The sequence below is a fragment of the Ischnura elegans genome, chromosome 12, assembly GCF_921293095.1.
Source record: "Ischnura elegans chromosome 12, ioIscEleg1.1, whole genome shotgun sequence".
NCBI classification, from domain to species: domain Eukaryota; kingdom Metazoa; phylum Arthropoda; class Insecta; order Odonata; family Coenagrionidae; genus Ischnura; species Ischnura elegans.
The window spans coordinates 77,777,406-77,921,584 of NC_060257.1; the positions used below are offsets into that span (position 1 = coordinate 77,777,406).

Genomic DNA, 144,179 nt, shown 5'->3' on the forward strand with positions numbered 1-144,179 from the left:
GACTGTGGTCTCCTCGCCGCTTTCCCTGTCGCACGAGGGTGGGCCATGAAGGACAGGTAACAAGGGCGTTGTGTTGTTGTGACGGCAGGCGTCACTCCTACTTCTCCTCGCGGGAGACGTGTGCGGCTCACCCATGGAGAAAGGTCACTTCAGAAGTGACCGACGCGGCCAGGTCAGAGGGAGCGGAGATGGAAGGCGGAGGGCTAAATACTATTTTCCTAGGCCTGTGTGTGTATGTTTCGACAGGGGAGAGCTCAAATCAGGGGTGGATTGTCAGGGGTCGAGACGAATGGCCTGCACGCTGCTTTCAATTACCAGAGAGAGTGGGAATGTGCTGTGAGGAAAAAATTGAGGTCCGAGCGCCACTTTTGAAAGACTTCCGTAGGCACCTCAGCAAGGAAATCACTTTCAGTCGCATTGTCTTCCACCGGTAATAACAAGGAAAACATCGTTTAGCGGGTGAACTAATAATGGAAATTACTTTTGGCGTCTCTTAGAGCTAGACGAACAAACTGCCAATGGTCATACCCTGTCTCTCACGGCCAATTACCCACCAAGATGTAATTTTCTCAAAATGAGCAACCCTACAAAACATGCCTCAAAATTTTGCAGCCTGCTTCAATGGCCAATCCCTTGGCGAAAGGGAAAACGAATTTCACAATATTCTCAGGGGAAAACTATTATCGAAGCGACAATTTGAAATATTTCCCATTAGGAAGCCGTCAGTGCACAGGTCTTCAGGACCCTTTTCCTCGCACTATTTTCTTTGACTGCTTCAGCTGATAATAACAAGGAAATCACCGTTTAGGTGACGGCCAAAGAGTGAAAGTTGTTCTTGCCGTCTCAAGGAGCAGTGAGGAACTCCAAATGACAATGCCTTGTCTCTCAAACCAATTACCCAAAAGCATCAGCAAAGTGACCAATAAGCATTCGTGCAATAAAAAAACTCGTGTAGTTTAAAATTGTTACTATGATATAATGAAATTAGAATTTGAATACACAAAACTAATGTCGAAGTGACAATTAAAAAGACTTCATTCAGTAGGCATCACAGTTCAGGGTTCGAAAATCGTATGCCACATCGAATTGCCATGGCTGCAATAAATTCAACCGGCAATAACATGGGATAAATTCTTCATAGGATGAACCTAAGTGGATGAGTTTCTCCCAATTTTAACCGCTTTTACCTGACATATGCCTTGTTAAATAATCAAGCAATCATTATAAAATTATCAGGGCATATAAATTAGACGCTTGGCAAATATTTCTTTTACCTTCAATCTGAAAAAATTGCCTTTATTTTCTAAAATTGAGACAGAATGTATTCAAGGGTTGACTTAATACTTGTGGCCAGAAAATTTCAAGATGATATTGCAATCTTAAAAGAAGTCATTCGTCACGAATAAATGACAATACAGGAACGTTTGAGGGGAAGTGATGCATCCTCTTAAGAATGAGGGTATTGCGTAACGTTCTTGACATCTGCGAGAAGGAACTACCGACGGCAATACACACTCTCTTCGAACCAAATTTCTTCTCTCAATTTCCAGCCAAGTGAAACATCCGTGTAGGCAAAGTAGCGAAAAAGATTTGGTAGCTAAGGGGTTAGGCATCTAGGGAAATACAAACGGGATTGCCCTCTAAAGATTTTTTCCGCTAAGGTTTAGTCTATAAGAAGAAACTCTCTCTGTCATGTTATAGTTGCTGTCCAACAAAAAAAATATGCCGTGGTTCTAAGATTATGTTCTCCGTATTGCTCTGACAGATATCTGTTTTAAATTTCTTCCCAAGCAATCTAAACCTAGTGCGTAGTCTCGGAGTAGGCGTACATTCAATGAATTAAACAATTCACGGTGAATTCATGCCAATTTTTAGCCCTTATATAAGAGACAACCGTGAGGAGGACGATGGGCATGTTACGACTGGAGAGGTCCACACAGATAGCTATTTAGCCCACTTGCGGAGTCGTAATTCTCAGATGATTGGTGGAACACGCATGGAATGGTTAATTTTGGCCACGAAACAGCCTATTAGTTAATCGTTAACGTGCATTATTTTCCATTTATTCATGTCCTCCATTCAATGCGCATAAAAACATATAAATATAGAAATGCGACCCAGACATCTGTGTGCTGTGACATTTCTGCTAAGGTCCGTTATTTGGCCTCATTTAATTATTCAAGTATTAGTTTAAATTGATGTTTTAGAGATTTGTTCTATGTATTTTAGTTGAATTCTTCTTAATTTTTGTGTAATGCACACGCTCTCTTGCAGCCTTTACTTCAATTTCTCCTTCGCTTATACTGAAAAGGTATACACTAATCTCTTACACCCTAGTAAAGATATTCCTATATTCTCCTATGCATTTCTCGTGCACAGGGCGCGTTTATTTTGCTGAAACGGTGGTACAAAAAGCACAGAAGCAGCAGTCTAAATTTCGGGATGATAAGCCAATGAGGGAGCGAACGATTACGACCCAGACAGAGGTGTCCTATAAAAATCTAAGGCAAGGAAAGTGGGAAAGGATTTATTTAAAGAAACACAGCGGCTAAAATGCTCCAATGGTCTACTCATTCTTGCTCCTTCCTCGTCAATATCGTGTCGACAAAATTGCATGCGCAGTGATTTCTGAGGCGTGTCCCGTCATTGGTTCAGAAGACGCTCCTTATGAGTCTTCTCATGAGAACATTTTGATGCTGGAATCGAATTTTTCCCACAGTTTACATGATCGAAGATTATATAGAGTGAAATATGAGGATAGGCGCAATGGATGCTTTTACATCCCAGACTTCTGCTTAAATGAACTGGCTCAGTAATTAATAGTATCGAGTTAAGTGGAGCTGAAAATAAATACGACGACATTAAACATGGAGATTGTTCTTGACACTTTTGAGTCACCAGTGAAATTTTTATACATCTTCAGAAAATAGCCCTAACTCACATTTTTTCGATTAAACTATTAATATACATAATCCAGTTTTAATGAGGTAACTACAAGTAGTACAGTATCTCTAAAACGGAACTAGGTTGAAGACATGTTTGATTGGATACATGAATTTCCATCGGAAAAAATTCCCCTAGACCGGGAATCGAACCACGAACCTTTGACATTCTGGACTACTGCGAACACCATTGCGCTAACCTTGTTCCTAAAGTCCAAGTGAAACTGTACCAAAATGTTTGGTATGAGTTTTTATGTTTAATTTTGTGTTTTTTTTCTATTTAACTTTGACTTGGCAATAACAAATTTCAAGCTTCAACGGGATGGACCAGCGTATCATGTACGTAGTGAGTCCCTTTGGACTCCACATTCTAAGGGGGTGGGTGAGAAGTAGGATAGCAGGAGGTGGGGAGAGGTAAGGTTTTTAAGTCCCCAAACTGTCGTCCCCTTAAGAGCCATCACGCGAGCTGCCGAGGTGGCCGATGGGAAGAGGACGTGTTACGGCGGCGTTTGGGTTTTTAATGTGGGGACATTACCTGAGGCCCACCCACATGGCGGAGGCCTTTGGCCCGTGCCGCTCGGCCCTCGAAGGACGAAGGTAAGGCACACGAGGGAGGGGGGACCACGTGACAGGGTGAAATATCCCCCTCTCGCTTTGGAAACACGACCCCCGGGGGGGGGAAAGTGGAGGAAAAGGGCCAGAGGTTGAAAGGCGATGGAATTCGGTCGTGTTCGCACTAAGGTGACACCCTAATGACCTCGACCCTTGAGAGAGTCCGAACGCGTGGTTGTCCGCTCTCCTGGTTTCGAGGGTATTCCGCTGTGAAGCGAAGGAAATAGCATTTTACAAAATTAATAATTAAAATAACCTGGTCCACATAATTTTAATGTAATCACATACCTGGGTTTCAGCAAGAAGTGCCATCACCTGAGCACCTATATTTGACGTGATTAAATATAATCAATAAATGGTAACTTCCGTACTTAAATATACAGGGTGTCCCATTTATCTTGACCACCCGAAATAACTTTTTGTCCAGATGCAATTTCAATAATGAGTCAAGCAAATGTTCATTAGCCGTCAGGGGGACATTAATCAGCATGATTACCTTCCTTGTATCTTTGTTATTTATAAAGATATGAACAGGAGGAGTTATAGGAGATGAAATGAATTGCCGAATAAAAACTATAGGGTGCCATTTAAAAAAGACATACCGCTGTTCGTATCTTTGTAAATAACATAGCTACAAGGAAGGCATTCATGCTGATTAATGTCCCCCTGACGGCTAATGAACATTTGCTTGACACATTTTTGAATTTGCATCTGGACACAAAGTTATTTCGGGTGGTCAAGATAAATGAAACACCCTGTATAACTCCACTGCCGACAATGGTTTCGACACTCTTATATCATTTTCAAATTGACATAGGCGAGTAACGAAAATGGCACAGAAAGTGACATAGAAAATGTTATTTAGGCCATTATAGCCCAATTTTGCTTCTAAGAAACATCAAAAATGTATAAATCTTCATCTCTATTCAGGAAATAACGCATCTTCCCATGACTACGCATTTTTGGTGTAAATTTTAATGAAAAAATATACATCTGCCACGATAGTTATGATTTAGGGCAAAATTTTCAGGTTTTTTAAATCAGATATCTCGAAAATTTGATTTCTGTCACAAGCAGCCCTGTGTTCGAAAGGGTTAAAATGACATAGTGTGTCGAAATGAAGGTTGGTAGTGGAGTTATATATTTAAATGTGGAAATTACCATTTGTTTTTTATATTTTACCGTGGATATATCGCAATTCCACCGCGTCAAGCCTCAAACAATTTCAAACATCAATGTGGGAAGTGGCTGGGATATATTTATTTATTTAATTATTTATACATCTTCATTACTCCGAAAACAGCGCATTCAAGGCCTTTAAATCGTGGTAATCTAACGAGCGACAACATAGGACGATCACAAACACTGGTTATGAGCAACCTACATACTGTCGGCGTCAAAATGATGTCCCGCTGCACTTTTCAAATTTATATCTGGACTTCAGTGCATGCAATAATAATGAATAACACGTCATTTTAAAGGAAATTTTATTCTCAATTCCGATTCATTTTTTTGTTTTATGAAAACCTCAAAAAATCAAGACACGCGATTGCAATAAATGACTCCGCACACCATAAAATTAGCCGTTTTGTCAACTTCATGAACTTTGTAACTCAACCCAGGGAAAACTACTACGTCTACTACGTTTGCAACTTATTGTACAAGATCAATGTTGTAGACGTAGTAGTTTTCCCTGGGTTGAGTTACAGAGTTCAAAAATCAAACACAATCAAAATACAATCAACCTCCTGTTAGGCAGGCGATGACTTAACCTCGCTGCCACCGAGACCGTCAATTTATATGACGAAAAAGTGAAAAGGTTAGGTAAGGTATATAAAAAATAAGGTAAGTTGGCATTGAAGACAATTCGTCGTCGTAATTTCGGATACAATATGGCTCAAATTTTACTCATTCGATTTTCTGGATTATATACTCAAGATACACCTGAATGGAATGATTTTTTGAGATACGACTTAGCGGTTATGTTTTCAATGATATTCCTCTAGAGAGGGAGTACTCCATTGCAAATACTGAGAGTAAATGGGTCGCTCAGCGCATATCGCCGCGGACGTTTTGGAAAACAGATTGAATGGCCCCATTGTGGCAACCAAGCAGGGATGGCAAGTGAAACGAAGCGAAAATGTTTCGTTTCGACCTGGTGCAAAACGAAAATACGAGGCCTGGGTTTAGTTTCGCTCATAAACGAAATTAAAATCACCAAGGAGTTTATTTTCGACCCGGGACGAAACTTTACTCCTGGGAACGAAACTAAGTTAATCAAAACTTCGCTGCTCATAGTTGTTTCTATCCCAGAAGTGGAGTGGTGGGGGATAAGAGAGAATAGTTTCGACCCATTACGTGTGACATACGTGTAGAGAGGTTAACATATTGATTTTAAAAATCAAATGGCCAGTTTGTGTTCACCGTTCTGCTGTTAGTGGTACAAATATGAGTGCCCCGTGCATCTAATGGTGGTAGGCCGAACCTCTACCTCATTCAACCATACTCCGTACTCGGTGAGTGGGTCGAAACTAAATTGTTCGAAGGTGAAGCACGTGGTCCCTCCGGTGCGAAACATTATCTGTGTTTCGTTTCGCCCCAGAGTTTTAGTTAAGTCTCGACACGAAGTGGATTTGACTCCGATTTCGTTTCGACCCTGAGTTTAGCTCACAGGATTTAAATCTATTTTGTTTAGCTTCTACGTTTCGTTTCCGGGAACGAAACTATAGAAATTTTACTGGCTTTTACGTTCGTTTCGTTTCACTTGCCATCCCTGAAACCAAGGGGAGGCACAGAGGAAGCCCAATTCCATTACATTGAAGGCTGTCGGTCGCATTTTAATGTTTTCAACGATGTCCGCGGCGGGGCGATGAGCGCAATGCGATTCACTTTTTTTCAATATTTTCATTATTATTTTTGTAATTGCGAGGAATAGCGTTGATAAATTATGAATTTAATGGATCGCATCATAATCCATCTAAATTTAGGTAAACTCCCCCAATTATACTTTATTTCCCCGTGAAACTAGGATCACTAAATTATTAGTAAAATTAGACATTCCAATATTTCCACTGAGTTTTATTATGACACTGCGCGTTTATTCGTTACAAGCAACATTATCAAGTGTTGTTTGTAACGACGAAACGCGTAGTGTCATAATAAAACTCAGTGGAAATATTGGAATGTCTAATTTTACTAATAATAGAAACTTCCACCAAATCGTGCCTCACATATTACAAGATATAGGATCTCCTTGTCCACGACGCGAGTGGCGACTTTTGTAAATACGTTTAAATGCGCGGTGGATGGCAATACATTTAGAGGACTACTTGAGGATCCTCTTTTGTAATATTCGTGGTGGCGACATAAATCAAGCTTCTACGGGAAGGACTGGAGCCTCCACAATGAATTCCCTTTGGAGCGGGCCTTTGAACGGAAGAGACAAGAGCCTCCCCTACCTTCGATCGCGCCTTGATTGAGTGGAATGGGGAGATCACTAGACCCCTACGACCCCCCCCCTCTTCCCCACCCCCAAATTTATCAAGGATGCTCCTCGTTGCCCTTGGTTACACAGCATCTTTTATTAGGGCCAATCAATTTTTTTTCCCTCCCAACACCACCGACCGAAACTTCTGGTGCGAGTTCCAATTATCTACAGCTCGATAAACATTTTTTGAGGAGAGCTTATTCATCTCATGAGTGGCCATTCTATTGTGCACCGCTGGCATATTGTTGGAAAGTTATTGGTCCAGAAAGAGCTCTCCGCAGGGAAGTGGCCATTTTCAATGGAACCACAGAATCGACTCGCGTGGAAAAGACTTAAAACGAAGTAATAAAAAAGTTTTTTTTACACATTTTCAAGTGGAGCGGCGCACGGGACGAATTGTTCGCCAAACTTTATTTTCGAGTCACATCTGCTTCTTTCTTCAAGAATAAGACCAAAACTTATGAATAAAAATACACTTGAATCAATTAATGCTCGCAGAATATTTTCCTATGTACACCATGTTAAATCCATGATAAAACCTAAACAAAAAATGAAAATTTCCTCACAGTAATATATTACTCTACTATCAACCATAGTTTCAACACCATGTCATTTTCAAGGCGACATATGGCATAGACTTTGATATAGAAAATGTCCTTGAAAAAAACGTAGTGTGTGGAAACTATGGTCGGTAATAAAGTCATATATTGAAGTGTGGAAATCACCATTTGTTGTCAAAATTTTATCATGAATATATAGTATTTCCACGTTAAGCCTGAATTGATTTCATTTACCATGGTAAGATTAAATTTTTCCCTAGCCGCATTATTTAATGATAGCTTAATATCTAATATAACAAATGGAAACGTTTTATCATAACTGAGACTCAAGTTTTCTGAAACGAGTTTTCCTTTCATATCAGACTAACCAATAACAACTCCATCAATTATGTCATGACAGATCAATCGTATGGAGAATTATGATTCATAAACAAGCCAGGGTCAATAAAACTAATGTAAGTGGAGAAAATGTTCCCCGGTCACAGACTTAACATCACAGATCTCGCAAGCCAAAGTAGGAAAACAAAGCAATCAAATATCATAGTTCATATCAGCATTTCGTGCGCAGCCTAAAACGATGATATGTGTCAAGTGTTGATTTAAAAATAATTTAGACTGCTCCAATGGAAAGGAATAGGAATGTGGGGGTCGCTTTAGGGTCATTGCAGGAGTTGGAAATATCTTGGGGCGGACAACGTTCCAACACTCGGGCTAGAAAAGCAACAGCCTTTCCGTAAGATAATATAATTTAGTTAATTTAGTAGATAAGTAGGGCTAACCACCAATATAGGAATATATGAAAATAAAAATATGTAAAAATATGCTTAGGCACAAGACAGTGGCTTCTTCCATATAGTCGTGATGTTATGATTCATCTTAAATCAACTCTGCTCAAACAATGCTTACATTCTATTTTTAACCTGCATTTCCCTATGATAACAAAACATGTCCACGGGATCGGATTTCCAGCATTTTGTGTAGTACATACCCATGTATAAATAAGACCCGAGGGAAAATGGATCCAGTCTGATACCGCAGAGTAGACCTGTGCGATATGTCATGATATATCAAGATGGTTCATGATGTCGGTAATCCGGTGTTGAGTTTTGGAAAATGAAGACAGATGGTGGCCCGATTAGAATGTCCAATATCAATATATCGGGCCCCATTTTTTGATTTTCGCAATAAGGAAATCGGGAGGTTTGTATTTTTAAATAAAAATATCGGGCCCGATGAGATTATACGAATCGTCCCAATATGAGTTATCGCTGACGTCAATTGTCTGTATTAAAAAATTATCCTAATACGATATTGAATTTTCAATATCGTCCAGGCTTACTGCAAACCATGGCCTCATTAAAATGTCCGATATCAATATATCTGGCCTGATATTTTTATTTTAGTGATCGGGCAATCGGGAGATTTATATTTTTAAATTAAATTAAAATATCGAGCCCGATAAGATGATACGAATCGTCCGAATATTAGATATCGTTATCGTCAATTGTCTATACTAAAAAATTATCGTCATAAGATGATATTGAATTTTCAATATCGTCCTGGCTTACTACAGAGATCCCTATGGGACCTATCCCCTTGGCAGGGGCCTCTATTAAAGATTATGCTAATATGATATTGAATTTCCAATATCGTCCAGGCTTACAGCAAATGATGGTCCGGTTAGAATGTCCGATATCAATATATCGGGCCGGATATTTTGATTTTGTGATCGAGCAATCGGGAGGTTTATATTTTTAAATACAAATATCGGGCCAGATAAGATGATACGAATCGTCCGAATATCAGATATCGTTATCGTCAATTGTCCATGTTAATAAATTATCCTAATACGATATCGAATTTTCAATATAGTCCTGGCTTATTGCAAATGATGGTCCGATTAGAATGTCCGATATCGATATATTGGGCCGGCTATTTTCATTTTGTGATCGGGCAATCAGGAGGATTATATTTTTCAATACAAATAACGGGCTATATAAGATGATACGAATCCTCAGAATATTAGATATCGTTATCGTCAATTGTCTATACTAAAAAATCATCGTCGTGATACGATATTGGATTTTCAATATTGCCCTGGCTTACTGCAGAGAGCCCTATGAGCCCTCGGCAGGGGCCTCTCGCTTCCCCCATCCCGCTGGAAGCGCGGCCCGCTTTGATGGGATAGTGACGAGGAGAGAGGAGGACAGTGGTTGTCCCTCTCCAAAGAGCCCCACGGCACAAACAAGCAAACAAGGCCGAGATAGCTCATTGTGGGACGTGTTGGAGCTAATCTCCAAAGGCCACATATATTGCACCTCACTCTCTCTCTCCCCTTGGTCTCTTTGAGGGGGCCCTTCGATCCCCGTGGGCCTTTACAAGGGCCCTGAATCGCCCACCGGAGTCGAGAGGAAAAGCCGACCGACTCCCCGCGGAGTCGTCAACCGCTCCGAACGGCAACACCACCCTCTGGCGTAAAAAATGATCTCTACCCCCGTGTTAGTCCGTTTCCGCTCCAGCTAGCTCCTCACTCAGCCTCTCTAAGGAGGCAAAGAGATATGCCAAACCCTCCGCATTACCTTTTTTCTCTTTTTTTTTTTTAACCCATAACGACCAAGCGAGGGATTGTTGAACGGCGTGCCGTCAGGAGAAGCTTTCTATGTTCAGTCTAGTGTCCCAAGAGAAGGCTGCTGTAGGTGGCGGAAAGGTCAAACCCCAAAGTAACACAGAAAGGATCGCTCAGGCATGCTGGAAAGGATTTAGTGGGGAATATCAACACGATAGCTAAGAGGGTAGGGGTTTTCGTCGCAGGGGGAGCACGCTAGATAGATAAACGAAAAGGAAAGGTTGACTGGAGCGATAAAATAACAGAGATATTTTGCCGAGCAGATAGATATAGGAATTCACTTTTCCCCCGAACAAAAAAGGACTTATAAATGCTACGTCGAAATCAGGCAGTTAAATCTCTTTCCTCGAGCACATACTATTTTGTATTCGTATTCACGGCATGTGTACGGTATGGTTTAACGGTAAATTAAAATTTCTGTATGTAACCCACTTGGGATTAGGGCTATAACGACGTAAAACTACATACCCTGAGATAATTAAATATTTTATTAAAATATTTTCGCATTTTTGTAAAAATAAATTGCCCTCGTGTCATGAATCATAAAATTCCTTCCATTTCACCACCAATTTGTCGCAGAGCCATGATTTATGGCATATTTTAAAACTAAGACTTTGCGAAAGACACCTTTTGCGTAAAAATTTATTTAATGGCCTTTCCTCGGGTATTCAGAAAATTCAACGCTCAGCTGGGATATAAACCCAGGCCTGCAAGGTAGGAGTCCAGTAAAAATTTCGTATTCGAGTTCAAATGAATGAGTTGTATCGGCACACGCTTAGTCCAATCCCTCTTTCTGAGGGAGTAGGGACCCGGGTTGACGTGTCGCCGCAAAGTGTGCGAGGATTTCGCGACCTCTACAGCGATTTGCTCAGCTGCGAGGAAGCGGAGACGCTTCAGGAGTCCTTCGGCATGACAGTGCTGCCCCTGGATGGTCATCAGCGGCCACTCCTCCTAACACCAGGATGCCCGGCTGGGTCAATTTGACCCAAAAAAGAGTATATATGTTGATTATTCTGAAAGGAAGAAAAACTTTAGACTCATATTTCATGACTTTTAATTACTTAGTTTGGTTTACCACAGTGCAAAAGTTAGGCCTGATATTATTATTTCGTTCCATTTTTACCTGCCATGCCTGGATGACTCATTTTGACCCAGACTATGAAATTCATTTGAAGCCTTTCTACTTTTACTTTGTATTTAATGAAACGATGTGTTTTATACTGATTTTTTGTCAAAATGTTACTGTAATTTTTTTAACCTGATACCATTGAAATTCATTGTACCTCCCAAACCCATCAGAAGACAAGTGATAAGTATTCACAAATTTGTGGAAGCTAGTTTCCCATGACAAAATAGAAATTGTTGAACAACATATTTTTCGTCTAATTAAATTTTCTACTGCCCTCCCAAATGATTTATAAACAAAATCAATAAATAAACTGGGAAGGAATTCAGTATTTTGAGTAAAATATGCAAACATGGTCATATTGGGTCAAATTGACCCACTCGGCCATAATAGGGTGTAGGGTGGAAAGAAGCATGCTAGCGTTAATAGCACACGGCATCGTGGTCGAGGGGAGGTCCAGGTCCGCCCCTGGGGTCAACGGGTAGCCCGTACTCGCTCACCGGAGGAAGGTTGGAAACTTTATCTAAGCCCTTCGGGAAGTTCGCCTCCAAATATTCACGTAAGCACGTGGCTGATATTATTCCTGTAACGTATGACTGTCGTATAGCCTGAATCGCATGATCGTTCATTTCTAATATCCCTTTCTACATCGCTTATTCCATCACCTTCCGTATTCACAACTGCAGGAGTGGATCCAGGATTTTTTTCTGGAATGGGCAAAATGATCTGACAGGCTAATGACCTTCTCATACTTGATATTAAAGACAAGATACAACAATTGCTGTAGGAAATATTCTTTGTATTTCAACACGAAAGTTATTAATATGCAATCAAATTATTTAGGCTCCCCAATACACAAAACAATACGAACGTAATGATAACGGTATTTAAAATTGTCTACTATTTAAGCGGGAGGGAGCACGTGCCCCCCTATCAGTGGCGCCGACTCCGTGGAGCCTGAGGGGGCCCGAGCCCCCTCAAAAGTTCGTAATGGGTGTGAGGAAAAAATGTGTCAGGCTTGTTGATTTTCCCTGGAGTGTCCAGATATCGAGATTAGAGTTCTCAGGGTTCTAATGTTGATCATATGGCTCTCCTAAAATGCTTATAAAACTTAAAACTCACTACTTATAAAATTTCCCGGGGCAAGATCCCCGGTTTGGGCCCCCCCAATATTTTTTGTAAGTCGGCATCCCTGCCCCCTATGCACAACTGTCATTCAAATAAAAGCCAAGTGTGGCGTTACAATCGCTGTTAGTGGCCATGTGCTCTGATTGGCTGTAAGATGGTACCAACGATGATTTCAGCGACGGAAAAAGGACGTGCCGAATGATGGAAAAAGGGTCGGGATTTCCGCCTTTAAGAAGGTTTCTGCAAGATATTATGTAAATATTGTAAATACTTCCTCGGACTGTAGTACAGATCACAAAATGTTACACTAAAATTTTAGAAGGAATACAGAAAAGAAAACAGATAAACGAATATCCAACGAATAATTTCACCTGAAAAAGAATATTAATGGGACATACGAATGAAAGGATAAATATTACTCCTTATTACGAAAAAATTGATAGAAAGATAATGTAGTGCGCGAAACAATTGTTCGCAGAATTACTTCGCAGGCGTCTCAGGCAATTTCACCAGGAAGACTTTGAAAGAGTATTTCTTCGGTGCAGATACAATATGGAAATCTACATCTCAGTCCGTAATAAATCAAAAAACGCATTTAAAAAAAGCGAATGGCTATGAAGAGAAACAAACAGTGAGGCGGAGAGAATTTATTCAAGAAAAAGTATGCAAATGGAAGCCGATCAATCAAGGGAGAACACTCGGGCAGCATTCATTTGTTCTCCGCGCAAACAAAACTCCTCAGACCGTCGTTAGATCCCCTTAACGGAGTCCATTTTTCAACAAGCGCACAGCGAGCGATCCATTGGGGACGATCTCCTCCCTCTCCCACGTGGCGATAAGTCATGCAAGGAACACTTAAATCAGGACTGCTTCGTATCACTTCAATTGCGACGCTGGTATCGATCAACCGGTAAAGTCCGTACGACACTTCCCAATTTATTGGCCAATCCATTGGATATTGGATTGTGGTCCAAATGACACACGCCAATCTCTAGTCCAATGTCCTTTTCACAATATTGGGCACCATTTCTCACCCAATTTGGAATTTAGAAAAGGTTCTATTTTCTCGAGGCCAATCTCCAATCAGAAGTCAGTTTTGTTGACCCCTAGTGGCCAAACCAAGAAGCTCTTCGCAAAAAAATTCGGTTTGGCTATTTTTGTTTCGAGTTCTCGCTTGAAATTTCTAAAATGTAGACGAAAGAAGTTGTGTCACTATTGATTGAATCGTAAAAATCACACAAATGCTTATGCAACGTAAAATCATCGAAATACAATGGCGTTCTCTAGCGGGACATTAGAACACTATTACGGCCAATATTGGTGTAAATATTGATACGTGTCATACGGTACGTAACGCCCAATATTTTATACAATATTGCGCGCCCATTTATTGGCCAATAGATTGGAAGTTGTCTTACAGACTGAAGAAAGAAAAGAACGAGGACATAGATCCACACCCAGTTTAAAAGAAATCCGCTAATTTAAGTATACCGGGAATAGCCACGATGACAACCTTACGGGATCACCCGCAATGCACAATATGTGCAGAAATTCCATAGAAAAAAATCATTCGACATGACCGTTGTTCGATTTACGGTCGAGTTCATTAGTCAGTTAAGCTACCGAGGCGTCATTCGTCTCCATGAATCCGTTAAGTTATCACTTTAGTTAGTCCCGGTATACTTAGATTAGTCAAGAGCGAACACCTCTAATACGCTCAGCAGTCCGGACCGTCTTGTCGGGTGTAGTCCACAAATTTCCTCACCGGAACTTAACTGGCTAAAGCAGTCGATCGGAAATTAGGGTTCGCATCCCGCCTAGGCGAATGATTTTTTTCTCTATGTAATTTTAGTCATTCACGTAGCCAAAGAATTGCATGAAACTAGTAGCTTTGATCATTGGCGTTATTATATCAATTATCGATATTGGCATCATGTTATTAATATGAAATTAATTGATTGATACTCCGCAAAACACGAAACAAAACGAACGTATTGATAACCGCATTATAAAATCTTGTGTATTTTTTTAAGCGTCTTACACGTGCTACTGTCCCCCCCCACCCCCTAAATCCGCCTATGTATTCGGTCATGCGTTCTGATTGGCTCATCTGATGTTTCGGTGACGGTTTCAGCGACGGAAAAAGCGATGCGTCAAATGATGAAAAAAAAAGATGGGAATCCTTATCACTGGAACCATCGGGAGCAGTGGCGCAGCGATGGGGAGGTTTTGGGGGATAAACCCCCCCCCAGAGCTGAGAGAAACTTTTAAGTTTAATCCATTTTACTTAATTTGATTAATTTACTTATAGAAGCGTGTAAGTATGAATAAAATATCCCTCAGAAAGCCATAAAACTCACCATTTTGAACCATTTATCTTAAAAAATTTCTGGAGGAGGGCTCCCGCACCTCTCACTTATCCTGGCGGGTATACCACACACCTCAGGTTTAGTTGCGCCCAAAACCCCTCCAAGCCTTAATTCCTAGCTGCGCCCCAGATCGGGAGGCAATCGCGCGCGCTGATCACTTCTAAGTAGTGATCACTAAAGTGAGCACTCGAAAATGATCGTTTGATTCCGGCTTTACCTACACTTGCTTCATGGGGCAAATGACGTCAGCTGTCTGTCGCCTCATACCATACCAAGAGAGTCATCACAGGGGATGGACATTTGATGGCCGGCGGCGCAAGAGTTGGCGCATGATCAAGATGCAACGGAGGGCCAGTTGTTACGCTCGGCAGATCCGCAAAGGGGGAAGGACTGCTAAACAAGCGAAAGGAGCGATCGTTAAATTCAAAAGGGATGGAAGCGAGTGTGCTTTTATAACGCGGACGTCTGCGACGAGGGCACAGTGCTCGCATAACCAACCTCACTGGGGTCGAGAGTTCAAAGAGAGGGAAGGCCCAGTTGGGCGTGGATGTTAAAAAGACATATCACTCAGGTATGTCGGCGCAAGACATGTGAGGCGGGATCGCGAGGTCGCATTCGACGCATACATCATCATCTTTGTGATTCAGCCCACGGACAGGTTTCACATCGGTACAGTCAGGGGCGGTCAGGCCAGGACGGCTGGTTGGCAATCGCTGAGGGCCCCGAGTTCATGGGGCCCCCACAACGCTCGCTTCTATCGTGAAACGAAGAAGGTATGTGAATGTAGGTTTAATAAAAAGACTCGGGTTACTTGAACCAATTAGATCGAAACTTAAAGCTTGTACGTGGTGGGATGGCTCCATATTAGCAATGAAAGACATTTCGTTACTTCCACAATTTATTTAAAAATTAATACCAGTTTCGGCTGTTGCGTCATTACCAAGTGCGTAAAAATCTTGAACCAAAGTTTTTTGCAATTACAAAATTCTAAGTTTTCATTATTTGCTATGTATGTGGATGGGACTTTCTAGTCCCAATGTCGCCAAATTAAGTCAAATTATAATTATTACATGCATACTTATAATGAAATTAGTATATAAAGAATAAATCAAATAAAATTGTCGGAAGATAAAAGAGAACCTGATGCTCTTTTGAAAGGGTTATTCGTAAAGGTTATTTTAGAGGTTTTTTTATTTCAGTGCAGTTTCGATGAACTTATTCGCTACATAATGGAACCATAACACATCATTAACTTTTATAAGCTGTGAAATTCTCAATGTTCATTGCATTTTTCACGAACTTGCTAATTTTTATTAACTTTTAAAAGGTTTTTAAGAGCTAGAATTGCGTCAAAACCCGTTTAAGCAGGGCATGTAATTTCCTAAATTATTCCAGGGGAGAACCCCCGAATCCTCTAGTAAGAAGGTCTCCATCATGGCCCCAGCCGAGGGCTTCAAATCACCCAAGACCGCCCCTGGATTCAACCCAATGTAGGACAGGTTTCTCCGCAGTACCTACTGCTGCCTCCTCCGCAATCTACAGTGGGGTAAGTGCTACTGGGCTGGGAGCCGCCAGAGACTCGGAGGCTGCGCGCTAGGCTTAGCAGTGTTAGTGTTTCTTGTGCGATTAAAAGAAGATATATATCAGATATATACGAAGAACATCATATTGGAACTCCAATACGTTTCTAGGAGAACATCATATTAGAACCCAAATAAATTTATAGGAGAACATCATATCCAAAACATTTCTAGGTCCTACAGAAGCGATAAATCAAGAGGGAAATTATGCCGAACGGATGGGTATAGGAATTCAATTTTTCCCCGGAACAATTTAAGAGAAATATTCTGCCGAACGGATAAGTATGGGAATTATTTTCTTCCTCTACAATTACGGATTTTAATAAATAATGGCGGAGCTACGTACACTCTATTTTTTCTCTTTTTGTTTTACGGTTGGTGTCCTCCGCCACACACCTATTAAGGTGGCTTGCGGGGTAGTATGTATATGGACATCTGGGAACTACCTTGAGTAAGGGCGTAATGAAGAGATGCGGTATGCCAATGTAAGGACTGCACCACCACGATTTGAACACTACGTAAAAATATAACTGATGATTTCAGGCCTAACGGAGTGAAACCTTGCCATTATGGAAAATGAAATTATAAACACTGCTAGGTTCGATAATATATTTTAAAAAGCACGACCCGGGTTTCATAACATAGTTAAGTCGTCAGGTGACCTTAGTGTTAGCCATCGTAAGGTGGTCTGACGATGTTAATATGTTATAAAACCCGATCATGCTTTTTCAAATGCATATATTAGTGTCCATAACCAAGTTTACCACGCAAGAAGCTGTACATGCAAGTGCAACCGGCTGTCCTCATTATTGAGATCGTTCCTTGGCTTGGACGATCTAGCAAGCAGGGTGAAGCGAACCGAGCTGGATACAGCGAATAGTAGTCCCACTTTTACGAGGTGCATTGAGGGGGGGGGGGATAGTGGGGAGCGGTTGGGGCCGGAGCTCCTCTCCCATTGGTCCACGGCGGCGTCCAATCAGGTGACGCTGTCGTTGTCACTGCTCTACACCGATCTCATTCCCTTCCCCCCCCCTCCCCCTCCCTCCGGCCCCGCGGTGTGTCGTATTGTTAGTCGTCGGTGATGTACGCCCGTCGAGAAGGCCTTGGTGCGAGACGCAGCATCCACAATGAATTTGTTTGCACCAGGTGCGCGATTTCCATTGACAGGAAGCCACGACCCGAGTGGGGAGAGAGGGATAACAGGCAGTTTTTTTCCACTCTCTCCACTGAGAAGTCAATGCAATTATCCACGACCGAGGGACGTGACGCACACGGCTAAAAGGCCTACTAGTAAGAGGATGCATCACTCAACCGGTCGTATTAAGGTAGCCAGGGTGTCTCGGTAAAAGTAACAAGAATTCGATGAAATTTAGGCCACACATTCCTTGGAAGACGCACTTCTGTTGATCCTAATATCAGTGGCGTAGCCAGGAATTTCGTTCGGGGGGGGGGGGGGTCCAAAACCAGTGGGGAAAATTTTTGAAAAATAGGGTACTAAGTAATGGGTTTTCAACTAATTTTAACACTTTTCAAAATCGGAAAAACTTCATTTGTTGAAAAAATACTTAGTAAATTCATGATTTTACAATAATTTGTTTTCTTTTATGAAGGAAAATATTTGTGCTTTTATATTTCGGGGGGTCCGGACCCCCGACTACGCCACTGCCTAAGAAAAAGGGATTCCCACGCGCAGTTTTTGAGATATTTGACGATAAAATTTGGATAATTTAACACGGACTCTTGTGGAGAAATACTGTTTTTTCGAGCTAGCGAAGCTGTTTGTAACAACACGTTGTTGAGACGGCACTCATTGGAAGCAAATTTTTGAGACGAATCTAAATATGTACAGAAAAGTTTAAGTTCATGATAAAATAAGAAAGATATTTACGAAAAACTGCCTGAAACTGGCAAGGAATCTCTGGTACTAACATCGCAAAACGAAAACCACTACACCGAATTGCCTTATTTACGCAAATATATTTAGCTTCCCGGCCTTTACATACGTAAGTATTACATATATTTTTTTACAAATGAATGCATTTATTTCGGAATTACCACTTATATTGTGAATATTTATTCATAAACAGTTCAGTGTGTAAAAGGTCGAAGCAGTGTTGAAGCTAATCAAGTTGACTATTTATATAAATACCTTTAAAAATTATTTTTGACATTTACATTGTGCTGAGGTTCAAAATTGCACTGACATTTCATTCCTAATTATGTTTTCTTCTGTTCTTTGGTGACTCTTTTACGTAAATAATACTAACCCGAATGCATCAATTGACTTCAGCCAAAGCTGCTCAAACTACCTTGAGGCTTTCAGGGTTAACCAAACGAAAACTAGCGCGGAATTTATAGTTATAGTATATTTCTTAAGCCCTGAATTTAAAAATCATGGCTTATCTAACTAAACAGTAATACATGACGAAATAAGGTCCATGAGAAATAAAAAATTAAGATAAGAGAAAATTATGAAGAGCGTCATTTTCCCATCAAAAAACAGCGTTTTACAGACTAGTGTTAGTACTTATATTTATTAGGGATCAATTTCAAGACGGTGGCGTCGCTAACGAAAAATTAATGCATTACGAAATGAGGTCCATGAGAAATAATAAATGTAGCTTACGGATGTAGTCCTCCTAAATTAGTTAGAGGGGAAGGGGAAACATCAGAAAGGGGAAGAGTTTTTAAATTAAAATAAGTAGGAATGTGACTGATACCTTGGTGTATCTTTCCGCTATGCTGTTCTTCGATATTTCACCCGCAAAAGTTGACTTCTTTTGAAGGCATATTTCCATTATTAAAAATACTCGACCAGCTTCAGACGTTAAGACGTCATGTTGAAAGGATGCAAACAGATCTTGTAGTTCATTCTCTTGTTTAATTATCATAAGAGAAAATTATGAATTGTGTCATTTTTTCCATCATGAAAACAGCATTATACATACGAAAACTTGCGCGGGATTTAAAGTCTTATTGTATTTATTTAGCCATGAATTTAAGATGATGCCTTTTCTAACGCAAAAGTAATGCATGTTGAAATTAAGGTCCATGAGAAATAAGAAATGAAGCATTTTGAGGAGATTTTCTACTATATTTATTGAAATATTCGACCAATTTCTAACGTTAAGGCGTCAAGTTAGAAGTATGTTGTAGTTCATACCCTTGTCTAGTTGTCATAAGAGAAAAGTATGAATTGTTTCAATATTCCCATCATGAAAACAGCATTCTGCAGAGTAAAATGAACAATGACCATATTAACGTCATTGGAAGGGATTCTGCGTCATTCGCGTCTCTTCCGGTCTGAGACGAGCGTAAATTCCATTTTTTGACACAACACCGAAGAATTCCTATCATTCGAACAATGTTCCCTGGAGAGTTCTAATGGTTGAAACTTGGGACCATGTTCAACACTCTTCCAGAAATTTCACGAACGTCTTCCACTTCTGCATTATTCATCTCTCCATTGAATCCATTCAAAGCTAAGGAGCCTTCCTATGAATGGATATTTTTCAAGATTTGATTCAGAGGATGAAGAAGCCAGAATAATAGAATTTTCCCCTTCCTGGTCGAAAAAAATACCAAAATTTAACGAATCTTTCCGTTAAATTCACCCAAATACAGATTCTAAATACAACGAGAGGAATAGACGTAAAGAATGGTAATAATTGGAAGGAGAGTGGGAAAGCCATACCCAAACTGTAGCCCATTATGGGCCCCGAGAATATGACACCAATACTTCTCATACACATATGGATTATTTAATGGAATGGGTTCAAATCAAATCCATTGAGAAATGACCTAATAATCATCAATGGTACACATGTCTATATCTGCATGATAACCTACGAGCCACCTCAAGGGTGTTTGGCAGAGGGTGACCAATTACCAGCATGCAGAACGTAAGACAATCCCACCTTACACACCACACGATCATGAATACTACATGATGATACTACTTCGCCTCACCACACGATCATGAAGGATGAATACTACTTCGCCTCTCTGATACTGCGCATAATAACAGAAAATACACCCATATTCATGCGAGTGACGCCGTTAATTTTATTAATCTAGACACCATTGCTATCCCTAATATTACGAGGAAAGAATGGCATCTAAATCCCTCTGTCGTACAGTATATTTGCGGCATGTACGTGGGCATGTGTGTTGTCATATATGGAGTTGGCATGACTCATGTGCGAGGAAAATATATGAAATAGATATAAATGGAATATATAAGGTTGGGCATGGGCAGTAAACGCGTTAGTGCATTCGTGAGATTTACGCGAGAATTAATCATAAATGGAAAATAGAGAAAAGTCCATCTACTTAACATGCATATGAGCAATATATCTTGACTCCATGTGCAAGGAAAAAATTCATATATTTCTGATGCGTGGTATTTGACTGTGGGTAGCTCTAGACACCACGATGGAGGGGTACACAAGAAGTGTGATGAGAAACCTGGATTTGGCATCAGTCTTCTCGTAAAGAAAGTCGCCAAATGGACCACGACTTAGCGTCCAATTCGACGGACAGACTGCATTAGCACCCTCCGACGGACATTAGCATCCTCTCTTCATGACCCAATCGGAGAGGCAAGGCTTCATCGGAAGAGTCACCAGGATTTGAACATGGGGCAAAGAGGATGTGAGGCCAACACTCAACCTAAAATATGAACCCGATCTCCTCAAATAGACATAATAACTCCTTTAAGTTAGGTTTAAATAGCCATCATTACCACGTTTTGAAACCTGGTTTTATGTAGAGCTGTTCAGTCACTTTATAATTTAATACACAAAATATCCATCATCATTATAAGTCGGTGATCCCAAGCAGTGATGTCATGGAAAAATTAGCATTGCTTGAACACACTTTCCTTGACTTTTTTTAGAAGTGAAATATTACTTTTTGCGTTGTTTTAATCACAAGTCATTATTTCCATTTTATAACAACATTTCTTGTTTTGTTTACGAATGCAAAAATGTGTCTTGCTCATTTCACTGCAGGCGTGGTAACATTTACTTTAACGGCTGCAGTACTGAGATATGGAATGCAAGTAGAAACTACCACATTATTTTACCGAGGACTCTCCGCTATTCCAATTTTTACACATCAGAAACTAAATATTATCAAATAAATATATTCCTACTAATGTAAGCATTTCGAAGTGCAGATGGCTTTTCTCGCAAGACCTTATGTAGTGCACGTAAATCTGGATCTAAATACTGTCGAAGGGGAATGAATAGTGCATGTTTGATGAGCTTTAACCCAGCTCCATATGCACAAGTGTCATTGAAAATCCTGAAAATCATTGATGGTGTCATAAGAAACATATCTTGCTGACGAATTGACATCCCTTTAAATGTTCAATTGGAATATTGAAAATAAACTCCGTCTCGACACCAACGCTTAATAGCAGTCCACCATTATTGACGTTATAGACAATAATAGGCTGCGAAGACTCTACTTCGAGAGGTCTCTGGTCAGATACGAGTCAAATGTTTCAACTTGTTTGGTGATTCTGTTGAAAAATAGTATTTTAGTTGCTCTTTCAAATGCATATAATAAAAACATTTTCCGGTGCATAGTTTTTTCTTAATTCCAAAACGTAATCTACTTTCTGAACAACCCTCGTAGATCAGTGGCGCCATTCAATTTGTGAGGAAACTTTTTTGATCCACATCAAGCACTCTTTAAAGTCTAAACAGGCACGGATGACATGGGCCTCGCAACGAATTCAGATGGATCCAATGAATACAAATGTCTAAAGTTTCAATAGAGGCAATTTCGAGATTTTCACTCGCTAAGAGGCATGCAGGGAGGCGAAGAAGGGGAAGAATACTGAAGCAGTGGCCTCTCTTCAATCGGCAATTGAGGGATATCGCCTGAGCCTCACGTCGAAAAAAAAGACCCTCAATTGCAATAGATATTCAAGCGCCCTGCGGGAGGGGGGTAAAACATGTAACGAGTCGTCAGGGCCAGAGAGAGAGGAAGGATGGGGAGATCATATTAAAGCACCCCCCCCCCCCAAAGATATCGCCCTTATACCACGCGGAAAACCCTTTAGGGACCAAGGAACGAGGATGAGGTATGCCCAAATGATGATTTATAAGCGCTCTTGAGGGGAAAGAGGAGGTTGGGAGAAGTAGAGGGTACGTGGAGGGTGGTGGTGGTAGGGTTCATTATTATGTCGGGGGGGGGGGTGGAAGGGAGGAAGTGTAGGATGGGCTCCACAAATGATGGGCCTCGGAAAATATCGGCCTTCATGACTGTTTGTTTCTCTCCTCCTCTTCCCTTGGAAAGTCCACCACCCCCCCCTTTCCCTGGGGGTTAAGTGGAGGGGGGAGTGGGAGAGGATCCTTTCCAAACCCCCTCTCCCTCCCCCAATACTCTCTTTTGAACTTCCGGAGAAGGCAGATGGCCGCCGTGCCGTGGCCTAGCTTCCTTGATCTATGATGGATGCTCTACAGCAAGTACGCAGGAGATAAAATTTTCATCAGATTCAGGCTTCAATTGGTGTAAGTTAGACATATTTAACCCTCATAGAGCCACCGAAATTTGGTGGTTCTAGCGAAAAGTGCCGACCTAAATTTAAGAGTTTTGTAGCACTTTATGCAAAAAAAAAACACAATATGAAGTGACTATTTTAGATATCAATGTGATGTTTTTTTATTTTACTAAAATGTAATTATTTCTTGATTATAATATTCTAATACATTGGATAAAGGATAAATTTAATTATTACGACAATATTAGTTTGAAAATCCGGTCTACGCTCGAGGCGATATATCGGCTCGAGCCCGTGGAGCAAAAGCCGATATATCGGCCCGTGGCACTAAGAGGGTTAAATAAATAAAATATCGTAGCACTTCTCCACAATTTTTTTTTTAATTGTGGAAAAGTGCAACGATCTTTTATTTATCTAAAGTTAACATTTTCTCGGGTGACCTCCCGGGTCAGTTTCTCCATCTTCCTCCAACTGAAGACTATAACAGAGTTTTGGTTGAAACAAAATTCACAAGTTCATTTTTTTTATTTTTGCGTTGGGTTGCTTTTTGTAATAAAAAAAGAAGTGGTACAAGTAAAAGTCATCCAACCAAGAAATCTTTGGTTGAAACGTTGAAAGAAGATGTAGCAACTGATCTGGGATGTTATCAGAAAAGCATTTATCTGGATTATCTCTGAGAACGAAATTAGAGCTTATGTAGTCGAAACGCAGAAAGAATAGGGAGAAATTGGTCCGGGAGGTTATCTTTACGTGAGTTAACCCTGAGAATGAAATGATTTTTGCTTGTCGAAAAGGTGGAAGAAGATATAACAACTGAGCCGAGTTGTTATCCGAGAAACCTTACTCTGAGTGATCTCTGAGAACAAAATAGAGTTTTGGCTGTCGAAATATTGGAAAAAGATGTAGCAACTGACCCAGGAGGTCACCATAGGAGAAATCTTTATCTAAATCATCAACTGAGGAAAGCCTGTACCCACTTATTACCAGAGATCGAGAGAAACTGAATTAGATGCTTGGATCCACTTCGCAGTTCCACGAGAATTGAAAATAAACTTGTTGTGAAGATTTCGACCTTGAGATGACCTTTAAAATGACAATTAATATCGAAACCATGTCGGTTTGGATTTGAGAAGTGTGTAATGCAGTGCAGTAGTTGGGCCGGTACGGCGTGCCCCCTAAAGTCCAAACGCGTTATAAGCGTATATACCGGTTAAACTATATGTATAATACATGTTCAGCTGTTGGCAAATTTTGGTGAGTACCGCCTAAATTTTGTTCCCAACCACAGCACTGGTGTAATGTGCGTGAAAAGCGAAATATATGTTTCAATCCTCAGCCGAAGTAATTGAGTACCCGATTTTCGTAATAAGTGAAGTAATGTTTGAATGCAATGGCTATATTTTAAAAAAATGCGTAAAAAATAAATTTTAAACTACTGACTGCTCTACTAAATTAACGAAAAAAGTTTAAATTTAATTATCTATTAAGTAACGTTTTCTCCGTAATTATCTTATACTTCGGATATTTAGTTGTTCGCATCGACTCCAGCCCCAACTCATTCGAGTAATGATTGTGCTATGCAGAACCAACATACTCTTACGAAGAGAATATGACGATTCTCAAGTAATAATGATAGAATCCCGGACAAGCCGGTGCAATTGCAAATATTATAATTCGCATGAATGTGGCATTAAATAATCGAGAGCTGCAGACAGATAACACATTTCGATGTGATAATTATCACAAGAATTTGTTATAAATAATGAAGGATGTCCTGAATTAGTACAATTTATGAATACATAATACATATAAACAGCCTTTCATATATGTCCTTATCATATATGGCATGGATAATTCTAATTCTCCTTGATAGTCATGTGGCAATATACACACCATAAGAAGAAAAACAGGATAAGAGATTGACCTTAAATTAACGCAATCGAAAACGTCACTCCATTTTATCATCCTTATATCGACTAGATGGCTGGAAACTGGACAACCCAAAGACACTGAAGAGAGCCGCCTTTGCGAAAATAATAGCAGGTAATTATTTTTCCGTAAGACAATACTAGCATGCTGAAAGCTAGTAACAAGTTTTTATTCACTAATCCCAAATTCTGCGGAAAAGTGGATAGTGATAATACTATGTAGCAAGGCCGCTGTGAGCTTACAAAAACTCATAAATTTAGCTTGTTTAAAGGCCCTACAGCCATGTTTTTCTCATTAATTGTATAGCAAGCCTCCCTTTGGGCAGTTTTAACATAAATAGACGACATAAAGCTGAAAATATTATGTTGAGATTATCGTGACTTAACTAACTTCCTATTTTGCATTCCTTTAAGGAAAAATTGTCTTACCGCTACATTGAATGGGAAAAAGCTAACTTATGTCCAGGACGACCGCACATGAGGACGGAATAACATTAGATAAAAACAATTAATCACAATTTGATCATGAGTCCTTTAAAATTACTGAGCAAAATTTGTCTCTACTCAAGGGCGTACCCAGGATCAAAACTAGGGGGGGGGGGCAAGCCATGGATGTTCAAGTTATAGGTAAGATTTAAGCATGGAAAAGGTAAGTGAAACTATCATTTTAAGGAAACTGAAACAGCTCTTTATTAGTTTTTTTTATTATTTGCTTGAAAAAATAGTATTTTCCTAAAAGACATTTGCGATTTCTGCTTCTGGTGGGGGCAGCTGCCCCATCCTGCCCCTCGCTGGGTACGTCCATGTACTCGAATTAAAGAAGCTAGGAATGTAAACCGTCATCGTAATTGATTGGTCAAGAAATTGCTTGAGATGCAAATTCATGGTTTTTTACTCCAAATTCGAGACCGAAGATAAACTAGATTATCAAAATCAATTGATAATGGAAAAAAATATCATATTACTGATTAGTAGCAGCATTCTCGGAAACTGCGTATATTAGAGCAGATAATGTCAATTCGCCACAAATACTTAAATCCCACAGAAATTATTGCTAATGATTCCGATACAGATAAAAAATAATTAGTATATACAATAATAATCCATACTTAAAATGTTAGCTTCCAATTTTTAAAATTTTAAATCTTTCATAAGAGAATCAGTCTGCCCTCCAAAATAGCTCAAGATTTAGATAAATATAAAATAAAGACTTAAATATAGCTCAAGAGTTAGACATTCGCAGCGTCTTAGGCAGTGGCGTAACTAGGCATATGCTTTGGGGGAGGATGGGATGGCCTGGGGTGGTGATCCCCATCCCAGACAACAGGGTTTCCGGGAAATTGAAAAACTACATGCCTGGAAATACATTTTATATAATTTTGGCAATTTAAAATTTAACTTTAAGGAGATGCAGTTATTATATGTTAAAACTAGACAATAGTTTTAAATATTTTTTTATTTGTCTGAGGCTTTGGGAGGGGATCTATACCCTCATCCCCCCGCCATAGTTACGCCACTCATCTTAGGAGAAGTAAATTACGGAGTAGTCACAAAGAATACAACCTCCGAATGCATAAACGGGGACAGGGCCAATCTCTACTCAGTGAATCTATACCAAGGTTGGTTTGAATGAGTGATATGCACGTAGCCGGGGGAGGGGGGTAGATTTTGAAACCCCCCCTCCGAATTTATTTCCCGTTTGGCGACTACCCGCGATACATCTGCTGAGGAGACCATTAAGCCCAGAGGCATCTCAACTCTAACACAGCACTTTTTGATAAAGTCATATTTCACAATGCCTGCCGACAACCAACGATTAACTTTTAGCGCTACACAAACAAAATGCATAGCTGAAATAATGAAATTTATGAGTTCCCAATGCGTGCGAATTAACAACAAAATACCAATATAGGATACCCATACATCACCTTAGTACACCCCCCAGGAGCAAATTTCTGGCTACGTGCCGGATGAGTGAGGGTAGGGCTCACTCCGTACTAAGCCTCCGGCGTGTAAAATTCACATATTTAAGATAATGGGGTCAGTTCCTTTCTCTGGGCCATTTAGGAGGCACACTTTCATTATGAGAATAGGTGCAAATATCCTACCTCAGATATGAAACGTTCTGAAACTTGATTTTTGGAGTTGGAAATATTGTTTCTTTTCCGCCAAATAAGGATTTTCCTTTACACCACCGAATGGCAGCTAATTAAAGTACTATTCGTCAACTTAAAATAAATTACTACAGTTTTAATGAGTCGGCGATTCAATCCTAAGGCGACGATGAAGTACGACACTTAAAAATAGCAATAGATTATTCTACTCCTCTCGTTAGTGGTGTACAATCACCCAGGTATTCGTAGAGTAAACAACACGGGTATTCACCCCGATAAATACACCATAAATATATTATCATCAATGACATACAAGATAAATTAACGTGTAACTGACATTTAAATGCAGCGGCGAAAGAAAAAGCGATGAGGGCGGCATAAGTGGGTAGGGTTTTCCGACGGGAGGAAAAAGGATTACTCATGCAAAAAGGCTTTCACTATGACGGACATTTTGCAATGTAAACAGTATGTAAAAAGTATTTAGAATAAAATCTACGTCTTATTTGCAGTCTTATCAAGATCACTGGAACCCAGAAGCCAATTATAGGAGTTAAAGTCCACATAATCATGAATAAATATCATCATACGGGTATATACTAATGTCATAAGCACTTAGCCAAGTAAATATTTATTTACAAATACCCTAATCACAAGGGATTTGTTCGGCCCGCATACCACCTCGGTGAATCTCTATACTTCCACATAGTCCAGGAAAACTGCCCAGGCAATGGGCTGATGAAATACAGAGTAGTTTTAATGCGTTGGCTAAAATAAAGCGAATTCAAACTCCTGAAAAGGCTATCTCAGTATTTGCTGATACCGTAAATTAAAATGAGTAACTTTTCCCTCTCTCTCTCGCTTTGAATGAGTACGGAAAGCGCTGGTGGCGCGAGTTCGTAGCATTTTGAGGCAACTGCTGCCATCTATGATCTATACACTGAACTCGATACTCCTTGCCGCCACGACCGCTAAATACGAATTTGTATCTTTGAGTGAAATACATGAACATATTATCATTCCATTGTTAGGGAACACTGGAATTCCTAAATTAGTATATATACCATTAAAAATTTAAATTTTTAATTCAATAATGCATATCTAATTTCGCGTTTTATGTTTTTTAGAATGACTGAGTACTACATTTACATCTACCAGCATCATCTACATCTACAGAATACCCTGCCAATCACCTATAGGGTATTTGGAAGGGGGTGATCAATCACTAACATGCAGTATGCAAGAGGACTGCAACATACATACCACACGGTCATAAAATATTACGCATAACAAAAAATGTGTACTCATTCATGAGAAGAAAAAACTTGCCAACAGTTAGTAATTCCTACAGCAAATTCATGCAAGATTATTACAATTGAAAAATAAAAACATACAATGAGTCGACCTAGTGAGTGACGCCATTTGATCTATTAATCTAAACACCATTATTAGCTTTAATAGTATGATCAAAGAATGGCATTTTAAATGTTTTGCAGCAGAGGCGGATACAGATGGGGGGCGCAGGGGGCGCGCGCCCCCCCTTTGCAGAGTCGCTCACATTGCCGAACATTGTAGAATCACAGTTGTAACTTTTTTGTATCGTAAGATATTGACTTACATACGTGTAGTATAATGAGTTTACATAAAACTTTATTCAACTTCGCAATGTGGCTTGATTAATTTTTTATTACGATAAAAGTAAAGGTAGCTCAAGATATCTTTTGCGCCCCCCCCTTGAATTTTTTCTGTATCCGCCACTGTTTTGCAGTCTATTTCATTTTATTCTCGTGATCACATCTACCACAGTACGAAGAACGAATGATAGTTTTACCATCGTTTGAGAAAATATCTTCTCCGAATTTACTAACAATTAAATTTAGCCTAAACTTTGCTCTAGACTCCTGTAAAGATTCCCATCCCAACTCGCCTAACATGTTGGAAATGCTACACTTTTTGTGATAGCAACTCATCTCCAATCTGGCTGTCCTCTTTTGATCTCTCCTACCAGCCCTACTTCATTAGGGTCCCACACACTAGGTAGCTTATCTACTTATTATATTGGAATGTTTAATATGGCCAAACTTCCAATACATATTAATTTTTACACATTTAAGTTCTGCGTGGGACACTGTGCTGAATAACCATTATTATATTAAGCAGAGTAGGTGTTTTTTGAAGGGTCTCAAGGATTTGAAGGTCCAGAGGCTTCAGACCCCTCATTTTTCTCACCACAGTAACTGTCCTCGGATCCATTAACTGATAGATTTGCACAATTGCTCCAGTACTCCCCCTTTCTCCGCAACTCACTTTTTAATACATTGGAATGGTGGAAAAAATAATGGTAATGAATGCTTCTCCATTGCCAAAATTAAATGCATAAACCTACACCTAAAAAGTAGATCAGCCATCTGTATGCAATCCATCACAAAAATCTGAGGAAAATTTGGCTGACAACGGGGTCCTATTCCAAATAAAGAGTATAAGCTAAGTTTACATCCACCAGCCCGTTGGGATAGCTTCAGTTCATTTTTAATTTAGATAGGCATTTTATTTTTGTTAATAATTTATCTCGAACATGAAATGGTAATTTTAAAAATTCCCAACGTGAAGCAAATATGAATAATTTATGGAGAAAAAAACTGAATTCTGAATGCTTTGAGGAGAATAGACGAACTATGTAGGTATTCATATTAAAATATGACTTCAACAAAAACTGATACCTATGTTCTAAGAAGATATTTCAATTCATAATAATAGAGGCACTCAAGCCCCTTCAGATGGGATTTCTCTGATAATAAAGAGTTAGCTCAGTTGAGAATGGTCAGCCTAGTTGTGTGGCACCGCCCAGTCTGGCAAGTCTGTGACCATGTAAAGTATTGTCATATCAAGTTTTTAATCACTTACTAGAAGGTTTGGGATTATGGTTACGTCAATGGCTAAGGTCATTAACACCATGTGCAATCTAATGGAATCATAATATTAAATCATATTCCCAATTTAATAGGGCAGCAGTTAAAGATAATGAAAATTAAAGTTTTACTCATAATTTTAAACTTAAAAGAACAGTATCTCTAAGGAAAATTGTGATGTGGCTTAGGCAATCAGGGTCTAGGATGCCTAGAATTGCCCAGAATGCATTCTAAGCTTCCTCTGATGCCTTTCACACTTAAGCCTGTACTTATCACACTCCGTCAGGGGTCTCACAGAGAGGGGGCAGTCACAGAAGCCACATCAAGGTGGAGTCTTCACCTTTTGTAAATGGCTACAGCCACAAAATGAAGAAAAATAGCAAATTTTCCATCCCACAGGAAAGAAGTCGTGCGTGAACCTCCTGTGGGTCAAGCCGCAGCAATTGTGTTTAGAGGGACCATATCAATGGAAGCCAAAGTATATTCTACACATGTGTCACCACTTGCACCAGCTGGGCAATGAACAAAATGACAATGGAATGCTGGTTGCTATGTACCATACAGGGAAGGTGTTGAAGCCCATTTGGGCCCTTCTATCATGGAACAATCAATATTTCAAAAGAGATTGTGGGAAAATTTTGATTGATAGGATAGTGCATTTTGAGGAGCATAAGCCATATGAGATGGAAGTAATTTATTTTCAAAGTCGCAAGCTCATCCAACCTTTTCCCAGCTACAACATTTTCATGGAGGAAAGACTTTGGCGTTCCTATGACTTTTAGAGCCGCACTGGCAACTGCACAGGAAATAGCACTGATTCACAATTGCTCTAGGTAGGAAGGCACCCATGTCACATAGGTCAAAGGGTCGATAGGAGCCAGACTACAGGCAGCCCTCATGATGGTGTGACGTAAGAAAAAACTGTTGGAATGGATGTGGGAATCCCTATCAACTATATTTTCTCTGAAAACATTGGAGAGCAATCAAATGCATCCCAGAATCTCATACAATGGGACCCGGTCAATAAGGACAGGTGCTACTTATGGCCAGGGTCAGATTTACCGTAAGGCAAAATAGGTATGTGCCTAGGGGCGTCGCAGTCCAAGGGGTGCCTTCAAGGGCGGCAGTTCATTCAGTTACAGCAGTACAGCATGTTTTTATTTTTGAAGTTAATCTTCTTTTTTGTTGCATGAATTAAGCTAGACATTATTTTTGGAAAGGGTATTCATAAAGTGTTTTAGTTGCATAAAAGTAAAAATGTTTCATGTAGTTCTACTCCAAGCTGTTTTTCTTTAATTGAATTGTTTGTGCTTTCCCCACGTAAAAAATTCAAGCATAAACTTATGCTGTCAGCTATTTATCTGTATACAGTACACACCCAATTATCCGAGCTAACGATGGGGAGAAACGGCACGAATAAACGGAAAACACCAATAACCCAAACTTTCACTTAAATGTCTTGCAATGTTCATAGTTCATGTAAAACAAACTATATATTAATATTTATGCAGGTACATATTATGTTATTTTATAGTGCTTCCCGGACTCAATGAGAGCTTTCTTCGCTAGCTCGCGATCTTTTAAGCAGCGATAACAGGGTTGTACTCGTATCCGTGGCTGTGTGCTCACGGATACCGAAAAGTGGTTTGCGCGAATGCTTCAAAACCACTGCTCGACGTCGGAAACTAGACAGGCTACTGTCAGGCACCACGCCACAGAGTCGCATCTCGACAAGTTGCCCGGTTTGCAACTGCTGCAAGACGTGTATCCGTGATCGCGGAGCGCGCTGCGAGGCTTGGAAAACAGGAAAACTGAGCTCCCATGAATGCAGCGAGCGCACGATCGCTTCCATTTTACGAAGGGGATTCTAACAGAAATAATAAGCCTGGTGTATCCTAGCATTAATGCAGTGATTCTGATGATTTTGTGCCCGATTTTATTCTTTTATAAACATCGCGGAATAAATTGAGCGAGAGTGAAAATCATGCACGGATAATCCGTAACCCGGATAAACCGCATGCGGATCATCGGGAGTGTGCTGTATTCCTTTTTTCTGAACCTTACCTCATGTGAGTGGCTATGCCTGAATCATAAAAATCGGGGAGGGGGGAGAGCTCAAGTGAGGAGGGGCGCTCAATGGAGAGGTGCCTATATAGCGTAACTTTGGGAAAATCCAGCCCTGCTTATGGCAACAAGGTTAGCAAAATTCTCAAGATCGCCATCATGTGAAACATTTGCAGTGACTTAACATTAGTAGCAACATCCAAGAAAGAAGAAACTGTGTTTATACACAAGGAAGAGTCCAGGGTATATGGGGACATATCTGGAAGGCTGCAACATGACAGAGATTTAGGAATGGTGTGAAAAATTCATACAGCTTCCTTGCAGTGAATGTTGATTTTAGACCACAACCTAGTGCTAATGAGATAGTGTAAGATTGAGAAAAGGCCGAGGAGATTCAGGAAGGTGAGGAAATGAATCATAAAAGCTCAGAAGGGAACTAAAGGTAGGGAATGCTAGGAATCAGTGGAGAATAGTATCAGCGGGACTGGAGATATGCAGACTGTATTGGAAGGGTGGGGTAAAATTGAAATAAGAATAGTCAAAGCAGCTGAAAAGTCAGATTCATTAATAGCAAAAGGCTAAATAAATCTTGAATAAAAAAGGGGATGTTAAAGGAAATATAAGAAAAAAGGAGGTGGAAGAATATCGATGCCTAATAAGGTAAAGGGTAATAAGTGAAATAAATAGTTGATTACACTGAAAAACCAAGAAGGTGAGGTAGGCCACGACCACAATGGGTAGGCTTGGTTGAAAAACCATCAGGGATAGTTTATGAAAGAAAGAAACATGGATACCCAATATATGAGGTAAAGTTGTTTTAGCCAGCAAAAGTGTAATGACTTCACACTTGTATGGTTACTATGCAAGTGACGCTAAGGCATTGTCTCCCATTTATTGTGTGGCACCAAAACAATTAATGATGTGCACTTAACTTTTACATACAAAGTACCACGCAATAGCAATAATATATTACACCATCTCCCTCCCTCAAAATAAATGACTAAAATTTTCAACATCAAAAAGAAGGCAAACAATAAAACACTAGATAGTTGAGAAAAAAGAAACATATTTCACGTTGATAAATTGGAAATTACAAAGAAAAATACTTCACAAATCCAAGCACTCTCTTCTTTTCCTGTCTCTAAATGGATACTTCCTTTGAGGAACACAATTTATAGTCACTCTATGGTCATTTACTTCACTGTTTCCTCTCCTGCCCACTTTGGGCAGCCTTGGTGCCCAGACACTATTTGGAGACTCCCATCCCCCCACAGATTGCTTTGATCCCTCCTCTGAAATGCACACCTCTTCATTTCTGGGAGCTATTTCTGGAGAGTAACCAGGAGTAACAGCTACTTCTTCACTCTCCTCATCATTTGGCCTCTCCCTCATTGTCACCCTGCCTCGGATTTTATTAATACGTCTGTGAACAAGATTCCAAATATAAATCAAAATTTTGTAGTTCCTCATGCAGAGAACCTCTTTCACCACTCCCTTCACCCATTTCCTCAGTGGCATAACTAGGAATATGATTTGGGGGGGGGGATAGGATCAGTGGTCCAGCAAGGGGAGGTTTTGGGGGATAAACCCCCCCCCCCCAGAGCTCAGAAAATTTTTTAAATTTAATCCATTTTACTTAATTGGATTGATATTACTAATAGAATAGTGTAAGGATAATATAATATCCCTCAGAAAGCCATAAAACTCACCATTTTGAACCATTTACCGTATATGTCTGAATATAGTCCCCCCTTTTTTTTCAAAAATGCCCGTACGTGGTAAAAGTAAAGGGGGGGACAATATTCAAACGCATTTTTGCAACTTTTCCCAAAACTGAAGCCTCAAAATTAGGGTGGGGACTTTATTCAGAAGGGGACTATATTCGGAGAAATACAGAATATTAAAATTCCACAAAGTATTAATCTCGCACCAACAGCTTATCCTGGTAGATAATCCATATCCCCACACATACCGGTATTAGTTGCCCCTACAGCCCTCCCAGCCTTAATTCCTAACTGCGCCCCTGGATGGGATGGCAACCCCTACCCCAGGTCCGGGAAAATTTTAGAAAAATTATATGCCTAAAAATACATTTCACATTATTTTGTCATTCAAAATTTAGTTTTAAGCAGATGCAGTTACTATATGTCAGAACTAGGCTATGGTAGGGGTTGCCACCTCAGGCCCAGGAAAATTTTAGAAAAATCATATGCCTAGAAATACATTTTACATTATTTTGTTTCTAGTTTGTTCCTTAAAATTTTTACCATATTTTCAACACCTCCATTGGTTGCTGGATGATATGGTGGAGAAAACATGTGCCTAATACAATTCATTTCACAGTATTTGGCAAATTATCCAACAGTGAACTGGGGGCCATTGTAGGTAGCATTCTATTCTGGGAAGAAAATATAGTGCTAACCAGTAGTGCAGCGAGGGGGGGTTTAGGGGATAAACCCCCCCCCCCCCCCCCAGAGCTCAGAGAAATTTTTAAGTTTAATCCATTTTACTTAATTGGATTGATAATACTAATAGAAAAGTGTAAGACTTAATAAAATATCCCTCAGAAAGCCGTAAAACTCACCACTTTTAACCATTTATCAACACCGACTCATTTGTGGTATACCTCCATCTTCCCCAAAAATGTGGAGCAATGGTGAGTTAGTCCCCATTGGGCAGCACTCCATGGCAGAATGAGTGTTGCCTAATCGCTAAAATCTACTGGATACAAAATACCCAGCTCCAGCAATCTGTCTAGCTCCTCATATACTTTATTTTTAAGGGCATAAGCAAAAGTTCTGGGTGCACAAAACACTGGTTTAAGTGAAGGGTAATTTCTGCCCTATTGAGAGTTCCAAACCCCTCATCACATAAATCCTTGAAGCTTTTCACAACCTCTCCCCCCCACTTCCCTTGTGACAAACACACCTTTTGCACTGGCTGAGGTAGACCCAGTGCACTGTGCCAATCTCTTCCCAATAATGGCGGTTCCTAATTCCTTACAATAAACAGTGATAATTTGGCATGAGAACCCTGACACACTACATCAACTTCCACAATACCCTTCGGCTCAATGAGTGTATTTGCATGAGACCTTAATTTCACTCTAATATCCTGAGGTTTTAAGTGAGAAAAATAATCATTACAACATCTATCTGACACAGCAGAGATGGCTGAGCCTGAATCCAATTCCATTTTCAGGGTTATTCCATTAACTATCACTTCAGCATACCATGGACCCACCCCTCCAATCGTATCACTATTCATTGTTATCAACTCCATGCATATATTTATATATATCAATGTGTTTTGTTTGTGAAACTTAATAGAGCTGAATTTCAAATTAATAGTGGTATACACGTGTATGCCACCAGATAATGTAAGAACTTACATGTTAACCAAAATAATTCAACAATGTCATTAAAAGGACCAAGATCCATGTGTGTGAAACTGAATAATAACTTGCCTGATGAAATTAAAAATGAAAAGAATACACTGGTTTTTAAGAAAAATGTAAAAGATTACCAGATAGAAATGTGTTTTTATAGTGTAAATGAATATTTGTCACCTAATTCTTAATGCCTTTTTATTTTTTTAAATTTTTTAATAATACTTTGTAAGTAAACTTATGACATGTCCTATGCACTTGCCAGTCTAAACTCTGTCTACTGTCTCTCCTGGATGAAATAAATATCCTATTATATTCTATTATACAATGCAAGATCAAAATCTTCGGCATAGGACGAGCAACAGTGCCCTTCGGAAAAACCCTGTTCCCCCACAGCCAAAATTTGATAAGATACCCTTTTCTGTGCACTTACCTTCCTACTTTCCCAGCACATTGCCTTGAGGTGGCTTTCTGCAAATGTCCAAATTATATGACCTGAATTTGCAACTTGCAACCCTGTGACCCACATAACCACAGCAACTGCATCAGTCTGAGCTCAGTGGCCTTTTCTCATGCTTCTGTCATCTACGGGAGCTTTCTGCCATTTCCATGTGCATGCCTACTCGATCCGAGAATTATAACAGTGGTTGGTATTCTGAGAGGAATAAGTATCAACCATAGGAGAAGAAGACATTGCAAAATATTTGTAGAGAGAGGCCTGTCCCGAAGAGTAAACGGTTTTGTGGCAGTAATGGGAGAAAAAGGAGATGTACATGTAGAGGACTTAGACAAAGAAGGCAGAAGAGGAAGAGATGCATTTGAGTGAGGTTGCCTTTGACCTCAAAGAGTTTAATGAGAATTAAAATCAGGTGGCTTAGGCAAAGAAGGCAGAATTCTGCCTTCTTTGCCTAAGGGGATGAGTCTGAGTTGAAGGAGGCTTCCTTTGTCCTCAGAGAGTTTTATGAGAGACATGAGAATTTAAATCAGATGGCTTACGCAATGAAGGCAGAAGAGAAAGAGACGGAGTTGAGTGAGGTTGCCTTTGGCCTGTAAGATGCGTTGAAGTTGATTGAGAGGCCATGGAAAATTTAATGGACTTGACTTGACTTTTGCTTTATTTTACCAGGCCACAATCCGCCCCCCTCTTCCCCCAAGCCAGGGCTGGATGGATGGCCAAACAGGAAGAGGAGGGACAGTATTAGGAGAGCAGGTGAGAGCAGAATTCTCAAGGAGTGGCCAGTGAACCACACTATATTCTGGAAGAGAAATACACTGGGTAGGGGGAGGCTGGTTTATACTAGGGACAGAATTCATAAGAGATGGCCAGATCGGGGGTAATGAAACAGGATGGTCGGTTGTAGGTTTGCTAATGACAGGGGCATGCTTCAACGTTACTTTTACTTGCTTTACCCCAGAGACATACTTTGCTACACTACCTAACCGGCAGCAAATACCATTAGGTGTAAGGTGTAGACCATCCCTAGACAGCAACTCCTCCTCAGGATGTCTTGAGGCAAAGAGGAATTGTGGCCAATTATCACAGAAGAAAATGCCAGCCTCCCTGATGAATGAAAAATATACTATTTTAGTCCTAATAACAATTCAATTTTCCATGATACCAAGCAATCTATGCAGTCAACAAAATAAATGTAAAACTTAAGACCAAGGCAAGGTCTACGTGACGATACTATAGATACTGAAATTATTGATGTATTTTCTAAATAACAACATGGTTGTACTGCTTTTTTAAGCCGCTGTACAATGGCAAGAAGTAAAAGTAACATTACCTTCCACTGTACTTCCTGAGCATTTCATTTAAATGCTGAGTACATCGAGTACAATTAATCTCCTTTAGTCGGTCCACCATCACCTTGGGCTGTTTTAAAAACCTGTTCAACCCACAAAATAGAACACTTGATAAGTGTATTTGTATCTGTAAGTTGAAAAGCCTGATTCTCTCCACCAGTCCTTCAATATGATGAAGGACCTGATGAGGAGTTTCCGCTGTTTCAGATAAAGATAATACAGGAACATATCAATAACCTATGCATTCTTAAACTTATTTTAGCCATCATCAACAAACTGTGAAAGCATATTGCTCCAAATCCATGAGTATCACAGTTGCACTTTAAATATTCTGCAAGCATGGCCATCAGGTTCACTCCACATCATTCCACAAATCCTCATGAGTAGAGATATGTGAAAATCGTACTTTCAATAACAGTTCATCACATTTTTTTGTAGCGTCTAATTTTTATTTTCATAATGAGGTAGATGACAATAAAATGTAGTGAAACACAAAAATATACGATAAAATACAGTATATTTTAAATAAATATGTTGTAGAACAATAATATATGTATTAAGAAATAAGACATATAGCGGCGTAGGTGTAGCTTGCCTGTGCCCACCTGTAGTCACGGCCACATAGAGTCCCAGCCAACTAGCAGCTGGCCAGACATTAACACGCTTTAACTGGTGAGTGTCGACGGAGAATTTAAAATGCGCTCAGCACAAAATGCACGAATTTTGCCGTCAAAAAGGCAAATTTGCATAAAAATATCATTAAAATCCAGTCATCGCATCTATGTCATATTTATTTGCGCACAATCCAATTTATATCGCATTTGCGATTTTCACGCATCTCTACTCATGAGTATTGGGTATTTGATACTATGAAACATTATTTTGAATCTCTAGAAGCACCTTTGCAATGAGGAGTATCATTAGCTATCAATAGTATGGGCATAAAACACAATTATATCAAGTAACACACCAAGTGAGGTAAAGCATTAGCAAACTGAGATAGATTTTACACTTAATGGAATTCAACTCACCCCCAATCAGGTTATTGGTTCCAAGATGGGGAACGACACCACGTAACTCCCTGGTGGCCTCAATCATACTCCCTGCCACCTCATTCGCCTTCATCCTGGACAAGGAAATGATCCCGAATTTGATGGCTGGGAAATGGTGATTGTAGTGGGGCGCATATTTCCATGGGGAAGCCCCGATGACTAGCACCCGATTTGGCATCTCCAACCTGGAATTTCAATTAGTCCAAAAGAGAGATAAATTAGCACTCAATAGGGTGGTTTCCTATTGTTTTTTTATTGCCTAATTCGAAAGATAATTACTCCTAGAGTACATATTTCACGCTTTTAGATTTTTAAGTGATGATATCTATTTTTAGCGATTAAATGAAAAGTGAAAATTTTCAAGCGCGCGAAAACACGACGGCTAAGTATGAATGTGGGGAAAAGCCCGTGTGACGTCATTCTGGTTCTCGCTGACGCCGTGTGAGGTGACCTTGGGGCGAAGATATGAGCGCTGATACGACGCAGGATGCTAGCAGGTAGCAGAGTACCCCGCTAGCTGGTAGCGCTTGGCTTAAATAAGGATTATTAATACCTTATCAAACGAAGAAAACTTTCTGAACGTAGCCAGTTTTAATAAGTGATTATTAAGACATGTTTCCCTGAGCTCTGTGCCTCATGGATGCATTGGTAATCTCAGATGATGTGAAACTCCTATCTACTTGTATAGAATCTAGGTCCCTGTGACGTCACGTGGAGTGGCAACGCATGGGCGCCAATCTGGCCTTTTTCAAGTTAGGAAAAAATTGACCATTGCTATTCGTCTAAACCGGTATTTCTAAAACCAAATAATTTGTACATTATGAATACACTAATGGTGGGTAACGAATCGCAATCAATGCCTTTCATTTTCTTTGATGGAGTAAACTACCCTATTGTACCGAAATGTAGCCGCAATCTCCACCATCCTCTAGATGAAACCCCTGCAACCAGCACCACATCACAAGAAACAGATGAAGATGTATCAAGAAACCATCCAAGCAAAAAATAAAATCCTAGCATCATTAAATACTGACACCACCATAAGCATTCTACCGACACATTCCAGGGAAATTGCAATTACTGGAAAACTTGGCAATCAACAACAAGAAGTCCACTGTCGAAACTTATTGATGTTAAATTAAATGGAATCAACATATGAACATTATCAGTGATATAATAATAATAATAATAATAATAATACTCTTTATTCCTCCACGGCGAGGATTGGCCCTCGCAGATGTTGTCAAGTTATCGTATACAACACATTTATAAAAACATTCAATACAATGAAAACATTCAAAACATGTACATTGGATCAAAACATTAGAAACACATACATTACAAAGATTACATTTAAAATAAAAGAGAAGAAAAGTCCAGCTCAAAATACTCATGAATTGAGTACAGTGGATAGTTGCACAGCCACTTTTCCAGCACATTTTTCAGTCTTGTGATGCTCACTGATCTGGCTTTGCTGGGTAATTTATTAAATAATTTTACTCCCAAATTGTCAGACTGGTTGTTGGTCTTAAACAGCCAACAGTAATTAATATTTAGGTTATTTTTAGCCCTGGTGTCATGAGAGTGGATGGTGGATCGTATGGGGTAGGTTTCTAAGTTATCTTTAATGTGCACAATGCTGCGAAACACAAAGAGGCTGTAGATGGTGAGGATATGAAATTTTTTAAAAATTGGCCTGCAGTGGTCACGGGGCCCAGCACCACTTAGAATCCTCACTCCTTTTTTTTGCAGTTTTAGAATTTCTTTGGTTTCATGTGCATGTCTCCAGAGTCGAACACCATAGGCAAGAATACTATGAAAAAAAAGCAAAATAGGCTAATCTCATGTACTTTTCATTGACACAGGTTTTAAGTTTCCTCAATAAGTACAAAGCCATAGAGAGTTTTTTGCTGACTAGGAAATTATGCCTCTCATCACCCGGGGGAGAGGGCAGCAGCTCTTCTTCACATGTGCGAAGGTGGAGACCATACTGGTTGGTACAGCGACACACATTCCACTACGAGCGTGGTAACATTTACTTTAACGGCTGTAGTACTGCGATGTGGAAGGCAAGGGGAAACCACCACATTATCATCCCGAGGAGTCACAGCTACTCCACTCAATTTATATAATGACATGATGGAATTCTCTCGGGTAAAATATTCCGGAGGTAAACTAGTCCCCCATTCGGATCTCCGGGCGGGGACTACTCGAGAGGGTACATCGGTCAAACAAGATAGAATGTTACGGATAGGAACATGGAACGTCAGATCACTTCGTACCTGCGGTAAGCTAGATAACTTGAAGGTGGAGATGCGAAGAATGAACCTCGATGTATTAGGCATCAGCGAAATGAAGTGGCCCCAGGAAGGAGACTTTTGGAGTGGAAGCTACAGAATGATACACACGGGATCGCTAAATGGTAATGCTGGAGTAGGCATAATGCTTAGAAAGAGCGCCAGGATGCGTGTTAAAAGCTACCTGCAGTTTAATGAAAGGATAGTAATGGTGAAGATAGATACTAAACCCGTAGCTACTGTAGTGGTACAGGTTTACATGCCTACGTCAGATTATGAAGACGAAGAAGTAGAATATGTCTACCAAGATATAGCGGAAGTTATCAAGCAGGTAAGAGGGGAAGAAAATCTTATTATTTTACGTGACTGGAACGCCGTCGTCGGAGAAGGTCAAGATGGAATAATAACTGGGAAATATGGGTTGGGTAACCGAAATGAAAGAGGAGAAAGGCTACTTGAATTCTGCACGGAGCACAGGCTAGTGGTTGCCAACACTTTATTCAAAAATCCCCTGCGAAGAAGATACTCGTGGAAGATGCCAGGAGACCATAGAAGATTCCAAATGGACTACATTCTAGTGAAACAAAGATTCAGGAACCAGGTGAAGGACTGCAAAAGCTATCCAGGGGCAGATATCGATAGTGACCATAACCTAGTTATGATGAAATGCCACCTTAAATTTAAAAAGTTGAAGAAAGCCGTGAAAAACATATGGCAGGTTGAAAAATTGAGGGAGGTTCAGCATCAACTGGCTTTTAAAGAGGCTGTAGAAAATAAAATAGGGGAGGATACGACCAACAAACCAATGGAAGAGAGTTGGAAAACTATTAGAAGTGGTCTGCAGGCGGCAGCTGAGGAAGTTCTTGATAAAAGAAGAGTCGTTATGAAAAAACCATGGATCACGCAGGAAGTATTAGATCTCATTGAAGAAAGAAGAAAATACAAGGCTGCGAAAACAGAGGAAGGACAGAATCGTTACAAGAGAATAAGGAACGAAATATGTCATAAAGCGTGGAAGGCTTGAGAAACGTGGATGAAAAGCATTTGCGAAGACGTGCAAAACAATCTTAAACATGGAAAAGTAGAGGCCGCTTATAGGATAGTGAGGAACCACTTTAAGAAAAGGGTAAGATGTAATACCCTAAGGGACAAAAACGGAGAACTATTGATTGAAAACGAAGAAAAAGGGAAGAGATGGAAGGAATATCTGGAAGATTTGTACAAAGGAAGTCGCCTCAGAACGAATGCTATCGAAAACGAGAGGGAAGTGGATGCCGATGACATGGGAGCCCCAATTTTAAGATCGGAATTTGATACGGCTGTAAGATACCTCAGGATAAATAAAGCGTCTGGCATAGATGACATTCCTGCAGAGCTAATTAAAAATTCAGGAGAGAAGACGTTGAACCAGCTATACAAAATCATTAGTGAAATGTATACGACAGGTGAGATACCAAAGGATTTCGAGAGGAACATTATAATCCCTATTCCAAAGAAGAAAAGAGCGGAGAAGTGCGAAGATTTTAGGACCATAAGCCTTACTACACATGCGTCAAAGATACTGACAAGGATCATCTGTAGAAAAATAGAACGAAAAGCAGAAGAGTACTTGGATGAGGACCAATTTGGATTCAGAATAAACAAAGGCACAAGGGAAGCAATATTGGCCCTAAGACTGCTCATAGAGAAGAGAATGGAAAAGAACAAGCCAACTTTCTTTGCTTTTGTGGACTTAGAGAAAGCATTTGACAATTTGGATTGGAGGACAATGCTTGGAATCCTAAAGGAAATTGGGGTTCTTTATAATGACAGAAGAATCATCCACAGTTTATACAAAAACCAAGTAGCCGTGATAAAATCAGGGCCCAGCTGTGAAGAAGCAAGAATTAAGAAAGGAGTGCGACAAGGCTGTACATTGTCACCCATAATTTTCCACGTTTACATTGAGAAAGCCATTGATGAAATCAAAGAAAAGGAATTGGGAGTGAATATCCATGGAGAAAAAATTAGCATGCTAAGATTTGCCGATGACATAGCCGTTATAGCAGATACAGAGAAGGATTTGAAAAATATTCTGGTTAATATGGGTAGGGTAATGAATAAATATCAACTGAAAATAAGCACGAAGAAAATCAAGATCTTAGTATGCAGCAGAAGAGAAGAAGTCAAGACCAACATTAAAATAGGGAGGCAAAAACTGATAGAGGTGGATGAATTCTGTTATTTGGGAAGCAAGATAACTAGTGACGGGAGAAGCAAGAAAGAAATTATCAGCAGAATAGCCCAGGCGAAGAGAGCATTCCACCAAAAGAGAGACCTGCTTACAGCGGGAAACTTAAATATGGAAGTAAAGAAACAATTCATAAGAACCTACATCTGGAGTATGCTCCTATACGGAAGTGAGGCATGGACAATGACCGCAGCGGAGAAAGCAAGGATAGAGGCCTTTGAAATGTGGTGCTACAGAAGAATGATGAAAATCAAATGGACTGACCGAGTTAGTAACGAGGAAGTGCTAAGAAGGGTAGGAGAGAAGAGAAGCCTCATGATAACCTTAATCAGAAGACGGAACAACCTTATAGGCCACATCTTGAGACATGATGGCCTGATGAAGACAATCGTCGAAGGGCAAGTGGAAGGCAAGAATGGAAAAGGAAGACCTCAGACAAAATATATGGAACAAGTAAAGAGAGATGTGAAAGAGAAGAATTACGTAGGTGTGAAAAGATTAGCTGATAGGAGAACTGAGTGGAGAGCTGCGTCAAACCAATCCTAGGATTGTTGACCAGTGATGATGACGATGATGATAGGAAAACATCTGAATTCCATGTCAATTTAGCATCAATATTAAAGCCTAGAAGCCTGACAGGATCATTGTTTAGCTCAGTGCTTTTAAGACAGCATGTAAGATGTTGTGTCTTGTCATTGTTCAGAAAGAGATTATTGGCTGTAAACCAGAGTTGAGATTCTTCTATTGCCTTTTTTGTAAGAAGTCTGACTTGGCTAGGAGTATTGCATTTCTGCACAAGAGTGGTGTAATCAGCATATATCATGCAGTCCATAGAAAGATTGAAAGGTAGGTCGTTGATTAGAATAAGGAACAAGAGAGGAACAAGAGAGGACCAAGGACGGACCCCTGAGGAACTCCATGCTTCACTGGAAGAAAATTAGATTGGTTACAATTTACTTGTACCATCTGCTTTCGATCAGTGAGGTAAGAGGTCATGAATTTCAGGTCACTGTTATGAAAGCCATAGTATTGGAGTTTTTGCAGGAGGGTAGAATGATTGACGCAGTCAAAGGCAGAGGTTAAATCACAAAGTGTGAGAGACACATTGCTTGTCTATATATACCTATAGAGTGAGCTATAGAAAAGATATGGCAATATGTATTTGAATTGACATAATACAATGGAAACAATTTCATCTCTCCCCACACCCTCACACAAGAGGTGACAACCTTTTTGACAATAGCCATCACTCACGCAACTATACCCATTTTTCCCCATTGCAGCAAATAATGCGTGACGGCAATTTATGTCTCAAAGTGGACCTATTTTTTGATTCCTTACCTTCTGTAATGAGGTACCTGAAAGGATTACCAGATAAGATGTTTACTTAATACTTAATTACCTATTTAATATGTATATTATTGTCATTGTTGTGAAATCTTATAGCATTTTATAAAGAATTTTAAGCTTTGTAATTGGGCTTCAGCCCGTTAATTCATAAATTATGAAATTATAAGAAAAGGACAGGAGAAAAAAGTGAACAGCTGTCTAGACAGCTGGGGAGGGATGTTTTGAAGCCATAGGTGTCCCAGAAGAAGAAGAATAAAATAAGTCACAAAAAGGTTTCCTCCGTTGCCTCAGCACAGGCCTACATATATGAGGTTGGTATGTCAGTGTGTTAAAGTTTGAATTATGTCTGCCATATGATTTGGGCAACATTGATGGCTTCCGGGATGAGGGTGAGAAACTGGGAGGAGATGGATTCCTCAGTGAAGAGGGTAGAATTTTGCTATCTAACTTATGAAATGACGGATTTATCACAGCAAACCGATTTGAGTGGTACTGGAATACAAGGGGCAACACATATTTTGGTTTACTATCTATAGAGAGTAGTGTCTAAACTTTGGTTCACTTAAACCAAAATATGTGTAGCAAAAGCAATGGAATATTCAAGGGTCTACATGCCAAATGAACTGCCAGAAGGGTATTTTCCAGCAATTGCCACAATACCTGTGTAAGACAAGTGGCATACGGCATTACATTGAATTATTCCTATAACATTAAAACTTATGAATGGAAACGTACTCACAATTTTTAGGAGATGGGAAGCGAAGTGATGGCAAGGAAAAACTCACCAATTTCTTGAAAACAACAATCAACTGTCAAGGAGTGATGATACAAGGAATCAAACTGAAATCAATTAAAATTGCACAGCAATGAACATGAAAGCGAATGCTACCGTATAATTTATGTCCAATAAAAGCATACTAAAAATGAAAGTACTAAAGAAATCCGCAGGTTAGGTACCTAACCTGCGGATGCCGTGAAATGAAAGACAGCCAATTAATCTTGGATACAAACTTAAATAAAAGTCCGACCGTAGGATACAAGACGTAAAAGAAAACTTATGAGAGCTACAATTAATTTAATATAAAATAGATCATTCAGGACAAGAAATACTATTCCAAGACGTACATTACACCAATGCTTATTCGCAATTCTACACAATTTACCTCTAAACGGAGAAGATACCAACTGAAGGCCGCGTGAGGGTAATGAGAAATGAAGGAAATCTGTAAGTAAAAAATACGAGAATACAACAATTATTTATCAGAAATAGCCGCTGTATAGGGATGTATTCAAAGAGGATGTTTTCCCTGGCGGCACGTTGCCAACAAAGCATCTGGGTGGGCAAGCACTGGCCAAAGAGTGAGGCAATGCTGGCCATAATAACCCTTGCTACTTAATGTGTACACACAGAAGATGGCAAGGGAGGTGTGGGATGAGTTAGTTAATTAAATTCAGAATTAAAGTCGGGGTATGTGTCGTAGTGGACCGTTAGGGTGGTACCCTTTTCACAGTCACTGAGTTGGTACTACTGAATGATTGCTATTTCCTGTTGGCCCCGGAAGTATAGCTGGTGAAGTGTCCATATGTAAAGTTTTGTGTCGACAGCAAAGTTCTGAGAGTATCCGTCAATATTGTGAATTTAAATTGTAATAACCACCTGTTTTGACCAGCGATTGACAACCTATAACATGGCGCAGTCGTGTAGAGTTTAAAATACCGTCAGCTATCGGGTAAGGACTCGCGTAAAAGTAAGTAAAGTGAAACCACGCCGGGGAGCATCTGTGAGAAATGGTTAAGTACGTTATAAATTATAATAACCACCTATCTTGACCAGCGATTGACAACCTATAACATGTCGCAGTCGCGTAGAGTTTAAAATAACGTCAGCCATCGGGAAAGGACTCGCGTAAAAGTAAAGTGAAACCACGCCGGGGAGCATCTGTGAGAAATGGCTAAGTACGTTATAAATTACCCCCAAGGGTGGACTTCGAAAGTGCACGTCCCCACGCCGACTGGACTAATTTTGTTCGTAATTTTGATCATTTAATTGCGGCCACCAAGTGGGATGGAGAGAGATAATGTCAAAATTGCCCTCTTGCTTAATATGTTACGATGTTGTGCGATAGCGTTGTTCGCGACTTTTCCGCTGTCGGAGACGGAAAAAAATTTACTCACGTGTGCTTAAGGCCGCTATACACGGTGAATGGTCATGCGAATGAAATCATTCGCCGTGTATAACGGAAAAATTCGCGAATGAACCGTCATTCTGTGAAAATTAGAACATGTTCTAATTTGCTCGCTTGATCCCGCGAATGAAATCAAAAATCTATAGTCCATCCCTTATGCATCTTTTATCCTTCGATATTACCCTCAATTTCACAAGGAAACCAAACTTTTCTATTTAAAATTTTGCTGTAGAAATTTCACATGCAATGCACCCATTATCAGACTTCAGCGCACATATAACTTAGTGAAACTAATAGTAGACATTCATTTTGACTCTGTTGTAATCTTAAAAAAAGTCTGGCTTTTTATTATCCAGATTCCATCTCTTTTAGTAAAATAATTTGAGTGTATTTTTATCCATGTTCTTGATCATTTTTTGGTATTGATATATTTTATATTTCTTAACGTGATTTTAATCATATGCTATATTGTTATTTTTTATATTGATCACACTTTATCTTTTGCTACTTTTTACTTTTTGGATGTGTTAAATAATGCTTTTAACGTTTGTGCACTTTACTTTTTATGTTGATCACATGTTATCTTTTGCTACCTTTTACTTTTTTAACATGTTAAATAATGCTTATTAATGTTTGCATGCTTCTTATATGTATGTTATTTCATAACTTTTTATATTGATCTCATGTTACCTTTTGCTACCCTTTACTTTGTAAACGTGTTAAATAATGCTTATTAACATTTATATGCTTCTTATATGCCTATACTTAATCATGTAACTTTATGTCTATATGCTTATTAATGTAACACTTTTTCTGTACATTGAGTTAACACCTGTAAGAATAAACAATTATGATAAACAATTATTATTTTTATGATCACGTGATTATTCGCATGATCATTCACTGTGTATAGCGGCCTTTAAAGCCTTCGAGTCCTACGTTACGCCCAAAATTAATGGCATATTTGAACAGTTCGTATTTAATGAGGATGCACGAAGAAGGCAAAAGCTTTGAGCATTCTTTTGTTGGTTGTAGGCGCCTCGTCAAATATTTTGGATTTCGAAATTGGAGCCACAAGAGGACTCCGTATACAGCGCGTTAGAATCGTCCATGGAATACGAGATGTATTTGCACAGGAGCCCAGCTCAGGCTGGAGTACCTGTCTTTAGAAAAAGCGGCAGCCCACTGCAGCTCGGTGGAATAGAGATGGAGACAACCCCTATGAAAAAATTGTATAAACCTGTTTCAAAATTTTATACAATTGCCATGGCAATGTATAAGATTGTATAAAATTTTGAAACAGGTTTATACAATTTCTTCATAGGGGAAGAGAAGCAGATGAGAGATACAACAGCCGAGCGGGAAAGAAGAGACCACCACATACATTCCATGCACAAGAAGGTCAACCATCGCCGATCTCGAGGTAATGTGAGCTCAGGTCCTAGTGAAAGAGTGAGTAAAGTAAGTAAGAAATTCAATTGCAATTGATGCTAAAGAAGCCGTGGCCCCAAAAGTGCCCTGCGTACGGGAAAAGGTACAGATTAATTGAACCATTTTGCCATGTTTTGCAGGGTGAGTAATGTTTGTCATGATGATGTGTTAAAGCCGGACTCATTTTCGGATACATCATCGTGTCTTGCTACGCAGCGTGTGTAAATTTGTGTGTTAATTCCTTGGATGCAAACCTTATCAGAGTTCTGAATGAGTGGGTTGAAGAGGTAGTGATTCGGTGAAAAGTGTTCACAATGAAATGCATTAAAGAAGCTAGGTGAAAGAATCGTAATTAAGGTTATAAGTGTGCAATAAGTTCAAGTCAGGAAATCAAAGCGTCCATTACTTCGCCATGAGGTATCCAAGTTAACTCGGCAATTGCTATTGGAAAAGATTGCATACAGTATTTTAGACTTTGCTTAAAAACCATATCTTATCATGGTTGACTATTTCTCAATATGATTGGAGTTAGTCCCTTAGCCAAGCAAAACTGCTAACTCCATCAAAGATGCATTGCAGAACATTTTGTGATGCATGGGATCCCCATGGAATGTACTGCAGACAGCATGCCATTCAGGTTGTATGACTGTCAAAAATACTATGAGAAAGTGAAATTCAGTTGAGGATTTGTAGTCCCCACTACCATCTGAGTAAGTACCATCAGTGGGTCACCAGGGAATGTATTGCAGACACCATGCCATTCACGTCGCATGACTGCCAAAAATACTTAAAGAGAGAGTGAAATTGAGTCGAGGACTCGTACTCCCAATTCCATCAGAGTAATGGGCTTGCAGAAAAGGGTGTCCACATTAGGAAACAAATCCTAAGGAAAAGTCTTGAAAATGGGAAAGATTTTTGGGATATGTTAAGGGAGTACCGTAATTCCCCACTTAAAGGGCTCACTGTGTCCACAGCCCAGATATTGTTTAGCCGTCAATTGCACTCAAAGCTACCAGTCACTTTCGAAGCTTTGAGACTAGAGAGGTGCAATACGGTATTTATGCAGTACTCCAAGCTAAACAGGCCAAGGTAAAGAAACATCTACCTAGATGATGAAATGGTTGAACCTACAGGAGGACTTTAGGGCTGCAGAAAAAGTGTCGGTTAAGGCAAGAAAAAATGAATGGTGAGAGCCAGGTGTCCTAGGTAATCCCTTGTCAAAAGTAAGTATGGTAACATTGTATGGCATAATAATATTCACTTACGCCACAATCTTATAAAAAAATTTGTCCTTACGACCATCTCCTTTTGTTAGAGAAACATAGGGGGCAATCTAACGGAGACAATCATGGGATAACTCAACTTACAAGAGGAAGCAGTGACACTTCAGGTGCTCCTGTGAGTGAGTTCACATCTTCAGCAAGAGCACAACCTTAGACTACCAATCCAGTACCAGGGACTACCAGAAGTGGCCACAGGGGTGAAGGCTCCTGTGCGCTTCACTCTGTGAAAGGGGAGTAGTTCTAGTGTACTCTTAGGGTGGTAACCCTATCAGTAAGTGAGTTGGTACCACTGAATGATTGACATTTCTGGTTGACCCCGGATGTGTAGCTGAGGAAGTGTTCATATTGTAATAATAATAAAAATGTCACCTTTACTTCAAGCAAATTTAGGACTATTTAGTCATTTCTTACAATTTAGTTGTTTAACAATCATATACATCCATGCCCTGGATGGTGATAAATCCACCCAGGCAGGATTAGAACCCACAGCCTCTAGGTTATCAGTCAGGGATGTTACCCCAGGGCCACCGATTAAAGGTGTCCCCCAACAATTAAAGTTCTATGAATATCCATCAATATTGTGATTTTAAATTATAATAACCTCCTGTCTTGACCAGAGATTGACAACCTATAACAGTATGATGTCTAAATCATTGAGGCTCACTGATGATCAGGTGTAGTAGATTAGCCAGTCAACAAGAAGGCTTAAGGCACTACGCGACGAATTAGGTAAGTGTTGCAAGGAATATGGCATGAGGACTAATCAAAAGAAGACCTAAGTTTTACAGTTTTGTAAAGCATTGTGTGCAAGAAATGTTAGGCTAAATTTAGAAGTAGGGAGAGAGAAATTTGAATGGGTGGAACAGTGGAACTATTTGGTCAGCAAACTAGAGGAAAACGGATGCAGCAGTAAGGGCATCAATAAGATAATTGCAAAGGTAAAGGAGGCGTTTGTGAACAGGAAAGAGCCGATGAGAGGATAGTTAGACAAGAATTTCACAAAAAGGCTGGTTAAGAGTCAAACCTGGAGTGTAGCGCTGTACATTGCAGAAACATGGACACTTAGGAAAGGGGATGAGAAAAGATTCGAGGCATTCAAAATGTGGGTGTGGAGAATGGTGAAGTTTAAGAGGATGAAGAGGAACAATAAGACATGGTGGCCTTGAAGAGGAAGCTTCTAGATGAGATAAATTGGAGGCTGGTTTGGATTGAGTACGTACAGTAAGGGGAGGGGATAATAGTAATAATGTTAGAGGGAAGATTAAGGTAAGGGTCATTGAGAAAGGGGAAGGAAGGGAATATGATTAAGAGAGAATAAAAGGGAGTAGGCACTATTGTGAATTGAAGAGGGAATTCCAATTTGGGTGGGTAGACAGGCTGGGTAATCTGCAAAACATTCCATGTACATGCAAAACTTAGCCTTAGCCGGTAGAGTACTTAACAATAATATATACAAAGTATGAGGTGTGTTCAGAAAATAATGATGACTTCAGTTCTTTAAAATACATATTTATCTATTCATCTACACAAATGTTGTTGCCTTCAAAATAGTCACCATTAGATATTATGCATTTGTGCCCACACTCCTACCAATCCTAACTTGATCTTTTGGACAGCTTTAGCTCTATCAACCTTTTCTTTTAATGTCCCCTATGCTTGTAACAAAGGTCCTGTAAGGTTCTCTATTTTTTGAAATATGAATAAGTAACATGGAGCCATGTCTGGAGAATAACAGGGCTGGGGTATTTTTACAGCATTGTTTTTGGGCAAAATTTGATGAACAAGCAATGGAGTGTGAGCCAAAATATTGCCGAGCTCATAAAAACATGTCTAACCTTACAGTGTGCATGATGTATGAATGTAACAGAATACTCAGGGAAAGGTAAAAACCTCCTATTTGGATGCCAACAGAAAAAAGCCCCCATATAAATCAACTCCTATATTCTCGGCAGCTGATTCTCTCACAGTTTCTTCTGTGAAATCCACTGAACTGCTAAATCCCCCAGCAAAACTGTGAAATAGCCAAGGGGAATTCAAATTCATAGGAGGTACATGAAAGCTTTCAAACTAGGCATAAATTGTAAATACAGTGAAACATATATGTTGCACTTAATTATTTCACAAAAACTTTATCAGATCCCAGCCAATACCTTACATACAAATCTTCCTCTCTATTAAACTTTGCTCAAATTTTCACTACTTAAGTCACACCCTTTGAAAGTGTTAAATAGAAATTTCGCTATGTTACCTAACCATACTAACTTACCATAGGCCAAGAAAATAAGTTTATATAAAGATATCCCAGTCCTAAAATCCCACTGCTCAATCACAATTAACACACTCAATGCGGATGCCTTGAATTCAAGGCATCCCACGCTAGCCTAGGACGCGGATGCCTTGAATACAAGGCATCGGTCCCGTTAGGTTTCTCGGCCCACCATCTGCCTCCGCGTCTTCTACTAGACCCTGCAATTGTGCCGAGCGTCTCAGTGTGTCTTCTCCTGTGACTGGATACAAGGCGTTTGCTTGCAGCAGATTTTTTGCCTTCTTTTTATTATAATATTTAATATTTTCTTTATTAATAGTGCAAATTTTAATAATTTTGAACTATGTATGATTGTATACGATTAAGGAAGACATAATATCTGATATTATTGCAAAATATTTTTTACGCGTGGCGGTGTGTTATGATAAATTTTCTCAGCATTGAGTGTGTTAACATACATATTCAAGGGATAGCTCAAACGCCTATCATAGGCGGTAGCAACTACAAAGGATTTCAACCAATCAACAATAAAGCATTCCACCCCTACATCTTTCTCCACACTTTTTTCAGCAGCAAGAAAGCATGCCAAGACACAATGATAAAAATATTTATTTACTGCATTAAGATAAAAAATGAGTGAGTTTTGTCAACATATATCAATATATGTACATAAAATATAAACACGTTATAAGGTGCACACATTCTATACAAAGATGCATACAAGCTATTGAGTGTAATTACATTAAATATATATGGGTAAATGAAAAACATCAGTTAAAAACTCATTTAGATTATAATAAAAATTTTGGATTAGGATATATGTACTTAAATTTAGCTCCGATTTGAGTTGAGAAGGAAAAGGAACGGATGATGTGTCTTTCTTTCTATTGATTCTTATTGCATCACAGTGGCAATGGATTGGCAAAGACCTTTTAACAGGGGAGACAATGAGTTTTGGAGGGTGTGTATGATGTATGAATGTAACAGAATACTTAGGGAAAGGTATAAAAACTCCCATTTGGATGCCAACAGAAAAAGGCCCCAATATAGGTCAACTTTTATATTCACTGCAGCTGATTCTCTCACATTTTCTTCTGTGAAGTCCACTAAAGACTTCTAAACAATGATTTAAACCTCTCATCTCATGCAGTTTCATTTTACCTCCAAGAGCTCCTTCGTTGAAACAGCCAAAGAATACCCTACGAGCCCTGCAATGGACCAGAGCCATTGCACACATGGCACAAGGCTCTCTTGTCAAGTATACATCATATCCAGTGCACAAATATGGAGATGTCATGTCACCAAAGGAAAAATCCTTGGTTCTTTTACATGGAACTCGTCGCTCAATTTTTGCAGGAGAAATCCACATGCCCTCTTCCACAGGCCACAGACCACCACCTTGAACTCTTGCCATTAAATCAGCAGCAACCATTACTGCATGCTTCAATGGATGGCCCAGACGCCTATCATACGCTATAATAACAACACACAACTTAATGGGATCAACAATAACACATCCGACGCCTATACCATTCATCTCCAAACTTTTTTCAGCAGCAAGATATGCAGTGTCCATGTACTGCTCCTGAAGCTTTCTGTCGTTTGCATCAAAAAGTGAACCATCGATGATTTTCTCAATGTATTTGTCAACAGTGAAGTTACAGGCCCACATTGTTGAAGCATTTTCATACTGCTTTCTGGTTTTGGGGGTAACAGCAGGAACAGATACTTTGAATGGAATCGGATCAAGGCCATCAAAGCTAAAACCTTTCTCTTTAAAAAATTTAACACAACTGTCCTCGGAAAAGCTATTTGCTTCACAGAGTATAATACATGAGCCTTTTCCCTCCAGAGTTGTCACCCTTTTAAGATGGCCAAGACCGAAAATTGGTGATATTCCACTCAAAGTTTTCATAACATCGGAAATTTTCTTTGAATCCAAAATGCGACAAACATAAACGTCAGTGGATTCTACATCGCCACTCAGTTCATGGGGTAACACAGGTTTCAATGACCAATGGAAATTCTCCGAGAACGACATTTCTGCACAGAGTCCTGATCAATCAATTGTGTTTCCACATGGACTGGTGGAATTCAAGGACACAGCACAACTGCCCCCCCTGAAAAATTGATTTCGCCACATGAATATCGCCAAAAATTACTCACCTTTTTCAGGAAAATTTTTTTCCTGCCTATTTTCATTTCCATTCCCACCCTACTATTCCATCACCTACAAATGATTTGTCACTATGAGTAGGAAAATGCTTTCAAAGATTACAATAATTTATCTCAGCTTCTCACACAAAATGTTAATATTTTCATATATGGTACCACTGCAGCTGAAGTATTCTTTTTTTATGCGCTATAGGTCTGAATGTGCATACACATGATATCACATAAATTCACTGGCATCTTCATTGACCCTTTCGCGCCGGACCTTCATTGAGGGAAATTCTGCCTCAATACGAGCCTCTTGAAAGTTTTCTTTACTCCCCTGTACGAAGCTTTTTCGCGTCGACTGAAGGCAGTGGTTCCCTCCCTAACCATTTTTGGACCCAACTCAGTGGGGCGCCGATCCCTTTCCTCGGCCTCTGTCCCAGACCCTAGAGGGATTAAAAGCCCCATTCCTAGGACGAGTCCGTGGTCAACTGGCTAAAATATTAATGCAAAATATATACAAATATTTGTTGTTCGCATCGATTTTTTACATTCAAAATGAATTTTGTGTTTATTTAACTGAGCATGCAGAAATTTTAAACGAAGTTCTAACATTGATGTAGACGGATTTAGTATATTTACTAGTTGTTCTATAACTCCGTTGATATTAATGTTAGAATTTTGTTTGAAATTTCCATGTGGTCAGCAAAAAAAGATGAATTAATTTCTAGCATTGAATTTCAAAAGTAAGCAACAAATATATTTTTGGAGCACACACTGCAAATAACAGCAGTTGACCGCGGCGAGAGGATAGGAGAGGGTCGACCTGAGCGGCCGAAGGAGGGACTGGGCTCGCGCTAAGGCGGATCACGAGGGGCGACCGCGTCCGTGGGTCTATTGTGTCTGCCCAGTCACTATTTTCGACCTGTGCCGTCCAGGCGTGGCATTCGTTGCTAAGGTTAGGAAAATTAACGCCGCACAGGTGTGGCATTCGTTGTTTATGGAAGAAAATCCTTGCCGCACAGGTGTGGCATTCGGCGCGAAAGGGTTAAGATGAATCATAGTTTCAAACCTTATAATGCACTGAAAATTAATCACATAATCTATAGAGACTAACGTACAAAAATAAAAAACTAACTAATCTAAACAGTAAAATCTCCACCACTGCTGGGATTAGAACATAGGCTCACAGGGTGGGAAGCCAACACACTAGCCACCACACCGACCCAAACACCACAGCCTTAGCCCTTAAGTGGATAAGTTGATGACATCACTAACTCATTCCAAGCATGTCACCACATCCCCGTCATTCCTTGGTCATGTGCATGGCCCTGGCATTATTCATTATTATTAACACTTTTACAGTAAAACCTCTTTAAATCATAATGGAGGGGAACAAAATTTGGGCAATTTGATGTATGGAGGCTCACTATAGAGAGGTTTAAGTGATATGCACCAATTTTTCATATCCTTTGGAAATGAAAGGCACTACTGTCTTTAAAACCATTATATTTATGCATTTAAATAAACATTCATGCATTAGTGAACATATATCGTATAAGTCTTTTTTCCAAAAATGCCCATGGTAAAAGTAAAGGGGGGGACTATTTTCTAACAAATTTTTTTAGCTTTTCCCTAAACTGAAGCCTCAAAATTAGGGGGGAGGGACTATATTCGGAGAAATATGGTTTATTATTTAATGATAACACAAAGTGAGCGCTATCGTGTGATTTTTACTATGAGAGAAAACGATGTGATCTCTCTTAATCCAACTGCCACTTAAAATGATTAGGATAGTTGGATATATTTTTCTTATTTACTGCTAGGTATACTCTCATATGGAACAAAATGGCCATAGCTAATGGTTAACGTGAAAATTACAGAAAATTAAAGGTGTAAAAGAAAAAAATAAGTGTGAAAAATTTATCGCTGAAAATGTCGTTCCATGTACGTAAATGCGGCTACATTAAGGGCCGTATTTTTAAACGAATCTCTTTCTCTTACTCTTCGCCGGAGTGGGGAGAGTTAGAGATGTATCTCCACCTACTATTCGCAGTCAAGAACGTTCCTACAACGAAAGCAATCTCTTCCTCTTCGAAGTAGTGAGTGTTGAGCTGCTCGCTGAAATTCTCATATCTACGTCACGCGTCCTTGACGTTTCGTGTGACGTTTGCTGCCCACAGTTCATTGCGCGAAACAGAAACAGACAGAAATATGGAGGACCGACGTATGGTTCGGCTCACAAGGGAAGAGACGAAGTTGTTGGTTGACATCATAGTTAAGCATCAGGAGGTTTTGGAGAGCAAGAAGACGGATGCATTATCAAATGCGAAGAAGGCGAAAGCCTGGTTGGATGTGCAGGAAGAATTTAATTCTAATGAATTTGTGCGGAAGGTAAGTAACTTTGGAAGTATGATGGTTATGAATGTATTGTGCGATTGTAGGAAAGGTTCTGCATAACTCGTATAACTCTGTTCAGAAGAAGGACTTTTTTGAACGCTACTTAAGTTCCTGGATCATTCATTGGCTTCGGGGTTTAGAATCGGTTGATAAAACTTTGAAGTTTGTTTTCCATTCTTTGCTGGAATCCTTAAGTGCATTTTGGTAGTAGATTGCAAAAAACCTTTGTGATTAAGTCGCTGTCAGAGATTTTACTTGTAACGTATTTCCCTTCATTAGCAATGCAAGATGAAATATGATTCACGCCATGCAATACAAATATATGTTACTTTCCAACGCCGAGACCAAAAGCTTCACAATAATAATTCCATGTTATGGAATGCTATTGGAATTATTGTTGTGAGCTTTTGGTATCGGCGTGGTAGCGGTAATGATTACAACTACTCCACAATGGTGGCGGAGTAGTTGTAATTGTTAAAGTAAGTAATTTTTTAATAAACGTAGCATCATAAATTGTGGCTGTATTGATGGATATTGATTTTTAGTTTGTCCAGTAATTTATTTTGTGTCCTAAACCTCAATGTTAGCGATAATTTCTCGCCATTATAGCGCACCGCCAAGCAATTGAGGAAGAGTTGGGATAACCTGAAGATGAGAAAGAGGAAAGAGCTGGCTGATGAAAGGCAGGAGAGGATGAGGACTGGTGGCGGACCTATGCCGTCCACCAGCAGGGAAGATTTGCCACCAGAGATGGAAATTGCCATGTCGTCCATCTCCTACTCACCGCCGAATGCTGGAGACTGCGATGCATTGCCGGTCCCCAGCGTTTCCACGGTGGGTAGGGTTGAGACCTCGGAGTGTTTGCTTCCTCCCAACGTTTCTGAGATATCAGGCAAGTTGATTGAAAATAAGGATTATGTACCTATCATTAATGAAGGGAATTCCATAGTGTCACACTGAGATTAACAACAATCAAAAAAGTATCACATATAACATCTGCCAGCCAAAAATTAGTAGTGGTGTACAGTATCATGATTTTCCATGAAAGAATAACACTTCTTTAAAGAGAAATTTTACTGTATCGTACTAGCCTTTGAGTATTATGTTCTTATTTTCCTGCGACTTATGGAAGTTGTTATTGGATATCAAATATAATCAAGTTTAAGTTGAGTTTCTTGATACCATTTCCAGGAATGTTAAGTATCTCATGTTTTTCATTAATCAATGGTGTATTTTATGATGTTTCCTCAGATTGTGACGAAAGACCGGTAGAGGAAGCATACACTCCGAGGATTCAAGGTGCAGGGACCTCTTCCAGTTCGAAAAGGGCACGATTTACCAGGGAAGCGGCCATTGAGAAGGAGATGGAAGCTAGGCTGGAGCACATGGCATCTTATAATGAAAAGGAGGATGCCATCCAGCGGATCCGGAAGAGAGAAGCAGAGATTGCATGCGCAATCAAGGAACAGGAGCTAGCCAACGCCAAGGCTGCTGGAAAGACCATCCAGATGGAGGAGGAATTTAAGAGGCGTATCTTAAGTATACAGCTTCAAACGGAGGAGGCGAAGCGGAAGCGTGTGGTACTTGTTATGATATATTACTATGCTGAAGATGAAACAAGTTTAGTAACAGCCAAATACATGAGTAGAATCTTAAATGTGAACGTGAGGCAATAATCATTCCTATTGTGAGTTCATAATGCATCAGTGTTCATTCCAAAATTTTTAATACACCTCTTGATGAATAACATTTCTGCAAATAGCTAACTTACAATAAGCATAGCATTCCTTTTAATTTCTAGGACATTCCATTGTTCTTTATCTTGTTGTTTGATGATGTGCTTGGAATAGTGATAAATGAAACATCTACAGCATGAAATAATATCTCTACCAGTGGCAGACTGCTTTTGGAGGGAATACCTCCAGTTCTTCATGAACACATTTCTGTTTCCACTCATTCCATTTGCCCGTTATTGAAGTTTTTTATTATCCCCCATTAAAAGATTAAATTCATTAAGGTATGAAGTACTTCCTTTAATTTGGTTTTATTTAAAATTTCACTGAAGTGTGTATTGACAGGAATTGACAATGAAGCTTAAGGTACTTTCTCATTGGTTCTTGAATAATGCATGTCATGGTCACACATCTTTTTTATTTTTTTATTTCTCTATTTTCTCTTAATAGCTTTTAATTATAGGACTGGCATGTCTTTATTTTTCAATAACTTTAAAATACTGGAAAATAAAAAAGTTATTTCTTACTGGATTCATTACTTGGTTACTCATTATCCCTAATATGTGCGTTCTTTCACCTAGGTAAAGGTGTTGCCAGCGTCTTTCTTGTTAAAATTCTCCATTATCTTGTTATCTGTAAAGTTATTTGCTTATGATTCTAATCCAATGGCTATTCAGGAAAGTACATTCATTAAAATCAGCCAATTTTAGGGATAATGAAAACAAAATATATGTATGTTAAGTTTGATGCATGTTTCAGTTTTCTGCAGAATTGGCATATTAGTTGTGGGAACTCAAACTTTCAAATGCATAGCCAACTTTTCATTGTATGAAGTCTTGCAGTTATGAAACCCAGCATGATAACATTTAATCCATGCAATGCTCCCTTAAATGAATGATTGTAAATAAAAGCATGTGAATGACCATTGTATTTGCATATTGATATGAAGTTGTAATGCATGATTTGAGGGGCCAAATTACATCTGTATTGTTGTGTGGAGTTTGTATGCATCATATGCTTATATGCCAACTTCTTTGTAAGCTTTCAGATACACCTCTATGAATTCCTCCTCTATCTTGGCGTTGGTGTGCTTCCTGTTCCTGCTTCTCTCTCCCGGACTGCTGGATGCGTCTGTGTCATTTAAGATGCCATTACTCCCGCCTGCTTCCATGCCTTCTCATGGACCATTTCCCCTGGTGATGGTGCCCTTTTTGTAACTGGAAAGAGATCCTCTGCACCTGCATGACTATTTTCCATCCTGCTTGACTCCTGCCTTTCATTAGCCATATCCCAACTCTTCCTCATGTAATTCTGCACATCCAACCAGCAATTTTGCCTTCTTTGCATTTGATTTTGCATAGTCTTCTTGCTCTCAGAAATATGTTTTGTCTGTCAACCAACAACTTCGTCCTTCCTTTGTAATTATTTTGTATTTATTTATTTATTTTTAAATTTTAAATAAAGTTTAATTCAATTGAACATGGATAATGTTATTTAGCTGCATTTCCCATTCCTTTAATTACTCTTTCTTTCAATCTGTTCAGGTAATTCGGTGACGTAGGTAAAAGCAATACGTAATGTAATAATTATATTTAATTTTATGCATTCCTTTCTCACCATGAGTGGTCACCATTAAAGGTGTAGTTTTGTGGTTTAATACAAAGCAGTTTTTGGATCACTTTAACATGTTGCTGAAGGTAACACAAACTATTCATTGGAAAAACTTTCGTTTAGCAAATTGAGTGAGTAATATTTATGTTGACATGTCAGTCATTAATGCATCATGGTTAACCATAGTGACTCTAGCATATAGTTGCTTTCATGTGAACGATCTCTCTTAATACCTCCCATGAATGAAAATAATTTAATGCTAATGAAATACTATGCTTACACAACTCCCCTAATTAGTAATTTCACTGCTGTGCAAGGTATTGCTGCCTTTGTAGGAGGCTTTTTTTTAGATTTCATTTGATATTCTATGTAGTTTATCACATCTGTCATTAATATGAAGGTTGATTGAGTATAGCTCTTGATTCAATTCTCCAATGTACTAGTGGTCCATTGCTGACATCAAGTTCCTGCTTTACATTTTTTATTACCTTCTCCTTGTTGTAAGATATGTTAGCAGCATAGAATATGGAAAGTGGGTAGATCTTGAATAACCCTCCCCTGTTGCTCTTCCCTATGATCAGTCCTACCATCATACAGTCATGTTTCATTATGGGGACTGACTACCTCTTCAGGTTTTAATGAAAAGTAATTTTGCTAAGGTTTTCTTTAAATGATGCTAATTTCAATACAGAATTGTTTAATTTTATTAATTTCCTGAAATTTAATTGTCAAAGCCCATCTTTTGTCATATTATCTGATTACCTATTCATCGTTCATGATTATTTTTCCATGACATTGTATTTCCTCACAAATATGAAATGGACAAATTGAAAGGGCATAACATGGTCCATGGATGTGCCTGCTAGATAAATTTTAGTATGTATAATACAGAAAACATTAAATTAATTTCCACGCAGATAGAGGCCTGAAATTAGGGTTATAGCCATGAGAAGTAATTATAGCTCTTTTCATATGCTTCATTTTGCTATCCATATTCATGCATTGCAAGGAACATGCAAAACTTGTGGGAGCCTAGAGCAAAAAGGGAAATGAAGGAACTACATACATGGTTTTAAATCAGAATAACATAATTTATTTATTAAGATCCATTGCAATTGAACAATTCACTATGAAAGTACGTGATGGCAGACACGTGCATTTATGTTGGAAGAATACACAAAAGGGATTGGCAGAATCCCATTAATTCAGAAGTAGAATTCCTCAGCAACCGCAGTTTGCCTCATCCGGATATTTTCAAACCATAATTTGCCTCGAGATGAAGTTGCCAATTTCAGCATAAGATACTGCGCAATGCAAGCAGTCCTGGAGTTGTGGATTGCACTGCAACCATGCTCCCTACTCGGCGAATTGTACAGAGATGTTTTACCCAATAATAGAAATAATGGATATGTTTACAAATGACAAGTTGAAGCTCATGATGCAAAATTTTCCAAAAAAGATGGCATGCATAGACCAATGAGACAAATGATATCCTTGGAGTCAGTAAGTATCCTCTATACCTTAGGTCTGCTTCCTGGGACAAGGTGCCATGCCACATGAAGTTATTTACTTCACACAAGATTTTTGGGGTCGTGAAGTTCTTCTCATTGTGTTTATGCAGAATCAAATCCTATGCCACGTTCTGAGGTTCAAGAACATTGACCTATTTAAAAGAAAAATGACATTGTATGATTTCGTTAGAACATGCATAGGTACCTTACAATTTCAGGGCTACATATAATGAGTAATCTAAGTCAATAGTACATTGTTGTTAGATCTGAAGATTAACATGGTGAATTCTCAATGGAGTACACTGAATATAATCTTAAATCAAATCGAATCATATTTTATCAGTGAGCTTTCAAAATAAATGAAATTATGGAAGTTAAAATTGAAATCTTTCCAGCCATTGTCATACATATCTCAATTTCTGCATATCATTTCCTTCTTTGATATCACATAAAGTAAGCCAAATGGAGTTGAAATGGTAATTTTCATATCATATTAATTTTCCCAAAAATAATTACCTCTTCACCAAAATGCCTCTCTATGAATGCCGCCCGGATGGCATTTGGGCGACCGTGAACAGGTTGGAGTCTTTGTACAGGGACTTCCAACCTGGGCATAGCTGGCATACGATCAGGCATAGGATCATGATTCTGCATAGCCACATTGCGAAGAACTGCACAAGCCAAAATGACCTTCTGTGCAGTAAATAACTTCACGCGGAGCTTCATACTGATGCATGGAAATCTACGTTTCCACACCCAAAATGTACGCTCCACTGTGCACCTTGTCCTAATGTGGGAGATGTTGTACCTGAAAGGTTAGTTTTCATAAATCACCATACTTAAGGCATTGAGGTGCTATAACTTTTGTCAAAATTACAACGTGAATCACAAATTCTCTCTTTATTTACCTCCTCTCAGAAGCAGACACTGGTCTTAAAACTGGTGTGAAAAGATATGGCAATAGAGGATACCCACTATCTCCTAGCAGGATGCCCTTCACCTCATTGGTCTCAAATTTCAGCTTAAGGCGACTATTGTGGAAAATTCTAGCATCATGAGCTGAACCTTGCCATCTGCAAACTATATCCATTATTTCCATACTTGGACCGGCAACGACCTAAATTAAAATGAAATTATAAGATTCCACTTTAGCACTTGTTGACATAAAAACAATGAAATTGCATTCTAAATAGTAGTGCAGAAGAAACTTGAATAAATAGTAGTGTAACATCGAGAAATCTAACAACTTGGTGCAACATGATGACGATAAATAAAATATACATACCTGCACATTTAGGGAAAACCACCCCTTCCGGTTTCTGTACAACTCGCCAAACTCCCCCCCCGGACTCACAATCGGAACATGGGTGCAGTCGATACAACCCACCACTCCAGGAAATTGAGCTTTTTCGTAAAAAGATCTCTTGCATCGAGCAGTATCTTCATCTGAACTTGGCAACTTCATGTACCGAGGTAATACTGCCACCAGGTCATTACTGATGCTCTGTAATGATTACCAAATATTTGTCATGAAACACCTTATAACTCTCCCCCTACAAATGGAAAGTTTACGCTCATACAAGTACCAAACTAAGGAGAAAGCATACCTTAATAATTTTGGACACCGTCCCCTGAGTAACCCCGGCCAGATCGCCGCAAACTAACTGCAAAAGGGATTTGAATATGTATTACATGATCAACGCGACAAAAACACATTTATAAATATTAAGTAAAAGATACCACATACCTGGAATGACCCGGTGGCGTAAAACCTCAAGGCAATTAGCAGCTTCAAAATATCCGGAATCGGCAAACCACGGTTGCTTAAACGCTCACTCCTCACGTAAGGTAATAAGACGTCTGATACCGTTCTCTTTGAGAAGCGATACCTCTGGAGGAATTCCGCTTCTGAATAAAACTCAATGGGATTCTGCCTATCCCTTAGGTGCATTCTTCCAACATAAATATACGGCTCTTCCATCACGTACCTTGCAAATGCTGCGTCCATGTTGATGCAATGTTTGTTTACTTCATTGCTATTACGGACTTCACTTTTTCGTTCTTTTTATACGTTTCCTTATAACAGGCATATATGATGAAATAAATAAACATCAACCGGTTAAAGAAGCGACATTTTAACTACATTATGATCGCATATTGCCACATGTGTCTAAAAAAAAATGCCAAAATCCGGAGGTGATCAACGCATTCCGCCATGTTAGGCATTGAAACCGTTCCTACAATTTAGTAGCATGGTCTGAGCCATGCTCAAATTAGTAGGGAGACAATCGGTATGCTTGTAGATAGAGTTGGTCCTACAAACGAAGAGGTACGTTTAAAAAACGCTTAGAGGTTGACTTCCCCCTAGTAACGCGTCATACGGGAAGAGTCGTTCCTCTAGGAACGTCTTAAAATACGGCCCTAATGGTCTCTAGTTGTCTAGGTACAATTTGCAGAGGTAGTTAGGCAGTCTCGGGGATGTCTCCTTGGTATGATAAATGGAGGTTTTACGATATAAAGAGGTTCACTATAAAGAGGTTTGCCTATAAATTTACATGTAAATCTGACGGAACCCTAGGGGTGGTATGAAGTATGGAGGTTTATGATGTAAAGAGGTTCACTACATAGAGGTTTTACTGTACTAGCATCTCCTTCTCTCATTGAAAAGTTCTTCCTCATTAAGTACATGAATCAAAACTGCTATGACAGCATCAACTCATGAAAAGTGGAAAGCAATTTTCATGTACATATTTTTTTTAACTTATGAGAGAATGGCAGAATGAGGAAGATTTCATCTCAAGGAAGACAGAATGTGGAGAATCTGAACCAACAACAAGCTAAGGCCCCGTCCCTAATAAGATTAGATGGGCAGGTCATACGCAGAGAATAGGTGAAAATGATACAATAGGATGACCATGACCAGTTTATAAAGGATCTGAGAAAAATGGGAGCAGAAGAGCAAAAGCTACATGGATGGAGTCAATCAGGTATATCTAAAGAATTATTGAGATTTTACCAGATAGAGTCAAAATATACAGCCTTGACTAGTTCCTCTAGCTTTGCAATTCTTTTTTGGGACATCTTATCTGATACTCTCCATTAGGTGCAATTTATTTTGCAATACACGGCAATTGGAGTCTGGAAAATCAAGTTAGAAGGATGCCAGTTTTAGATATTGGATATTGAGGTTCATCAATCAAATTTTCTTGGTCAGATACCATAGCCTTGGTGCAGTTTTCCAAAGTAGAGATGACAGCTTATTTTTTCACAGGATTGCTGTGCCTGTTGGCTTTCAAGTGCAGGTCTGTAGCAATGGCAGTGAGGAAATAAGAAAAGTTCTAGTTTTTTCATTAGGTAGAGCGGCTTTCATTTGAGCACTCCAAGTTGGGAATGATCGAATACAGAGGATGAATAAGACATACTGGGAAAAGAAAATCACTGTATCACTAATTTCATACGTTACTATGGGCACAAGCCATGCCTGTAGACAAATAAATTAGAGATGATGGTTCATATAATGCTGGAGTAAGTAAGGTCAGGGTATGGTGTTCATAGAAAGAATACAATTTCCACGTACTTAACCAAGTCATTACTCAAAAAATCATACTTATGAGTCCATTTCCAGGGAACATAAAAGAGCTGTAGAGAAGAAGTGAAATAAGTCACTTTCCCTTTACTAGCCTTGTCGAGCAATAGGAGAGATGAATGTACTACAATGCAGAAAAATCTCTTAATTTTTGCAATTTTCAAATATTTTTCCCAATAACAGCTGTCTGGAAGGATTATAAGATATTTTCAATCTCCAAACCTTTATCTTAACCATTGGGCTGTGGGAGTTCACGATTTTAGCTGCCAGCCAGTGCAGAAGAGGCAGCCTCTGCCGCGAGGGCTCCTTTGTGATCCTTATGGTGAGGGAAAGTGCCCAATAGCAAGATATCCAGGTAGCAATAAAAAGTTGGGGTAAATGCCGTAGTCATGACTGCGCAGCAGCGCACGCTACTGCGTGCAAAACGTATAAAAACTTTCCAGCACTCTATGGGTTTTTGGCCAATGCAATGACATTATGAAAAACTAAAATTTGATTTTTTTTAACCTGCGGTTTCTCCATAACAGTGCCTTACTTAATCACCTCTGTCTCCGGGGGCATAGTGTGGACTTCAGACGGTAGCACTCCAGACTGTCATGCAAGAGATCTGGGTACAAGTTATTTTTACATGCGGCGAATTTCATCCTAAGCGGCAGTAAATTTGCACCCGTGTACGAAGTTACTGATTTCATGCAGTGCTTCGAAAAACGTCCACTGCTAAATAGTGCCTTTAAGAAGGGGTTTACCTCTAACTTCTTCAATGGCAGAACCTCCACCTCTTGTGCCATATATGTAAGAAAGTTTTATTTTAGAGGTGATTGGCCAAATGAATAATAACCATCTAACAGGGTAGGGTCTCTTTCAGGACAATCTAAAACATAAATTCAAAATCGCTTTGCTAGTGGTCACCAATTGAAGGTTAAGCATAAATTAAATGGCGCCTTTCATGTACGAGCGATAATACTTCAGAACCGTACCTGTCCCTTTGCGATAAAATTCCCTTAATATAACAATACTGTTCACCAAGTCTTATTTACACTGATGAGAGAAGTAATGCTTGACAAAGGGATACGTGTGCTGCTTGACTATAACGTCCAATGACCCGGGTGGCCCATCGTGGGCCACGATGTGCGTATAGGGCTTCAATGACAAAAAATAATCATACTTAAGAGAAAAAATTGAATACTGACCACAAAAAAGATAATTCGATGGCTTCATTTAGCTATCCAAACAGAAATTGCAGATTATCAACAATCAGTCATCTTCTCTCTACCTCATTTCTGCATCAGACTTTCCATTCGTATTTTGGCCGGTCTGCCGGACATGCACAATCGAATGTCTGCGCGTGCGTTAGAAATAAATGAATAACGAAATCATTTCAGTCGCACGTGAAATTGTAAATATATATCACGGATCAGTCATGTGTTTGTGAATTAATAATTTCTTTCTTTTAGGAATGTGGAGCCTGTGATCTTGTATTCTGCATTATTAGCCCAAACGACCACGAATTTCCTTTTCATATCTTGTTAATCCAAACGTCGCATGTGGAGTGTTTCTTGTGGGCGTAATAAGGTATTTTGACCGGTGACCTAACATACAGGTCACCCTTGTTAGGTCATTGCGTTTGTAAATTATTGAAAGTAATGGTAAGTTCATTTATTATGTCATTTTTTGCACGAACGTGAATATTTTTCCTTTGTCCTCCGTTGAATACTTAATTCTTCTTCAATACAGCAGATGATACGATATTTTCATTGCGGACGAATATGCTGGGCCAATCTGAACAAATCTCTGCTCGCTAAACTTCGAAAAAAAACTGGCTATACGTTTGCAAATTGTAAAAAGGCCCTGGAGCTTCACAGCAATGACCTAGCTAAGGTAGAAAGATCGAGACGGCTTGCTTGTATATTCGACCATATCAATTCAGATGTTTTTTACTTGTACTCAATATTAGTTGGATTCTGTAGTTAAATTCGTCCTATAACAATAACCTAATAAAAACTATGTCCTACTTCTGTTAAGTCATTGTAAATACCTTTTAAATTGAGTATGTACTATTACCTTTAGTTTATAGTATATCCACTTTCTGCCATAAGACTTTAAAATTCAACCACCTTTAACTTGATACCTAATCTCATGCAGGCGAAAATTTGTTGTGTCTACTTCCGCCCGTAATTTTGTGTAATTTATTGCAGGCAGAGTCGTGGCTGAGAGAGCAGGCTCAAGCTCAAGGATGGGAAAAAGCCACCAAGCTGGAAGGAAGGCCTACTTCTCAAGGGCTTGTGGCGGTGCTTGTTGATGTCGCCGGAAGGAATGGCTCTATGGTTGAGGTATTTTTCTAAAAATTTCTATTTAAGTAGGGATGTGATTAAAATCCTATCAGCGTGGAAGCATTACCATTTGTCTGTAAATGTTTTAAGGAATGATCGATTGACACTTTTCTCAAGCTATGGTCCGTTATCTGAAAACAAAGTTTTAGAATCAGTGAAGTTAATTTAAAGGATAAGTCGTCGAATGTGAGGATCAATTACTTTTCATGTGAAGTATTATTACGTGTTGATTACTTAGAAGGTTCAACCCGACTTTTAGATTAAAATATACCTAACTAATCCTGTCGTCATCATCATCACTGGTCAACTATGAAGATAATTGTTTGATGCAACTCTTGTATCAACTACCCTTTCCATACTTGCGTGTCAGTTCTATTTTAGATCTGTTATAATTTATTCTCTACAAGGAATAAAGGTCCTATGTTCGTCTTCCTATTTGCTTTTTCTTCCTCAATTGTCTTCATACCTAATGATGTGGCCATTTGTATTGTTCTGTATCATATTCTTAGTATATTCAGAAGACTTCTCTTTTCTGCCACTCTGCTTAGGATTTCCTCATTACTCAATCAGTTTATCCTTTTCATCACCATGATACTCAATTCACTACATTTTAAATGCTCCCTCTCTTGCTGTCTCTTCTGTTTTCAACATCCATTAATCACCGCCACAAAGAAACATGTTCCAAAGGTATCATCTCATGAATCATTACCCTACTTCTATGCTTGTTCTCTCAGGTGTAACCAGATTCTTTTTTGTGTAGGATGCTGTGAGTTATTTTCTCTTAACACCACCACCTCTTGTCTGACAAACATTCCTTTTGAACAAAAGAGATTGTATTGAAGAATATTTCTGTGTAGTGGTTTAAGGTAAGAACGCAACCTAGTGATTGCAGTGCGTGTGTCCTTGTTCCTTTGCGTGGTTTGATCATTTAATTGTGCACTCGCAACTTTGGACCGGATTTCCGGCAGTGAAAAGAAACTTCTTGACCCCTTCAGAACATTTTAAGCTAGTTCATCTGAAAGTTGTAAATTCTTCTTTGAACAAAGGTTTGACAAGTATTGGATAAAGATTTCCTTCCAGAGCATGATACAGAAGCTCCTGATATAGCGAGTGATATGGATGTGCTAATTGAGTGACTAAAAGAGAAACTGGTGACAGCCGGCAGTCAGCGAGAGTTAATTCAGCTTCTGCATCATAGCCATACCAGATCCAAGGAAGGGTAAAAACATAGACGAACTACAGTGGACTTAGTTCAGTCATTATACCAAAGTGACGAGTTTTCCCACCTTATGACAGGAATGAAAGATAAAGTTAGTGTGTCCAAAAATGTGCTAATGCAAAACAGGTTACTACTAACAAGGAGAGGTCGCCAAAGTGATGTTCGGGATCTGAATGACGATGTTATTTCCTGAAACAATATAGGTAAGGTAGAAAAAGTGTCACGGCTTTCTTCCACATAGGCCCGGGTTCGAGAGATATTCGCATGTAAAGATTCCGCGCACCATGACTTCCTTCGACTACTCTCCTTCGTACAGCAAGCGGCGTAGCCTAGTGGGTTAAGGCGCGAGGGCGAGACATTTGATGTATATGTTCGGGGTTTGAGTCCCAGTGGTGTCAAATTTTTTTCTTCCTTATTATGTTTAAAAATCACTGCTATAATTCATTCCCATTCGTTTATGTCAGTTACTTTGCTATCTTTTATTTTTATATTAGTTAACGAATTTTAAATAGTACTCCGAATGGTTTCCATTTTCACCCGCGCTATGTCTTTGGCGGGTAAGATGTATGGCCAGAGTGAGGTGTTGGATTTAATTGCTCTACGCACCTTCTTCCTTTCCTGTGTCTCTCTGGTCCTAGAATACTGCAGCCAAGTCTGGTCTACGGCCCCACCTTCTTTATGAAAGCTCCCAGAAAGCCCTTTGAATTTTTTTCCTTCCTATTGTCCGCTACCGCCACTTGCCTTTTCGTAACTTCTCCCTCAATAAGATTAGATCCTCTCTTGGCATTGCTACTTTAGCTGATCGCCGTATCCTCAATGACCTAAATGAGCTGTATGTAGCTTTTAAATTTGAATACCCACATGTAAAAATAGGGTTTTCAAAACTCTTGTCTGTTGTGACTTAAATGGTGTGTGTTGGCAGGCTCCTCTTGAACCCATTCTATAAGTGTCTGTGCTATCCATCAAAATGTATGACTTCTTTTCCATGCATGCTCCATAGAGGAGACCTACAACGACCTATTTGATTACGTGTTATGTTCCAAAGATTACAGAGATTGCATATATATTTAGGGATTGTATATTTTTCTTATCGGGAGAAAAACGACGTTCACATAAAAAATGTTTTAATTTTTGCACTTATTATGTACTAGGTTTATGTCATGAATATTTGCTCAGACATAGAAAACAGTTAACACAAGCACATTTCATCACACCTGAAGGAAGACCCAACACCGACTACCAGAGTCGTGAAAAGGGATTTTTTTAATATAATTTTTTTTTAAGGTGGTGGGTCATACCTTAAGGAATATTAGAAAAAATAATCTAGATTGATTAACATATTGCCTCAGGTCCATATTTGATGTTTCATAGAACCATGTTTTTTACACAAAATTTTCTAAAATCTTATGTAACATCTGAGTTTAGAGGATTTTCAATATCCCTTAGGATATTTATCAATTAGTATTTGGAATTGTCATGACTTCTATAGTAAACCTGCAAATTTTCATAAGGATTGGATGAAGAGTATGGCTAAGACAAATCATTTCCATCTGAAGGTACAAGTGCCTTTGGAGACCGCATTCATTGTAAAACTGCAGTTTAACCCAAACTTCAAATGGTCATGAAAAAAAACTAGTAGAAGTAGTCAAGAAATATTTTACACTGTTTCATTCCTACGTGGAAGGATGAAAATTGCCAAGTTTCATCAAAATCCAATTCGGTGGGTGATATGCCTATATGAACTGACATGGAATGACCCTCATCTTATGTTATCACTATGCATGAATTTTCTGTGCACTGAAATTGTATTGATCATCATCATTCTTGTATAGCACAAAATTTTTTTGTGCTGTTAACTTCTTGTTTATTTCCAGTTTTACTAGTCATTATTTGAGAGAGAATAAAATGTAATAATATACAGTGGAACCTCGTTAAAGCGAGTACGGGCTATAGCGACACTCCCGCTATAACGAGAGATAGCCGATGCACCGTCAATTGACCATATAATAAGCGTGTAAAAAAATTTGTTTTTACGAGACCCTTTTGGTGCTGGCTCTCGCCATAGCGAGGGTTTCACCACCGGAAGACTTTCATCAAGACTCCTTAACCTCTGTAATTGCTAGCGATCTGTTAGAAATGAAGTTAATGGAGTGCTCAGTCTCAAATTTATGTGGTAAACTGTCGTTCGATAAATAAGTAGTTAATTTTGGTGAAAATATTGTGGCACTAGCATTCGCGAATGCTTCATCTTCTTTTGTTCCTCGGCCGGCAGAAAGCAGTCGGCAGCATATCCGCACGTCCGTGAGTTGCGTGAATAGAAAGCATTTGATGGCAGTCACCACGGCCAAAAAACACCAAACACGTCTAAGCGAGAAAATAATAATAAAGGAGTAATATGAGAGTGTCGAAATTAATTTATCTTCCTATTTGCTCTTCGCAATAAAAAAAGCAAAAGCGCCCAAGGAATGCAGACCATGAAGACTTAGAAGGAGCTTTGTTCGGGTGGTTTTGCCCACTCAAATCAGCGGGAACTTCCGAGAAAGGGGCTACGCCTAAGCCTAAAGCGGAGTATTTCAGGGATAGATTGCGAATCGAGAATTTTAAGAGTTCGGAAGGTTGATTATACTAATGCGAAGCACCAAAGCGTTATCTCCCCTCATAATTGCTGGTGATGCCTTCGGTGTAAACCCGAAGTCGTAGAAGAAAGGACTCCGATCATAAGTATCTTTAGAAGTATTCCCCGCGTCATATAACATAGACGAAACGGAACTTTTTTTTACATACAACTCCCCGACAAAACCCTTGCAGTATGAGGTATTTCTCGCAATGATGCCTCCAAAGGTAGGTAGTGTGCCTTAGCGATGATGTAGGATGTACGAAGCAATGATACTCAGCGTGAATTGTCAGGATGGACGTATTTATTCTCCGTTGCGGATTTACAAGGGTGAACTATTCGCGTCAGTGGTCGGAGTCGTACTGGCGCTCTCTTTTGTAACGTGGGTAGCCGAGCATCCCCTGGTGGCCGCTGGAAGAACTCACAGAACAACTAATTCTCGTTTGCAGTGCCGTGGTAAACTCTGTGTATTATTTCAAATACGTCGCGAGCGTAACACTCAAAAAGAAACTTTTTTCAACAACGGCAATTTAAATCACATCACTTTTTAAGCTTAGCAAACTTTTTACCGTAGATGATGTAGATATTACATTATCTGATAGAAAAAGTCTTCCAAGGCAGGAACGTTATACAACCTTCCACCGTTTTCGCGTGTAGAAACAAATTTAATGCGTTATTTCACTTCACTGCCGCTTAACGTACAGAAACAATAAATATACACCAATGGAAACATTTGAGGCATTAAATAACCGCGATATGTACTGTTTTATCAGTTAATTTTTGAATTTTCAGTGGAAAATACCAAAATAATAGAATGATCACGTAAATGAACTAATTAAGTGCATAGAAAAATGGCTTCCTCGGTTGCGCATTGGCATAATGATTGACGAAACAATGCTTTCCATGATTTTTATTCAGTGCGGCGCTTATAAATTGTTTGAATAGTAAGTCGTTGTTTGAGTAAGGAAAATAAGTGATGCAAAAAAACATCGCCTTTCGTCTGGATTTATGCTTACGTTTATCTGATAGATGATTATCTGTCGCCGCACCACTCCTGTTCCTGTATATCTGTTCGCAACAGGTATATTGGCTATTATTTGCTCCACCTCCGGTAAAGCGACAATTCGCTATAGCGAGTGTTTATTAATGCACCGTGGGGTGTCGTTATATCGAGGTTGCACTGTATTCAATCGTAAAAACAGAGCAATAATTTTTTCCTGATTACTTATGTTACCGGAATTACATATGTATTCATTAAAAATGTTTACATTTCAACCTTAAAATTGTATTATTAAAACTGATTAAGTTAAATAACTTCTCCAAACATATGCTTCCTCTCTTGATTTCTCTGCTTTTGTCAATATCAATTCCTTACATTCCATGGAGAAACATGCTTCAATTGTAGTGTCTGATGTGAATATTTTCCTTACTACTTTTGGAGTCTCAGTAGTTATATCTATCTATCAGTTTTTGTTTTTTGTTTTATACCCTCTTTGCGTGTTCCATGTATGGCTATTTTTTTCTTGCTACACCCATTGCTGGTGACTCAGCTTTCTATTTAGCTAAAGGAAATCATCTTTCCATGTTTTTGTTTTCACATTTGGGGAGTAGTTTCAGTCTTAATATGGTGGAATTCTAAAATGCATTTGGAAAATCAGAAGTAACTGACAAATTTCTGTAAATACTTTTATTTTCCAGTGATGTCCGATTTCAAAACATTTTGTAATAGCTACCAAAGTGAATACAAAAGTAACTGACCCAAGGGTTAAACCGATTCCTTGTATGGAAACTACACCAATCCAGCATATGGAACTTCCTAAATAATTGGTCCTTTGGAACATATTAACTTCGTAAAGCATGGGTATACCGATACATCCACTGCATAAACGCTCAACAATTGCCCACCGAAGCAAATCCGCTCATCTTGCACATACTGTTGGGGCTATCTAGATGAGGGGGTTTGATTTGGTGGGCGATTGTTGAGCGTTAACCTGTCAACGCCCACGGGTGCCATATGGCACCCAGTGCAACGCTGAGCCAGTACTCCTGCAATGCATTTAATATGTGAATTTTAGCGTACATTTCGGTGCACATTCTTAGTTTAAGGTTTCCTCTATTATTCAGTTTAAATTGTGTTCATTGTGTTGAGCTCATATGTATCATATTTTTTAAAAGTGAAATATGTGTGAATTTAAAAAAACTTTGGGCGCTGATGGGTTATTGCAGTGGAGGTATCGATACTTGAATGTTTTTTTTAATGCACTGTCTGAGATTTCTTTCAATAGGGAAGTAAACAAGTGTTTCAAATGCACCTAACACATTTTTTAAATTAGAGTTCAGAATAACAAAATGTCGTAAAACCACAGTTTAAATCCTAATAGTGAATACTTGATTCGAGATAACCGTCCGAAATATGGAAAAATTCAAAGGCCGCTAAAACGGGTGTCCATGTTGAATATTGGCCGTGACGTCACAAGGCAGCTTCTACGCCGTTTAGTTCTACCACTATTATTGCATAGAAAAATTACAGAATTTGAGGGTATCCGTTTTTTGCTGTCATAAAATATCTTCAGAATATATATGTGGCTCCTTCTCTTTTGAGTACATGACTTCATCATTGCGTAATATATTAATATTCATTTACGTGTCAACTTCAAGTTTGGAAAGAGTAGTGCGAATAGCACATTGAATCTTTAATAAATAGATGATGGTATTTATTTTTCGCTGGGTATATTTTGGCACAATGCCGTTTATCATGCCAAAAATTTTGTTGTAAGAACTGAGTCAAACTAATAAACCTATTTCAGACGTTTGCTGCGAGACTTATTCGTTGCGTATGTATTCACGCCGCCCGGCACGTTCGCAAATAGAATCATGGGATGTTAGCCTTATTTCCGTGCTGGCTGGTTGTTGCAATGGTTCGCTGTCCAGGATGGGTTCAAGAAAAGTCAATATTGGTTGGGAGACGGAAAATTCCAACGATTTATAAATGGTATACCAAACTTTGATGTATTTATGGTCACTAAATTTTTGAAAAAGGAGGACAGGTTCAACCATAAATACTCTACACTCTAGTAATATAAACTCTATGGGTTCAACGCTCCATAGAAATGCGAGGCGTTAAGGCTAACAAGGGGAGACCACGTACCTTGCTCCGCCTTTTTCAATGGCCTTCGGAATGGTGAACACATCTCTGAACTAGTAAAGGTTTCGTTGTTTGGGCCTTGGTTACGCTATAATTAATTAATTTTCATGTGGATCTTTTCACAAGCCATGTATAAATTTAAAATATCTTTCAAAGACAGATGGGTCAGGTGGGCTAGTGGCAGCGTTTACGACTCCCACCCTGGGGGCTAGAGTTCAAGACCTCGTCATGGCAGTATATTTTGTTGTTTTCATTTTGATCATACGGCGTCAAGTTTATCATTAATTTTAATTGCAGCAATCATAGACATGAGACAATTTTTTTATCATCATAATGGCGTTTAGGTATTTAAGCAGTGTCATTTCAAACGCTGAGATACGACGACTACAAGGGTGGGTGTGCGCTAAAATGTTAATTTTTTTCTTTGCTTATACTGACCAACTTCCACATAAAAAAGGGAAACCAATCTTGCAGGAGCACATACCATTAAAGGCTCGCGGCGAGCAACAATATGCGTACAGACATAATTAATAAGAACACAAAACGAATATAAAATGCCAAATATCTCGAACACTTGTAATTCACATTACTCCAAAGGGAGTTTACTTACACAGTACCCATGTGCTAAAAGAACCATTCCGAAATATATTTTCAATTAACAAATAGGATGAAATAAAAGTTTATAACCCTGGACCGGGCGCGCTGGCGTATAAAATACGTCAATCTTTGAAAACCAAGGATTTCAACATTGTACACACATTCTGGGCTAGAATGGTCTCATGTACTCCTACAATGTAATTTGACTGCCTATATTGCGAGTTTTCAAAGTTCGAGGTATTGTAGCTAATTTTTTTTATCAGCAAGAGGAACCCGTCACCAGTGGAGTATAAATTACGCCGCACGACCTGCCGTGCACCTTTATATCTGTATCACCTATAAATGTACTAATTTCAACAAATAAAGATTAACTTTAACCAAACTACTTTCAGTTTATACATTACATAGGTCTACGCGGAAGATACTATATTTTGACTCAACACACTTTCTGATATGAATGAGGAACCTATTATGTAAATTATTATACTATAAATATCAATTTGATCTTACAATACCTTCAAATGATCTTCAAAACAGAGGTAAGAGTCAGGAGCAGCCTTGAACCATTTATTCCGTATGGCTTGTGCTTTAGGCACGGGAATGAATATCTTCTCCAGGCTTTCGTTTCGACGCTGAGATGCAATTTGGAACAAAAAATCAGTTATAATTCTTTTTTTTATTCAAGTTTTCCGTACTAACCGACATATTAAGGAAGCAAACTCCACCGATTCCCGGAAACTCTGGCCACGCTAAAGAAGGCGACGGAATACAGCGATACTCCACTGGTGACTACTGCCTTGTGACGTCACATCTCAATCAAGATGGAGGCACTGTGTTTCAGCGCAACATGAAATTTTCCGACTTTCAAAACGTTTTAAAGTGCATACCCCAGATGCAGGAAATATAAGTGACTATACTAATGTTTCTTTTTTAGGCTAAACTTTCAAATTCGGCAATAAAAAAAAATTAGTGCACTTCCCTATTTCAAGGGGGTTAATTAGGAGGGGGCTCTCCCAAATATTGGGGTAGGTTTTAAACTGTTTAAACCACCCAAACACCCATTCCCTCCCCTCAGATCTCATGTCAATCGCTATGCTATGCATGTATTTGCTGTAGTGCAGTTTCTTTTTCTGTTTCAGGTAAATTGTGAAACTGATTTTGTTGCTAGAAACCGTGCATTTCAGAGTGTGGTTGAAGGGATATCAGAGGCATGCCTGAAGTTCATTCAAGGAGCTCCCACATCAACCATTCACCCATTCACTAAGGTAATGTATCAGCATTTTTCTTTCATCAGTGCCCACAGGTGCTATATATGTAGCACCGTAGAGTAGTATGTATTCAGTTTAGTCAGCAAAAATTACAGTAGTATGTGTTGTCCTGCAATTTCAAGGACTAATTCAGGTAGGAAACTGTTTGTTCTCTCATTTAGACCGGTCATTTTTAATATTGCCGCAAATTGTCATTTTACCCATTTTATAGCGAGTGCCTTCTTTGAAGAACTAAATTTTCTCTGATTCAAGTAGGATAATCATTTTTTAATGTTAAAGTAAATAATTACAGAAATCTATGGCACTGAACAAATTCATAGTTAATTTTGATTGAGCTACTTCTGATTGATAGTCTCTTAGATTAACTATTAAATCTTTCATTGAGGTATGGCACTATTGGCCATTACCTATAGCAAATTGCTTGACAGATGTGACTCGTATGTGATGGTAATTTTCAGCTTTGACTATTATTGATGTCTATTCTCCCATAATTCCATTGTAAAATTGTAGGCCATTGTTAAATGTAGGGTAAGTCGCTACAAAAAATGTATACACATTCAAAATCATACACTTCTGTGGTAGACTAATTCCTTCAGAGACACTGCTCGACCACCATGGATTTAGATGAAATTAGGAGAGGAGATATGCTCGGATATGGAATTGACGTCATAAGGGTTTTACATCCAGCAATGTAATACTATACGAGGCACAATGATTCCTTTGACGAAGTACTGCACCCATCTGCGCTATGGTAATGGCACATAGGCAAATTTGTGAGATAGTGTAGCCGATGGTATTTTGTCGGGTGACATGATACTGAGGAATTCCAAGGCCACCCAATTTTTAAGCAGAGAGAAATATCTCTCCAAGCTTTTCATTCAGCAGCTGAAACTTAAGATGGCCACAATGGCCGATATGTGCGATGAATGTGTGATTCTATTTGATGAAATGTCAATTAAGACACATTTAGAATATTCATCTGCAATGGACATCATTGAGGGATAGTTTGAGGATATGGGGCATCTAGAGAGAACTAAGAAATTGGGGAATTATGCCGAAGTGTTTTTGGTAAGGGGACTTAATTCACCAGGGGAAATTGCCCATAGGATATTTTATATCCAAGCATGGACTTAGTTGTGCTAAGATAAAGGAGCTGCTAAGTGTTGTAATATTGCAGCTGGTGTCCATTAAATTGGAGCATAGAGCATTTGTATGTGACCAGGCAAGTACAAACCAAAAGGCTTTATCCCAGTTGGGTGTTTCACCACAGAAACCTTATTTTGAAGAGGGTGAAAGGAAAGTATTTTGTTTTTATTATGTACCACATCTTGTAAAATCCCTAAGAAATTTCTTGAAAATGATTGTATATTAAACAGTGAAACCTTCTCATTTGAAAATGTTCGCCAGGCATGTAAATTAGATTCCTCCAGTTCCTCAATGAGAGCATTATGGAAACTATTACCTGCTCACATGTGGCCTAATGCATTCCAAAAAATGTTTGTGAGGCTAGCAACTCAAGTACTCAGGTTTTTTGTGGCTGCAGCTATCCGTTCAAGTGTGGCACTGGGTAAATTAAAGTTAGAATCTGCACTACCAATAGCTGACTTTATTCTTTTTGCAAATGACTTATTTGATGCTCTTAATTGTGTATTTACTTATTCTGAAAACCCTAATAAGAGGTGCCTTTTAGAAGAAATCGTTAACATTTTTCTCATTTTGGAAAGGGGCTAATGAAGAATTTAAAGAAATAATATTCAACACATCCTTTATGCCTTGATGGTTTTCTGTTAACAATAAATGCATACCATTAACTTCCAGCTATGAAGATGATGATGAAGTAATTCTGCCCCTAAATGGTAACACTGCATCTAATAATAGTATCATACCATCAGCAGACAAAGAGACAGAGGAGGAAGGAGATGTTAGCTCAAGTGGTTTGTCATTTGTCGCAGATTAGAAAGTGGAAATGAACCAAGATCTTTTAACTCTGGAACTTGCTTCATTGCTTACTTTGCTGGATATCTCCTCAAAAGACTCTTGACTCAAAGTGGATGCATTTACTGCAAGCAAAATACTTCTGGGTAGAAAACAGTTGAGGACAGGGACCAAATACTAGAGATGGGTCAAATAGCAGATTTCTCAAACTCGAATATTGAATTCAAATATTAAATCATTGCTCGAATATTCGAATACCTCGAATACTAGAATTGCACCAAGCATATTAAACGTACATTTCTTCTTCTATTTCCCTTGATGAATGTATAAATAAAAAGGTATCCAGTGGAACCTCGATCTATCGTTTTTCAGGGGGGACGAAAAAAACGATAAATGCGGGAATGTTTGACTAGGTTGTCTATGCAGCAGGAAACCCAGCATTTTGGCGAGTAATTAAGATTTCCTTTTAAGGATTCAAACCGGAATTTAGCTGATTAATGGAATATTTTAATTTTATGGAAACAATTTGGGCTTATAGTTGATTCAACTAACATCTCTCTCAAACATCCTAAGGGGACACACCACCTCGCGAAAAAATGATTGCATGCCATCTCGGCTTTTACACTGCTACGATGGATTTCTGCCTGATGTATATAATCTTATCTACCAAACTCCATTTCTGCGGCACGCCGATCTGATACTCGGCTTCATCCAACTTCTTATTTTCAAGAGGTAGCTCGCTTTACCCTCTTTCCTACTGTCAAGTGCTAGCGGACAATCTGAGGCATTTTGCAAAATACAGGCGCTTCTCCACCGGATTTTCTTCAATTATTTTCAGTCCATCTTTGGAAGTTCTCACGAGATAAGCAGATGAATTCGAATTGCTAGTGGGGAGAAACCAAATATCCTGAGAAAATATCCCTTAGACTGTGACAATAAAGATTTATTGCATAACTCATAAATTGTAACTTGATATATGTTTTCGAAAAAAAATACCGCATCAACTTCCGAGAAGCTCAGTTGCGAGGATATCGAGTTTCGCCAGAATGCTAAGGCTGCTATTCTGGATGGAATAGCATTATGCTATTCTCCGATATTGCAACCGATGTTGCTATAATATAGCGTATTGCAACGCCTATGCTATTTGGTATTCAGAACGGTTGCAATTCATGTTTTTACTACACCGGAAGACGTAATTCTCAGAATAGCATAGGCCCGTTGCTATTCACTATTATGAACGGCGAATTGCAACCGGTAGGCTTGCTATAATATTACGCAGTCTTCGAGGCCGAGCTATTCGGTATTGCAACCCTGAAAACGTGCGCATTGCGATGTCGAATTGTTTTTCTGAGGTTAAAGTAACATAATCAAGCATTGAAAAATGGAATAATAGCCAAAAATAAAATGTTATCTGCTTTATTTTAATTAAATAATAGTAGCATAAGTGATGAATATTTCACTAGTTAAGTGAATTGGTTAGAAATTAACATTCGAGCTTAATATATGAAGCTCAAGCTTGCTTCATCGACAGTACGAAAACAATAACAATTAATGCAAAGAATTACTACGATTAGCCCAAATTTTCCGTGTTTTATTCATATTTACAACTCATAATTTTATTTCATCACTTGACTTGCTACTAAAAATATCCTCAATGTAGGCTATGAGGTCGATTCTTGAAACATTTCAAGCTTGTGTGAACACACTAACTCGCCAAATATAATAATAGTTACAGCTTTCAATGAAAACCATATATTACCATAATAATACCATATACTTTGATCAGCCGTTCATTTCCTCAATTGGACAGTATATACAAATACATGCAACGAGTCGAAATTGTTTTCCCCACTATTCGCTGCCTTCTACAATTAAAACTAAAAATTTACTAAATTATAAACACGGGCAGTCGACTTGAATTACTTGCTTGAAAACAAAGGATTTCTCCGAACACCAATAAAGTTTCCGAACAAATATGATTCACCACAAACGTTTAATGGAATATCCATGCACTACATCATTAATGCAATATATATCATGTGGAATTGAATACAAATTGTTTCCTCTATAGACAAGTAAGTTATTCACACAATTAAGTTTCAGTTTATCGGCACAGTTCAGGGTCTATCAAAAATTTCAGTGAGCACATAATAAAATCAGCTGATACGAAAACAATGATAACTGACACAACAGCACTTTCCACACGATTCACTATTGCTAGATTCACTTTTTCACAGCTGTTCCATCCATCCTCAAATTCACCATCACCTCCCTCTGCTTTTTCCAAATATGCAGCTGAAATATCGATACTATTCCATCATAATACATGAAAGCACAGCGGTGACGTTGCCACCTACTTCACTTCCTAAACAGAGAATGAATTGAAATTAGGGAGTCATATAATATAAAGCTAGTATTAGAAACGAAAGCTTCTAGTTCATACAGTAAAGCTATATCGTCACGATCAAAGCAATAAAAGTTGGTACATATTTATTTTGACATGCAACGAACAGACAGACTTCGAAGCCAAAGACAATTACGAAGAAAATCAAACATATTTAGGTTTCAATGATTATTTCGCATAACATATATCTCACGATAAAGGACCGATCGGATATAGGTAAATGATTCAATATTTATGCCCGATAAATCATCATTATAACAGTAAAATTATGACCTAACCCACCTGTCTGAAGCCATTGTGATATTATCAAAACAACAACAATCAGCTGATTTCCTAAACGAGATTTTCAAAGCATATTATATAAATCCACGGTTTAATATAATTTTTAAATGCAAATGAAGCAATTATTTGTAATTGCAAGTCGATATTCCATAAAATACAGAAAAATATATAAAATATCTTCTCCCTCATTGGTTGCGCAAACTGTTCAGAAAGTTTTTCATACGGGAAGGGGCGGAGCTTCCAAATAGCTCGCGCAAGAAATAGCATGCTGCTATTCCGAACAAAATTATTACTACGCTTCATTCTGAATACGGGGTCGTTGCAATAATGACCCGCAGAATAGCATATGCTATTTTTTGCAACGCTTATCCAGAATAGCAGCCTAAGTCTCCGTCGTATTTTGACATTTATTTCTTTGCGTAAAATGCTTAAATAAACTCAGAAATACGTCGTGTTTGGTCTTATTCTTTTTGAAATTACGCGAAAATTACTAATATTTCAATCCAATAAAGGTGTAGGTTCAACTGACGAAAGTCATTGTTAGACACCTTTTGTGCTAATAGATGACTCATGCAGCGGTTGCCCTCCACAGAAATGGGGAACTTCGAAGCTGGTAGGAAAAAAAAGGTCAGTGGGGGAGAAAAGGGAGGGCCCGAAACACGTTTCTATTGTTCTCGTGTAACTTGGTATTTTTTCGAAGCTAAGGTCTTCGTAATATGATCCCTGCGCGAGCTGTGACCTTTTTTTATTTCGAAGAAGAGGAAAGCCTCAGAGGGGGGGCTAGTGCTGAATGGAGGGGATACCGGATCTTGGGAAATGCGCCAATGTAAGTATCCTACGGTACTCATGCAGAAGTTGACCTCGAGAAATGGGAAACTTCGAAGCAGGTAGCCAGAAAAAGGTCAGTGGGTGAGAAAAGGGGGGAGGGCGTGTAACACGTTTTTATTGTTCTCGTAAATCGATATTTTTTTCAAAGCTAAGGTCTTCGTAATACGATCCCTGCGCGAGCTGGGACCTTTTGTTTGATTTCGGAGAAGAGGAAAGCGTCAGAGTGGGTGAGGCGAGTGCTGAATGGAGGGGGATAGCAGATCGTGGGAAATGCCCTAAGGTTGCTATCCCACGGCACTGAGGTTCTCCTGGTGGGGGAATCTGTGATTTTCGGATTTTTTCACCCGACCATTTTCGGCTCCCCTCGTCAAACTCTTTTCACCGCTCAAATCCACGAATTGGATGTAATTCGTCAACTTCCGTAAAACGGCGCTGCGAGCACTAAACGACTACAGTTCTCTACATTTTTCCGAGTCAACTACCATGGACGTGCGTGCGACAGTGTATGACGCGAAATTCAAAGTATTCGAGGTATTTGAGACGGTATCTTTAGCATAACTATTCGAGACCTCGAATATCAAATACTTTCTTGTATTCGAGGTATTCGAGTATTCTCAGATACTATTCGCACATCTCTATCAAATACTAATCGGAAAGAACATTTCCAAGAATAAATTAGGGTGTCTAGGGTTTGTTGTGTCCATCAAAGAGGTTTACCAGAATTTGTAAACCAGCTCTGTTAATTTTCAAAAATCAATTTTGTGTTAAACTCCATGAAAGGAAATTGAGAAAGTCGATGTTTTTGAAAGCAAAGGTGTTCATGAAGTTAAATATGGAGCATTAGCCTGAGGTGTGTAATTTAACTACAAATTTACTTTTTCAGTGTAAGATCAGAATAATTCAGATAAGGTACTAATAATCAAAAGAAGTTGTAGTGGTTGTCCCCAGTTACTTCTCAGGTGAAACAAAAAATTAATATTTTGTCAAATTTACACTAAATGTATGTAACTGATTCAGAATCCGTAACTATATAACTAATGCAAGTAAAATAATTATTTTTATTTTCTGTTCATTCCTGAATTTTGATTGAAACAAGCCCTGACTCCGGTATTTAGTCAGTAATTAACTTATGATAACAAAAGGAAGAGAATTTCTGCTGCTGGATGCAATAGCATGGAAGTAATTGGAGGAGGTCATGGTAATCTACAAATCACAGGATTAAATATGTTAATCTTAGGTGTGTATTATTTTTTCATTCATGGCTCAAATTGCTAAATGTATGTGCAATCATTGGCTGTTATGGAGAAATTCTCTTTGAAGTCCAAAGAATTTATTTCAAAGAACATGATCTTAATGTAATGTTTCCTCATAACCATTCATTCACTAACGGTTGAAATTATAATATCTGAAAGTCTTCTCTAAATTAATGGAGAAAAGTATGAAGGATATAATCTCTGAAGAGCTAATTTGTTACCTATGGCAATTTTTAGACTAGTTATTTTATTTGAGGTACCAAAAACTGATTTTTCCACTCGTTAGTACCCATTACATCATCTTGAGGAAGCCAAGGCTGTGTTCAAGAGTCTTGTGTGTTTATATTGCCTGAAATTCGTATAGCAGCGGGCAAACTCTTGCATGATAACAACTCATCGGTGTACGATTCGTCTGACAGGTGGGACTAGAGTGCAGATCAAGTCATTCCACTGGCGACCACAGATTTTATGCCCTGAAAAAGTTTTAAACAATCAAAAGCTATGTATTGTCATATTTTTTATTGGTGAAACAACTTACATATATATTATGCTACATACTGCTGATACATACCTCTTGTGTGTATTTGCAGTGGCGCACATAAGAATTGATTACTATATACTTTTATAGCTATAGTTACCATCTGCTGTGAAGTTGCTATGACCATTAGCGAAAGGTAAACAGTACATTGTATTTCAGTTTAGAGATCCAATGGTGCATTCCTATTTTAATGTATTTTTCCAACACAGTATAACTTATCACAGCATCAACAACTTTGTATTAAAACTTAACTTTGTAAAGTCCATTTTCACTTCACCAATGTTAGGTCATTCCTAACTGAAGTAATTGTCTGAAGCACACTACATGAAATGTATTTCATTTGATATGTTGATCGTTCGATGAAGCAATGAACATCAGTAGGATTTATATATTGTCTCTTGAAGCAAACAACGTCATTCCTCAAGGAAAATCTTTTCCTCATCAAAAAAATAGCCTCACCTTGCCAACCTATCTAATGGCAAAATGATCTCCTTGGTAGGTGGGAGCCTTCAGTGCAGACTCATTGTCAGACCAATAAAGAAAGTTTGATGATGTGCGGCTGTTAAAAATGTATAACTCTCTTTGTAATTGAGATAAAGTTTCTATTATTTCACCAAAAATAATATGATAGTTTTATCCAAATTTCATACATATATATATTCATACATATGGACCTATGTATGAATATATATATGTACCACTGGTATGATACCACAGTCAGTAGGTCCCTGCTACTGCTGGGACTGCTTCCCATATTATAAAATTGGAAGTTTAAGAAGAAAAAAATACTTAACTATATATAACTTTCCCTGCCGTATTTAGGCTGTTGAGAGCTGTTACCTGACAGTTGAATGAAAAAGCCACGTGGAACTGCCACGAAATACCAAGTGGCTGAAATAATGGCACGGTAAAATTAATTTGAGGAAATCAAAACTCTGGAAATCCTTTCGTATTCAAGATAAAGTTTCAATTTTTACCAAAAATTTATTTATAGTTTTATTCAAATTTCATTCGCAGCATATATGGACCTTTATATGTAGTAATTTACGAAAATTAGTAGGCAATGGGGAACTTGAATTTGTCGTCGATTGCTATGAAAACTATTTTGAAGAGGTAAAGCGTAGATATTAGCCTGCAAAAATACCTAAAGTTTCTCCATTCATCATCAAAATAAATAAAATCATTTTTTACAGGAGTTAAGTGTTTTTATCTGTGATTAAGGCTCTCCAGCTACGTATTTGTGATGGATTTTTTGCATTTTCAGCAGGAAGACAATTGGACCAGTCGATTAATGGGAGTGGAAACGTTGAAAATACACTGATTGGGCACAAAGGATGTTAGTAGAAATCTCCAAGCGGCAAGCAAAAGTTGCATTGACTGGAATTCACCCTGTAATACAAGAACAGACAGTCCTAAACGATGAATTTTCCAGTACCTACGAAAAAATGGATGAATTTATTGTATATAAAAGAATAGCGCACATTAGAAAACATCAAAATTGTTCTAATTACATAAATGATTGAGGTCCCCCTCCATCAGCCGTGACTCAGACTCCTACAACAATATTATGTAGGTCTGAAAATATCCACAAGGAGGAATGACGCCTCGGTAGCTTAACTGGCTAAAGCACTTGACCGGAAATCGGGGGATCCGGGTTCGAATCCCGGTCAAGGCGAATGATTTTTTCTCTGTGGATCTTTCGCACGATTGTGCATTGCGGGTGACTCCCGTAAAAGTTATCACCGCGGCTAGTCCCGGTATACTTTAAACTAGGTATTATAAAAGTTTTGGTTTAACTTCTCCAGTCTTATGTCTGATGCCCTTACTCAGATATTAATATTATAAATAATAAAAAATATGAGGGCTTCCGTGCCTCTGTCGTCAGATATTTTGCTTTAAATTGAAAATAACCAACACTTCTCACAAACAAAGCTCTCACAATTGCTGGCAACTATTACAAACAATCACAACAATTGCTTCGTGTGATGTTTCTGCACAGATGATGTCATCAAGGCTTCTTCAGCAGTGGCTTGGGGCCGGGAGTTTTTGTGAGGGAGTTTTTGGTGCACTTTAAAATTGGTCATATTTATCATTGAATATCTCGCAAAGGAAAACTCAGATTTACATGTGTTTTTTTTGTTGAATTCAGAAAATAATTTTCTATCCACCTGTGAAATTTAAAAAATTCATGCAAGTTCCCCATTGCTTTGTACATTGCATAATTCGAGGTTGCTTGTCCAAAAGATACATAAACAAACATAACAATGTTGAAACTGAGTGGAGACCAAATTAAAGTTCACCAGTATGGAAAAAATGTTCAATTAATGTTTCCTGCAAGTTTCAACTTAATACATACTAAAAATAGTCTACCGGCAACTGGATTAGGAATATAAACTTGGAAGAGCCAAGTTACTTGTTGAAATTCAAGGAAATATTTTTTATAACTTTTATTATGAACAATATCAACCAACTATTGTCACCACTAAATGTAGCGACACTTTCTGCTTCAGAATATAATTTCACGCTTGTGGAATGAGCAAATTCAAAAAATTGCCAAAATTTCTTCATACTACTTAATCCTTCCAGAACTACATTAAAAATTGGAGATGGGTTGGTTTCAGTACCCAGTTCTCTGTACTGTCGGTTCTTGGCCTGTGGAACTGGTATCGAGGACCGATCGCATAAAGTTGGTGCTTCGGAACCAGCTCGGAACAGTGGCGAGCAGTTGAATTTGGTGCCCTAGGCCGAAATGGTCTCCAGGCCAAAAATTGAAAAAAGATTAAAAAAAAACGTATATATCACTTTCCAATTTCATGGCCTCTGCATATTTTCTTTAGAGAGTTCCTCGCTAACAAGCACATTTAAGGGTTTGTCAGTTTGTTGTTCTTGCCAACATGGTAGCATTTCCGTAGCCGTGGCCGCTTTGTAAGGAGCTTTTTGTCTACCGCCCTCCACGGCGCAGTGCCGTTCTTTCAACTTACCGTCAGTCTCAATGGATGTCTTCAAACGGGTCGAATCGCACCGTTGACGGCACCGTCTACGGCGTAAAATACAGACAATGCTACTTTGAGTCCGCTTTCTGACAAATACCTTTTCGTCGGCTGTCGTTCACGTGAAATTCAGGCGGCTTTCAGATGAGACGGCTCCGCAATGCCGTGTGCTGTGTCATGAACGGCGGCCGGCAGAAAATCATTTTGTCTGACAGTGGTCTTACAATTGAATTATATACATATACAGTAATTCTTCGACATATGAGCAAGATGCGTTCGGAGAGCTGATCCGTTAGTCGAAAAGTGTGGTTATTCTGCAGAATGCAGCACAGCATTGCAATTTTGTGTTAACTCGAGGCCGCCCAGTTTATCCATGGTGTTGCTGTACCTGAGTGTCGAGCAGTTTATTGTTGAACTGTAACAGTGAAGCATGTTGTTGTAAGAACTGTGACAGTGAAGCATGCGAATAAGTTATCAATAAAAGTAACAATTCAAGCTACATTGCAGAATACAGAATATATTTTGAACTGGCTCACAAGTTACAACAAATTAACAGAAGATGTCAGAAGTTGGGGAAGTTTCACTATTGATCCTGATGCTATGCAGTATGAAAATTGTGCTACAAGTATATTTTGGCATACCTTCTAAATCAACAACGACCACTACTGTTTTCAGTTCTGCAGGCAAGATCACTGCCAAAAACTGAATAGATTAGGTCCAGATAGGGTAGAAATGTTGAATTTTTCAAAAACCTGGAGAAAGAACCAGTGGCTGCCCGATGTAATGCGACATATTGGTCAACCATGCATTCTTCAACAACTTATTTATATTGTTATTTATACTTTTTTGCTTGGCAAAGAAAATTATGGAGACGATTGTAAGTTTTTTTACAGAGCTTTCCTGCTAATTAACATCTTTTGTGAAATTATTTTCATTCACTTCTTGCGGTTGCTCATTTAAATTTGCAATTAATTCTGATAAATAAGAGTTCATCCTTGTAACCGAGTACTGAGAACGGATTGGGGAGAACAGGACTTGTCCCAAGAACCGGATGAATTTAAGATCTGACTCATCCTTATTAAAAAGTGTATACGATTTTTGCATGTGCAGTGAGCCATCTATGTATATGTACTTACTCTTTGACAATACTTACTTCAACTGAAACCTTATAAAGGAAGTGTTTTCAAATTGGGGACTTGAAAAATAAACAATTTATAAAATGATGTAGAAGTATTCCTGTCTTCCGGGCTCTCATCACATGTGTTGACTTTGGTGGGCATGTCATGTATGTTGATGGAAACCTGATTAACATCATTCTTTCTGCAATGGCATGTTGTTACGGAAACCTTCCTAGGAAAAATGGAAGGGGTGGCACAAAAATAAACAACTTCTACGTCCTGCAGGAATGTTGATTTTATTGAAAAATGATGATGTTGTTGCACGTTACTCAATACTTATGAAATTTTACAGGTGAATTTGGATGTTGATCAGCTGAAGCAACTGCCATCAGCGAAGGGTAGTTCGCTGGCTGATGAAGTGGCTCTTGCCATCCACACTGTCGGAGAGAATATAGTCATCAGGAGGGCAGTTGGATTCAAAGCAAAGGAAGAGGACAGTGACTTATTCCTCTCTGGCTACATCCATCCCACCCCTCTCAACAATTTAGTATTGGGAACACCATTGTTGGGGAGATATGGAGCATTGGTTGTGCTGAAAGATGGCAAGAATCACGATAAGAGGGAATTGTTGGGAAGGCAGCTATGTCAGCATATTGTTGGTAAGAATAACTGATAATAATACATATGTGTATTTATTTGACCAATAGATATTGTACGTGTGATATAACCGTGTGGTTAGTTTATATACGGGGTGGAAAAAATTGTTGTACAAAATTTTAACCCTGGATTGCAGATACTACAGTAAAACCTCTATGCAGTGAACCTCTTTACATCATAAACCTCCATACATCATACCATCCCTACGGTCCCGTCAGATTTACATGTAAATTTATAGGCAAACCTCTTTGTAGTGAACCTCTTTATATCATAAAACCTCCACTTATCATACCAAGGAGATACCCCCGAGATGGCCTAACTACCTCTTCAAATCAAACTGAGACAACTAGACACCATTAATGCAGCCGCGATTATGTACATGGAATGGCATTTTCAGTGATAAATGTTTCACCCTTATTATTTTTTCTTATATACCTTTAATATGCTGTAATTTTAACGTTAATCATTAGTTGTGGCCATTTTGTTCCATATGAGAGCATACCTAACAGTAAATAAGAACAAAGGTATCTAACTATCCTAATCATTTTAAATGACTGTTGAATTAAGAGAGATCTCATAATTTTCTCTCAAATTGTAGTAAAAATCATGTGATAGCACATGCTTTCTGTAATTACATATTATGTATATAGGTAATAAATATATGTTCACTAATCCATGCATGTTTGTTTAAACACATACATATAATGGTTTTATAGACATTAGTGCCTTTCATTTCTGAATGATATGAAAAAATGGTGCCTATCACTAAAACCTCTCTATAGTGAACCTCCATACATCATAATGCACAAATTTTGGTCCCCACTGTTACGATATAAAGAGGTTTTACTGTATTAGGAATCAAAATTACTTCTGATGTTTAGGTTGAAAATGCACCATTTTAAACTAGGGAAACTTTGAGCCTAGCACTGTGGTCGCGAGTTTGTCTTGTTGGTGGATGCTCTACACAACTCATTACTTCAAATGCTTTGCCTCTCAGAGATCGCAATCTACCCATGGCATCCGGCAATAAGACAAACTGATGGTCAATCTGCCAATTTCGTAATTTTAGTTCCTCCTGGCATCAGCTCTCCTGGGTTAAAATTTCATGACACAATTTTTCTCTACCCTGTGGAAGTCATTTCAATTAGGTTCAGTGTAAATACATAATTACTTTACACATGAATATTCTGTGAAACATACTATAAAAACAATATGCAAGTTATGCTGTGACTGCCTTTTTGGAAATTTTAAATCTTTCTACTTTTTCATGGAATGAGGTTGGTTATTTTTCTATTTAGTGCTCTTGAAATCGGGACCTTTCAGTTGATGGGCTTAAATAGTTGATTTTATTTTGCTTCTTTTGGTTTCATATGAATGAAAGTAGTCATTTCAAATGAATTTTGCTTCATTCAATGTGCTGCATTTTGTATGAGTGAATCAGTCAAGTCTGGGACTATCCATGCTAGTGGAATTAAGGCAAGGCCTTGATAACCAAAGCAGAGATAATGGAGAATATAATTAATTTCTTTGTGATGTCGACATTTTTCTGGGTTAAAATGGAAAATATTTTGCATAAAAGCGGATTGTTCATTAAACAAAGGCCAGGATTAAAAAAACAATAAATTCATCAAAATAATTGTATACAGTAGAACCTCGTTAAAGCGAGTACGGGCTATAACGACACCCCCGCTATTACGAGAGATAGCCGATGCACCGTCAATTGACCCTATAATAAGCGTGTTAAAAAATTCGTTTTTACGAGACCCTTTCAGTGTTGGCTCTCGCCATAGCGAGGGTTTCAGCGCCGGAAGACTTTCATGAAGACTCCTTAACCTCTGTAATTGCTAGCTATCTGTTAGAAATGAAGTTAATGGAGTGCTCAGTCTCAAATTTATGTGGTAAACTGTCGTTCGATAAATATAATGATTGACGAAACAATGCTTTGCATGATTTTTATTCAGTGCGGCGCTTATAAATTGTTCGAATAGTTGGTCGTTATTTGAGTAAGGAAATTTAGTGATACAAAAAAACATCGCCTTTCTTCTGGATTTATGCTTACGTTTATCGGATAGATGTTTATCTGTCGCTGCACCACTCCTGTTCCTGTATATCTGTTCGCAACAGGTATATTGTCTATTATTTGCTCCACCTCCGGTAAAGCGACAATTCGCTATAGCGAGTGTTTATTAGTGCACCGTGGGGTGTCGTTATATCGAGGTTTCACTGTATTAAATAAAAACTACATCAATTTATTTTTTCATGATCTGAGAAAATTTTTGTCATTTATCGCCAGTATCAGTAAAAGTTCTTTCTGATAATTCTTTTTCATATATGCAATAGCTCCTTGATCCCTTGATTAGATTATTGCCATAATAACAGGAGGGCAAAATTTGTCTTTTATTAGGCTGTTTTTTTTTCATTATCTTTTCTGTAATATCTCCCAAACAGTTTGTCTCACATTGTATTACAGTAGACTTTCATTAATACAAACAAAATTATTAAGAAGTTCTTATTATCACAAAGCAATTCGTTGGTCCCGATGAAAATGCCTATCCAATCTTTAGTAAAGGAAACGTTATTACGAAATTAGGAACCTCAGTCCCAGTCCCCGTGGTTACAAAATGAACTTTATTACAAAGTTCCACGAAAAAGCAACAGCATTAAGGTGGATATACACAACGTCATATTATCATCATTGATCTACGCTTAAGTTCTCTTCTTGTACCGTGCCCAAAAGCGTCAATTTTGGCTCTTTCTTCAGATACTTCAATATGCACGCTATGTCATAATATAAGCTTCATTCCTGTGGAATTATGGTGACCCACTCATTAATGCTTGTGAATTGGACGCACAGTTAGTCATCTTCGTAAGCATATTGGATTTACGTACTTTCAGAGATACGAACATACGAAAAATTCAAGCGCACCCAAAAATTTAAATTTGGCACCTTTAGAGTTTGCCGATGCGACACGACGTGGCTTAGAGGAACTCGCACTTTGGACATAATCATAACAAAGTATCATTTAATCCGGTCGATGCCTTGCATAGGTTTATCTACAGTGAGTCCTCGTTTAACGTCACCTACCGTTCCTGAAAAATGTGACAATAAACGAAATGACTTTAATCGAAGCATAATATCCCATAAAAACAATGAATATCGGTTCCTAGACCTCACAATTCCTATGCGAAAAAATTTTGGCGTATCATATCTGGGGCATTTTTTACGATGGGAATGCCAAACTCTGGCATAAATACGAGTTCCTGTCTTCATCGACGACAATAGCAGCAGTGACGTAAATCCTTCTCCATTTTTGTATCTTCCCGCATTTGCTTTTCGGCTTCGCTATAGTGCGGTCCAATGAATGCTACCAGATGCTACAGACCGGGGATCTGGTCCATAGGCCCTACCCTCGCTACGAGAATTTCTTTTCGGACCGGTAAGGAGCGAAATCAAAATGGCGGAAATGAGCGAGGGCGGGCAAACTGGGATTATGAAATCGAAGAGATGGTTTTAATTGCGAATTGAGGCGGGCGGGCGTCGCCTGGGCATCATCATCGCTGAAACATCGTCGCAGTAACAGGAACCAAAATTATTGTGAACATTGTTCTCTTGGACATTGTTGTGGAAATGTCTCTGATGCTAAAATTTGCCAAAACCGTAATCGCAATTAACAATATACACACCGTTTTACACTTTGAACAGACTGACCGTATTACTGCCCACGAAACAAACAACCTGTAACGCCTGCCACTTCGCCTTTTTTCTCGCGCGAAATTTAAAATACATGACGTTATAGCGAAGCGAAGGGACGATAAACGAATCACGGTCGTAACATTTTCGTGATGTTATCGCGAAATGACGTTAAACGGGGTGACGTAGAACGAGGACTCACTGTACTTACAAGTAAGATCTCCAAACGCTTCTTCTTCGTATATCAAGGACTTGTGCATAATTTGATTGTGAATATGATACACATGACACTGAAGATTATGAGTGCAGGAGATTGAAGAGAAAAGACATTTTGACAGAGTATGTTTTTTTTCTTTCAATGATTCTTAGAAGAAACATTCATACGAACTTCATTATTACGAACCTCCTGTTTTTCGGTCCCGTGAACGTTGTAATAGCGAGTCTACTGTATGTGTTAATTTCTCATCATTAAGTGTCACCTTACTCATTTCTTACTATTAATTCTAGCTCAACCTTGGGTTGCACAATTTTCTTCTGCTTTTCTGTCATATTCACCAAAAGCAGAGCACTAAATATAATTGTAACTTTAAAAACTTGGCACTCAAGTGATGCAATAATACTCAATTGGGCACATTCAGCTGACAGATAAGCTCCAGAGCTGCTCACATTAGTTTTTGGAGCACTCCAACTTTGCTGAATGAGAAGCTTGTCTGCAATGAATGGAGCCTTGTTTTTAGTCTTACTTTTACTTAATTTATTACTTTTGGTGGTCCCCCATACTTATTTGCTCTGTAAGCGCTGAGCAGGGACTTCTTCTGGTCATAAAAGTGATCAATTGTTATTTTTGAGCAATGAATTACCTTCATTTGAAATCATTCCTGGCTTGATGTGGTGAAAATGTGATAAATCCAAGATAATATATAAATTAGAAATGATATTTTCCACACTTAAATATATAACTCCACTGCCGACCATAGTTTCAACTCTCACTGTCATTTTCAAGGTGATAGATTGTCATTAGCTCAGATAGACTTTTTAATGATGTTTTATACTGTCACAACTCACTTTTTTAAAAGTTAAGCCTCTCTATAATGAAAAAGCTTTGGCCTTCACCCACACTCACTTTGTTGCCTGTTTTATGTCATTGGCCTTCAATTGTTCACCCAAACTTTTTTCCCCTCCCACTCCCCTCACACCACTTCCATGTACCCCTCCTCCTCCCTTAGCTTTGGTATGGATACATGTGAGAGTGTCTGTTTCATCACTTTGAAATTGACATTTGAGTGTCAAAACCATGGTCGGTAGTGGGGTTGTATATTTAAGTGTGGACATTGCCATTTGTTATTTACATTGTATCATAAATGCATTTCCCGTTTCATTTGGTGCCCTGTGTTCACTTGTGCTTGTTTTGCAGTTGAGGTGAAATTGTTGAGTGAACTTGTTCAAATGTGTTTTTAATTTCTTCCATTTTTTGTTTTTTCCTTCTAGTTAAAATTGCATCCAATTGTTTCCCTTGAGCCTCTCAAAAATTACTTCAGTGGTGCTTAATGGTTATTATTTTATTGGCAACATGTCCATAGAATACTGATTTTTCATCATTGTCAATCCTTCCTTTTTCCTCTCAGGCATGAATCCAAGGAAAGTTGGTGGTGAGGGGGATGAGCCTGCCAAAAACCCTGAGGATGAGCATTGCTTGCTGCTGCAAGAATATCTTCTGGACCCCTCCACAACAGTAGGAAGTTATTTAACCGAGAATGGCCTCTCTGTTCTTGATTTCACCCGTTTTGAGTGTGGCGAGGAAAATGGAGATTTGGGTAAAATTCCTGAAAACACTGCTGTGAAAGCCACAAACTAATGTAACCTTCTCTTTATGATCTCCTATTTCATTCTTTTAATATATTGCATATGCAAAGGCATTTTTCTTGATGAAAGAATTACAACAGTGACCTTGTGTCCTATAGGATAAAAAGCTATTACTAGTTAACCTCAAGAATTTAGTATGAATAGTCAGCTAAATTGAAGGTTCATCAATTATACAGAGCAGTTTTTTGTTCTGTGATGCTAGAAATTTTATTAGGTAAATAATGTGGTTATTGTTTTGGTGTATAAATTATTGGTCTCATTTGTTTCACAGCTATGTCATCTGTAAGAATTAAATGGGTATGTTATTTTCCCCTATTTATTGTATGCATGATTTTACATACATAAAGGTTCACAAAAAAACTGAACTCTGCATTCAAGTCTTAATGTTGTAATTGGTCTTCTTCAATTGATCTTTTGATCTTAGGAGGTTGCAATCGGAGTTATCATGAATGGTGAAAGTGTGTGAAGAGTAAATGTTATGTTGGTGAGCACAGTGTACAGTTGCAGTCATATATGATCTTAGTTTTTGTATAAAATACATCTATTATGTGTAAATATGCCTAAGTATATTTTCTTCCCTACTTCCTGAACAGGTTAAAGGACAAAACCGTATACCATATTGATATCCTAATGGATTTCTGTATTGGTATCGGATCATGTATAATAGAAAATTCTGAAAATAATAGTGGAGGACCAGTAGAATAAATACTCAGAGTGTCCTACTATTAGCTCATTATATTCTATTTTCATCAAGTCATAATGAAGACCATTTGAAAGTAAACATCATTGTATTCAGCCAAGCAAAGTGCCAATTTGGAGTTTGCGTTCTGGGAAAATTTGCTGTATATTTTGTAATTACCTTTCGGAATTTAAAATGAGATGATCATACTTGCAGATAGGGCTTCATGTTTTGTTGAGCCAAAACTGGTTATATACTATTACATACCAATTAATGCTATGCTATGTGATGTTAAAATTGTTGAGTTTTACATCCGCATTGATTGTGATTTAGAAATGGCAAGATCAATGAAAAGGTGAATGTAGAGAGGAGAATTGTTTTTCATTTTGTTAATAGATTTAACAGATCATATAGTCTTTGCATTCCACCTTTAGATCCTCCCACAACTTCTGGGAGCCTAAAATGCATCAAGCCATTTTAGGCAATGTTTGAGGGAAAATATCAATTTATATCTTCATCATTCACAATGAACACGTACTTCCATTCATTTTCATGATAACTGCCGGATGTTCAACTGATAAATGAGGGAAATTCTGATCCATGAAGTACAATGCCTCCATCTAACTACTTCTCCTTGAAGCTCCTACTGATTTCCACAGCCAAGTTCGACAGTCTTTCTTCCACATTGGCGCTATATCTTCAGGGGTGTAAACCCTTCCCTGTGTGGAAAACAATATTTTCATTCATACTGAAGTTTTATTTAAGAATCTTAGGTCTAGTTATTGACTGAACCGTTTCTCTGCCAGAATAATTAACTGGTGTTTTGTGACCAAGTTCGAATTTAAATCAGAGATAGGCTTTTTCATGTGGCCAAATTTCATTTCTCTATGATTAAAACACATTTATCTCTTTCCATAATATGATTTTTTTGGTCTCTGTTTAATGATATACATGTGCATACCTGAAAACGCAAAATTTCATCTCCAAAGGTAACACTCTCTAAAGTATTCTTCTCTCGAGTTCTTATCATGCGAGCAGCATTACTTGAATTATGCTTGAATGCAATTGGAGCACTTGTCATAATGGATGGATCATGAAAGTTGTGTAAAGATTGTGATCTAGTGATTTCCATTGCTCTTGGTATTTGTGGCAGTTTTTCTATAAGCTCACTGAAGCACGAAGCACAATGACAGACTGGCTGATTCCCCCAATGAAGTGCATCCTCCTCTTGAAAAGGGTGTATCGCATTTCTCCCTGTAAAGTATTCACTGAGATTTAAACAATAATTTTATTTATCTTTACCATATTACAGTGTGTGATAGCTATTATGTAGCATTGTATGAAAGTATCTCATGGTTTATTTGATGAAACTAACTGTATCATTTCAAATTATGACTTTCTGGAGCATGGTAGTCACTTTAAGAGGGTAAGGGGTAAGGGAAGCTTGACCCAACTTCCCAGAAATGCAGAAAAAGAATGCCTATCATCTGAATTAGTGAAATGAATCTTCCACGAGGGTTAGACGTTGCCATGCTGTGTTACTTCATATATTATCATTTGTATATTGGTATTTAAATATAAAATATCATGTGTTGCCCTTGCTTGAAATGATTTATACTTAGGCCACTGGATTGAAATCCTTAATGCTCACCTTTCAATGCTGGATTTAGCTCTTAACTGTTTAATATTATTGTGCCCTCAAGGGCACGCCAGGCATCATGTGGAGCTTCATTCCTTTGTCTGTGCGGGAATGCTCAACATTTACAAGTCAACCTAATTTTGCCTCTCCCCCCCCCCCCCCCCCCCACCCTTCTATTAACAATCCACCATCTTAATTTATTGCTTATTGCTTAGTATTATCAGCTGTATTTTGTTCAAGAGATAGAAAAGGGCAGAACTGAAGTTTGTTAATAATGAAATGTAGAATGATATTTTCCTCAGGGTAGAATATCAAAAGGGGGACTGATGCCCCTTCTAAAATGAAGATCCATGTATGCCTCTGGTAGCCTGGATCTGAAGTTTGGCTCATGCTTATTTATATCAATGCATGCAAGTTATTTACCACAGTGCAACTATTACGTGCTGTTGATTGTAGAAAGGGATGCATTTTTAGCATGTGCATAAGCTAAAAAAAGAGCTTCACTGTGAGAAAATCATCTAACATGATTGCGAATCTATTTTTCTGGTTTTACCATGGATCTTAGGTTTCATTTCAGATTAGGTTCTCTAGTCTGAAATGCTACGAGTTAGGAAGTCGCCATGAAGATGTGAATTTTTTAGGAAATTTTCCAAATAAGCACCTTGCTATTGTCATACTCTAACATTAATATATACAGTGCAACCTCGATATAACGACACCCCACGGTGCACAAAAAAACACTCGCTATAGCGAATTGTCGCTTTACCGGAGGTGGAGCAAATAATAGCCAATATACCTGTTGCGAACAGATATACAGGAACAGGAGTGGTGCGGCGACAGATAAACATCTATCCGATAAACGTAAGCATAAATCCAGACGAAAGGCGATGTTTTTTTGCATCACTGAATTTCCTTACTCAAATAACGACTAACTATTCAAACAATTTATAAGCGCCGCACTGAATAAAAATCATTTAAAGCATTGTTTCGTCAATCATTATATTTATCGAACGAGAGTTTACCACATAAATTTGAGACTGAGCACTCCATTAACTTCATTTCTAACAGATCGCTAGCAGTTACAGAGATTAAGGAGTGTTGATGAAAGTCTTCCGGCGATGAAACCCTCGCTATGGCGAGAGCCAACGCCGAAATGGTCTCGTAAAAACGAATTTTTTAACACGCTTATTATAGGGTCAATTGACGGTGCATCGGCTATCTCTCGTAATAGCGGGGGTGTCGCTATAGCCCGTACTCGCTTTAACGAGGTTCCACTGTATACAATATATATAAACACCAATATCATATCCATGGTTCAGTCAAATCACCTCATTCATCTGTTCTTATTCCTTATATGTATGTACTTATTCTCCCAAAATATCACATGAAATCTACTTTTAAAGTTTTAGCACATTGAATTGATAGAGAAAAAAATTATGAACATATCCATTACATCTGTTTTATAGTATAGGGTATTCCATTGACTTTTTAAAAAGGCATTTTAAAAGAAAATTAACAATCAAAAGACTTGATTTATATTAATATGGCCATGACATTAAGCATAATGAGTACTTGCTTGCATCTTCATGTGGGTCCACAGAAGGTGTATTGGGATTTAAATCTATTATCATTTGAACTTCTTCCTCCTCTTCTACAGTCTCTAGGTCTCTTATGAATAAACTGCCCTTAGAATTATTATGCATATATTTTTTCAAAAAGAGCAACTTAAATCTTTTTCTTTATCCCTGAAAAAATTAATCTATTATTTCACTACACTCTGCACACATCAGGTTTTATCATAAGTATCTTTATAACGTAGTTAATGTTGATTTCCAATGCCACAATTAAATTTTACTGAAGAATAATCATGAGAACCATTTCAATTAAGTTGTTGAACCTGCAGGAGTTAAGTGTTAAGGTTTTTAACACTTATAGATGGACCCAATGTTTTGTCGCTTTATATTTACCATTTGACAGGAATGGGCCACCATTTTGATATGCATGATAACATTTTAATTATTCATGTTCAATAATAATTATTGTTATTAGAGGGGTAGACCACATGCTAGGTTCTCTATCGGAATGTGATACCCTCTGCGAATTTTAAGGTTAAATAATGTTTTATTTCACATTTATAGACGTAAACTACTCCGATGAATAAAATCTTCATTTTATGGTGAAGTTTTATTTTATCCTTGAAGGTAACGGCGCGACCGGAGTTGGAGCCCCTTATTCGCCAATTGGAGGATTGGTGGCGGTTTCTAGAACTATTTTTCAATACAGTCTCACACACTTCTCTACAAAAACTATACCAATCAGACACTGTTCCGTCCACAATCCGTCACTTTCAAAACTGCCATACCTATTGTACTTTTGCATACACTGCCCTAGCCATTGACTAGTCAATTTTAAAATTTGACATATACTGAGATGGCTATTGAAAAACCAAGAACCCTTTCTTACAGATAGTGAACATTCATGCAGATTATTTTGAGTTTGATTTTTACATACCCATTCATTTCCATCATTCTTCTTTGGTCTCTTAGTTAATTTCATTTGCCTTTCACACTTAGGACATTCATAACTTGACGTCATCAAACCTTCATTCATACACCAATGTAACACACACTTTTGTCCGTAAACAGGCAATAAAGCGAAATATCCGCTAGAATATTTAACCTCTCTTGAAAAACATTCATCCAAATTCATTTTGTAATCCACTTCCATCAAAGTCATGTTCGAACATTTTATGAAATGGTAACTTCGATAACAAATCCGATTTGTTGATAAAAATTTAGTAACCATAACGTGCGGGGGAAATTGTTCTAAAACCGCCGCTAATTGGCGAATAAGGGGTTCCAACTCTGGTTCACCCAAGGTAACTAATGCATGTAGTAATTTTTGCTTCAATTACTTCCACAAAACAAAATTTCAATAATTTGACTAGCTATAGACAGTTGTAGAAAAATAAGAAATTGGAGCTTAAATGGAATTTGAAACCTTTAAGTTTGTTAAAATTTGTCTGTTTTCTGTGCTTGAAATATCATAATGGACTTTGGCAAATGCATGAAAGAATATGTAATCACTATTTGGGAATTTTTTGAATGAGATAAATATTTACTCCTTGTCATAAGTGAACTCCAATTTCTTTATCAAATGCTTTTAGAGGAAAAAATATTTTTAGCAGAATGTTTACCTGGAGTGCCATTTTCAATGTGGATTAGTTCTATATATGCCTCTTTTGTAAGTTGTTCTTATGGAAAAACATTACTATAAGTGCTGAGAGCAGCTGGTAGCACTTAAAAAATAACAGGGCTTTCATAGTCACCGTTTCCATGGATTTTGTTTTGCAAAAGAATGTTTTTATAATTTTTCATGATGGTACTTAATATATTCCTTTATTTTTATTTGTCCCAATAAATTTGAATGTCCTAAACATTAGAACAAGCTACATTGCTATTTAAGAACAATGTCAGATAATCATGAGAAATCTATACGACTTACTAAATTATTTTGTAAAGATGTTGCCAAAAAGTCACTGGCTACCCAAGCCTATTGGTTGAAAATTACTCCTGAAAATACAAAAGTTTTGTTTCATAATTACTGCATGCCTAAGGAGGCACTTTATGGATTTGCCTTATTGTTCCATGGTGGACTTGAATAAAAGCAATGGAGTTCAACAAATGAAAGTCAAAGATGGGCCCCTGAAAGTCTAAATTCCACAAACACAAACGTAATTAAATAATCAAGATCTTTTTTAAACAGGTGGTAATCTTCTGTGACATGGAATGTATTTGATTGAATCTTTGAATACATATGTAAAAGTTAAATAGCCTATGAGCAACTTTACCTCATGGGATATCCATGTGTTTAGTTTATGCCAAAGAAATTTACTGAAACAGCATGACGTGTTGGGCATTGACCAAAGCCTCTCGACCTCGACTAATTTCCAAAGACCCCACAATAAATACAAATTTAATTAAACATGGAAATTTGCAGTTTATTCAAACTTTTCAGCTGGTAGATACTCCTTCATTAAAAAATGCACTAAATTCTGTTATTGGAAGAGCAAGATAAAATGTACCGTACATTTTACCACCCCCATTATCTTCTCCACAAATGTGTCATCAAACGCAAACTAACCAATGCATCTAACACATTAACATTGAAGAGCTTATAGTCAGACAATTCACACTCAATTTTGGAACTGAATGAGGGGTAGGTTCCAATTGTGGCAGCTAAATCACCTTTGGTTTAGATGATTCTTATATGTCAAAAGCTTTTGGTGAATTTTTCGGACCCAGTTGTTCATAGTTCTAGTACATGTAAAGTATGTTGAAACTTGTGGTAATAATTTTCTATGTCATATGACCAGCTGAGCAATAAATTATTTTTTATTATTATTATAGAAATATTGAAGCTGCCCTGTGGGTTGGGGCATGTGTTAGAATACTCCCACAGTGTCCCTGCTTGTCGTAAGAGGCGACTAAAAGGGTGTTCGATACTAAGTACGCGTCTTCAAACCGACTTGTCCAAGGGTGGTAACTTTAATGAAATGAAAAACGCGTAAAGATACTTAGTGGACTGTATTAACAATATAAATGGTTCACATCACAGAATAGATGCTTCTCGGTTGATGTCACGCCGAACACTGCCCTCGTCTGTTTCTGAGCGTGCAGCCCTCGCACTAAATCATGTCACCCTAGGGCCGTCACCCCCGACCCCACCGAAGGCCCCTAACCCAGTCCTCCACTCATAGATCCATCATCGACCCCCACTCACCCCAACCCTAAGGTCCAAACATATCGCCCGCCAAAAAGGACTAAAATTCCCTTTTCTCATTTTGTGAAGGGAGGGGACACAATTTTGTGATGGGACGTTTAAATTTTCCTTGTGAGTTCCGCACTGTGGCCACCCTAACAAGTCCATCAGCCCCAGGATGCACCTCGTCGATAACCGCAAGCCTCCAAGTTAATGGGGGTGTATTGTCGTCCTTGAGTAACACCACCATGCCAGGGCGAACGTTGCTGGATTCCCTTGACCACTTGGCTCGCTGTTGCAGATGTGTCAAATAATCATTTGACCAGCTCCGCCAAAATTGCTGAAGTTTTGCTTGGAGTAATTGCCACCTGGAAAGCAAACCAACACGAGTATCGCTTAGATCTGGCTCAGGAAGGGAAGTCAAGGGAGCTCCGATGAGAAAGTGACCAGGTGTTAAGGGCAAGGGATCATTGGGATCATTTGACAAAGGTGTTATTGGTCGGAAATTACGGCATGCCTCTATTTGAGTTAAAAGGGTTGCTAGCTCTTCGAACGTTAGACAGTTTGTTCCCATAACCCTTCTCAAGTGATGTTTCACTGATTTTGCTCCTGCTTCCCAGATGCCTCCGAAGTGTGGAGCTCTCGCAGGGATAAAGTGCCATTGGATGCCTTCTTGAGCACTATAATCCTGTGTGATGCTTGATTGTTGAACTGCTAAGAAAGACTCAGCTAATTCTTGTAGTTCTCTAGCAGCACCTACAAAGTTTGAACCATTATCGCTGTATATCTGGGAACACCTTCCTCGTCTTGCAATAAATCTTCGCAATGCGGCGAGGAAAGCTTGGCTTGTCATATCACTCACAACTTCTAAGTGAATCGCCTTGGATGCCAAACAAACAAATATGGTGACGTAACATTTCACCTTTGTTTTAGTTCTCCATGAACCAGACTTGATGAGCAACGGCCCAGCACAATCCACTCCCGTGTTAAAAAATGGTCTTTCAGCCTTAACCCTATATTGTGGAAGTTGCCCCATAAATTGTTTTGCTGCCTCTGCCTTCAACTTATAGCATGTCAAGCACTGATGAATAATTTTCTTTATCAAATTCTTGCCATTGATGATCCAGTACCTTTGTCTCAGGGATGAATGTACTGACTGACAACCAGCATGCAACAATCTTCTGTGTTCTTCCTCAATAATTAACTTCGTAAGATGATGCTTAGGGGGAAGAATCACTGATGTTTTTGTTCAAATGGCAGTTGAGAAGCTTGTAGCCTTCCTCCTACTCTAAGAATTTGATTTTGACAAATAAATGGGTGCAATGACTTCAGCTTGCTCTTGTTTGAGACTGCTGACTTGGTCAAGAGATCAGTTATCTCGCCAGAATACTCGGATGGTTGCACTAACTTAATGCATACCGTTAGGGCTTCTTGCAACTCTGGACTTGTAAGTGCTCCGCTTCTCCGTAGCGACCGTTCACAACGCACGTTGAAGATAAATCTCAGCATGTAAGATACTACTCGTTGCAATCTACGTAAACTAGAGAATCGAAGTGTGATATCCTCCTGAGTTACTGCAAGACAAACAGTGTTTATCTTTCTCTCTTCATTATGAATGTTCTTGGTAAATTCCTCGTGTTTGGATGGCCAACTTGCAGGTGAATTCACCATCCGGCCCGAAGGACCAAAAAGTGTTCGATACTTAGTACGCGTCTTCAAACCGACTTGTCCAAGGGTGGTAACTTTAATGAAATGAAAAATGCGTAACGATACTTAGTGGACTGTATTAACAATATTAATGGTTCACATCACAGAATAGATGCTTCTCGGTTGATGTCACGCGGAACACTGTTTCTGACGCGAATAGAGATTCTTCTTGAATTCAATGTGAAGTAGAGTGTGGTGTTTCTGCTTGCAAATATGACACCTTCCTGCTCTACACTCTTTGATGCGGTGATTCGGGTGTAAACAGTTGAAGCAAAGGCCCTTGTTCTTCACTAGTTCCTTCCTCTGCGGAACACTTTGCTGGGTAAATGTTGGACATTTGTAAATTGCATGATCATATTGGCGAACTGGACACTTATGATTTCTTGTGACATAACTATGGCTAGTAGATTGGACTCGTTTGCATGATTCGCTTTGTTTGCTGGTGGTTGATTTTTCCTTTTGTGTTTGATTGGATTTGACGACCTCCAATGCCTGACACTTGGCTTCTAAAAACTCAATTAGTTCATCCAATCTTGGGAACTGTTGGTTGTTAGCCTTCACCTCCCATTCCTTGCAAGTCTGTTCGTCAATCTTCTCGAGCAGAAGTTGAGATAGCAGCACTTCATGCAATGGCGTGTCAAGCTTTAATGCCTCGATCGCATTGTAGTTGCTAACTAGCTGATTAAGCACCATTCTTAATTCATTTACAGACTCGCGTTTCATCGATGGTAATGAAAATAATGACTTCATGTGTGCGGTTGCTATAAGTTTAAGATTGTAGTACCGTTTACAAATTATTTCCCATGCGACCTTGAAGTTCTCTGACGTAATGGGCAAGTTTTCAATCAATTGATGCGCTTCTCCAGTGAGCGCTGACAACAAATAATGATACCGTTGGATATCATCCACCGAATTGTTTTCGATGACCAAACTATTGAAAGTATCATAAAAATGTTTGAATTCTATTACCTTTCCACTAAAGCTGGGTAATTTGATGGTTGGAAGTTTTACTTTCTGTTGGTTATCTCGACCACTGCTATGCCTGGAGAGCGACTCTTGTGAGTGTGAAGACTGCGCTTCTTGATCCTTTTCTATAATGCTTGTCATTTTTCCTACCACTGCATAGTAGGTGTTTTCAAAATCCTCCCTATCCACTTCGTGATCCTCTCCTTCCTCTTCTAATTCAAGTTGTAACTGAACTTCGTCGTACTCTTGCCATATGCTAGGCATTTTATCACTCTTCTTACTCGAATCTTACTCGAACTTGTGTTGCATCTGATTCTTCTACGAAATTATCGAGGAAAGTTTTCGCCCGTGTTAATTTACCCTTGGCTAGAGCCCTTTTTCTAATCAGCATCTTTGGATGGCATGATGAAGGCATGGATAGGTGATTTAAGGATAAATACAATAAAAGAAAGGAGAAATAAACCAGACTCAAGCAATACTTATCTTGGTTGGCTAGCACGCCGTGCAGTGACGGTGATGTTGCGATGAGCTCCTCGCAGCGTGAGAGACTTCCGACGACCTTATCTGCGTCAGCTGTGCTCCCGCCGAAGTCCTCCCCTATGTCCCCCGATGGTCCAGAAAAGTGCGTCGTAGGTGCTAGTGCGGAGTAGGGTGCATCCCCTGGTGAGAGGCTATTCTCGACACTTGCCGCCCGCCGTGATATGTTGACGGAAGCAATGACGCCAGAATTATCCCTTCTGAAAGTGCACTGTTGAAGTGATCTCCCGCTATCACCACTTAATGTCATTGGAATCGAACTCGGGACTGTTCTGGAAGCAACGTTCTCTGGAGTATTCGACGCGTGGCTTAACGATACAACACTAATGCACATAACACTAATATTATACACAAACCGATCACATCCATCCGGCCTGAAGGACCAAAAAATGTTCGATACTAAGTACGCGTCTTCAAACCGACTTGTCCAAGGGTGGTAACTTTAATGAAATGAAAAACGCATAAAGATACTTAGTGGACTGTATTAACAATATAAATGGTTCACATCACAGAATAGATGCTTCTCGGTTGATGTCACGCCGAACACTGCCCTTGTCTCTGTTTCTGAGCGTGCAGCCCTCGCGCTAAATCATGTCACCCTAGGGCCGCCACCCCGACCCCACCGAAGGCCCCTAACCCAGTCCTCCACTCATAGATCCATCATCGACCCCCACTGACCCCAACCCTAAGGTCCAAACAAAGGGTTTTGCCAAAGAGAGGTACTTTTGGTTAAATTTGATGGTATTTGACTACTACTTAGCTCCAAGAAATACGTGATATTATGAAGAATGAAGTTATATTTTATTGGGTTCATTCCTTTTGAAACATTCTGAAGTATCATCCAGATTGTGGGATTTCAGCCAAAGCAAATAAGTGAATTTTATCGACCATGAATTTGCAACTAAACACATATTTTTGTGTTCATCTCCAACAATCTGAAATAAAAGATAAAAATGTCACTTTCACATCACACTCTTTTCAGCACTGCTTGCAGTAGTGTTATACCACTGATGAAAACTAGACAAATTTCCCACTGGTGCTGTCACATTCCCACAATAATGCCAGCTAGGGTCTCCTGTGAAATTGCTTATTCCTAAATCCCTTCTCATGCCTGTTCTATGCTACTAATGTTCTATGTCATATGACCACCTGAGCAATAAATTCATTTATTATTATTTGAGAACTATTATTTAGGCTGCCCTGTGGGTGGGGGCACATGTTAGAATACTCCCACAGTATCCCTGCTGGTCGTAAGAGTCGACTATAAGGGTTTTGGAGACAGAAGTATTTTTTGAAAGGTTGATGGCATTGCACTACTACACCCTTGGTTCAGCTCACCCAGCTTAGCTCGGCTAAATTACTCGGCTTGAACCTTTTCCTAAAGAGTGGCATAAAGTGACCCCTCACCATATGATGTTGAGGATTGTAACTGAAAAGAAAACTGAAACCAAGGGAACATCGCCATTTTTTCCTGGAGCGTGGTTTGTATCTCAGTTTTTGTTGAAGAAATAAAAAAATGGAAGGTGGAGAAATCAGATGATTTTGAGATGAATTTTCATCTGACAATGGAAATTTATTAACTCCAGAGGTTTATGCCATGAGGAAGTTTCATTATTCATAGAAATCTGTTTTGTGTGTGTGAAAACACAGTTAACTAGATGTTCCTTTTTTGCTTATTAATGGCATGGTAAAACAACTTCCGAGAGAAAACTGATTTGATGAGATTACCTGAACTTAATGAGGTGGCGATGCTTGCAAAGGCTGGGTCATCAGTTTTTGAGCAGTCGAGGAAGAGAGCGACGGAGATGACTCCAGCCAGGATTGAACTTCCTCAGTTCGAAGGAAGGCTACAGGGATTGGGAGAAAATTGTGCCCTTCTACATAGAGGAAAGATTCTGCATGAGACGTAAGACATTTTTCATGAGGGTTCTGTCTGCCTTTATGTAGAGGAGGAACACTGTAACAGTTGTGCCGTGGGTTAAGCTGTGGGTCTAGGTGCGTCGGAATTATTGGGCGCCAGGACGGGATGCTGAGCAAGAGAAAAATTATTCCGCCCGTACTCGGAATTATACCAACTCCCTTGTAGGGGAAAGTAATTCCCTCTGTAAGTTGGGAGGATCGCGCTAGCGACCAAACCACTCCCTTTTCATCACCGGGAATATGGGGAAGGGAATTGGGATTTAAAAAAATGAGGTATACACTGGACTTTAACTCACTAAACTTCTGGCACTAGTCTCTCCAATAATTTATTTATTTAAGTAAATTTCACATACTTTTGACGCCAATTTACAGTGAAATTTTTAACAATGACATGAATTAGACACAATGCAATAACAACACAAAAACAAACAAAGAATTAACCAGCAGGGAAGTATAACATTCAATTAGCAGACATATGTGTCAGAGCCTGTGCGGTGAATTTTTTGTGTGACAGGTAAAAAGGATCTATGGAAGGAGGGAGCGAATTTAGATGGGAGGAGAGGCGATATAAGGGTGAGCGCTTGGTCAGGGAAATTCTGGGAATAGGCAGATGGAGTAGGGAGAGCGAGCGGATGGAACGAGTCTGTATTCTAAAATTTAACAGAGAGAGGAGTTCAGGGCAGTCAAAAGTCGAGTTCAAGATGTTGTGTAGAGTGTTGAAGTCTGTTTTAAGCCTGAGATTATGCAGATTAGACAGGGAAAGAGAAGACAGTACAGCATCAGAGGACATATTGCGTAAGTGAGGGACTCTATGCCTAACTATTTTGGCAAAGAAGTGGGGGATGCATTCAAGGGATTTTAGGTTAGTCGGGGCTGTCATGGACCAAATTGGGGAGCAATACAAAACTATGGGAAGGACAATCGTTGAGAAATAGGAGTGGAGTGCAATAGGATCCTTAATTTCCGTGAAGCGGTATAGAAGGTCTAACAGAGATGGCTTTCTTTTTTATAGTCTGAATGTGGTCGGAGTAGTTTAGTTTGGGGTCGGTTATAATGCCCAAATCTTTCATCGTCGTAACTCTGGTCAAGGGAGAAGAATTAATGGTGTAGTTGAAAGTGACGGGTTGTGTTTTTAACGCAATAGTCATGATGCTGCACTTTTTAGGTTTGAGCTTCAATTTCCAAGTGTCACACCGCAGGGAAGCTTTATTTAGGGCGATTTGGAGATCTCTACAGTCAGAGGTGTTTTTTATCTCCTTGTAGATCTTGCAATCGTCCGCATATAGAAGAATGTGTGTTTGGGAGGACAGAAGGTGGGACGGAAGATCATTAATATATAAATTGAAAAGATAAGGCCCTGGGACACTGCCCTGAGGAACTCCTGACGTCACAGGAGACCAAGAAGAAGATCCACCAGCGAGTGTTATGCGCTGGGTTCTGTGGGAAAGAAAGCTTGAGAGAAGGCTAAGGAATTTACCATGTATGCCAAATTGCTGGCTTAGTTTATGAAGGAGGAGTTGATGATGGAGTGTGTCGAAAGCTTTGGAGAAGTCAAGGTACATGGCATCAAGTTGACGAGAGTAGTCTATTGCAGTGACGGCGTGGTGCTGGAAGACAGCAAGATTTGTTAGGCATGATCTCCCCGGGAGGAAACCATGCTGCTGGGGGGATATAAAGGGAGAGGTGAAGTAGAAAATCCTGTTGAGAATTATGCGCTCACAGACGGAAGAAAGTATTGGAAGCAAAGATATAGGGCGATAGTTTGTGACGTCAGCTTTGCTTCCCGCTTTGAGTATCGGGATAACGTTGGCGCATTTCCATTGAGGAGGGAAGGTTCCTAATGAAAACCAGTGATTAAACAAAAGGGTTAGAGGTTGTGCAAGGGAAGAGGCGCAGTTGCGAATGAGTTTAGGGCTAAGACCATCAGGACCGGGTGAGCGGTGAAGGGGTATTTTACAAAGGTATTTGTAAACTTCCCTGGAATCTGTCTGTATGAATGATACGGAATCGCTAGACAGAGGTTGGAGGGACTGAGGAGGGGTTACATTGTGGAAGGAAGTAGGCTGTACGCAATCGGAAAAGAATTTGAGAAAGAGATTAGGTCTCTCTGAGCCCAAGGCATTTCTGGCATTGTAGGAGACTGCTTCAGGAATCTGCGGACGGCTACGGCGTTGATTGATAAAGTGCCAGAATTTTTTGGGACTGGAAGATATGTTTGAAGAAACAGACCGCGCGTAATTTTCGTAGTCACGCCGAACAAGAAATTTTGAGTATCGGCGGAGGTCAACAAAACAACGGCGAGTTTCCGCATTTGGGACGGCCTTGTGGAGGTACCAAGCGCATTTTTGTTCGCAAGAATGTGAATGGTGTCCGGTTTAAACCATTGGGGGAAATTTTTTTGTCTTCGGTTTCAATACAGGAACAAAATCTTTTACAACGGCCTCGAGGACACCGTGGAGAAAGTCCACTCCTTCTTCGGGGGACAAAGAGGATAATAAACCCCATGGCATAAGGTCTAGGGCGCGGTTAACGTCCTCCCAATGAACCTTCGACCACGCCTGAAAGGGTTTTGGAGAGGAGGGGGGAGCTCTACGGGGTTTCCACGGGCCACGGAAGAGAAAGTGAGCATCAATGGATTCGTGGTCCGACTCGAAAATATTTCGGCCGGGAATGACTGCCTCGGGCGCCGTGGTTGAGAGTAAGTAGTCCAGGGTTGCCGTATTGCGAGTGCTCTGAAGACAATGTTGGGGGAGTTGGAGAGCATTGGTGAAATGTTCAATGAAATATCTATCATGGGGATTGAATGGATGGCCGTTAGAGGGAGATTCCCAGCGAATGGAGAGATTGAAGTCACCAACTAGAATCACAGGGCACAGGTTCGAAACACTGATTCAAGACACTTTTCTAAAACACTTATGTCACTTGCGAGGGGGCGGTAAAAACGCCCAATGAGTATTTTGGTGGCCTTAGCGGCTTTCGCACGAGGTAGCGATATTTCACTCCACAAAATGTCACAATCGGTTTCTAAGTCTTCTTCGTTTGGATGGGAGCACAGAATTGATGGCGAGTAGAACTCCGCCTCCTCTCGAATGACGATCTCTGCGATAGATAGAACGAGATCGCGAAAAAAAATAGCTCATCGTCATGGACAGATGGAGTCAGCCATGTCTCTGAGATAGCAATTATGTCGAAGAGGGAGAGCTCGTGATCATGAGAATTGCATACGGATCATTTATTTTTAATACTTAGCACATTTTGATAATATAAGGAAGAGCTGGAAGGTCCGGGGTTTACACTCACATCACCGTAGAGGATCACTAGAAGCAGGAGGATGAGTCCGTTTCCAGGGTACGGCGTCGGAGTTGCGGCGGAGAGGCCAGCGGTTCGCCGGGACCTTGGTAACGAGGTGATGGGGTACTGCAGGGAGGCCGCTGACAAACCACACGACGCGAAGCCAGAAAATACAAATTTTCTTTAACTGAAGCTGGTGACGGGAACCTGAACCACTTTTGATTGGGGCGATTCATTGCGTAAATTCTCACTCGCATGGGTGCGCAAAACCACTGAGAAAGATAAACTTAACCCGAAAATTATAAAAACACGAGAGAGACAGAAACGCGTGTCTTCACTATGGCGGCCATGTTGGCATAAAAAAAACAATGCTATCAAAAATTAATATCTCGCTGACTAGGGCAATCCTCGCCCATACGTCTCCTCGGAACACGGGGAAGCAACTGAACGGTATTCTTTCGGGGATTTTTGTCGCACCGTATCGCCATCTATTTTTCATTCGCGTAACTAACTCGTATTGCCGGTAGCGTAGCGGCGCCATTGTCGTATCCATTGCTACGCTACCTCTTATCCCCAAATTGTTCTGAGATGGAATTATTGTCAATATTTAGGTGGCATACGTCTGAAAAACAGTTTATTATTTCTTTGTTGAAAAACTTGGGAGTGAAAAAATATGAAAATTGCGAATGCGTACAGTGCAAAATGCACAATCTGTGCAATCACAAGTACATAATACCTTTTTTACCGCGGCGATTATAGAGCTATAATTCGTGTAATGAATCACACATGAAACGGCCACTATGGAGTTACGGACCTTACAATGGAAGAAATATAAATGAAAATAAAATAAATACGAATCTTTTCTAAATTTATTCAAAAAGGCACAAAATATATCATAATGACATAATCTAAGTAGGTATACATTACACTCAAATACTTTTGTATGGATGTGGAATCCTTAATTCATAAAACAAACAAAATTATGACATCGGTTCAAAGATGAAATCACAACAAAATATTAATATAAAAAATCGACAGTCTGTCATAACACAGGTTTTGTTTTGACTAACTGAATAATATTGCAGATAAAATCAAACTTATTAAATCTTTAGATGCAACATAACATTTTAACAGAGCGGCATAACGGATCAAATATATGGGCGAGTCTACCAGAAAGTGTCGATTTGAAGATGGTGATTTCACTAAAACAAAAACAGTAATTTTTAGCCAACATTTTTTTGGGTAAATTATGCAATGAAAAAGACACACATAAAAGGAAAATACAGTAAGTGCCTCAGAACGGAAGCACCACAACACCATGATCAATACATGAAAATGAATCACTAAGTCTCATTACCCTGTGTTATTCTCATTCCCGTCACGTTTTTGGCAGGGGAATGAGAAATTTCTAGGCTAACCTAAATTTAGACAAAATAGAAACTGGATAGAACCCTGTAACATATGACAATTAGCAGATGTATATCACTGCAATAAATACATATTAGAGCAAATAAATAACTGTGCACAATTACCTGGTTGTTGTTGACAGGGGAATGAGACAGAATAAAAACAATCACAGCATTTCTTCGACAAACATGAATTCAACAATTTTGATGCTTGTCAAAATAGCCACTTGTGGAGTTACAGTTTCAGAGCACAAGCCATACAACAGCAATCCCCTCCCAAACACCACAAAATGAAGAGTCTTCTTCTCTGAGCGGGAACTTCAAATGTCAACAGGGGAATGATAATTCCCAGAGGGACATTGCAAATAATTTTTTAATAACTAAATATGTTAACAAAAAATTGGAAATATGAAATTAGTAATATTTATAAGTTATAACTTATAAATAAAATATACTACAAAAACAATAAGGCTACAAATTCAATTTTTTTGGACTTAAATCTGATTATGTGATATAGGGACATGGCAGGGGAATGAGAATCAATCTCCATTTATGTATATTAACAAATCAGTAAATGATATAATTAAGTAATAACTACATAAAAGTGTTAAAAAATATACCTAAAAATAAGTTTAAAGAATTTGGTTTAATTTGAGTAACTTCATTACAGAGCTAGAGGGACTTGAAATTGACACTTTCTGGTAGAATAATATCAAAGTAGGAATATGGCCAATGGAAGGAAGAAAAGAACATTTCAAGAAGGGCTTTCTAAAGAAGAATTTACATGTTTACAATATCTATACACAAATATCTGACTCAAGAAAAGAGACATATCCTGTTTCAATTTTTCCTTATGAGGTAAACATTTGAGAAAGGAGAAATCAACAGAGTGTAATATTTCATTTGCAAGTTGTTGGCATACCTTATCCTTATGTGCTACATGAGGCATAACACTTTCCAAAATATTAGTACCCTGAACCATAGCAGATACCATTTCCTCAAATGGTAATGGGAACTGACCTGACTCGTCGGCAGCATAATTGAAAGATGTGAGGATATGGCAGGAAGAGAGAGAGTCTGATGTTAGGGTCAATTTACGATCATTACATTTTAAATCTTTTAAAAGCCTATGACAAATATAGCTGCTGACTTATGCAATGCTTCGAACTTGGAGTCCTCCCATAGATGTCTGAAAGAAACGGTCTTGTACTTTCGAGTAAGCAATGGTGGACATATCGGAAGGATTGTTTCTTTCAGAGCCAGAAGACCCAGGGCCCTTTTCTAAGAAGGACCTAAGGTTACTTAAAAATTCCCTTCATCCAGCTCACAATTCTGTCGAGTAGATGGTGCAGAAAAACCATCAATCAAGGCTGTTTTCAATGTACTGACAAATTGTGGGACGTTGGGGTGGTGGTTCTGCCCACAGTTTTGCCTAATTATACCAAAACAGTTTTCCAATGGATCTTGGTTAAGATTTCTCGTTTCTAAATGATGAAAGCCCTCCTTGGTCACTACATTCCTCAGCATTCTCATAGCCCTAATGGTTGCCAACCAGCCATATTGAGAGGCTGGTCTCTTGTCACAATTAAGAAACTTAAGACCATCTATAGATTTGATGGCAGTCTCCCAGAACTGGAAATGAGGTGAAGATGATGTGACAGGTCCTTTCAATACCTTACACCGGTCTCGTCGATGCAGGGTACCATTCAGGCTGTCAAATAGTTCATCACAGAGGAGGAGGAAGGTAGCAGTGGCCACACCATCAGAACCCAGAACACCTGTATCAATGAATACATTATTTATAGGACCCTCTCCATACCTTCAAATTCCATGAACTTAGAATTTGAATGTTTAAAATTCATCGCATTAACATTTCACTATCAACACGTGCCTGATGAAACTCGGTGGTTGACAGCACAAGCTACTGAATTGCTCAGTACTTGTGCTGTCAAGTATACTCTCATCTTGTCTCGATGTTTGGGATCAAGATGTCTCTTGGTAAGGTGCTTGAGGTCTTGAAATGGTGGAACCTGGTCAGCATAGGTGGCCAATATATGTTGCCATTTTGCCACCTTCTTCACTTTATTCCCCCCAATATCCACACCAATTTCTACGTCATATTTCATAAATAAAGTTCTGAAACATTTAAGCAAATGAGGTGGGTCGAAAATTGTGAAAATTCTGGTATTGTCAATGGAAAAGAATGGGGATTGGAAACTAGCACCCAATGATTTCAGAGCTTTCACATTGTTTGTGCCCATGTCGCAAACAGTTGTCAAAACCTTAAGTCCAGCAGGAAGAAGTAAAGGAATAATCTCCTTAATTATTGCACAGATGGTGGAGGAAGAGGTGCTATTATGGCTATAGTAATAGGCAACTGGCTGCTTCCACTTACCAAAAAGGGCTCTAACTATAAAAACAAGAGCATACTTTGCCAATTTATTGGTCTTTTTTCCAGTGGCTAAATCTTCAAATCCATCAATGCGATCATGATGGCTGTCGAAGAACAGATTTGGCTTTAACCTCATTTCATCAAAGAGTAAAGTACAAAACTTATCCTTAAAGCCATTTCTGATGCATGGATGGATATATGACTAACCAAATCTGCATGTAGGGGAGGGTGGGGCACAGTGAAACAAAAATTATTATTTTGCCTATAAAAACATTGCTTTTGAAAATAAAATAACAATGAAAATATATAAATGGTGCTTGTCATTTTCTTCACTATTCCTACTTTAAAAAATGGAATTATTTAAAAAAGCAATGGATTTACATCAATTTTTGTAGTGATATGTCAATTGTTTCACTGTGCCCCATGTGTGGGGCACAGTGAAACAGGGCCTTTTTTACTTATGGGGCACAGTGAAACACATTTTTTCAGATTTTATAATACCATTTATTTTTACCTTTGGCAATATTTTCACTAGAATGAAACTCACAATGCATGAATACAGTAATGGATTAAAAAACATGAAACAAACTGCACCTTAGTCAGTGATAATTAGAAGCTTAACGAACATCTAAATTGGCAAATGAAATTTTAAATGAAATAAACCTTTTCATTCTTGCAGTTCCTTTGCGATAAGAAGGAGGTGGTAAAACTAATTTAATGTCTTTCATGCTGACAGATGCTATATCTTCAATATGTGGGAAAAAAAATGAATTTGGCACTTTGGAACTTTTTCGTAAATATGTAACTTCAGCGCCATTGTGTTTTCTTGCTTCTTTAATTATTCTACCTACATAGTAGAATTTTTTCTTCGATGAAAACTCAATCAAAACATAATCACCAACTTTTACTGTACCTACTTTATTTCCAAAACCTTCTAAAATATCCTCATTACCTTCCAAGGGGTTTGAAAGTCCTCCCTCTGACGTGGTGTCTGAATTTTGATGGGGCCCCTCACAGTTATCAATGGCAACATTGGCATTAAATAAACTTCTGCATGATTTAGTTGCCTCAGAAGTTTTTTTTCCTATAGCTGTATTTTTCTTTTCCATCATACGGATTTTTTCTGGTGTGTCTGTTATGATCATACTTTTGCCTGGTTCTCTTTTCCTGGTTGAATTTTTCCTTGGAGCGGCTTTAGGATAGCCCTTGAACTGAGCAGGACTTTGAAAAGTTCTTTTATCTTCACCTTGACCATTGTTTAAACTGGAAGTACTTGCAGTTGCTCTTAATTCTTGGCTCAATAAGTCACACTCTTCAGTTTCAGGAGAAGGCTGGTCTGTTACAGAACTACTCAAGAAATCTGCCTCGGTGAAAATGTGCCTATTATATGGATATATTCCAGTTTTTTTGAATCCATTAATAATAGTAGCTGGAGTCATAGCCTTTTGATGGGCAAAATTGACGCATCCTGCAATATGGTAGATGGAAAGAGCTTTACCTGGATTGCTTTTGTTCCAGGAATCAACTGCTGCGGCATAATAGGTCTTAAATGGAGCATAACAGGAAACATCCAAGGGCTGTAATTTGGCACTGCAATGAGGTGGAAGAGTCACAATCATTATGCCATACTCTTTTGCCAAATCTATTACTTGTATACTAATATGGCTTTGGTGATTATCCATTATTAGCAGTGTAGGGTCTTCTTTACTTGTTTTTGTATGTTTGATGAAGTGCTTAATAACTTCAGGAAATATTTCTGCTGTCATCCAACCACTTTTCGATGTCAGTCCAAGAGAGCCAGGAGGGGCATTGATCAACATATGATCACTGAACTTGACCCTTGGGAAAACAAATGCAGGGGGTATGGTGTTTCCGGATGCACTCACAAAACAGCATGTAGTAACTAGAGTTCCCCTTTCACCTGCTGTTACATTATTTACCCCTTTGGATCCCTTTTCTGCAATCACCTTGGCAGACTTATTTACGACTGTTGAGGTACCAGTTTCATCTAGATTCCATATTCTGGAACCATCACCAAAACATTCTGAACGTCTTAAGGCTGCACCAAGATTGTCAAAAAATGTTTTCACTGTGTGTGCATTAAATGATGTGCAACGAGAAAGAGAACAGTTTTCAGGCTGCCGAATGCTTAAATTTGGATTTCGCTTCAAGAACAATCGTAGCCAGTCTAAACCTGCAGCAGAGTCATCATGCCAGTTTTTTGGCACTTGTATAGAGTTCACCACTGCCATTTCATAAGCTAGCTCTCGAGTGTTACGAGTCGACTGACCATAACAGAGTTTTGAGCATGTTATCAAATAGTCAGCCAAGCACTTTTCTTGTTCAGCTGTAAAAATCAATCTGGATTGATATTTTGGTGTCATGCGAACATGTTCACCAGTCCCTTCATCACTAGCCTTTTTTTGCTTACTCACATACCTGAAAAGAATCTTTTCAAAATTATTATTTGGAAAATTTGAATGTCAGTTTACGTTTACTGTTTATTTGAAATTTAAAAAAATTTTCAGAAAACTTTCAATGTTACAAGATGTTCACATGCAAAAAACAAATAAACATACCGACTGAGTGTTACATAATTGACATTACATTCTTTGGCTGCTTTCCTGATTGAATAGTTTTCATGCAGAACAAGATGAACTGCAGCGCGCATTTCACCATCTGTGAAGGATCCAATATGGCTCTTTCTTATTCTATTCCTCATTTTTGGAATCTTTATTCTGAAAATAATGAAATTCCATCAGAATAACAATAATAATTACTATAGTAATCCACACTGCATATTTCAAGTCAAATAGTTCTTCCTAAATGAGACATGGGGCACAGTGAAACATGTTTCACTGTGCCCCATTTATCTTGTTTCAGTGTGCCCCACCAGGCCATCTTGAATAAATAAACTTACTGCATGAAAACAAATGAAGATATAGAAATATGTTTGGTGGTCTCCAAAACTTAAGAAATGGTAACAGTAAATACAATGATAAGTTAAGATTTCCCATGAAAAGGAAAAGTTTGTCAGTGTGAAATAATTCTTTGGAATTATTTACTTTTCTCACCTTAAAATAGGTTTTGATCCATCAACAGGAGACTAGAAGAGCACAAGCCATGAGACTGCAGCAGCTGTTGTGGTGTTAGTTCCTTAATATAACACAGAGAGCACTAATTCATAGAATTGTCAGGAGGAGGGAAATTTGAATTGTTTCACCCTGCCCCATGTTTCACTGTGCCCCACCCTCCCCTACTCCTGTGGAAAATGGTATCTGCTGCAATAACGAAGTGAGGGTTCTTCTACTGGATTGGGGAACAAATTATCTCAACAGTGTGTAAGCCTTTGGGCTTTTCTTAAACAAAGGAAGAGCCATTAATTTCTCGTCAGTGGTCCACCCTCTTCCTTTAGGTTTCTTTCCAGCAATTCTAAGTTGGGTACGAAGAAACTGGGCAAATGATGAAGGTAAATTTTTTTCTGCATGTTTCACAAAACTGTCTTCACGGAATTTCAAAATATTTTCGTATTTCTTTCTTATTGCTTTTACATTCTTTTAAATTTATAAATTGATTTTCTTTGAGACCTAATAACATGAACCATTTTTTTCTTTCGAGGAGTGAAATCGACCACTGACGTTAAATTTAGACTCACAAGAAGAGAAAATCTTTTACCTTTGTGCGAGCTAGACCCACTTGTCATGGGGGTCCTGGGAGTAGGTACCTGACAGAGGGGTACAGGATGGATCACATTGATTTAAGGATGATGACCTAGCAGGTGTTTCTAATATCACAGTTGAAGTTGAATGACTAGGAGAAGAATTATCATTAGAGGTAGAAGGGATTGGCGTCAAAGAACGTAATGGTATGGATAGTGAAGGTTCTACAGTGGGAGGGATAGAATCGGGTATAGTTGTGTGTGTAGAAATCAACAATACATTAGAAACATTTCCCATAGGGAAGTCACATGGAAGAGAGGTGGTAGTGGGTGTAGAGCTAACAAGAGGGACAGAGGTGCCTTCATCATTGCTAGTGCTAGTTTCCAGATCCTGCTGAGGCAGTAACAAGGTGGGAAAAGCATTACCATTTAATCTATTTCTAAGGGCATTGGTGTAGTCATTATGGTGGAAGTAGGCGGAACAAACATAGAGCCAACGATGACCAAGTTCATCCACAGGCACGGCAGATAGAGCTGGATTTCCACATAATTTCTCCAAGATGAAGACCTGGGTGTAGAAGAGGTGACGAAACATATCATATCAATTCACCAGTCATTATTTTGTCGTTTGTATCAAGAAATATGTCCGCTGTCACATACAAATGAAATCAAATTCTAGTTTACTAATAGGGAAGGAAATTCTGTCACCAACAAATTTCCATGCATTCATCAATGAATCCAGATGGGCCGTTAAGACTAAAAACATTGACCCTAAAACAATTTTCGGAATTTAACACAAACCTTTCTCTCTTGGCCGGAAATCTATGGAAAAGTACCCGTGGGTGGTCAACTGAATTATTATTGCAGAGGCTGACCGAACATCTCTTCTTTGCAGGCGTGGTCACTCGGAAGGTACACTCACTTTAAAGTACCGTAAAATGGGGTGACTTTGTGACAAGTTTTGCACTTTTTCACTCGCACGCTGATTGATTTTTAAGATAAACTGAAACGAATGGCGTCACAAGATAGCTTCAACTTTCCTTTACAAGATTATGTCTTCAAAAAATCTGTATCTTTAATATGAACAACTATATAAAGGGAAAACGTTGTCACAAAGTCACCCCACCCTGTGGGGTGACTTTGTGACAACGTTTTTTTCAGGTTACAAAGTACAGGAAAAAATTAATGTCACAATTTCGACCAATTAAAAAGTATATTTACTTAATGTAAAAGTGTTTTATGCTTTGGCAAAGCTACAACATTTTTACAAGCGTTGAAAAGGGATCTCCCTAATCGATATTTTTCACCTCAAAGAACCCTCGCTTTCCTACAGCTCTTGGGGGGTCGATGGCATACAAAACTTCTTCCTTAGAATATAAAATAGCATCTTCTTTAGTAGGCCACTTCCAGTACATACTGGTCCTCTCCATTACACTAACGATGTATCCCTCGAGTTTTTCTTCCGTCACCCTTCCTGGAAAAAGTTTCCCTTCAAAGTTGACCACTACAAAATCATCCACTTTGAAGATATGTTTTTCAGGCGCCATGCCGTTGATTCCCAGGACGTCTTTAGCATTTGGAATCACCGTGGTGGGAGTCGTTTCAACATCTGAATCCTCCAAATTGCTGAAAGATTCATCCAGCACGTCGGGGTCACTGGGATCTTCATCCGTCCAGTTCTTCTTTCCGTCGTTGACTTCGTCTGAAGAGCTTTCACTGGCGCTGCTTTCTTCAGAGAAATTGACTACCGGTACAGCCTTTTTCTTGCCACCGCTGGATCTAGAAGCAGGACTGGCTTTTGTCTTCTTCCCTTTCGGCTGTTCTGCCCTACTGGCTTCAATTTCGGCACTTGAGATACTTTTGCCCGCTGGAACGGCGAGCCTTCTCCTTCTCTTGGGGGCCCGGCATCCTGTAACCTCTTTTCTCTTCTTGTTTAGTTCTTCTATAAAGATCTCACCAACCACTCCTGGTACGGACTGCAGGCTCTCTTCCAAGACGGCCTTCGGAAGTCTTCGGAGAACTTCCATTTTGTTGAGTGGAAAAATCCCAGTCTTCCTGAACCCTGACTGGAGATTTTTTATGATGTTCTCCTGCAGCTTGTCCATCATTTTCTTTAGCAGACCTGGCAGTTCGTCTTTTGGGACGGACGTGCACCGGCTACCGGACGTCGACTGCTTCCAATTGGACAAAATTTCACGCCAAATCAGTTTTAGAACTCTGAATATTGCGACATCTAGCGGTTGCAGTAGATGTGTCGCATTTGGTGGGAGTGCGATAAATTTTATCCCATATTTTTCGCAGAGACGAATAACCTCCAGGTTAATATGCGAACTCAAATTATCGCCAATAAGAACTTTTTGGCCGTCTTGTTGTTTCAGTATGGGGAGCATAAGATTGACGAACCAGTCTTCAAACACTTGGTGATCGAACCATCCAGATTTAGTACGATTATACCGGGCTCCTTCAGGTCCATTGTCGGTCCAGGTCGACCACATGTTCTCGGCCTTGTAATTTATATATAGTGGAGCCAACTGTCCTGCGGCGTTCCCACAGACCATAATAGTAGTACATGCTTTCGAACAATTTTGTATCCGCTCAGGATATTTTGCTCCTCTTCTGACAAGCACTTTTTTGCTTCCCGGATCGTCCTGGACGTTTGTTTCATCATAATTCCATATTTTTTCTGGCGGAATATCCTCTAGCTCCTTCTCTAAATGCTGAAAATATTCGTCAATCACTTCATTGTCAGTCGCGGCTCTTGCATAGGTGATATTTTTGGCGACGCGTTCGGAGAGAATATCCTTGTGCCGCTTCATAAATGACATGGCCCACTCTCTCCCAGGTAAGTTTTTATTAGTAAACGCGGGAACTTTTCTCCCGGTTCGATCAAGATATGATTTAACGACGCAACGCAAATCAAAAGACGTCATTGGGAAACCGTAAGCTGCCATTGCAATGGAATGAGCAACGAACGTATCCTCTTCTTCTTTTGTGAAAACAGGTTGACCCCCATGCTCTCTTTTAGGTTTGACTGTCTCTGGGCTTAGGTTGGCTGAACCTTTTATCTCTTTGGTTTTGTTCCACAAGGTGTTTCGATGAATATTGAATCTAAGAGCAGAAAAAATGAACGTATGAAACGGTATACCGCACCGGTACCTGATTTTTTAATTCTGAGAAAAATGGCTTTTAAAAGATGTTTAATAGAAAAAATTTTCCAAGAATCTAAACATTATCAGATTTTTAAGAAGGTAGGCTTATTGCTTGCACAGACCCTTCCTTCATCAAGGAAAAATGCCAAAAGTTGCACATCGGGTTTAAATACCCGTTAAATGACAGCAAAGTTGGTATGAATGGCTACTAACCTTTCAGATGCTGCTCGCAGGGTCATTTTCTTTGTTAAAACCAATTTTACGGCCTTATTTAACGTCTCTGGAGAGTAATTTCTATAGGATCGTGCACCCAACTTCTTTTTATAAGTCCTCATCTTCCTTTCAGTATTGTAAAAACAAAAAACATGATAAAATTTAACCTAAAGCCATGGTGGGGTGACTTTGTGACAAGTTGGCGTGTCACAAAGTCACCACACAAATTGCGTGCATTTCAGTTTTTTTGTCATATGTTCAACAAATATGGCTTGATTTAATCGATACTCTAGGATAATTTGCCCAACATATTAACAAGCATATGTACATACCTGTTTTAGATGTGTCTTGAACAGAAAAGTTTTCACGATATAAAGTTTCACTCCTTTTACGAAAGCGTAACAAGTAGTATTGCCAGGCAATGGCGTCGGAATGAACTACACGTGTGCAGAAGCTCCACCCGGCTTCCACTACATGGCGCCGCATGTCTGACAAAGGCATTGTACGGTACATCTCTTTCCTGAGACGAGCTGTTGCGACGCGAGATTTAAAATACGAAAACTGAACCCCTTGTCACAATGTCACCCCACCAGTCACAAAGTCACCCCATCTTACGGTAGTTCATCTAGGCGATAAAAGAAAATGATCACTCACAGCGTATTGTATTAACAGCAAACGAACATCACAATACTCCAAACACCAGTTACGTCGCTGGACACAGCAAATTTACCGACAAACTTTGGATCAAAAATATAGTTCGTAACACACGGCTCCCGCAACTCTTGCGCTCTAGCTTAAAATGATGATGAAACACGTTATCGGGTATGACACATTCTCTAAACGCATTTCTTAGCATTAATTACAGATTTATTAATAATTAGGGTTTTTCCGAATAATTTGATGACAATAAATCGTTTATAAAATATCTTCCTTGAATTATTTTACATTGTAAATTCATTTAAAAACAGCGCTACCGCCAACGCCATCTCTCTTTCATTTGCGGTACTAAGACTGTGACGTCATTCGGGGGTCTGCTCTGCCATTCCACTTGCAGACGGGTGCCTCGGAACGACTGCTTTCCCTTCTTCCTCACGGGCTCACCTGTCCACCGCCCGATGCGCCACCTCCGCGGTCGGGGGTGGAATACAATCGGGACAAAAGAAAAGCGGCGAGCACAGTAGCGTTAGGACAGGCAGCCGTCACATCATCCCCCCCAGGAAGAACACACACAAATTGTAATGGAAAACAAACAAAGAAAACCCCGCAGCGATGCGCTCAACCGCCGCAGCAGATTAATATACCGGTTTCAAGTCTCGTACGTGCCAATCGCCAGAGGCTTTGTCCTTGAGGGTGATTAAGCGGTAAATTGACTCTTAAACCGTGTCTTTCTCGGCATATGGCCCTAAAAACTTCGGTTCGAGTTTGGCCGCAATGAACTCAGCCGCATCAGAACGGGGAAAATTCCGACGCCATACCAGCGTATCCTTGAGGAATTGCACCCGACGACGCCTCAAATCTCCAGAATCACACTCTTGATATAATTCCTTAGGTCTCCTAAGACGCCTAACAAAATTAAGTGCCGCCGGGGAGAAACCAGTGGTCTCTGATACGGCGGTTCTAAGCGCGAATATGAGATCCGAGAGATTTTCGTCCCACTTCCGCTGACATCCTTCGCTATAGATTGACAGCATGGTTATGAGAGACCGGTTCGTTCTCTCGCAAGGATTCGCCCGCGGTAAATAGGGAGCGGTATGGCACAATTTGATACCAAACACGGTGCAGACTTCCTTTAAGGTTCAGCTAACATACTGGGGGCCGTTGTCAGTCAAGAGCACCTCGGGGCAGCCCCAAACATTAACTACTTCGCTGTGCAAACAATTTGCTACATGAGTGGTATTATTGATCAATCAAAAATTCGTTATAAAGGAAAGAAAATTTATTGTTTGATGAATAAGCTTTGCATTCTCCTTCAGGTGCTTTATATAGAGCATCATTGAAGATTTGCAAGCAAGCATCACCCTCCATCTCCTCTTTTCTCTCATATGCTCCTGATTTGAGCATGCATTCTCTCGCATGATCAATGAAATATTCCTTATAAAGGAGAGACAACTTTAATTTGTTGGATAAGATTAGCATCCTCCTTTAGGTGCTTTATGTAGAGTTTCATTGAATATTTGCAAGCAAGCATCACCCTACATCTCCTCTTTCCTCTCATATGCTCCTGATTTGAGCATGCATTCTCTCGCATGATCAATGAAATATTCCTTATAAAGGAGAGACAACTTTAATTTGTTGGATAAGATTAGCATCCTCCTTCAGGTGCTTTATATAGAGCATCATTGAAGATTCGCAAGCAAGCATCACCCTCCATCTCCTCTTTTCTCTCATATGCTCCTGATTTGAGCATGCATTTTCTCGCATGATCAATCAAATATTCCTTATAAAGGAGAGAGCATTTATTATTTGTTGAATTAGATTAGCATCCTCCTTTAGGTGCTTTATATAGAGCATCATTGAAGATTTGCAAGCAAGCATCACCCTCCATCTCCTCTTTTCTCTCATATGCTCCTGATTTGAGCATGCATTCTCTCGCATGATCAATCAAATATTCCTTATAAAGGAAAGAGCATTTATTATTTGTTGAATTAGATTAGCATCCTCCTTTAGGTGCTTTATATAGAGCATCATTGAAGATTTGCAAGCAAGCATCACTCCATCTACTCTTTTCTCTCATATGCTCCTGATTTGAGCATGCATTCTCTCGCATGATCAATCAAATATTCCTTATAAAGGAGAGAGCATTTATTATTTGTTGAATAAGATTAGCATCCTCCTTTAGGTGCTTTATATAGAGCATCATTGAAGATTTGCAAGCAAGCATCACCCTACATCTCCTCTTTCCTCTCATATGCTCCTGATTTGAGCATGCATTCTCTCGCATGATCAATCAAATATTCCTTATAAAGGAGAGAGCATTTATTATTTGTTGAATTAGATTAGCATCCTCCTTTAGGTGCTTTATATAGAGCATCATTGAAGATTTGCAAGCAAGCATCACCCTACATCTCCTCTTTCCTCTCATATGCTCCTGATTTGAGCATGCATTCTCTCGCATGATCAATCAAATATTCCTTATAAAGGAGAGAGCATTTATTATTTGTTGAATTAGATTAGCATCCTCCTTTAGGTGCTTTATATAGAGCATCATTGAAGATTTGCAAGCAAGCATCACTCCATCTACTCTTTTCTCTCATATGCTCCTGATTTGAGCATGCATTCTCTCGCATGATCAATCAAAAATTCCTTATAAAAGAGAGAACATTTATTATTTGTTGAATTAGATTAGCATCCTCCTTTAGGTGCTTTATATAGAGCATCATTGAAGATTTGCAAGCAAGCATCACCCTCCATCTCCTCTTTTCTCTCATATGCTCCTGATTTGAGCATGCATTGTCTCGCATGGTCAATCAAAAATTCCTTATTAAGGAGAGAACATTTATTATTTGTTGAATAAGATTAGCATCCTCCTTCAGGTGCTTTATGTAGTTTCATTGACGATTTGCAAGCAAGCATCACTCTCCATCTCCTCTTTTCCCTCATATGCACCTGAATCGAGCATGCATTCTTTCTCGTGTACTCTTTAATCAGAGACTTCTATCACGATCCTTGCACCTCTCCCTTGGTGTCTGTTTCACCTAACTCTGGGGTCGAAATTGATGAACCCAAATACTCCCTAAGAGATGGATGAGATTCAGTAATTACACTATTGTAGTGCCGCCCATGGTGTAATAGAGGGCTTTTGCTTCTTTCTTCAGGTGCTGTATACATCTGCATTGTAGTGTCTCCCTCCATCTCCTCTTTTCTCTCATTTGATCCTGATTTGAGCATGCATTCCCTCCTATAATCAATCAAAAAATCCTTATAAAGGAGAGAATATTAATTGTCTGATGAATAAGTTTAGCTTCCTCCTTCAGGTGCTTTATGTAGAGTTTCATTGAAGATTTGCAAGCTAGCATCACCCTCAATCTCCTCTTATATCTCATATGCTCCTGATTTGACCATGCATTCTCTCGCGTGGACTCTTTAATCAGATACTTTGATAATAATAATTAGACTCTTTATTTGCCTGGAGATCATTTTACAGAACAGAACAGAGTTATGTACATGATACAAGGCACGTAAATTATTTCCTGGATATAGACAGTTACTTATACCACTTATTTTATAAGAGCGCGACCCGGGTTTCAATGAGTAATCATCATCATCAGGCGCTAATTAAAATTTGTTTATCTTGTTGTTAATCTTGTTGTTACCTAGTTACTTGATGAATTTTAAAACGGACGCCAGAATAGGTGAAAAGGATGGGTAGAGGTATTCATTTATAAGGGTACTATCTTGATTTTCAATAATTTTTAAATTTTCTAACTGTTCCCTAGAATCCAGTTCTCGGCGGTCATTGCAAAAATTTAAAATATTCATTTTAAAATCGCTTCTGTGGCAGTTACATATTAAGTGCTTAGCAAAATTACTCTTTTCATCTTTATTATGTTTGTAAGCACTTAAATGTTCTTTTTTCCTAATTTCAAAACTTCTTCCTGTCTGTCCCACGTATACACCATTGCAATCGCTGCATTTCAAAGAATATACTCCACATCTATCCAATCGGTCTATATGGTCCTTGCATTTAACGATCAGTCTCCTTAAGGTGGAATAAGGTTTAAAAGCCAAGCGGAATTTGTCCTTGGGTAAATGATGAGCCATTTTCAGAGAAAGTGCATCGAGGTACGTCACTGTGCACCACCAATCGTGCAAAGGAGAGGATAATGGTCAGATATGTGGGACTTAATTACATCAGTATTAACAATCTCCAAATCAATGTTCGTCAGGGTGTTATCTATAACAGTGGATGAATCGCCGCTTACTCTGGTAGGTTCGGCGTTGGTAGTGCGAATATTGTACGATGTAATAAAATCTAAATGTTCTCGCTTAGCTTTAGAATTTCCCAAAAAATCACAATTAAAATCGCCAGTTATGATCAAGTTAGGCTCGGGAATAGCCTTATGAATTAACTCCAACAGATTGGTAAGTTTGTTGAAAAATCACTGAAGTCACTGGAGGGGGGACGATAAATGGATAATAAATAATAAGAAACACTGTCTATTTGGAATCCAACGATACTGGACTCAAAAGTTTGGTCTTCATTAAGAAATTCATGCGAGAAACGGGGGGAGAAACAATTTAAGCACTCGGAAACTAGTATCATAACACCTCCGTTATTATGCTTCGAACGGCAGAATGTATGGGTGATAAAGAATCCAGTTAAATTCAAAGCTATAAGTTCACTTGATTTCAACCAATGTTCATTAATGCAGATAACATGAAGCTTATGTTCACTTACCAAGACCTCAAGGTCCAGCAACTTATTACGTATACATTGTATGTTTATGTGAAAGATCTTGATGCACTGTGCTACCCTGTCTCCGTTGTCAGGCGGGCCTTCCAAAAAGAGTAATTCCCGACATGGTCGTGTTTTGGCCAAAATGACGGCTTAATGAGGGTTTATCTGAACTCACTGTTCACTGAAATCCGGAAGGAGGCATGGTTGCCGTGGGTCACTTCGACTTTGACTTCTCACACGATCCACGCACTTTCCCCTTGGGGTCTGTTTCACCTAACTCTGGGGTCGAAATTGATGAACCCAAATATTCCCTAAGAGCTGGATGAGATTCAGTGATAACACTATAATAGTGCCGCCCATGGTGATAGTAAAGGCGAATGGGCTTTTCCTTCTTTCTTCAGGTGCTGTATACATCTGCATGGTCGTATCTCCCTCCATCTCCTCTTTTCTCTCTTATGCTCCTGATTCGAGCATGAATTGCTATATGCTATATGCATCACCCTCCATCTCCTCTTTATTATAGCCTGCATTCTCTCGAATGATCAATCAAGAATTCCTTATAAAGGAGAGCAAATTTATTGCTTGATGAATAAGTTTGGCATCATTTTTCAGGTGCTTTATATAGAGTTTCTGTGCCGGTCCCAAGTCCCGGATAAACTTTTCAGAAATCGATTCAGCCACATTAATTTTGTAAAAGTACAAATACTTTCAGTCCTCTACTAATACCATATAATCCTAATGATAGAGATGTCAGTGTCAAAAACTAGTCTCCCAGCGATTCTGTAATTGCAAAAATGTGACTATTTTTGACAATACAACATTAAAAAGGAGTAGGTACATATTAATAAAATATGTACTTTTATTAATACAATATAGCCTGGAAAATACAAATACTTCACAGCCAATAAATTCTATCGGTACAAAAATACTCTCAGAAGAGTAGAATGTTCCAATCATCTTGAAGGACTAGATTTCTTCTCCAATGTCATTCTCTGAAGCGCACTACGCTAAGCTTCAACGCCTATTAAATATGTGCTTCAGGTTTATTTTTAATATAAATAAGGATTATCACATTTATCTCGTCCTCGTTGGCGTTGACCACCACAATTTAGCTACAGGAGTACCATATTTTTGTGTATAACAAAACTTTTATTCAATGTTACAAATGACGTACTTTATGTGATTCTGTACAGGACACAATATTTTAAAATGACAACTTTTCATTTAAGTTCGTATGACTGTATGGCCTTAATCATGGAAGGCTTTAATCATATGCTGAGAGTTGTTCTTACGAAAATACATGGGGAAGCTTTCATGGAAGATAACTCTGCTTGTGCATGTGCAGTGTTCTCCCCTATCCACGGGATCATCAGAGCGAAGCTAGACCAGATGTGCAGTGTTTACACGGCGGAGCTTTATGCTATAAGGACAGCTCTAGAAGCCCTAAGTGACTACGGCGGCTCCTCTGTCATACGCACTGGCTCCAGGAGCACGCTACAAGCTATCTCTGGCTTCTCACCCGTGCACCCGATCGTGCATCAAATACACTCCCTGCTGCTGACCCTTACGAGAAAGGGTTTTAATATCTGTTTTCTGTGGGTACCGGGACATGAGGGGATAGCCGAGAATGAAAAAGCAGACGCTATGGCCAAGGAAGCTCTGAGTGACGAAGAGTTTGCCTTAACGCTGGTTCCCTACGAGGACTTAGGAGCATCTCTAAGAAATGCGGTATTGGAAAAATGGAGGGAGTCCTGGAGGATTCTTAATAATAACAAGCTCCGTGGCATCAATGACATGGTAGCAGCGTGGCCCTCCTCAGCTCGTAGTAATCGGAGAGATGAAGTAGTACTAATACGATTGAGGATAGGGCACAGCTTCCTGACCCATGCGTATCTCTTTACTGAAGAGAAGGAACCTCCCCAATGTGATGATTGTAGGTGCCCGTTAAGTATTAGACACATCATGTTAGATTGTGTTAAGTACCGCGAAGCGCGAAGACGGAATAATCTAGGGGGAGACCTAGAAGCCCTTTTAGGAGACCACCCTACTAACTTAAATAGTACATTTCGGTTCCTCAGAGAAATAAATATTTTTAATAAAGTCTAATAATGCACACTCTTTGTACGAAGACATCATATGCAGTGGATCACTTTCTACATAAGTTTTGTAATTAAATCACACAGGAGTGGTGCAAAATGACCTAGCCGTCGACGCACCCTAAATCCAAACACTACTACTACACGATTTTTATTTTTTTTTTTCGAATTTTATTTTTAATCGTCCATTTTATCGCTGGGTTTTGTGGAAAATTGAAACAGATACTTAAAATATCATTAAAAAATAATGCTTTTCTGTTATTATGTATAAGCTTTTTCCTGCGCGCCGATGTAATCGCCGATTCCGCCCGCCGATTCGTGCCCGCATCTTCTCGCCGCAGAAATCTAGACGCAAACGAAGGAAACGTTATATGACATTTTTTAAAATCAGTTACTATTTAATTTTATTTATTCATCATTGAATATAATTATTGTCCACCTATCTATTCCATTTGTCATTCCGACTCTGGAATCAAAATTCCTACACGGTGTGAAAAGTCTTGAAGCATCCTTCAAAGCAAAGCCCGACTTCGCATTCACTGCACCAGTAAATGCTTTCCTTTCGTTTTCCATGTTTAGTGCAAACAACACATATTTGGGGCTTTGCTTTTTTCCCGGTTGCAGGAATCCTTTCAACGAAATGTCTCTCAACCAGGCGTCGAGGTGGGGGGTTTATTGACGGTCTACCGAGGGCTGGGGTACCCAGCTGCGGTCTGTTTGCATTGAAAAGTGCCTTGACTAGACTAATGCGGAAGACAAGGTGGTAAAGGTGGTGGTGATGGTTCTTGCCCGAAAAAGGACGAAGGCGTTGTGTACGGACACATTGAGCAGTCTCTTGAAAAAATTTATATACCATCTCAGCCCTCGTTTTCTTTCCTCCAAATAAGGCTGCAACTTTTGATCCTTGAGATCCACTCCACCCATAGCCAAATTGTACTCATGCACACATTTAGGTTTGATCACATTCACACCTCTAATATTTCTTTCGATCATTCCATCATCGTGAAATGATGAAATCATTGCCACGTCTCTTTTGTCTCTCCACTTCATAACCATAATGCCATTGCTCTCGTAACCCACACAGCAGAGGAATATCCTATGAATATACTTAGAATATTCTCTAAGGGATGTTGGAATATTCCTAGAATATTCTAAATGTTCTCAGGATATCCAAAGAATATTCCTGGAATATTCTATACGTCCGCCGTTACGCATATCCATTCCAAGACATTACAGGAATATTGTAACGTTCACCCTGAAAACTCCACTGGGCTTGCCTTAACCGGCCGGTTCCACGGTGACTCACTCCCCCATTTCCCCGTTTTCCCTTCGCTGGGCGTGCGGAGTCATGGTTCAGGCAACCACCCCTCCCCTTCCCAAATAATCCTTCCCCTACCCACACACCCACCTCCCACCAAACCCCCCTCCCCTCCTGGATAGGTCGGTGGGCTGGCCGGGAGAGCCCAGGTAACGATGCGTCTGCCAGGAGGCGAGTCTAGGTGAGTGAGGCGAGCGAATATGCGTGTGCGAGGACGGGGAGACGGAGGACAGACAGAGAGAGAGTAGACAGGAGTCCGGTCGACAGTGGTCGACTCAGAGAGTGTCCAGCCTATGCATAGAGAAAGCGCCCGAAGGATATTAAGCCGTATCTCCCGACGCTCTTCGGTAAGTGGATCAGCCTCATTTCTGCATGTGCACAGCATTGGGTGCAATTAACTGGTTTCTGGCCGGTTGCTAAGACATGGGTCGATCCTATCTCTTGTTCTCTCCAGGGCAAGTACTCTGGGGCTGTGGACACCACTCAGGTGATTTCCTGGATATACGTAGCTGAGATTCGGCTGCCTTTTGGCAGATATGAGCCGAGATCCAGCATTCTCCTGTCTCAGAGATCCGGCTGCCTTTTGGCAGATATGAGCCGAGATCCAGCATTCTCCTGTCTCGAATCTTCAAATTTGGTACCAGAAGAAAAGACAATATTCTCATGGTATCTTGTATGTATGTCGCACTGTAATTTATTGGTATTTGTTTAAAAGGAAATCTTTATGTTTGTTAAATTCTGCAATAAATTAATTGCCATGTTAAGTGTGACAATTGTGTGAAGCCTCCCTTCAGTGCTGTCCATAGGAAGGCAACTTTGGTTGCCTGGCGCCCATAAAATTGAAATTCCTATGAGGTCAGCCCACGACTCAAGAGATCGGAGCCTGCCGAGAGCTGCCGGGTATTAGCTATGGTAGGCGGTCCCATCGGATCATAGGCCGAGGGAAGGCGTGACAAAATGGCGCCCAACGTGGGGCGGCAACGGCAACGTCGACTTGCTTGACGGCAGTTTGAACTTTGATTCATTTTACTGGAGAGGCAAACTTAGTTTAAAGCATTTATTAGTGCCTTACAAGATCAAGGATTGTTTAATTGACTCATTATTACGTGTCTTATAATTTGTGTTGAACTGTTTAAGTGAAAATTGTGAAGTGCCTGCTCTTGAATTGTGCTTAGAGGCTTGAATAATGTTGTGATTTCAAGTTGTAGACACTTAAGATTTAATTTCAAATTTTCTGAGTTGATACAATCATTTATTGATTATTATGTAGTGTATGTCAATGTATAGGTTAAGAAATATCTTGTGGAATTGATTCTAAAATTTGTTTAAATTTTCTTTCAAGTAACAGGGTATAAAATTAAGCCAGAAAGGCAGAGGTATTCAGTGGATGGACCAGACTGGAGAGTGCTCGATCTTCTCCTTGAACGATTTGGACTTCCGGGGAAAGAAAGGAAATTTTTCCAGCCGGAGGAGAGCACTCGAGATTGGTGAGACCCTATGTTTTCTGTGATTGGCCAGAATGGAGGTTAACCGTTTAACTAAGGATGAGCTGATCTACGAAGTCGGAGTGCGCGGGGGCTCAGCTGGTACAGATGAAGGAATAGATGTTTTAAGAGGGGCTCTCAGAGAATTATTGCGTAGTGACCAACCAATGGGTGGCTTTAAGGAGGAAGAAAGCGTTGAAATAGAGTCAGAACTTTTAGTAATTGAATCGAAACTCACTTTAGTACAATTGGCCATCCAGGATATTAAGAAGGGTGGGAAGGAAACCTCGCCCAGGAGAATTAAAACTCTGTTGTATCACTTAAATAACAGGATTAGTTATATCTTTCCCAGGTGTCAAGGGGGAGACAGAAAAAAGGGTAAAGAGATTTATCGCAGTTTAAAACAACTGAGTACATTGTTTAGTAACTTAGGAGAAGGAGTAGAGTACCAAAGTCCAGATATATGTTCCATGTCCTCTTCTTCAGGACCAGAAGTTGAAAGACAAAGCTGCAGGGTCATAGGAGACCTGAAGTTAATGTTGGAATAGATCAATATGAAAATTGTCAGGATGTTAATACATTTCATAGAGAGACTCGTGGGAATATGAGAACAGACCGGAATTATGAAGGTAGACCACAATTACATAAGTGGAACATTACATTTAGTGGTAGTCCCTCAGAAAGTGTAAATGCATTTATTGTCAGGATTGAGGAACTTGCAATAGCCCGTGGAGTGTCAGAAGCTGGATTGCTTCTTGGGGCAGTGGAATTATTTGAGGGGCAAGCTCTACTTTGGTTTCGGTCGGTGAGGAATGATATCTCTAGTTGGGAGGAACTCAAGGTTATGCTTCGCTCAGAGTTTCTTCCTTTGGACTTTGAGGAGAATTTACTCCAAGAAATTAGAAACAGGAAGCAAGGGATGACTGAGTCAGTGGGGACATTCATAGCCTGTATGTTAGGACTATATGATAGACTAAGTAAAGAAGTCGGAGAGGAAGAAAAGTTAAGTCAGATTAAAAGAAATTTAGCTCCCTATTATCTGGAAAAGTTAGCTTTGCAACCAGTGTTGTCAATTAAGCAATTGAAATCGATTGGCAAGGAACTAGATTTGAATAAATTCCGTATTGAACAATATGAGGCATCAAAAATGAACAAGGTTAGATCTTTAGAACCCGACTTGGCCTTTAATAAAACTTTCCAATTTAGGGCATCTCAAAAACCATTGGTGCAGTCTATAGGGATAAAAAGAGAGGGTATTAAATGTTGGAATTGTGACCAAAATGGGCATAGATTCTCAGAATGCAAATTATCCTCTAAAATATTTTGTCATCGCTGTGGGTACAAAAATGAAATAACCAGAAATTGTCCAAATTGTAGAAGGGGTAATAGAACTGATAGAACTTATAAGCCACAGAGACAGGAAAACTAAGGAGAGAGTCCGACAAGGGGCACTCGTACTCTCTAAATTATTTAGTTCCCCCCTATGTGAATCTAGACTTGGTGAAGTTGGAAATGGAAAGAGATAGTAGGATTTATCTGCCAATTTCAGTTTATGGTCTGAAATTTTATGGATTGTTAGACTCAGGAGCCACTCATTCAGTTATTGGTAAATCAGGTTGGAAATCTTTGTCCAAACTTAAGCTGTCTCTTGAAAAACCCACATACTCTAGTATTCAAGTTGCAAATGGGAATAAATGTCAGGTAAAAGGAATAGTGAGCTTACCTGTAGAAGTAGAGGATATTACCAGAATATGCGAGTTTTTAGTGGTACCAGATATCACTTATGATTTCATTCTTGGTGTTGATTTTTGGTGGATTATGGGCTTACAACCAAATTTATTAAAGGGTACTTGTAAACTGGAAACACCAATCAGTGTTAATTCTGTGGAGTCAGTAATCTCTAAGCGCAAGCTAAATGAAAATCAAAAGAGTCAATTAGAGAAATTGATGAGAGATTATCGAGAAACTATAGGTAGAAGGGGGATAGGTTGTACCAATTTAGTGGAACATGTAATTGATACAGGTGATTCGCCTCCAATTAAACGGCGTTATTACTCATATTCTCCCAAATTATTGGAAATATTGCATAAGGGCATAGAAGAACTATTAGACCAAGACATAGTAGAAGTTTCAAATAGTGCATGGGCATCTCCTGTGCTATTGATTAAGAAACCAGATGACTCCTATAGATGGGTTGTAGACCTAAGAGAGGTGAACAAAGTATCTAAACCAGATGCTTACCCTCTGCCAAAGGTAGAGGATATTCTTGTTCAGTTGCGAAACACTAGGTACTTGAGTTCATTGGATATAAAGTCCGCTTTTTTTCAAATTCCCTTAGAAAAGAAAAGTCGAGAAAAGACTGCATTTGTAATTCCAGGGAAAGGCCTTTTTCAATTTAAAAGAATGCCTCAAGGTTTGAATACAAGTCCTGCTACTTGGCAGCGTCTCATAGACAAGGTGATAGGGGAAGATCTAAAACCCTTTGTGTTTTGTTACTTAGATGATATAATAGTAGTGTCCAATTCATTTGAACACCATTTAGAACTCCTCTATAAGATACTCGATCGTTTAGATAAAGCTAACTTGACACTGAATTTAAATAAGTGTTGTTTTTGTAGAAATGAGTTAAAATATTTAGGTTACTTGGTAAACGAAAAGGGACTTCAAGTAGATCCAGATAAAGTTAAGGCAATAGCTGGATTTCTTCGTCCAACCAATGTCACTGAGCTTAAGAGGTTTATAGGGCTCGCTTCTTGGTATCGAAAATTTATTCAGAATTTCTCTAGCATCATGCAGCCTTTGAATGCTTTAACTTCCAAAAAGAATAAGTATGTTTGGACAGAGGAATGTGAGCATTCTTTTAAAGTTATTAAGGAGAAATTAATATCCGCTCCTATTTTAACATGTCCTGATTTTTCAAAAGAATTTGAATTACATTGTGATGCTAGCAATCAAGGTCTAGGAGCAGTCTTGTACCAAGAAGATAAGGTGATAACTTTTATTAGTAGGGGCACCTCTAAGGCAGAAAAGAAATATTGTACTACTGAACTTGAATGCTTAGCTGTATTGTGGGCTATTGAAAAGCTGAGAGGATATCTTGAGGGCTATGAGTTCACTGTGGTAACAGACCATGCTAGTTTAGTTTGGTTAAATAATTTAAAAGACCCCAGAGGGAGATTGGGTCGTTGGGCTGTCAGAATGCAGCAATACAGATTTAAGATTGTGCATAGAAAAGGGAAGGAACATACTGTTCCAGACGCTTTATCTAGAAACCCACTACCGAATGATGGGATAAGTTTAAACTTAATTACAGTCATGGGAGAGAGCCAAGATATTTGGTATGAGAGTCTGAGAAAAGGAATAATAGATAAACCTGAGTCATATCCAAAATTTAAGGTCCAAGATTATCAGATCTATAAATATATTGATCCAGGTTGGAACCAATCTCATCAGTGGGTTAGAATCATCCCTAAGGATTTGCGGAAAGAAGTAATGATAGAATGCCATGATGATCCGGCAGCAGGGCATTATGGGTGTCTGAAAACAGTTAGTAGACTAAGAAAATTATATTATTGGCCTAAGATGAAGGCAGATGTTGTCAAATATATTAAAAGTTGTGATATTTGTAATCAATACAAGGCTACTCAGAATGCACCATTGGGATTCATGGGAGATCAAAGACTTGTTACAAAACCTTTTCAGATAGTATCATCTGACATTATCGGGCCTTTGCCTAAGTCAATTAATGGATTCATGTATTTAGTAGTGACCTGTTGTATGTTTTCAAAATATGTGATAATGAAACCGATGAGAAAGGCAACCGCCGACAATGTTAGAAACCATTTAGAGGATGATGTGTTCTTGAAATTTGGGGCTCCCCATACTTTACTTTGTGACAATGGTGTGCAATATAAGAGTAATAAGGTTAAAGATTTATGTGAGAAGTATGGTGTAAAAATTATGTATAATTTTTATTACCATCCCCAGAGCAATCCCACAGAACGAGTTAATAGGGTAATAAAAACCATGATAGCTGCATATGTTGGCAACAATCATCGCCATTGGGATAAAAATTTATCTAAAATTAATTATGCCATAAATTCCGCCGATCATGAGGTGACAGGATGTAGTCCTCATAAACTAGTATTTGGGGAAGAGATTTTCTTAAATGGGACATTAAGGAAAATACAAATTAATGGAAGAGAGATTCCAGATTTTCAAAATCGTAGAAAACATTTAGAACACCTAGAGAAGGTCAAGGAAATAAGGAAGGAAGTTGTTGAGCGATTACAGCAAGCTTATAAAAAGAATTCCCATTACTATAACCTGCGGAGGAGAGATGTGAATATAGAGCCCGGACAGAAAGTTTTAAGGAGAAACTTTGTCCAATCCAATGCTGCTAATTACTTTTCTTCCAAATTAGCACCAAAATATTTAGGTCCTTACCTAGTCCACTCTAAAGTAGGAAATAAGGCTTACCTTCTCCAGGATGAACAGGGACTAACAGATGGTCCCTGGCATATAAAAGACTTAAAGCTGGTGTAATACAAAAGTTTTTCCAGGGAAAAATATTTTATTTAGGAAGGGGGGGAAGTGTAACGTTCACCCTGAAAACTCCACTGGGCTTGCCTTAACCGGCCGGTTCCACGGTGACTCACTCCCCCATTTCCCCGTTTTCCCTTCGCTGGGCGTGCGGAGTCATGGTTCAGGCAACCACCCCTCCCCTTCCCAAATAATCCTTCCCCTACCCACACACCCACCTCCCACCAAACCCCCCTCCCCTCCTGGATAGGTCGGTGGGCTGGCCGGGAGAGCCCAGGTAACGATGCGTCTGCCAGGAGGCGAGTCTAGGTGAGTGAGGCGAGCGAATATGCGTGTGCGAGGACGGGGAGACGGAGGACAGACAGAGAGAGAGTAGACAGGAGTCCGGTCGACAGTGGTCGACTCAGAGAGTGTCCAGCCTATGCATAGAGAAAGCGCCCGAAGGATATTAAGCCGTATCTCCCGACGCTCTTCGGTAAGTGGATCAGCCTCATTTCTGCATGTGCACAGCATTGGGTGCAATTAACTGGTTTCTGGCCGGTTGCTAAGACATGGGTCGATCCTATCTCTTGTTCTCTCCAGGGCAAGTACTCTGGGGCTGTGGACACCACTCAGGTGATTTCCTGGATATACGTAGCTGAGATTCGGCTGCCTTTTGGCAGATATGAGCCGAGATCCAGCATTCTCCTGTCTCAGAGATCCGGCTGCCTTTTGGCAGATATGAGCCGAGATCCAGCATTCTCCTGTCTCGAATCTTCAAATTTGGTACCAGAAGAAAAGACAATATTCTCATGGTATCTTGTATGTATGTCGCACTGTAATTTATTGGTATTTGTTTAAAAGGAAATCTTTATGTTTGTTAAATTCTGCAATAAATTAATTGCCATGTTAAGTGTGACAATTGTGTGAAGCCTCCCTTCAGTGCTGTCCATAGGAAGGCAACTTTGGTTGCCTGGCGCCCATAAAATTGAAATTCCTATGAGGTCAGCCCACGACTCAAGAGATCGGAGCCTGCCGAGAGCTGCCGGGTATTAGCTATGGTAGGCGGTCCCATCGGATCATAGGCCGAGGGAAGGCGTGACAATATTCCCAGCATAGTTCAGGAATATTCCCCGGATATTCTTATAGGAATATTCCTGGGATATTTCAGCAATATTCTTAGCCTAGTCGAGGAATATTCTCAGCCTAGTCCAGGAATATTCCCAGCATAGTCCACGAATATTCCTACCCTAGTAGCAATTGATATCCATACAATATCTATAATATCCTATTTTCATCCAACAGCATTGCTTAAATATCCATATAATATCTGAAGTTGCCGCCAAATGCCATCTATATAATATCCTTTTTGATATTACCTAATATCCAATTTTCATCCAATAATATTGTATGAATATCCACAAAGTATTGAAATTAGCAAAACAAAAATTAAAAACTTTGTTCTGGTGGCAGTATGTATTTAGTGCAATCATGGAAGTACTAGTGCATCCATTGGGTCATTTAGTGTGAGGGACAGCTTCAGCATTTTGAAGCATTTACATGCATTTGAGAACATCCTGTCTAGGGAGTAGGGAGCGTTCATCAACATAATGTAACATGCTGGTGTGTTTTGCATTGTTCTGGAACACTGTGGGAACACTTACCAGTTTGTTTGAGACTTCTAGCTGACAAGTAATTGAATGAAGAATAAAATCAGTAAGATTCAGGTTTAAGATGGTCAACAGAGAAAATAGAAAACACATAGTGTGCTGTTATGACAAAAAAAGTATATTTAACTAAATATTGCACATATTTTTACAAATATACCACACAATCTCAGACATACATAAGACTGAATTCATTGGACACAACAAAGGGGCCAGGCCCAGATGGTATTCCACGTCTTGTGCTTAATTATTGTCAAGAGATTTTAGCAGATCCTCTAATGGAATTATTTAAGCAGTCTATCCATCCAATGTAAAAAAAACGATATTATTGCTTGAGTAAATTCACTAAGCATAGTAAGTTAAAAGTCAGTTCAAGAAGTAGCCAGAATTTCGATGTCAAATATAACCAGCCAAATATTTTCTGAATATTTTGATAAGTGTTGATAAATAATAGTAGAGATGGGACGAATCCTATATTTTCTCGAATCCGAATCCAAATCCGAATCTCAGAAGGCTCTCGAATATTTCGAATCTCGAATCTTTCGAATCCACCAAATAAATTGATTATTAATTCAAAGAAAAGAGAAACAATGCTTAAAAAGAGGGAGCTTTAAACTGTTGCTGAATTTCATACCTTCATGTGGCAAGAAATGAGTTTGTAAACACACACTTTTACATGAAATATGTATTTTTGTAGAAGATACAATCAAAGGTTAAGAATAATTAAAACAATCGTTTTGGGCCACAAAAAATTTAAAAACTTCAATGGAGATTTTTATTCAGGAAAACCAGCATGCGGACTCTCTCTGGGTTCAGCCTACTCCGTTTTTTATCGACTTTGATTCCTGATGTGCTGAATAGTCTTTCGGAGAATGCTGTTGACATTGGTGAAATTAATAACTTCCTTGCGAGTTTCCTCAAATTTTTGTACTTATCATTGACCTTCCAATATTTAAAGATGTTTGCAGATAGCGGAAGTAATGCTTCTGCCATGTAGGCATTTATTTCTTCTTCAGGGGACATATCGAGATTCATCTCTCTGCTATTAGACGGTATCATTAATTGAGAATATTAACTCCACATACTATGGCCTCCTTTCTGTTCATGTGCTAGTTCAGTGGTGTTTCCTTCACTATGGTCCGATGATGGCATGTCATTACAATTTTATTGGCTGTTAATATCTGAAATTTCAGCAATCAGTGCTGATTGAGCTTGCTCAAGGTTTTCTTTTCTCAAAAATACACTGCCCTTGAATCTAGGATCAAGTACTGTACCAAGAGCATACAATTTTTCTGTCTCAACATATTGATAACGCCTTTTTAGAGATGAAAGTAAATCATTTCTAAAGCCTTGAACAGAACCTAAAGTTGATTTGAAGTTTTGCAGCGCGTGAATGGTGCTATTCACGCGCTTCAAGGAATTACTTCTGAAATTGTCACTTGGCTTGAACTGGCAACTAAAGTAGCTCTTTCAAATACATCCAGTATTTGTATCACTTCCTCTATTGTCGTCCACAGTCGAGCACAAATATCAATTTGAATGTTTAAATCTGAAGCAGATAATAAAACAGCTTTTGTTCCACAAGACGACGGAGCATGTGAAGCTGTGAGTTCCACCTTGTAGTTTCATCTTGTAGCAAACGATGAGGTTTGAGATTTAGTGTGGCTTGAGAAGCTCGTAACACTTTCATGGCTTTAGAAGAGTGCTTTAAATGTCCCACTACACTTCGGCAGGATGTCAAAATTGTCTTAATTTCACTCTTATTCAGTAAACCATCCTTTACGACTAGTTGAAACGTATGAGCCAAGCACGGTAAGTGATCAAAGGTACTGCGCTCTAAACCTGCAACCATATTAGGAGCATTTTCTCTTATGAAGCACACAACTTTCCTCATAATATTCCATTCCTTCATAGTACTTGTGATGAAAGTTTCTATTGCTATGGCTGTGTGTGAAACTTCTGCAAAAGGAATACATTCCAAGCACAAATGATGGTACTCAAAGTTTTCATCTAAAAAATGAACAGTCAAACTAAGGTAGTCATCAGAAGACGTTGAAGTCCACATATCTGTTGTGACTCCAAGAGAGTCAATTTTTTTTAACTCTCTTCAACTTTTACTTTTTCTTCCACATACATATCTGGAATTACCTTCTGGGAAATAAATTTCCTGCTTGGCATTATATATCTCGGCTCAAGGTTGTTAATCAGCTTTTTAAAACCTTCATGTTCCACTATGGACAGTGGTTGGTTATCTTTGCAGATCATTTCAGCTACTAATTTGGTAATTGTTTTAGTTCTTTTGTCTCCAGGCTTAAAACTTTGCATTTTATCAACAAATGATCTCAGAGTTGGTTGGTTGGTAGACAATAACTTGCGTTTCCCTGGAGGTTGTCTGAAAGGGCTGAGTTCTCCACAGGAGGAAGCAGCAGAATCTGGACTAGGAAATGAGCTAATCGATGTAGGACCACCATCAGCAGTGGGTTCACCAATACCTTTGGTTGGGGAATCAATTCTGTCAACTTAAGGACCAAATGTAGGAGAAGCTGGAGTCAGCACTGGTGTTAATGCACTTGACCCTTTCAGTTCTTGAAACCTGGATGAATGTTTAGCTTTCAGATGTTTCCACATGGCAGAAGTAGTGTGCGATTCTTTTCCTCTAGATATTTTTACTGAACACAGATTACATATAGCATAATTTTCACTGGTTGAAATTTGGTAATAGTTCCAAATATTCGATGCTCGAGGCGATGCCATGTAATGGGATTATATGAAGAGCTGCTGGTCAAAGATGAGAATGCTGTGCGCATTCGGTGAACTCCAACCTTGGGCTGAAAATAAAGAATCGATGTCTTCCTTATTTTTCATGACTATGCATCCATATGACCGTAGGTCTATTATACTTGATCAATAATATGCGTTAGTACTTGATTATTTCATCCATCACTAGTTTGAATAAATAAAAAATCAGTTCCTTTGTTTGCAAATTTCTTGTGAAAACAACTTACCTTCTGCTTGAGGAATGAACGATCACCACAGGTTTTGACACTGGTGCGTAGGTAATTGGCCCGATGAGCGAGCAGTCGTTTTGATTCTAGGGTCCAGCTGTTGCTTCAGTGTTTTAAAAGTTTTATTAGAGGTTTTTAGCGAACTAAAATACTTTGGCGGAGTTTACTCCCAAGAGAAGTTTTAATATTCACGATACAACTTCTACGAACTGTAGCAGAGAAGCAGTTGGCGCAGTCAATTGTTTCTCTCGTAAACTCGTAAATAGTTCTTTGTGAATCATTAATTAAGACAAATATATTCATAAAAACGCAGATGATCGTAATTTGAAAATTCGAGAGACAAAAACCATTCTGAAATAATAGTAATTTTTCATTATAGAACCTCAGTCACAAATAGAGCTGCTACATTCGGAGAAGCTTCTGCAGCAGTGACAGTTGATTCTCGTATTCAAAATTTTAGATTAAAGAGTGTTTCATTATCAATTTATATGACGTATAAATATGATTAATTGATGTGACGTGACTGAACTACAGTGCAATTACAACCTAGCAAAGAAAAACTGATTTCCATCAGATTTGACACTGATTTCCAACAGGTTTGACGCACTGATTTCCCTCCGATTTGAATCTGTTTTGAAAATTGAAACAGCTGGAAAGCAGTAGGAAGACAGTTGGAAATGTCCAATATGGCGGCTGTTTTCCTACTCATTTCCTTCACGGGTGGTTTGAATCTGATTTCCACTATTCGACAGATTTGAATCTGGTTTCCACCGTTCAACAGATTTGAATCTCGTTTCCCCATATTTACTACTTTGAATATGATTTTCACCATCCTACAGGTTTGAATCTGGTTTTCCCACTTTTGCTACTGTGAATCTGATTTCCACCTTCTTACAGAGTTAAGTCCAGTTTGCGACAATATTCTCACCACCTACGAGTTACTTCCACTTTTAAAATTCACAGATGAACTCACAGTACTCACTCAACTTTCTTATATAATCTCCTCCATCAAACTATAATTACACTCGGCAAGACAATCGCGCCTTAATGATAAGGAGTAATTTCACTGCTATAACTTAACGCAAGTATTGCATTACAATGAAACAACATATACCCTTCACACATTTATTTTGAAGTAAAGGAAACACTAAAAAAATAACACAAGTGGTGACAATTTATACATTTCAATGAGATATATGCAATTTAGATAGAATTTTCGCCGTCCTCCTCCAACCCTTCTAACATCCTCCGCGCGTCCGCGGGGATATCGGCTGCCTTCATGGTGGCTGCAGCGGACCTAAAATAACAAAACACCCAATTAATTTCAAATTTGGATAAAATGGACTTAGGCTTCCGGCGAGCAAGACCTTTTATTACCAGTTATTTTGAATGAACTGTACTTCTTTAATTGTATAAAGTAACGAGTAATGATTCTTTATGAAATAAAACTTACTTCGTCGACTTTCGATGGTAGCTGTATTTCTTGCCCTCCCTCCGCTGGGTATACATCCTGAGATTCCCCGCCAATTTATTAAATGTTGAGGCCACCGCTGGAGTGGGCACCCCCGGGCATTTGAACTTCACGAACACTGTGAAAAAAAGTAGATTTACGTTAACACCACAAAAAAATCGCACGCATCTTTATGATTGAGAGATAATAATTAACATTTAACAATTGAATAAGTGGCAGCCTTATATTGTAGAAAAATAGAAAGAACTCACGTTCCACGGCACTCAAGGTGTCCTTGTCTGCTGCCGGGAGACCACCTTTCCCTCCGCCAAACCTCTGGCCGGTGGCCGAGTGGCTCATAACATTAAATTAGATTAGTTTATGCGGTGGGGGATCAGCTCCCAGGGCACTTAGACCTTTAGGTCCATTGTGCTAACCACCGATAATGGATCACCCATAGAGGCCAATGTCCTTAACGAAGGACAAAAGGTCCCCAATGGGAAGATCTTACTTCCTTGGGCTCTATAAAAGGTGAGCCCAGGTGTCTATATCGAGTCCTCATGATTGCGGGACACTCGCATATTAGATGAGTTGTTGTTTCCTCTTCCATCTCACACCATCTACACCTATCTGAGTCTGTTATCCCCAGCAGGTGTATGTGTCTCATTACGTGATAGTGACCCGTAAGCAGGCCTACTACCGTCCGCACTTGACTTCTGTTCATAAGAAGAAGTCTTCTCTCGAGTCTAGGAGAGATCTCTCCTACAAGGGTTTTTGCCTGACGTAAACCCGGTGTTTCTCGCCAGATCTTTAAGTGTTGGGTTGATCCCCACACTTTGATTGCAGCCATCCCCATTGATGGGGCAACTGGCACAATTGGTTCTGGGCCAATTGGATTCTGTTCAGCGCCGGCCTTTGCCAGGTCATCTGCCTTCTCGTTTCCGGTGATACCTGAATGTCCCGGTACCCAGAAAAGTTCTATTTTGCAACGGCTGCCCAAAATATTGAGAGCCTTGTAGCATTCAGCCAATAGTTTAGATCTGCACCAAGGTGAGTTCAGGGCTTTTAGAGCAGCCTGACTGTCGGTGCATATATGGATTGGTCTCTTGTAGAGACCTGTCTCCTCAATGGCGTGCACACAGGTTAGGATAGCAAAGATTTCTGCCTGAAACACTGTGGCATATCTTCCTAGGGGAACATGTATGCTCCTAGGGGGGGATTGGCTGTAAACGCCTGCCCCTGCTTTCCCTTCTTTCATGGAGCCATCGGTGAACCACACTTGGGCTCCATTATGAAGGGTTTTCCCCTCTTCTTTTGCCAGGCATTCCCTGTTTGGGAAATGGGTTTTAAAAAGAGGCGGTGTAGAATTGAACGTCGCCATCATTGAATCCGACCCCATCTCAAAAATGGTGCTAGACTCCCTCAGTCCCGTCCACAATTGTCTGTGTCCAGAGAAATTTCCTCTGTCGTACCACATACCTAGATTTCTCATTCTGTATAACGTGGCTCTTGCATGAATCTCTACTTCCACATAAAGTGGGGGAAGGTTCAGCAGAGTTTCCATCGCCAAGGTTGGAGTCGTCCTCATTGCTCCTGTAATGCCCATACAGGCCATTCTTTGTAGGTGGTTAAGCTTGTTCCTAACAGTAATTTGTTTGGTATTTTTCCACCATACAATTGAGCAGTGGAGGAAACTAGTTTTCACCACTACATTGTATAGCCAGCTAATGGCTCTGGGTTGAAGGCCCCATGATTTAGCAAGGGCTCTTCTACATGTTCATAATGAGGCACATGCTTTTTTGAGTTTGCTATCCATGTGCTCTCTCCAGTTGAGCTTGGAATCTAGAGTGACTCCAAGATATTTGACCGATGAAGACGGTGTTAGTCTCTTTCCCAAGAGGGAAGGGGAAGTAAATCCCTCTCTCTTCCTTTTCTTGGTGAAGAGAACAAGATTGGTCTTCTCTGGATTAACAGAGAGTCCTGTTTCGGAACACCACTGGGCTGTTTTGTCCAGGGCTTTCTGCAAAAGCTCACATACTGTGTCTAGGAATCTGCCTGAAACCAAGATCACGATATCATCAGCATATCCTTGTGTGAATACACCGGTATTGTGGAGGTTTGACAGCAGACTGTCGACTACCATATTCCATAGTAATGAGGACAACACCCCACCCTGTGGACACCCTCTTGTTACAGTCACCGTCAGCGAGCTCCCTCCAAGACGGGCGGTTACAGTTCTTTGCTCAAGCATGTATCTAATCCATCTCACAATATGTGTATGGATTCCATGCCTGTCCGCTGCCAGGCAGATTTGTTCAAAGGATGTATTGTTGAAGGCTCCTTCTATATCTAGAAACGCTCCAAACCCATACAAACCATGTTCCAGTACGTTCTCTATCCTACAGACTAGGTTGTGGAGTGCAGTTTCCACAGACCTGCCCTTCTGGTAGGCGTGTTGATGTGGATGCAGGGGATGGTCCCTAAGGGGACCATCTCTGATATATCTGTCAACTATCTTCTCCAGCGTTTTCAGCAGGAAAGACATTAGGCTAATGCCCCTAAATGAGCTGGCCAAAGTGTAGTCCGTCTTCCCTGGTTTTGGGATAAAGACAACTTTGGTAGCTCTCCACTTCTTTGGGATATACCCATATGCAAGACAGGAGCGGAATATCCTTACCATGGGGAGTAATACCAGCTCCTGTCCCTCTTGTAGAAGTGCCGGGAAAATTCCATCTTCGCCGGCCGATTTGTAAGGGCTAAAACTCATTATAGCCCATCTTGTTATATCATATTTAACGATGCTGGAGGCCAATCTCCAGTCCGTCCCAGCCGGACAGGTGGGAGGCTTCCGTTGTTGCATCTCCTCCGACTCTTTGGAGCCAGGAAAGTGAGTCTCCAACAGAAGTTTTAATGCTTCCTTGTCAGAAGACGTATATTCTCCCGAGGGAAGCAAAAGAGACCCTACTCCGGCTTCCGGGTCTTTTGCAATGATTTTATGAAATCTTGAGAGTTGTGGAAGTGACTCCACATTCTCGCAAAAGCGCCTCCAAGACTTCTTTTTTGAGCTTTTGATCGCTGATTTGTACCTACGTTTGGTGTCCTTAAAGGTTTCCCAATCTTGCGGCAACCTGGTTCTCTTTGCTTTATTGAAGAGTTTTCTTGTCTCCTTTCGGAGACTTTCTAACTCTGCTCCCCACCAGGGTGGATTACCACTCTCTTTCCTGGTTCTTAACGGGCAGCTGACCTCGTAAGAGGTGATGATGCACTTCTGCAGATGTTCCGCAGCAGCATCAATCTCCTCCACTTTGCTGAATTTTTTAGGAATAGTCTGTGACAGGCTATCCCTTAAATAGTCTCGGTACATTACCCGGTTCGTGCTCCTAGGATTCCGGTATGTGGTTCGCTTTTCAGCAGCGAACATAAGTGTGAAGAGAATATGCCTGTGGTCTGACAATGAGACCTTGTTGGATACTCTCCATTCACTCACTGAGCTTACCAGTGTATTGGTGCAAAAAGTAATGTCTAACACCTCCCTCAAACTATTTGAGAATGTGGGTAAGGAGCCCCTGTTGAGCACCTGGAGGTTAGTTGTCATGAGGTACTCCACTAGGGCTCTACCTCTATCGTTGGAGTCACTGCTCCCCCACACAAAATGATGTGAGTTAGCATCACACCACACTAGTAATTCTGGACCATTAGATCTGCAATAACTTACCAACCTCTCCAACTCCGCAGTCGGTGGCAGCTCCGGAGAGTCATACGGTAGGTAGGAGGAACAGGTTACAATCCTCCTCATGTTGGCACCAGTCCCCAGAGTCAGCAGGACTGCCGTCTGGTCCCTGGAGGTAAATTGTGGTAAGAGCATGGCTCTCAACCCATTAACAAAGACACATGTCCTTGGTCTATCAGCATTGGTACAATGAAACATTTTACCAGATGTTGTACTC

General features: G+C 39.3%; 6 protein-coding genes across 15 annotated transcripts; 2 read left to right on the top strand and 4 right to left on the bottom strand.

Moving 5' to 3' along the window:
- Window positions 1-33,005: 33,005 nt before the first annotated feature.
- LOC124169755 (probable inactive tRNA-specific adenosine deaminase-like protein 3) lies at window positions 33,006-65,521 on the bottom strand. 4 transcript variants are annotated; one of them, XR_006867229.1, is made up of 7 exons: window positions 65,434-65,517; window positions 45,243-45,302; window positions 44,819-44,919; window positions 38,182-38,387; window positions 37,132-37,233; window positions 36,799-36,905; window positions 33,006-33,379 (listed from the first exon to the last, which is right to left on the bottom strand). XR_006867229.1 is itself a non-coding variant. In XM_046548457.1 (2 exons), the coding sequence occupies exon 2, from the start codon at window positions 53,284-53,286 to the stop codon at window positions 52,297-52,299; it is 990 nt and encodes a 329-aa protein (XP_046404413.1). In that variant the 5' UTR covers window positions 53,287-53,365; window positions 65,434-65,521; the 3' UTR covers window positions 51,762-52,296. The 4 variants fall into 4 exon arrangements, 1 of the variants encoding a protein (XP_046404413.1); XR_006867227.1 differs by having other exon boundaries at window positions 35,778-36,905; XR_006867228.1 differs by lacking the exons at window positions 44,819-44,919; window positions 45,243-45,302 and having other exon boundaries at window positions 35,778-36,905; window positions 65,434-65,507.
- LOC124169757 (myb/SANT-like DNA-binding domain-containing protein 3) lies at window positions 55,373-58,737 on the top strand. Of its 2 annotated transcripts, XM_046548463.1 has the most exons (4): window positions 55,374-55,796; window positions 56,412-56,694; window positions 57,054-57,382; window positions 58,577-58,737. In XM_046548463.1, the coding sequence occupies exons 1-4, from the start codon at window positions 55,617-55,619 to the stop codon at window positions 58,595-58,597; spliced, it is 813 nt and encodes a 270-aa protein (XP_046404419.1). In that variant the 5' UTR covers window positions 55,374-55,616; the 3' UTR covers window positions 58,598-58,737. The 2 variants fall into 2 exon arrangements, with proteins under 2 accessions (XP_046404418.1, XP_046404419.1); XM_046548462.1 differs by having other exon boundaries at window positions 55,373-55,796; window positions 57,054-58,737.
- On the bottom strand, window positions 60,214-63,073 carry LOC124169754 (putative nuclease HARBI1). The gene is made up of 6 exons (XM_046548456.1): window positions 62,405-63,073; window positions 62,265-62,321; window positions 61,943-62,161; window positions 61,566-61,774; window positions 61,174-61,465; window positions 60,214-60,809 (listed from the first exon to the last, which is right to left on the bottom strand). Exons 1-6 carry the CDS (start codon window positions 62,663-62,665, stop codon window positions 60,777-60,779), a joined length of 1,071 nt encoding a protein of 356 aa, XP_046404412.1. The 5' UTR covers window positions 62,666-63,073; the 3' UTR covers window positions 60,214-60,776.
- Window positions 65,522-65,627: 106 nt separating the features above from the next.
- On the top strand, window positions 65,628-93,530 carry LOC124169756 (elongation factor Ts, mitochondrial). 3 transcript variants are annotated; one of them, XM_046548458.1, is made up of 6 exons: window positions 65,628-65,889; window positions 65,978-66,121; window positions 66,439-66,573; window positions 75,288-75,413; window positions 87,117-87,423; window positions 92,738-93,530. In XM_046548458.1, the coding sequence occupies exons 1-6, from the start codon at window positions 65,887-65,889 to the stop codon at window positions 92,965-92,967; spliced, it is 945 nt and encodes a 314-aa protein (XP_046404414.1). In that variant the 5' UTR covers window positions 65,628-65,886; the 3' UTR covers window positions 92,968-93,530. The 3 variants fall into 3 exon arrangements, with proteins under 3 accessions (XP_046404414.1, XP_046404416.1, XP_046404417.1); XM_046548460.1 differs by having other exon boundaries at window positions 65,646-65,889; window positions 65,981-66,121; XM_046548461.1 differs by lacking the exon at window positions 65,978-66,121 and having other exon boundaries at window positions 65,647-65,889.
- A 486-nt stretch (window positions 93,531-94,016) lies between these two features.
- On the bottom strand, window positions 94,017-103,958 carry LOC124169753. 3 transcript variants are annotated; one of them, XM_046548453.1, is made up of 4 exons: window positions 98,490-103,958; window positions 96,866-97,038; window positions 94,616-94,908; window positions 94,017-94,373 (listed from the first exon to the last, which is right to left on the bottom strand). In XM_046548453.1, exon 1 carries the CDS (start codon window positions 102,989-102,991, stop codon window positions 101,891-101,893), a length of 1,101 nt encoding a protein of 366 aa, XP_046404409.1. In that variant the 5' UTR covers window positions 102,992-103,958; the 3' UTR covers window positions 94,017-94,373; window positions 94,616-94,908; window positions 96,866-97,038; window positions 98,490-101,890. The 3 variants fall into 3 exon arrangements, with proteins under 3 accessions (XP_046404409.1, XP_046404411.1, XP_046404410.1); XM_046548455.1 differs by having other exon boundaries at window positions 98,490-103,022; XM_046548454.1 differs by lacking the exon at window positions 96,866-97,038.
- An 8,813-nt stretch (window positions 103,959-112,771) lies between these two features.
- On the bottom strand, window positions 112,772-115,528 carry LOC124169486. 2 transcript variants are annotated; one of them, XM_046548111.1, is made up of 3 exons: window positions 115,348-115,528; window positions 114,853-115,011; window positions 112,772-114,712 (listed from the first exon to the last, which is right to left on the bottom strand). In XM_046548111.1, exons 2-3 carry the CDS (start codon window positions 114,993-114,995, stop codon window positions 112,891-112,893), a joined length of 1,965 nt encoding a protein of 654 aa, XP_046404067.1. In that variant the 5' UTR covers window positions 114,996-115,011; window positions 115,348-115,528; the 3' UTR covers window positions 112,772-112,890. The 2 variants fall into 2 exon arrangements, with proteins under 2 accessions (XP_046404067.1, XP_046404068.1); XM_046548112.1 differs by lacking the exon at window positions 115,348-115,528 and having other exon boundaries at window positions 112,772-114,723; window positions 114,853-114,943.
- Window positions 115,529-144,179: the final 28,651 nt, after the last annotated feature.

Coding starts and splice junctions, on each gene's coding strand:
- LOC124169753 (XM_046548454.1), bottom strand. CDS start 102,991: ATGCCTAGCATATGGCAAGAGTACGACGAAGTTCAGTTACAACTTGAA.
- LOC124169755 (XM_046548457.1), bottom strand. CDS start 53,286: ATGTCGTTCTCGGAGAATTTCCATTGGTCATTGAAACCTGTGTTACCC.
- LOC124169486 (XM_046548111.1), bottom strand. CDS start 114,995: ATGAGGAATAGAATAAGAAAGAGCCATATTGGATCCTTCACAGATGGT. Junction 114,713..114,852: donor AATTATGTAACACTCAGTCG/GTATGTTTATTT, acceptor GATTCTTTTCAG/GTATGTGAGTAAGCAAAAAA.
- LOC124169756 (XM_046548458.1), top strand. Junction 66,122..66,438: donor ACAGCAATGACCTAGCTAAG/GTAGAAAGATCG, acceptor AATTTATTGCAG/GCAGAGTCGTGGCTGAGAGA. Junction 87,424..92,737: donor GCTATGTCAGCATATTGTTG/GTAAGAATAACT, acceptor TTTTCCTCTCAG/GCATGAATCCAAGGAAAGTT.
- LOC124169754 (XM_046548456.1), bottom strand. CDS start 62,665: ATGGACGCAGCATTTGCAAGGTACGTGATGGAAGAGCCGTATATTTAT. Junction 62,322..62,404: donor ACGCCACCGGGTCATTCCAG/GTATGTGGTATC, acceptor TCCCTTTTGCAG/TTAGTTTGCGGCGATCTGGC. Junction 60,810..61,173: donor AGAGGCATTTTGGTGAAGAG/GTAATTATTTTT, acceptor TCTTTTAAATAG/GTCAATGTTCTTGAACCTCA.
- LOC124169757 (XM_046548462.1), top strand. CDS start 55,617: ATGGAGGACCGACGTATGGTTCGGCTCACAAGGGAAGAGACGAAGTTG. Junction 55,797..56,411: donor CTAATGAATTTGTGCGGAAG/GTAAGTAACTTT, acceptor TCGCCATTATAG/CGCACCGCCAAGCAATTGAG. Junction 56,695..57,053: donor CAACGTTTCTGAGATATCAG/GCAAGTTGATTG, acceptor ATGTTTCCTCAG/ATTGTGACGAAAGACCGGTA.